This window comes from Rana temporaria, chromosome 12, assembly GCF_905171775.1.
Source record: "Rana temporaria chromosome 12, aRanTem1.1, whole genome shotgun sequence".
Classification (NCBI taxonomy): domain Eukaryota; kingdom Metazoa; phylum Chordata; class Amphibia; order Anura; family Ranidae; genus Rana; species Rana temporaria.
Genome location: NC_053500.1, coordinates 125098510 through 125242688, shown reverse-complemented (window position 1 = coordinate 125242688; position 144179 = coordinate 125098510). Strand labels below are relative to the sequence as shown.

Here is a 144179-nt window from a genome sequence, read left to right as displayed (position 1 = left end):
GCAGGGCCGTCTTAATAGCATCATGGGACCCTGGGCAAATTAATGCTCTGGGGCCCCCTACCAGCATGCCCCAATTTAAACACCAAAGTATAAATAGTTAATATATTTATTAGTACTTTCAATAAAAATCGATTTTAAACCATAAAAAAAAAAAAAAAATGCCATAAATCAAAGACAACACAAAGAACACAGTATGGAGGAGGCAGAAGGGCACAGTACAGGTTCTGGGACCATTCTGGGACACAGCCTTACCGGGACAGCTTAGTAAAAAGTTGGACTGTCCCAACAAATCCAGGACAGTTGGCAAGTATGATGTAATGCAAGATTATCATGGGGCCCCCATGCACCTGGGGCCCCTGGGCAATGCCCAGGGGTGCCAATGCATTAAGACAGCCCTGCTCTTGTGCACATCACTGGATCAAGAATGGGTTTAGGTATGTACTTAGGCGGGCTGTAGGGGGCAGCTGCATGCAGAAGGTTTGTTACCTTACTGCATAGAATGTAGTAAGGTAACAAACCTTCTGCCTTTGTAACCATTTTACCACTAGCTGCTCTGTGTTCTGTGACAGCAGCCATCAGTACAAACTGTCTCTGAATCCGTTCCACAGACAAAGGCGACTTCAAACTGTATGGATATAGTTAGATGGCCCTTATAGTTCTGGAGTAGGTGTCCAGTTGCAACTAAAACCTCTGGGCCGGATTCAAGAAGCAATTGCGCCTGTGTAACCATAGGTTACACAGCGCAATTGCTTACTTGCCCCCGGTGTAACGAATGCTCCTGATTCAGGAACCTCGTTACGCCGACTGCAGCCTAAGATCTGCGCGGCATAAGGCTCTTATGCCCGCATATCTTAGGCTGCATTCTTGCGGAGGACGCTAGGTGGCGTTCACGTTGTGCTCAGTGTATAGTATGCAAATTGCATACTAACACTGATTCACAACGTTGCGCGAGCCCTGCGTACGCAATTTACGTCGTTTACATACGGCGGGTTTCGCGCAAGGCTGCCCCTGCTATTAGCAGGGGCAGCCCATGTTGCGTATACCCGTCGTTCCCGTGTCGCGAAATTTGAATTTTACGTCGTTTGCGTAAGTGAATCGTGAATGGCGCTGGACGCCATTCACGTTCACTTTGAAGCAAATGACGTCCTTGCGACGTCATTTGCCGCAATGCACGCCGGGAAAGTTTCCCGACGGAGCATGCGCTCTACGATCGGCGCGGGAACGCGCCTAATTTAAATGATTCCCGCCCCCTACGGGATCATTTAAATTGCGTGCTCTAGTGCCGGGCATTTTGCCGGCGCGCCCGCGCAATTCACGGAGCTTCTGCTCCGTGAATCAAGGGCAGCGGAGCAAATTTGCGGGGGCGCAGGGCAAAAACCTTGCCCTGCGCCTCCGTAAATTATGCGCAATTCTACCTGAATCCGGGCCTCTGTTTCTAGGCAAATAATAGTCCTTATTTTCATGCTTGTTCCAGGTCAGTGACCTATAGTACTGAAGCATTAGGGTCAGCATGGCAGTCAGGCAACTAGCATTTTCAGAAGCAGAAGTGAACAAAATCTGATTTTGAGTTTCTTTCCTGAAATGTTGATTTACAAGTTCTTGTTGTTCCTTTTCTAAAACAAACCACCTGTTCGACCTCGTCCTTGTTCACTTCATTCATTGCAGAACATGTGGCTTGTATAGAGCTGCAGGATGTCTGAGACTGGTTTCATTTCCTGCTATGGACCTGAAAAAGTCAAGGAACCTTATTTGTTCTTCCAAAAACAAAATGCAGCCAGGTAAATTCCTTTTTACATGCTGTGTTACTTAACCACTTGCCTACTGGGGCAACCTTTTCATTTTTTTGCACACATGTTAAAATCTTATTGCTAGAAATTACTGTAACCTCCCCCAAAAAGTATACATTTTCTGAAAACAGAGACCCTGTTTTGTAGGGTAGAAGTTGCAATTTTTGCATTGTTGCACAATATTTGCGCAGTTATTGACCAAAGAGAGAAAGGGTTGGGACTTTAAATGAGATGTGTGTTGATGCAAACAGTATGTATAAGTAAATAAATAAAGTAGTATAGCGTAATAACCAGGCTCAAACTTACCAACCAAATTGCAAGCCAAATTCAACTGTCTAACTTAGTATGTTAAAAGCAGAGGATTGGTTGCACACATTTGCAAATATATGGATAAGCCACAGGCCGCTTACAAGGCGCAGATCGCTGAAACCTTTATTGCTGATTTTGTCCCAAAAGGACATCAAATATTGGTGGGGATTTCCGTTTGCCTTAAAATTCGCCTTCAAGGGCAAAACCCACGCCTTCACCACGCTATCTGAAGGAGAAAAAATTTTGCTAGCCTTGAAACTGATCTCGCTGGACTCAGCAATGGACACGTCAAATTTTCCACCAGGTTCATCCAAACGGCCCACCCCGGCCAGTCCTTTATCCCCTACCTGGCACACGAGCAAAAGCAGACGCACCAAAGATACCACAAAGACCTGAAATAATCATCATAGTGGTCCTGCTCACTGTTCTGGAGTTTGCCTCTGCTTGGTGTTTCTAACGAAGGATATTATACCTGTTAGGTATATTGGTTATGGGTACCCTATCCGTGGCTGGGGACCCATGAAATCCCCATACAGTTTTTTTTTAGACTGTTTTGTTTCCTAGTTTTATGTTCTCCGCACTGACCGTGATCCGTATATTTTTTTCATGTATCACGATAGTATACATTTAGAGTATTATATGATAAGCTATCATCTCCTTGTTGACTCTAAAGGGTTGATAGGGGCTGAGGCAGTTGCCTTGCGCCTCAGATCATCCCTGGACGGGGACTATGTCGCTGTCAGGGTTTGGTCCTGTAGCCCGAGTTAAGGGCTACGTTATTGGTTCGACTGACGAAGGTGGAACAGATCTTTTTCCCTTCCACGTTCGTTGTGAGGACATACTTTATATTTTAAAATGTATTATCTCTTCTTTTGTTTGCTCGCTTATCTCTCTTCTCACTAACCTTTTTTTCTTGATTGCCAGTCCGTGCTTATGTCATCCTGCCTATAGTATTCCAGGCCTCGGCTCCGTTCCTGCTCCGCTCTGCTGTCTCCCATGCCTCCATGTTGATGGGGTAAGTTCCAAATTGCACCCACTTTGTTCTCCCAATGACTTCACCACATAACCCGACTTTGCCGAACTTGGTTAGAGTTGCCTCACACAATGTTCAGGGCTTGAATTCGCCCGTCAAGAGAAGGAAGGTGTTTCATTCTTACCACTCCCGGAGGATGTCAGTCGTCTTATTACAAGAGACACATTTTCCGGCCACTTACACGCCCTCCTTTCTTCATGCGCAATACCCACAATTTTTTCTGGCTAACGCCGAGGATAAAACGAGAGGGGTGGCTATCCTTTTCGCGAAATCCTGCAAATTTAACCCGCTCCTGACTCATAGAGATCCTAATGGTAGGTTCCTGTTGGTTAAGGGGGAATTGGATGAACTTCTAGTGTCATTCATCTCATACTACGCTCCCAACAGAGGACAGACCGAATTCTTTAAAACTATGTTTGATACCTTAGAACCTCTCTTGGAGGGAATGATAGTGTGCGGAGGAGACTCCAACATTGCATTCGACCTAAGCTTGGACAAATCCAAACCTATAGCTACAGCATTGACACGCCCAACTAGAGCCAGCTCACACATAGCAAAACTGATATATCAGCATAACCTAGTAGACATTTGGAGGGAACTCAATCCAAACAAAAAGGACTACTCCCACTATTCCCATCCGCACAGATCGTACTCTAGGATTGACCATATATTTATATCTGCTAGACATATTCCCCTGATTACGAAAGCTAACATAACGGACACAGCCCTTTCGGACCACTCCATGGTGGTTTGCTCGCTACAAACTCAAAACTCAGATCCTCACAAATCACACTGGAAATTAAACGAAACTTTACTACACGACCCTAATGTGGTCTTAGAGATTGAAGGGGCCATCAAGGAATATTTTGGGTTTAACAGCGTTGAAGGGACCTCGGCCGAGATATTGTGGGCAGCTCATAAAGCTACCATTCGCGGCAGGATCATCCAGATAGCCTCTAAAAGAAAGAAGGAAAAGTCTGCGGAGGTGATGAGGCTTGAGAAAGATTTCTTAACCCTGCGCAGACAACATAAGAAGGACCAGACGACGGTTCAGGCCTCGCAGCTTGATGCCGCTCGACTAGCTTTAAATTTAGCTTTGACGGTTAGGGCGGAACGATCATTAAATTGGTCCAGCGCTAGATTTTATTTATACAGGAACAAAATGAACACGATGCTAGCCACCAAGCTCTCGCCGAGGTTCCGAACGTTTGCTCTGCCTAAGATTAAGACCAGGGACGGGACAACAACCCTTAACCCTAAACGCATACTGCAAGAATTCGAAACCTTTTATACCTCCCTATATCGGGGGTCGGGGATGGCCAGACACCCCGAGGTCAATTCCTTTTTGGACCGGTTAGCAATCCCGAACCTACAGGAGAGTCATGTAGATTTGATGGAGGCACCGATCTCCACAGAAGAAACTATAGAGGTAATTAGGGGACTTAAGGATGGTTCGGCCCCTGGACCGGATGGTTTCTCAGTCCCATATTACAAGACTTTCTGTGAAATCTTGGCCCCTCACCTCACTAAATTTTTTAATTCAAAACGGGGAAGGGAGGGCGGATCCATGCACCCGAATTTGAATGAGGCATTTATCTCAGTCATCCCCAAACCAGATAAGGACTCAGAGCTCGTTGAAAATTACAGACCTATTTCCCTAATCAATAACGACTTAAAAATATTGACCAAGATACTAGCCAACAGGTTAAATTCTTTTATAAAAATGTATATCCATAGGGACCAGGTTGGATTCGTCCCTGGTAGGCAGGGCCCTGACCAGGTGAGGCGAGCAATTGATATTATCTCTCTGCTTCAGTCGGGCTGGGACGGGAACCCGCGGCAGGAAGGACTCCTCCTTTCTTTAGACCTACGAAAGGCGTTCGACTCTGTATCGTGGTATTACCTCTTCGAGATTTTGCGGCGTTGGGGCTTTGGTGAACAATTCCGGGGATTGTTGAAATCTCTCTATTCTGAACCCAGTGCACGGGTCAAACTACAGGGATTTTTTTCGGGCTCCATTAGAATTGCTAGAGGTACTAGACAGGGCTGCCCCTTGTCCCCCCTGATTTTCGCAATAGCGATTGAGACACTTGCTATTGCGATCAGGTCGGATCCGGATATTAGGGGGGTATCATGTGGTTCCCAAATCCATAAATGCGCCCTCTTTGCAGACGACCTTCTTCTGTATATCTCCTCTCCGATCTCCTCTCTTCCAATTCTTTGCAACTTACTGGAGTCTTTCGGGAAGATTTCGGGTTTGCGGGTTAATTGGAATAAATCCCAAGCCTTAAACATCTCCACCCCCCCCTCAGTGATCAATCACTTGAAACCCTTTTTTGAATTCCAGTGGGCCGAATCATCCATTCGTTACTTAGGTATAAACCTCACAACCAAAATTGAACATCTCTACCAGGCTAATTATCCCCCTATATTTCGTAAACTAGAATTAGATCTACAGACGTGGGCTCGACACAAACTTTCTTGGACAGGTAGAGTTAACGCAGTCAAAATGACCCTCCTACCAAGGTTACTCTACCTGTTCAGATCTCTACCAATAGCTGTTAAAAAAGACCAACTCAGACCACTACAGAGTAAAATTCTGAAATTCGTTTGGGAGGGCAAGGGTTATAGAGTGGCACAAAATGTCCTATACGGGCTCAGAACACAAGGGGGCCTTGGACTACCAAACCTGTTTAAATACTACCAAGCTGCCAGACTAGCACAATTTTCTGCTATTTTTGCGGAATGTGAAAAGCCAGAGTGGATAGACATGGAGGGTTTGGCGATCCCTAATCTTTCGATAGAGAGCCTTTTTTGGTCTCCCCAAAAATCTAGACCTTCAATACTATCCCCCACATTGTCGCAATCTTTCAGACTCTGGGATGGTCTGAGACACCTTCCTTCTTTGGTCTCGGAGACTAAGCCTTTGACAAGGATCTTTCTCAACCCTCAGTTCCCTATAGGGATGGACATTTCGGCTTTCCAATGGTGGCTGGACAAAGGGATCTATAGAATAGGCGACTTTTTGACACACACGGGCCCACTTTCACTGGAACATTGTGTGAGGACACTTGACTTGCCTCTAACGGAAAGAGCCCGGTACACCCAAATTTTTAACTTCGTGTCATCCTTCTGGACTGACAATTTCAGGTACGCAACTCTTACTAGTTACGAAAGCTGGTGTAAACAAATGATGGAACACAAGGGGGGAATATCTATAATATATATAGCTTTATCTGAGGTTTCCACAAAATTCTCATACATGGAGGCATGGGAGAGAGACCTGCGGATGACCTGGGACCTGAGTAGATGGCACAAGGTAGGTTTGAAATCTTTCAAAGGTTTAGTAAATACTTCATTAGCTGAAGCTAACACAAAGGTTCTGATGCGGTGGTATCTGGTCCCCAGTAGGTTGGCTGCAATGTTTCCTACGTCTTCCCCGTTATGCTTTCGCAACTGCCAAGCCCAAGGCACGATGCTTCACGTTTGGTGGGAGTGCCCCAGAATCAGGGGGTTTTGGAATAGAATATTTTGCCTTATCAGAAAAGTCACGGGGGTACCGTTGGTGAAGTCTCCGCAGATAGCTCTGCTGGGCTCCGAAATCCCTCAGGTCTCCAAACCCATACAAAAACTGATAGCTTTCATGCTCATAGGAGCTAAAACCACTTTAGCGGCGGCCTGGAAGCAACCTAGGGTCTCTTTCTTGGCAGCTAAGGGGAAGATTTCATGGATCATGACACAGGAAAAAATGGTCAGCTCTATCTCTAATACAAGCGATATATTTGAGGCCATATGGGAGCCTTGGGCCAGACATGTTGGCGTATCCCTATCGCCGGGTCATGCACCGTCCCCTTCGGGTACTTAACTGGCCTACTGGCAATCATTCTTTCTCATTTGCTCTATCTTTCTTTTTTCCTCTCTTTCTCTTTCCCTCCTTCTTCTATGCTAACCTTGGTACAATCTCCTCCTCGAGATTTTTGATTTAGTTATTATACTAGTCTGTTAATAGGCAATACTTTCATGGGAGCGCCCTGGGGGAGGGGGAGAGTATGGTGGGGAGTGGGAGGTCTTTTTCTTCACAGGTCCCTTGGGAAGGGACGGGTTGTCTAGCGCTCTTTTCCACATTTTGGGCGGGGTCCTAGGTTATCTGGGGTCACAGAAGTCTCTTATCAATATTTAGTTATGCGACCCATTTATCCGACACAGTTTGCTCCCTTTACGGGGTGTCGGATGAGACTCTGTACGGAAAGCGTTGATTGGGTTCCCCGCCCCTCTTTAGCCCAGCCTACACATAGTTGAGTAGGGGATCTCCTACGGGGATATCGATTTATATTTTAATTGCTCCCCCTTTATGGTGCTAGATTAACCTAAAATGAAAATTGAAGTTTGAATTGTATCTTCACTATTTATTTGTCGCTGACTTTTTGCCATGGAATGTACTGAGAGCTTCATGTTGTACATTGTATTACTTTATTTCTTCATCAATAAAATAAAACATTAAATCGAAAAAAAAAAAAAAAAAAAAAAAAAATGTGTACAACGATACCACTGCTGAATCCAGATGAGGAGGGGTTAACATCAGTCCATCGGCATGTAGATGTCCCATGAAGGGAACTATCACAACTCCCAGTGGATGGTTGTAGAATCCCAGGTAGATAGAGGGAAGTGATAGAGGGAAGTGTAACAGCCCTTGCGTGTGGCAGATAGTAAGGTCCCGCCGGCATGCATATATGAAGGCACAGCAAAGGAGCCCTTCAGATGGACACGGCAAGCCCCGCCGGTGTCCGTGACGTCACCAGATCTCCGACGGAACTCCCTGAAGGCCCGGAAGCCGGTGGAGAGGTGAGTACCAATCAAAAGAATTTTGATCGAACAAAAAAATTTGGATCGATCAAAAAAATTAAAGATTAATCGAGGAATTAATAGTTAATTTCCACGGCCCTATAACATTTTTTAAATTATTTTAATTTAAAATAATTATTTTATATCATCCTTTTTTCTTTTTTTTTTTTACACTTTTCTTTTTTTTTTTACTTTGGCAGGGTTTGGGCATCCGATGAGCAGCGGCTGGGATCGGGCATCCGAGGAGCGGCATGGATCAGGGCACCAAGCAGTGGCAGGGATCAGGCATCCAGGCCTCTTCGCTTCTGCCGTGCTTTTCCTCCCCTCCTCCTAGGCGTCCAATCGAGTGATGTGTGTCAGACCCACTTCCTGATTGGCCAGAAGCAGAATCAGTGTTGCAACAGCGAATATTAATTTGCTGTTGCAACACAACTGTCAGGTGCTTCAAAAAGAATTTAACCCTGCCGCTGTAATTCATACGCCCAGTGCCCTGAAAGGGGCCGGGCACATGTTTTTAGGGCCACCATCAGGGGGGTACAGGCATTACACCTGTAAGGGGCCCGGCTGGCCCCTATCCCGTTTTTTTTGCATTACACCAGTAAGGGGCCCTAACAGGCCCGTCTGGCCCCCCTCCCGGGTTTTTTTATTTCTTTATTTTTTTGGCATTACACCTGTAAGGGGCCCGATGGCCCCCAGCCCCCCCCCCCCCTCGCTTATTATCTTGCGCCAGGAGAGAAGAGACTACACTTGTTTTTTTTTTCGTCAGCACGCCCCCCCCCCCCCCCGGTTCTCTGCTCCAGGGGGGCCATGCCTAAAGCTGTGTAAGGGGCCCCAAAATTTGTGATGGCTGGCCTGCATGTATTTCCTGTGTCGCTCTATGGTGCGCTGTTGGTTGTAACATTCTGTCACTGATGGTACTTCGCAGACTGACCAGCATATTGTGGAGTGGGCATGGACAGGGCCGCCCCTGATCACTGCTTTAGACCAAACATGCATTAGAGCCTTACTATAAAGGGAACCTGCCAAGGGCGGACTTTTATTTGGCGGGGGTTCAGCTAATTGCAGATTGTATAGAAATATGTACCTTGCAGGGGGCCCAAACATTTCTCTTTTATTTATCCAGAGCACATAGATAAATCTACAGGCAAAGGAGATAACCCATTTTAAGCTCCTCCCATGAAACATCAAATTCAATTAAAAATGTATAAAGACAATTATATTACACATTTTAAACATTATAAAAAATTATATTACTTAAAGCCAGAATGAAGAACAAGCAACCTCTGTAACAGCTGCTCACTGGGAATCAGTAACCGTAGGAAAGGATCCCTTATCACCGCTCACTACAGCTCAGCATCTCCCCTGAACGTAAATGTAACATTAATGGAAACTGTAGTAGCTTCCTGCCTTAGCGCTTTGCATAGATTTTAATCCACTGAGATGCAGCAGGGTTTATTCCACACAGACAAGCATCAGATAACCGCATTCAAACCTGCTACATATAGCGAATGCCACACAAGTATTCCACTCTGCCGAGCCTTGAAATGGAGAAGGATTTTGACAGCCTCTTAAGGAATACCTAGGAAAGGTTTACCGAATGGTGGAAATCAAGAAGGGCTTTGGCAGAATGTTATAGAATAAAAAGTCAAGGAGAACTTGAAAAGCAGTTAAAAAATATTTGGCTGGTTCAAAATATATACAACTAACTCTATTGATTTAAAATATATTAAAGAGTAGAGTTGAGCGGACTTTGGGTTTTTCCCAAACCCGGACCCGAACCCGAATAATTGGAAAAAGTTTGGGTGCGGAGTCGGAGTTTGGGAAAAAAAATGTGCGGAGGTCCCCGCAAATTCAATAACCAGACCCTTTAGGTCTGGTATGGATATTAAGGGGAACCCCGCCGTCAATTTAAAAAAAAAAAGACGTGCGGTTCCCCCTAAATATCCAAAACCAGACCCGTTATCCGAGCACGTTGACCTGGTCGGCTGCAGAAAAGAGGGGGGGACAGAGTGCGGCCCCCCCCCCCTCTCCTGAACCACACCAGGCCACATGCCCTCAACATTGGGAGGGTGCTTTGGGGTGCCCCCCAAAGCACCTTGTCCCCATGTTGATGGGGACAAGGGTCTCATCCCCACAACCCTTGCCCGGTGGTTGTGGGGGTATGCGGGCGGGAGGCTTATCAGAATCTGGAAGACCTCTTTAACAAAGGGGACCCCCAGATCCTGACCCCCCCCCCCCCCCCTGTGTGAAATGGTAAAAAAAAAACACACACCATAGAATAAAGTCCTTTATTAATAAAGAAGAAAACTCCAGCGGTGATAATCCACTCGTTCCCGGCTTCCTGCTCCAACGTTGTCCTGATCCAGCGACGGGTGCGGGCAGGACCGTCTTTACCACAGGGCAAACGGGGAAGCTGCCCAGGGCCCTGTCACTGTTGGGGGCCCAAAGCAAATGGCCCCAGATGGCAACCCCCCTTTTTTTTTTTTTTTTTTTTTAAATAAAAAAAAATATTTTTTTAATATATATTTTTATTTTTTATTAAAGGGAAACATTTTTTTAGGGGGCCCCAGATGGCAACCCCCCTTTTTTTATTTATTTTTAAATAAAAAAAAAATACTTTCCCCATTATGAATGTGAATGGGGCCTCATGTCTCAGATTTGCCGAAGGCCTCACAAAACCTAGAGCCGCCTCTGAACAGGATACCCAGGTTAAGTAAGGTTATAAGGATTGCTGAATGATAACCAGAGGATGTGTATGCCAGAGGCTGGTCGATGTGATGTTCCCCAGAAGAGAAGATCATAAATTCTTCTGTATTTGTTGCACATTCAGTCTCTGAGTGTCCAGTGGTGTTAATTTTTTAGAGGTGAACTCATTGTTCATTCACTAGAATCATCTCTGTCCTTCTCTGACACTCTGCTCTTCATACCAATAGCCAAAAAAGTTCACTTGTCTCAAACTTTCCAGCAAACGAAAGAGTAACTGTTCCTATATTACAAGTTTAAAAAATGCAGAGATTAGGTTTAATCACAGTTTTTAGCTAGTTCAAGCAAATGGGAATGTGGGATATACAGTATTTATACTATCTATCTATCTATCTATCTATCTATCTATCTATCTATCTATCTATCTATCTATCTATCATCTATCTATCTATCTATCTATCTATCTATCTATCTATCTATCTATCTATCCATCCATCCATCCATCCATCCATCCATCTCTCTCTCTCTCTATCTATCTATCTATCTATCTATCATCTATCTATCTATCTATCTATCTATCTATCTATCTATCTATCTATCTATCTATCTATCTATCTATCTATCTATCTATCCATCCATCCATCCATCCATCCCTCTCTCTCTCTCTCTCTCTCTATCTATCTATCTATCTATCTATCATCTATCTATCTATCTATCTATCTATCTCTCTATCTATCTATCTATCTATCTATCTATCTATCTATCTATCTATCTATCTATCATCTATCTATCTATCTATCTATCTATCATCTATCTATCTATCTATCTATCTATCTATCGATCGATGTATGAGATTTATTTTTATTATTAACCACTTCCGTAGCGCTTTGTCATATGACGGCGGCAGGAACCCTTTGTCCCTCTGGTCCGCCGCCATATGACGTCTTTGGCTTCCCAAGCCTCTAGGGGGGGTGTGCGCGTCCCCGCAGCATCACTCGGGAGCCGGTGCGCATGCCCGGCGCCCGCGATATCCGCCAGGCACCCGCGATTGCCTGTCACACAGCAGGGACGTGGATCTGTGTGTTTAAACATACAGACCCACGTCCTGTCAGGTGACAGGAGGCCTATGGTGTGTTCCCAATACAGAGGAACACCAATCGGTCTTCTTCCCTTGTGATTCCCCTCCCCCACAGTTAGAATCACTCCCTAGGATACACATTTAACCCCTTGATCGCCCCCTAGTGTAAACTACTCCCTGCCAGTCACATTTACACAGTAACAGTGCATTTTTATAGCACTGATCACTGTATAAATGTGAATTTCCCCAAAAATAGTGTCAAATGTGTCCAATTTGTCCGCCGCAATGTCACAGTCATGATAAAAATCGCAGATTGCCTCCATTACTACCGTGTTTCCCCGAAAATAAGACCAGGTCTTATATTAATTCTGGCTACAAAAAACACACTAGGGCTTATTTTCAGGGGATGTCTTATTTATTTATTTATGGTATGTACAAAAAAGTTTCTCCCCCTGTCAGCTCTGGAGTCAGCATTGTGAAATTCTGTAATCCCAAAAATAAACCTTTGTTTAAAGACCTTATAAAATGATGTAATCCGTTCTGTAAAAAGATAATATCATGTGCAGTGTGTCTCCTTGTGTAACATTATTGTGGAAAATACCTTACTTACATTGCCGCTTGCCGCTCACGTGAGCCGCTGGAGCTCTTCTTCCCTACTCCAAATACTGCAGAGGGAGGGGCCAAGATCCCCAATGACATCAGCCCCACTGGGGCACTGCAGTGGGAGAGGCTTGATAACGTTTTATTAAAAAAAAAAAAACAGCTGACATCAGCCGGGAGGAGAGGAGAAGAGCTCCGGCGGGTCACGTGAGCTCCCAGCAGTGCTGTAAATAAGGTATTTTCCACAATAAAGTTACAAAAGGGAGACGCTGCACATTATATAATCTTTTTACAGAACGGATTACATGTTTTTACAAGGACTTTAACTAGGGTTTATTTTTGGGGTAGGGCTTATATTGCAGCCATCCCAGAAACTCACGCTAGGTCTTATTTTCGGGGTAGGGCTTATTTTCGGAGAAACAGGGTAGTAAAAAAAAATAACAATAAAAATGCCATACATTCATCCCCTTCTTTGTAGACGCTGTAACTTTTGCGCAAGCCAATCAATATACACTTATTGCGATTTTTATTTATTTTTAACAAAAATATGTAGAAGAATACGTATCGGCCTAACCTGAGGAAAACAAACGTTTTTTTTATATATTTTTGGGATATATTTATTATAGCAAAAAGTTAAAAGTATTGCTTTTTTCTCAAAATTGCCTGTCTTTTTTTTTGTAAGTCTGTTTTATTTCACTGAACAATAAAAGAGGATTGCTCAGAGCTGGATTAACTCTGTGGCAAGACTGAGCACAGATGATAGGAAATCTTATACTCTACATTGTGACATAAAAATTTAATAAAAATGTGGGTTTACATCCACTTTAATGCGAGATATACACAATAAACCTAATTGGGTAAGAGCAGCCGCGCTTTTCCTATCCAACTATAACAAATACACTGTCCAGACTGAACATTTGCCATTTTTATCTTACACCTTAGCCAGTGCAAAGTATCAACATTCGTACACAAATTCCCATCAGTACTTTCAATGACTTGACGAATGTCCTTTGAAAGTACTTCAAAAAAAGTTTGCTTTTAACATTCATTTCTCTACTGTTATATGGCCAACTTTAGTCCTTTTATTACTCTTCAATAATAATGAATCCCAGCAATACAAACAAATGGCCTCTGCCCCCACCTATGAATGGCCTTTGCCGCAAGGAGCACCTGAAAGGGCGACTAATCCCAGCAATTAATCCCAGCAAGCCTGTACACATAGGAGTCTAATTATAAAAAAAATCTGTTGGACAAATACCTCAAGCATTTGTCCACACTGCACAAATTTACCCTGTATTTTCTCAAATACCGAGGGGTCTATTTATAAAACATTAGTTGAGTAAATATTACAGGTATTTGTCCAGGCTGCACAGAGTTTCCCTGTATTCATTTTAATATTATGACTTCCTATGATCATCAGCTCCATCTAGTGGCCAAAATAAAAAATATTTGGCCAAAATGATATATATTTTTGCCACTAGATGGAGCTGATGATCATAGGAAGTCAAAGTATTAGAGAAGTTACAGGGAACATTTGTGCAGCCTGGAGGAATGCTTATGACATTCATCCAAAGAATAGTTTATAAATAGTCCCTTGTGACTTCCTATGATCATCAGCTCCATCTAGTGGCCAAAATGAAATATATTTGGCCAAAATTATATATATTTTTGCCACTAGATGGAGCTGATGATCATAGGAAGTCAAAGTATAAAGCCTCGTACACACGACCGAGGAACTCGACTGGCGAAACACATCGTTTTGCTCGTCGAGTTCCTCGTTAGGCTGTCGAGGAACTCAACAAGCCAATTTTCTCCATTCCCGTCAAGGAAATAGAGAACTTGCTCTCTTTTTGGCTCGTCGAGTTTCTCGACAGTTTCCTTGACGAAAATGTACACACGACCGGTTTCCTCGGCAAAAAAAATATCTCCCAGCAAGTTTCTTGCTGGTTTTTGCCGAGAAACTCGGTCGTGTGTACAAGGCCTCAGAGAAGTTACAGGGAACATTTGTGCAGCCTGGAGGAATGCTTAGGACATTCATCCAAAGAATAGTTTATAAATAGTCCCTTGTGACTTCCTATGATCATCAGCTCCATCTAGTGGCCAAAATGAAATATACTCTGCTGACTTCCATCATCCAATCATGTGCAAGCAAAAATACAGTTTATTTTTTTCCTTGCACATGATTGGGTACTCTTTGCAAAGTGATATATATTTTTGCCACTAGATGGAGCTGATGATCCTAGGAAGTCAATAGGGTTGATTTACTAAAGGCAAATAGACTGTGCACTTTTAAAAGTGCAGTAGCCTTCTGCAGGTGCAGTTGCTCCAGAGCTTAGTAAATGAGGTAAGGCTTCACTTTGCAAGAAAAAAATAAACTGTATTTTTTCCTTGCACCTGATTGGATGATGGAAGTCAGCAGAGTTTCTGCTCATTTACTAAGCTCTGGGGTAGCTGCACTTGCAGAGCGCAATTGCACTTTGCAAAGTGCACAGGGGCAAATTCACGTACAGCCGCGTAAAATTGTGCGGGCGTAACGTATCTGATTTACGTTACGCCTCCGCAACTTACACGGGCAAGTGCTGTATTTTCAAAGCACTTGCTCCCTAAGTTGCGGCGGCGTAGCGTAAATCGCCCGGCGTAAGCCCGCCCAATTCAAATTTGGATCAGGGGGGCGTGTTTTATGTTAAACTACTGTGACCTGACGTGATTGACATTTTTGCGGAACGGCGCATGCGCCGTCCGTGGAATTTCCCAGTGTGCATTGCTCCAATGTACGCCGCAAGGACGTCATTGGTTTCGACGTGAACGTAAATGACGTCCAGCCCCATTCACGGACAACTTACGCAAACGACGTAAAAATTTCAAATTTTGTCGCGGGAACGACGGCCATACTTAACATTGGCTGCGCCTCATATAGCAGGGGCAACTTTACGCCGGGAAAAGCCTAACGTAAATGTCGTATCTGTACTGCGTCGGCCGCGCGTACGTTCGGGAATTCACATATCTAGCTAATTTGCATACTCAACAAGGAATTCGACGGAAGCGCCACCTCGCGCAAGTCCGAGTCCCCGTCGTAAGTCCTCTGAGAATCCGGGCCACAGTCTTTTTCCCTTTAGTAAATCCACCCCCAAGTATTAGAGAAATAACAGGGAACATTTGTGAAGCCTGGAGGAATGCTTGTGACATTCATCCAAAGAATGTTTTATTAATAGGCCCTTATGACTTCCTATGATCATCAGCTCCATCTAGTGGCCAAAATGTTCCAGATTTTGTGATTGAGGTACTTCAGAAAAATATATCACATAGTGTTAATGTCTAAGCGTAGGTCCTCTTTAATAGTATGGAGATTGGAACTGAGTTTTTGCAGAAAAGAACACTATCACAATCCTCAATGGTATTAAAAGCCAAGACCTCAGTTTTAATGAAGTATTTGTCACAATCTTTTGTTGTCACCAAACCCTGTACATCTGTCAAACGCTAATCTGCCATTTCATCACTAAACCACTATGAATATCCATCTCAGCCCTTCTGCTCCATAGCATACATGCTATAAATATCAGCCATTTGTCAAGGGAATTGCTATTTTTGCTACGCTGCTATGAAAGTAAGTGTCTCGCTGCTTAACAAGAAACACTTTACGGAAATGCAACAGAACAGATCAAAGCTAAAAGTCCTTCAAAGCTAAGATATGACCATCAAACGCTGTAATATCCATGGCATTGGAAGCAGACCTATCAGTAACTACAAAAGTCTACATCGAAAAATGACTGACATGTCACAATATACACAAACGGTATAGCTTGAAAAAGCAGGTCTTGAGCTCCAATTTGACCTCCAGTGGCTGGAGAATTTTTGGATTTTTTTTTTTTTTTCATATCATATTTTCATTTACAGCTTTGAAGCCTCGTGCACACGACCGTTTTTTCCCGTTAGAAAAACTGCCAGGAGAGCTTTTGGCTGGGAAAACCAGACATTCAGTATGCCTCCTCACAGTTTTCCCGTCAAGAACCTGCTCTCTATTTTTCCGTCGGGATTCCTGGCGTTTTTTTTCCCGTCAGATCTACTACTTACCTATGGGAAACACTGCGAGGCAGTGCCGATGGAGCAGTGGTGGCTGGTGCTCAAAATTTTTGGGGGGGCGCAAATGAAAAAAAAAATTGCAGCCTCACTGTGCCCATCAAATGAAGCCACTGTGCCATCAATTGTCACCACTGTGCCATGCCATCAAACGCAGCCACTGTGCTATCAATTCGCACCACTGTGCCATGCCATCAAACGCAGCCACTGTGCCATCAATTCGCACCACTGTGCCATGCCATTAAACACAGCCACTGTGCCATGCCATCAAACGCAGCCACTGTGCCATCAATTGTCACCACTGTGCCATGCCATCAAACGCAGCCACTGTGCCATGCCATCAAACACAGCCACTGTGCCATCAATTGTCACCACTGTGCCCTTTAATTGTCACCACTGTGCCCTTTAATTGTCACCACTGTGCCCTTTAATTGTCACCGCTGTGCCCTTTAATTGTCGCCGCTGTGCCCTTTAATTGTCCCCACTGTGCCCTTTGTCCCCACTGTGGCTATTGTCGCCACTGTGCCCATTGATGTCGCAGCTGTGCCCTGTAAAGTGCCCCTTTCCCCCTTCGCCTGGCACTTACCTTTACTGGAGTCAGCCATCCACGTCCCTCGATGTCTTCTACCGCCCTCGATGACTGACAGGCATCTCAGCCAATCAGGTTACCGGTAGCCAGAATAGGCCAACCTGATTGGCTGAGACGCCTGTCAGTCTTATACAAGGAGCGCATCCCTAGTGCGTTCCTTGTATAAGCTTCCGGGACCCGAGGACTGTACTCGGAAAAGCCTATCAGAGCCGTTGGCTCTGATAGGCACTTCCGTACAGCCAACCAGCTGCCGTTATTCAGATGGCCGGACATGAGCACCGACCATCTGAATAGAACAGCGGCAGCGGCGATAATAACATAGATTTGTGCAATGCATGAATCTATGTTATTAGACTCAGTGGCGGTGAGAGCCAGAAGGGGGGGCGGGGCTCCAGCGCCCTCTAAGGACAAACCGCCACTGCGATGGAGCATACACACGGCCGGGATTCCCGGCCAAAGCTCCATGGCAGTTTTCCTGTTGGGTTCTCGGCTTTCCCCTTGGTTTTCTCGTGGACTTTTTACTGCCAAGAAAACTGAGCGTGTGTACAGGGCTTCAAGCCTCGTACACATGACCGTTTTCCTCGACAGAATCCATCAAGAAACTTGGTGACAGAGCTTTTTTGCCGAGGAAAACGGTCGCGTGTATGTTTTTCATCGAGGAAACTGTCGAGGAACTCAACGAGAAAAAAAGAGAACAAGTTCTCTTTTTCCTCGACGGGAGTCTCAATTTCCTCGTCGTGGTTCTCGCTGGGCTGGTTTTCGACGAGAAACACGTTCGTGTGTATGCTTAGAAACGTGTGCATGCTCAGAATAAAGTATGAGACGGGAGCACACCTTCGGTAAAAGTAGCGTTCGTAATGGAGATAGCACATTCGTCACGCTGTAACAGACTGAAAAGTGCAAATCGTCTCTCACCAAACTTTTACTTAACACGCAGTAACATGAGATTAGCAAAAGCAGCCCCAAGAGTTGTACCAGTGGAATCGAACTTCCCCTTTATAGTGCTGTCGTACGTGTTGTACGTCACCGCGTTTGAGAACGAGGAGATTTGGTCTTGACAGTGTGTAAGCAAAGAAAGCTTATCAAGTTTCTCGACAAGCCTAACAATGAACGCGTCGAGGAAAACGATGTTTCATTTACGACGAGTTCCTCGGTCATGTGTACGAGGCCTCAGAGTTCGTAAAATGCTTAGAAATCACACCAATGAGGTGCATGGACCTTTTGTTTTTTCAATATGCAGCACACCACAGTGCATGGTGCAACGCACATTTGTTATTTGAAGAGATGCCTTTATAGTGTGGATGAGTGTGGAATGCAGCCAATGTAAGGGATACTGAGCTGGCCAGCCATACGCAACGTTGGTGGCAGCAAATGGGTTAAAGTGGGCAAAGAGTGAAGATTTGCTATTTTATAGAGAAAATCTCAAAATATTAAAGCGGAGGTCCCGCGAAAAAAATAATAATAAAAGCCAGCAGCTACAAATACTGCAGCTGCTGACTTTTAATATGAAGCGGGAGTTCACCCGAAAAACAATTTTTAACATTAGATTGAGGCTCATTTTGTCTAGGGGAATCGGGTGTTTTTTTTTAAAATCAAAGCAGTACTTACCGTATTAGAGAGCGATCTTCTCCGCCGCTTCCGGGTATGGTCTTCGGGACTGGGCGTTCCTATTTGATTGACAGGCTTCCGACGGTCGCATACATCGCGTCACGATTTTCCGAAAGAAGCCGAACGTCGGTGCGGCTCTATACAGCGCCTGCGCACCGACGTTCGGCTACTTTCGGAAAATCGTGACACGATGTATGCGACCGTCGGAAGCCTGTCAGAAGCCTGTCAATCAAATAGGAACGCCCAGTCCCACAGCCCATACCCGGAAGCGGCGGAGAAGATCGCTCTCTAAAACAGTAAGTACTGCTTAGATTAAAAAAAAACACCCGATTTCCCTTCACAAAATGAGCCTCAATCTAATGTTAAAAATTTAGTTTTTGGGTGAACCTCCACTTTAGGACACTTACCTGTCCAGGGCACCCGCGATGTCGACAGCAGAAGACGAGCAATCACTCGTCTTTCGCCTGCCCCCGCCCCCATCCTGGATGAGGGAATCAGGAAGTGAAGGCTTGCGGCTTCACTGCCCGGTTCCCTACTGCGCATGCGTGAGTAGCGTTGCGCCTTCCCAGTGGTCCCCGCTGTCTCCTGTGTGTTTCCCAGAAGGCAGCGGGGGGGGGGGTGAAGTGAGAGTGGGAGTCTCCCTGGAAGTGGGTGCAAATACCTGTATTATACAGGTATCTGCACCCTCACCCCCCTGAAAGGTGCTAAATGTGATACCGGAGGGGGGGAGGGTTCCAAAAAGCTGAAGTTCCATTTTTGGGTGGAACTCCGCTTTAAAGTAGTATCCTGAATAAGCCAATGTTTGTCTTTAACTCCTTCTAAAAAGCGCACTCCTGTGTCTTGAGCCTTATAGCTGTATAGTCGCTGTGTGCAACGCTGTATCCTGGCCTAGGCCAACAAGGCCCAGGCCTAGGGCAGCACTTTGCAGGGGGGCAGCACGGAAAGTGTCCCCGTCGACTTGCGCTACACTGTTAGTGTCGCGCCAGTCTTATGGGGCGGACTGGGCTGAGAGGCAAATTAGTCTAGCGCCCCCATAAAGCAGCCGCACTGCTTTCGGTATGCGGGCGGCCGGCATTCCGCAACTGGGGGGGGGGGGGCTTGGGCGCCGCTTCTAATTTTGACTGTCCTATCATCCTGGACCACAAACCTTCCTCATTGTGCTATATGTTTTCTGCTGCACCATTGGCATGGTTATTCCTTCTTAGTCCTCTCCATAAAATAATCAGAAATTTGGGCTTAAAGTAGAACTATAGGCAACACTTTTTTTAATTTTGGATAGAGTAAGGGAGGGTTAGAGCCCCTGTCAGTTTATTTTTTACCATCCCTGACCCATTGCAGAGATTTCCCTTCACTTCCTGCCCCATAGCCAAACAGGAAGTGAGAGGAAATCTATGCAAATGAAGGGAATCCTTTGCCCCCTCCCCAGGCCCTCAGAACTAGTACCCATTCAAAAATGTTAGGGCGGTTCTTAAACAGAAAGGGATGTGGCCTTGACAGGAAGGGGTCGGTCATATTTAAATTAGGAGGTGCACGAGTTTAGTCAGGCCTAGGGCAGCACAAAACCTAACTACACAACTGTGAGGTCTAATACACTCCTGCCTCTGACTTCTGGTGTCACCAGATTTGAAGTTAGTGATGATATTCTTGTGCTGCTTACTGTAGAGGAAGTTGCACCTGAGGACTTGCAATGCAAGGAACTTCCTGCTCTTGTTGCTTTCATTCTGTGGATCTGTACTTCCTCCACTTTTCTTGCTTCTTTTTGATCATTATCTCACCAGTCATCAGAGGGGCCACTCTGAGAAAGTAAAATCCCACCTCTACCAATATGGCCACCTCCACGTAGAGATACAGTAGAGAACAAGGCTTGGTATGCCCACAGGCAATACTGATGATTATTGGACACATATTCTTGGATTCAAAGCCTTTGAATTCTAGTCAAGTGAATCTGCCTAGGTACAGTCTCTCAAGGTCTGCCCAGAAAAGCATGTGAGCGGGTCCTGTATTAGGAGCTTTTGAGGAGTACTACAAGCCATTAACATTTCACCAACATCAGTGTGGGTTGACAAAACTCATAGGCCAGAGCCCACATTACACTTCAGAACCCAACCCACAGTAGGATGGAATCTTTGCTTCAAGTGTAAGTAAACTCCCCTATCCTTTTCAGCCAAGGAAGCTGCCATCTTTGCCTTTGTTTAATCTACAACTGCCATGATGCTGCACATGTGATCAGTTTAGACACCAGCCATTGGATGGTTTCTCAGTTTGGTTGAGAGCACAACCAATGGGAGTGTTACATACTTGCCGGAAATGAAACTGCTTTATGGATGGGTTTACTTCCACTTTCAGCTTGCAACATGTTCTATCCTTTCCTATCTTGACCCTTGACCTCAACTACAAAGTCATTTTAAGACAGTAACACTGACTTATGTCCACCAGATTGTTTTGACTCATTACACTGTACCATTAACTGTGTTACACCCATACACACAGAGGGAAGCCATTGTACTCTGTATCGAAAGACCTTTGCTTACAGGTTTACATCAGAGTCCACAGAGTTCCCCTTTTACATCAGAACTCGCAGAGTTCCCTTTCACTGTAAGGGGGGACTCTGCAGACTCTGATGTAAGGGAGAACTCTGGGGGCTCTAACATAAGGGATGCTCTGGGAACCCTGATTTAAAGGGGTTGTAGAGGTAAAAAAAATATCCCTGAATAGCTTCCTTTACCTTAGTGCAGTCCTCCTTCACTTACCTCATCCTTCCATTTTAAATGTCCTTATTTCTTCTGAGAAATCCTCACTTCCTGTTCTTCTGTCTGTAACTCCACACAGTAATGGGAGGCTTTCTCCCTGGTGTGGAGAAAGCCTCTTGAGGGGGGAGGGGGCGAGCAGGAGGGTCAGGACACTCTCTATTTTGCAGATAGAGAAAGGAGCTGTGTGTTAGTGGGCATCCTGACTCTCCTGTAATCCAAGGGAGGGGGCGAGCACGACACTCCACACCAGGGAGAAAGCCTCGCATTACGGTGGTGAGTAACAGACAGAAGAACAGGAAGTGAGGATTTCTCAGAAGAAATAAGGACATTTAAAAGCAAAATGGAAGGATGAGGTAAGTGAAGGAGGACTGCACTAAGGTAAAGGAAGCTATTTAGGGGAAAAAAATTCCTTTACAACCCCTTTAAAGCATTAAATGTAAAAATGTGCTTGTTTAGCAATTTTATCTGTTATATCGATTGTTTAAATAAAGTGGAGTTTTCATTTAAGCAAATCCAATTTAAATGTGATGCACCACACTTCAAAAGCTCCTCTGTAAATCGATTTATTATAAATTGTAGTGGAATACAGGAACCACAAAACCTTCTAACGCGTTTCATGCCTGAGCACTTAGCATACATTGGCATTAGTTATTAGATACTTAAGTCTACACCAAGTTTTGCTCTATAACTTATATAGCCAGAGGTAAAAGGATTATTCTTATTGCTTGTTATCAGTGCTGACTGCAGGGGTAGCGAGGCATTATATATGCAGCATATCCAGAAACCCCACTGCATATTGTGATCAGAGCTCCGGTCTTCACAGGAGTTACAGATACTGGTTCATATTTACAGATTTTGTGAGCATATGACATCTTGTGTAAAATGTGTCTTATAACTATGTAGTCCATGAACAGTACTATTTTATATGTAATACCCTTCGTTTTCTTTATGACCTTATAGGGTGTGATGTGAGTCTTAGATATGAAGTTTAATTTAAAGGGTATGTTTAATTTTTAAAAACTAGAGGAAATTATAAAAAAATAAGAAAATAAGAAAATAAGAAAATACAGTAAATATATATATATATATATATATATATATATATATATATATATATATATATAAAATATACAGTATCTCACAAAAGTGAGTACACCCCTCTCATTTTTGTAACTATTTTCTTCTATCTTTTCATGTGACAAACACTGAAGAAATGACACTTTGCTACAATGTAAAGTAGTGAGTGTACAGCTCGTATAACAGTGTAAATTTTCTGTCCCCTCAAAATAACTCAACACACAGCCATTAATGTTTAACCACTTAAGCCCCAGACCAATATGCTGCTAAATGCCCAAAGGCGTTTTTACAATTCGGCACTGCTTTGCTTTAACAGACAATTGCGCGGTCGTGCGACGTGGCTCCCAAATCAAATTGGCGTCCTTTTTTCCCCACAAATAGAGCTTTCTTTTGGTGGTATTTGATCACCTCTGCGGTTTTTATTTTTTGCGCTATAAACTAGAGCGTCAATTTTGAAAAAAATGCAATATTTTTAACTTTTTGCTATAATAAATATCCCCCAAAAACATATATCAAAAAAAAAAATTTCCTCAGTTTAGGCCGATACGTATTCTTCTACATATTTTTGGTAAAAAAAATCACAATAAGCGTATATCGATTGGTTTGCGCAAAATTTATAGCGTTTACAAAATAGGGGATAGTTCTATAATTTTTTTTTTTTACTACTAATGGCGGCGATCAGCGATTTTTTTTCGTGACTGCGACATTATGGCGGACACTTCGGACAATTTTGAAACATTTTTGGGACCATTGTCATTTTCACAGCAAAAAATGCATTTAAATTGCATTGTTTATTGTGAAAATGACAGTTGCAGTCTGGGAGTTAACCACAGGGGGCGCTGTAGGAGTTATGCTTCACCTAGTGTGTGTTTACAACTGTAGGGGGGTGTGGCTGTAGGACTGACGTCATCGATCGAGTCTCCCTATAAAAGGGATCACTCGATCGATGCAGCCGCCACAGTGAAGCACGGGGAAGCTGTGTTTACATACGGCTCTCCCCGTTCTTCAGCTCCGGGGAGCGATCGCGACGGGGCGGCTATAAACGAATAGCCGCGCCGTCGTCCCGGATCGCTGCCCGCGGGTTTCCGACCGCCGCATGTAGCAGGGGGGGTTCCCGATCGGACCCCCGACCCGCGGAAAGGCGGGGACGTACATGTACGCCCATATGCCTGTAGGTGCCATTCTGTGGACGTACATATACATGCGGCGGTCGTTAAGCGGTTAAACCACTGGCAACAAAAGTGAGTACACCCCTAAGTAAAAATGTCCGAATTGGGCCCAAATGCCGCGTACACACGATCGGACATTCCGATTGTTTGCTCAAACGTGTCTTGCATACACACGGTCACACAAATGTTGTCGGAAATTTCCGAACATCAAGAACACGGTCACGTACAACACTATGACGAGCCGACAAAAATGAAGTTCAATGTATCTGAGCATGCGTCAAATTGATTCCGAGCATGCGTAGGATTTTTGTGCGTCGGAATTGCATACAGACGATCGGAATTTCCGACAAGAACTTTTGTTGTCGGAAAAATTGAGAACCAGCTCTCAAATATTTGCTGTCGGAAATTCCGACAGCAAATGTCCGATGGAGCATACACACAGTCGGGATATCTGACCAAAAGCTCACATCGAACATTTGATGTCAGAAATTCCAACCATGTGTACACGGGAAAAAGTGTAAATATTTTGTGTGGCCACCATTATTTTCCAGCACTGCCTTAACCCTCTTGGGCATGGAGTTCATCAGAACTTCACAGGTTGCCATTGGATTCTCTTCCACTCCTCTATGACGACATCACAGAGACTTTGTGCTCCTCCACCTTCTGTTTGAGGATGCCCCACAGATGCTCAATAGGGTTTAGGTTCGGAGCCACTTCGCAAGACTGCGCAATTGTCAGTTTAAAGGGGTTGTAAAGGTTCATTTTTTTATTTTCTAAATGGGTTCCTTTAAGCTAGTGCATTGTTGGTTCACTTACCTTTTCCTTCGATTTCCCTTCTAAATGTTTTTTTTCTTTGTCTGAATTTCTCACTTCCTGTTTCTCCTCAGTAAGCTGTTCTGGCTAACTAACCCCCAGCCAGATGATGGGGGCAAGCTTACAGGAAGTGAAAAAATTCAGACAAAGAAAAAAAAAACATTTAGAAGGGAAATCTAAGTAAAAGGTAAGTGAACCAACAATGCACTAGCCTAACCACTTGCTTACTGGGCACATATACCCCCCTCCTGCCCAGGCAAAATTTCAGCTTCTGGCACTGCGTCGCTTTAACTGACAATTGCGCGGTCGTGCGTCGTGGCTCCCAAACAAAATTGACGTCCTTTTTTCCCCACAAATAGAGCTTTCTTTTGGTGGGATTTGATCACCTCTGTGGTTTTTATTTTTTAAGCTATAAACAAAAAAAGAACACTAGGGGGCAAGGAAGGGGTTAAATGTGTAGCCTAGTGAATGTTCTAACTGTAGGGGGAGGGGACTGACTGGGGGAGGTGACCGATCTGTGTCCCTATGTACAAGGGACACAGGATCGGTCTCCTCTCTTCCTGACAGAACGTGGATCTGTGTGTTTACACACACAGATCCACGTCCTTGTCTGTGTAACCGCCGATCTCGGGAGCCTGGCGGACATCGCGGCCGCCAGGCAGGCGCATCGGCATCTCAGTGATGCGCGCCCCCCAGTGGCTTAAGGTCGGAGGCCGTATATAGACGGCCTCCCGGCAATTGGGATCCACACTGCGGCCATACAAAGTCGTACGGCCGGCAGGAAGTGGTTAAAGGAACCTATTTCGAAAATAAAAAACAAACCTTACAACCCCTTTAAGCGACACAGTGCTGAATCGAGAATCCGGGCCACAGAATACACACACACACACACTGAAAAGGTACTGGAGAGGCGGGGCAGCTATAATCTTGGGATTTTTTTTAAACACCGATTTTTTACATACCGTCCCCGGTTTTACTGAGGTTGGCAACCTTGATGGGGCCCCCTAGTTGCATGGGGCCCTCGGGCAGTGCCCGGATTGTCAGTCCGCCCCTGCTTACAAGTCTGCTTTAATCATGTATCAGAGACTTGCATAAAAAATATACAAAAATAAAATCCAAAAATGATACGCTTCCTTTTCTTTTTCAATGCAGTTTCAAAATCAAATCAAAACTGTAAAATAACTTACAGCTGAGCAGAAAATGAGCAGATCTAAAACTGGAAAATTTTAAAAAAGTAACAATTTCAATGCTCTGCGTTTTACCCCCTTAAGAGCCAGGCACAATGTGGCTATTTCATTAAGATTCTAGGGGGATCACATGTAAAAAAACACTTTTTGCTGCTCATAAATAATGGATTGTTTAGTGAATTCCCTGTGGACATTACATCGAAAATTTGTTAATGTTACAGAGCAGATTCAACACTTTGATGTTCTAAAATATGGCAACATGGCTTTTTAACGCAGCTTGCTAGAGATGAATTACTGCAAATCCATCTTGTTCTTATTTACAAAAATCTACCCTAAAAACAGACCTTGTTGACATTACAGAAAAAATAAGCAAAATGAATAAAAATTGAATTTATAATATTATGGGCTTAATGTAGATAAACAAACGTTCAGTTCTTAAAGTGGTAGTAAATTCAGTTTTACCATTTGTATCTACAGGTAAGCCTATAATAAGGCTTACCTATGGGTACTGTGAATATCTCCTAAACTTGTACCGTTTGCAGAGATATTCCGAACATACCGTGCCGGACCTTCAGAGCCAGTGCCGGAAGGAAGACCAGGAGACGCGCACCCGGAATGAAGACCAGGAGACGCGGACCCGGAATGAAGACCAGGAGACACGGACCAGGAAGGAAGACCAGGAGACGCGGACCCGGAATGAAGAACAGGAGATGCGGACCCGGAATGAAGACCAGAAGACGCGGACCCGGAAGGAAGACCAGGAGACGCGGACACGGAATGAAGAACAGGAGACGCGGACACGGAATGAAGACCAGGAGACGCGGACCCGGAATGAAGACCAGGAGACGCGGACCCGGAAGGAAGACCAGGAGACGCGGACCCGGAAGGAAGACCAGGAGACGCGGACCCGGAATGAAGACCAGGAGACGCGGACCCGGAATGAAGACCAGGAGACGCGGACCCGGAATGAAGACCAGGAGACGCGGACCCGGAATGAAGACCAGGAGACGCGGACCCGGAATGAAGACCAGGAGACGCGGACCCGGAAGGAAGACCAGGAGACGCGGACCCGGAATGAAGACCAAGAGACGCGGACCCGGAATGAAGACCAGGAGACGCGGACCCGGAATGAAGACCAGGAGACGCGGACCCGGAATGAAGACCAGGAGACGCGGACCCGGAATGAAGACCAGGAGACGCGGACCCGGAATGAAGACCAGGAGACGCGGACCCGGAAGGAAGACCATGAGACGCGGACCCGGAATGAAGACCAGGAGACGCGGACCCGGAAGGAAGACCAGGAGACGCGGACCCGGAAGGAAGACCAGGAGACGCAGACCCGGAATGAAGACCAGGAGACGCGGACCCGGAAGGAAGACCAGGAGACGCGCACCCGGAATGAAGACCAGGAGACGCGGACCCGGAATGAAGACCAGGAGACACGGACCAGGAAGGAAGACCAGGAGACGCGGACCCGGAATGAAGAACAGGAGATGCGGACCCGGAATGAAGACCAGAAGACGCGGACCCGGAAGGAAGACCAGGAGACGCGGACACGGAATGAAGAACAGGAGACGCGGACACGGAATGAAGACCAGGAGACGCGGACCCGGAATGAAGACCAGGAGACGCGGACCCGGAAGGAAGACCAGGAGACGCGGACCCGGAAGGAAGACCAGGAGACGCGGACCCGGAATGAAGACCAGGAGACGCGGACCCGGAATGAAGACCAGGAGACGCGGACCCGGAATGAAGACCAGGAGACGCGGACCCGGAATGAAGACCAGGAGACGCGGACCCGGAATGAAGACCAGGAGACGCGGACCCGGAAGGAAGACCAGGAGACGCGGACCCGGAATGAAGACCAAGAGACGCGGACCCGGAATGAAGACCAGGAGACGCGGACCCGGAATGAAGACCAGGAGACGCGGACCCGGAATGAAGACCAGGAGACGCGGACCCGGAATGAAGACCAGGAGACGCGGACCCGGAATGAAGACCAGGAGACGCGGACCCGGAAGGAAGACCATGAGACGCGGACCCGGAATGAAGACCAGGAGACGCGGACCCGGAAGGAAGACCAGGAGACGCGGACCCGGAAGGAAGACCAGGAGACGCAGACCCGGAATGAAGACCAGGAGACGCGGACCCGGAAGGAAGACCAGGAGACGCGGACCCGGAATGAAGACCAGGAGACGCGGACACGGAATGAAGACCAGGAGACGCGGACCCGGAATGAAGACCAGGAGACGCGGACCCGGAAGGAAGGAAGACCAGGAGACCACGCGGACCCGGAATGAAGACCAGGAGACCACGCGGACCCGGAAGGAAGACCAGGAGACGCGCAACCGGAATGAAGACCAGGAGACGCGGACCCAGAATGAAGACCAGGAGACGCGGACCAGGAAGGAAGACCAGGAGACGCGGACCCGGAATGAAGACCAGGAGACGCGGACCCGGAAGGAAGACCAGGAGACGCGGACCCGGAAGGAAGACCAGGAGACGCAGACCCGGAAGGAAGACCAGGAGACGCGGACCCGGAAGGAAGACCAGGAGACGCGGACCCGGAATGAAGACCAGGAGACGCGGACCCGGAATGAAGACCAGGAGACGCGGACCCGGAATGAAGACCAGGAGACGCGGACCCGGAAGGAAGACCAGGAGACGCGGACCCGGAATGAAGAACAGGAGACGCGGACACGGAATGAAGACCAGAAGACGCGGACCCGGAAGGAAGACCAGGAGACGCGGACCCGGAATGAAGAACAGGAGATGCGGACCCGGAATGAAGACCAGGAGGCGCGGACCCGGAAGGAAGACCAGGAGACGTGCATCCGGAATGAAGACCAGGAGACGCGGACCCCGAAAGGAAGACCAGGAGACGCGGACCCAGAATGAAGACCAGGAGAAGATGGAAACCCTCTCAGCAGTGACAGCGCGGCGCTGGAGGGCTTTGTTTTAAGGTAAGGCTCTCATAATATGCTAGTGAAAAAAGGTAGATGGTGCAAAGATAATTAGGGTATAATCTAGAGTAAAATAAATAAGCAAATAAATAGTCCAATAAAATGTCCAAAAGTTGATGTACTAAATAGTGGTCAGGCACTAGCGGCAGCTACCAATAAAGTAGAAGCAGGCTCTGAAATATATGGTAAAAAATGGTATTAGGTATATGGTATATGGCAAATAGTATAAATAAGGTGGCCTCTAACTTGCTCAAGATGCCATCAGCACAGGCATGTTTGATAATGTAAGTCAGTGGTTCTCAACCTCCCTAGTGCCGTGACCCCTTGATAAAATTTCCCAAGTTATGGGGACCCCTAACAGTAAAATTATTTTCATAGCGTAGGTTGTCAGCACCCAAGACAAGTAATTTGTGCCCCTAACCCACGGACATTTAGTGCTCCCAGAGTCCCTTCCATTCATACGGTAGTAAACCCCTTATGGTACATTTTAGGATGTACCACTCTTTCTTCTCCTTTCTTTCCTTTTTATGTCTCTCTATTCTAATTTCTTTTTTTCCCCATTCCTCTCTATAGCCGTCTTTCTTGTTTTTTCTCTCCCTTTTTCTTCTCCCTTTGATGGATTCTCAATTTTTATTCCTTCACTTAGGCCGCGTACACACGATGGAGAGGATGGGGTGATGGAAAATGTCAGAACCTTGCTACTTTTAATATATACAGTTGATGCTTTTTTGGCTTTGCATCCCTTCTCAGGTCCTGTTTGCTATGACCTCTGTGTGGGGATATGTGATATTTGTTAACTACATACCTTTATAACTACATCATCTAGATCAATATTTTATTTGGCAAGGGCTTTCTTCCGCTGAATTGGTGCTTGGATTAACACTACATGTAAAGCCCCGTCTCAACATTTCTTTCCATGTCCGTTTTGATTGGTCTGTATGCCCTTATTATGTTTAATTTGTTTCTATTGATAATTTCTGCAGTAAGCGCTTATGTCGAAGAATGCTAAAAATGGTAAACTTACACTGTATGAATAGTCTTTTAAGCTGAAGATCCTGAATACAGCATATACCGTATATACTCGAGTATAAGCCGACCCGAGTATAAGCCGAGGCACCTAATTTTACCACAAAAAATTGGCAAAACATATTGACTCGAGTATAAGCCTAGGGTGGGGAAATGCAGCAGCTACTGGGTAAACAATGCCCATCTGCAGCCTCACTGTGCCCATATGCAGTCTTTCACTGTGTGTTGTTGACGTACATCTGCGTGCAGCGGTCAGCAAGTGGTTAAAAATGACCAGTCTACTGAAAATCTTCAGACCAGACCATAGACTGCTTCTTTAGCAACTTTAAGGGATACACTCACTATTACTCAGGAATCAGTCTTTAACCACTTCCCGCCCGGTCAATAGTCAATCGACGTCCGGGAAGTGTGAAATCCTGACTGGACTATTGACGTCCTGCAGGATTACACGCCGGCGCGCGCCCGTGGGGGCGAGCAGTGTGGCGATCGGTGATGCGGGGTGTCAGTCTGACACCCTGCATCACCGATCTCAGTAAAGAGCCTCCGGCGGAGGCTCTTTACCAAGTGATCTGCCGTGTCCAATGACGGCTGACCACGATGTAAACAGCAAGAGCCGTTGATCGGCTCTTCCTCACTCACGTCTGGCAGACGCGAGTAGAGCAGAGCCGATCGGCGGCTCTCCTGACAGGGGGGGTTCGCGCTGATTGTTTATCAGCGCAGCCCCCCCTCGGATGCCAACACTGGACCACCAGGGAGTGCCCCCCGGTGCTCAATAGAGCAAAAATGGGCAAAAAAAATAAAAAGCAATAAAAAAAATTTGAACACAATCGATGCCAATCAGTGCCCACAAATAGGCACTGACTGGCAACATGGGCACTGACTGAAATGATGCTCAGCAATGCCATCAGTGCCACCCCTCAGTGTCCATCAGTGCCACCTCTTAGTGCCCATCTATGCCCAGTGCCCACCTATCAGTGCCCATCTGTGCCACCCATAACTACCCATCAGTGCCACCCATAAGTGCCGCTTATGAGTGCCCATCAGTGCCGCCTATGAGTGCCCATCAGTGCTGCCTATGAGTGCCCATCAGTTCCACCTATGTGTGCCCATCAGTGCAGCATACCAGCGCCGCCTATCAGTGCCCATCAGTGCTGCCTCATCGGTGCCCATCAGTGCCACCTCATCGGTGCCCATTGGTGCCACCTCATCAGTGCCGCCATATCAGTGCCCATAATGGAAGAAGAAAACTTAGGGGGCAGATCCACATAGAAATAGATGGGCGCAGCGTATGTGAGATACGCTACGCCGCTGTAACTTACTTTTGGCCGGTTCGAATCCCCAAAGAATTTGCGCCGTAGGTTACGGCGGCGTAGTCTATCTCTGGCGGTGGAATTCAAATAGGCGATTAGGGGACGTGTTTCATTTAAATGAAGCGTGTCCCCGCGCCGAATGAACTGCGCATGCTCCGTTTTTAAATTTCCCGCCGTGCATTGCGCTAAATGACGTTGCAACAACATCATTTTTTTTTTACTTAGCCGTGATTTACGTCCATCCCGATTCACGGACGACTTAAGCGAAAAAAAAACAAAAAATTCTAAATAAACGCGGGAACGACGGCCATACTTAACATGGCAGGTCTAACTATACGCGACAAAATACCAGCTTTAACTATACGCCGAAAAAAGCCGACTAGAGACGCCGTAAAAAAATGCGCCGGACGCTCGTACGTTCGTGGATCGTCGGAAATCGATAATTTGCATACCCGACGTGGAAAACGACGTGAACGCGGACGCCGCAGTATTGCATCTTAGATACGAAGGTGTACGAGGACGTACACCTGTCGGATCTAACCCAGATGCCGTCGTATCTTGGTTTGAGGATTCAAACCAAAGATACGACGCGGGTAATTTGAAAGTACGCCGGCGTATCAGTAGATATTCAGTAGATACGCCGGCGTACTCGCTCTGTGGATCTGCCCCTTACTTTTTTACAAAAAAAATGAACAGAAAAAAATAGGATGCATTAAGGTGAAAAAACACAAAGCTTTACAACCCCTTTAAAGTAGCTCAGGCTATCATGTAACGTACTGAACCCTAACATAGCACAGTGGCTCCAAAAATATATGAATCAGCCCAGAACTAGTAACATGCCTAGGGCTTTTTGTTTACTCCTAGAGTAGTTGGAAACCCTTGAACTCAAGATAAACTTAATACTATTTTGGAATCTTTATTGTGCAACATGCTTATTTTATGACTGCCCTGAATTTTGCATCTTTTGGCAGGTTTGAAGTGTTGACAAAGCTTATCTAGATTTGAGCACAGCTTTGATGGTAAGTAGCCCTTTTACAATCTAATGATTTTATGATTTATAACTGTTGGATCTAATCCCGTTCTTAGAAGGAGCCAGGATCTCGGCAAACTTTAAATTTCAACTCTACCTTTGGCAAATCTGATATTGTAAAGTGGGGCAGTAAAACGATCAGCTTGGTAAACAGAATGCAGCCGTCTCTACATAACATTCACCTGATGAGGTTCAGCATTAGGGATGAGTGGAGTCATTTTGACAATTTTTTAATAAAGTGGAAATTCTCAGTTTTTCTGATTAATGAAGAATCCAACCACGGCACTACCTGGCTGGAGTTTTGCATGTTCTCCCTGTGCCTACGTGGGATTCCTCCAAGTACTCAGGTTTCCTCCCGCATTCCAAAGACATACTGGGGCAGATTCAGGTACCTGCGCGCCTAGTTACGGCGGTGCAGCGTATTGTATTTACGCTACGCCGACGCAACTTACAGGAGCAAGTGCAGTATTCACAAAGCACTTGCTCCGTAAGTTGCGGCGGCGTAGCGTAAATGGGGGTAGCGTAAATGAATTAGGCGGGCTTGCGCCGGAGGATTTACGCTACGCCGCCGCAACTTTACAGGCAAGTGCTTTGTGAATCAAGCACTTGCCCGTAAAACTTGCGGCCGCGTAACGTAAACGAGATACGTTACGCCGCCGTAGTTTTACTCCATTCTACGAGAATCTGGCCCACTGTTGTCACATGAGAAGATATAAATATTTACACAAATGTGAGGGGTGTACTTACTTTTGTGTAACATTTATAGACAGTGTACACATCCACACATTTACTAATTCAATAAAAAAGCAAAGCCTTTCAGATTTGCAACCCAGTGCAAATGGCTCTTTATTTCATCAGATATTTCCGACGCAAAGAGACCGGATGAATTGTTCCAAAATAAATACAGGTATCTGGCTAAGGGCAGGAAAAGAATTTCACAAGATCTCAATATCACGCAGCCACACGGAACTTCGAGATTACATTGGTAAAGTGTTCTGGCGGCCACTAGAACGTCGCATATTTATTTACACGTATAAGAAATTCATATAAATAGAACAGATGAGTTGTGTAGACATTTGGATGATTGCTCCCTAGTTCATCGCGCTCATGGGATGTTGTTTGCCGGGGGCTTGTCCATAGCGTGATGGGTACGCCAGCAGTCCAATGGATAACACACGTTGTTATGGCCGAGTGGTAGGTGGCTGGAATCCGGTGAGCTGAATCCACTCACACTTCCCTCGGAAGAGCCTGAACTGGCCGCTGAAATACACCACAAAAAAAAATCTCAATCGGTTCATTTTTATGTAAAATATACTGAAATGGACTTATTACATATAAAATATAGCAGACAAATGTTAAACCAGAAGGAAGGAAAAAATAAATAAAAACATTTTTTTTTTTTTGATGTCACAATATAGAGTATACGATTTCCTATCACCTGTGCCCAGTCTTGCCACACAGAGTTAATCCAGCTCTGAGCAATCCTCTTTTATTGTTCAGTGAAATAAAACGGACTTACAGAGAAAAACCTTAGTCCGTTCCGCCCCCTTGCTGTGAGTGACAGGTTATTTACTTATTTAATGCACTAGCCTGGAGACGGGCATTATTTTTTAATTATCACCCCCACTCCGTTTCTGAAGTCAACTGGATTTTGACTGGATGTTAGTGATCATAGCAGAATTTAGTGTAAGGAATACATAGGAAAAAATGCATGTTGACAAGGGGAGTGTAGAGGAGAGCGACCCCACCCACTGAGCTCCAGACAACAGACCCACCCACAGAATCTGCAGTTTTTCAGTTCTTATAACAGACAGAGGGGAGACATTTGACAGGTAAGGATACATGCAGGAGACATCTATATCCTTATAGATCAGCACTATGGCAGTAGTTTAGAAAGGATGAGAGTGGCTTTACATCCACTTTAACCTTAAGGACCGGGCCTATTTTTCAAACTTGTTGTTTACAAGTTAAAATCATTTCTAGAAAATTACTTAGAACCCCCAAACATTATGGCCCGGATTCACGTAGAGCGGCTCATCTTTAGAGCGGCGTAGCGCATCTCATATGCGCTACGCCGACGTAACATAGAGAGGCAAGAACAGTATTCACAAAGCACTTGCTCCCTTTGTTGCGCCGGCGTAACGTAAATTGGTTGGCCTAAGCCCGCCTAATTCAAAGTAGGAAGGTAGTGGGCGTGATGTATTAAAATGAAGCGTGACCCCATGCAAATGAAGGGCCAAACGAACGGCGCATGCGCGCGCATGCTCAGAATCATGTCGCATATACTCCCTAAGATACGACGGCTCAATGCCTACAATGTGAACGTAACCTACGCCCAGCCCCATTCACGTACGACTTACGTAAACGACGTAAAATACGACGGCTGTTCCCTGGTCCATACCCTAACATGACTTACCCCTGCTTTATGAGGCTTAACTTTATGCCGGACGTACGACTTACGTAAACGGCGTAGATTACTGCAACGGGTGTAAGTACGTTCGTGAATCGGCGTATCTCGCTCATTTACATATTCGACGCGTAAAACAATGGAAGCGCCCCTTGCCGGCAGCGTAAATATGCGCCCAAGATACGACGGCGTAGGAAGCTTACGTCGGTCGGATGGAGCCAAAATTCAGGCGTATCTAGCTTTAAGAATCAGGCGCATAGATACGACGGCGCATCAGTGCACTTACGCGGCGTATAGAAAGATAAGTCGGTGTAAGTGCTTTCTGAATCCTATATATATTTTTACGAACACCCTAGAGAATAAAATGGCGGTCGTTGCAATACTTTTTGTCACGCCGTATTTGCGCAGCGGTCTTACAAGTGCATTTTTTTGGAACAAATTCACTTTTTTAAATTAAAAAATAAGACATAACAGTAAAGTTAGCTCAATTTTTTTTATATTATCAAAGATGATGTTACGTCCTGGACTGTCTTGGTACTAATAACATTGACACATATGGTATCATAAAAATTAGTTTATTACATATAAAATAATATACAACATTCTAAAAGACAACAAGCCATACCCCACCCAAAAACAACAAGTTACTGCTAACGGGTGACCCCATGAGATTTCTGTTGAGGTGGAGTGTAGCAATATCCTCTACCGGTTTCGCAGACTCAGCCGCTTCTTCAGGAGGAATAATCTGTATAGCAGATAGTATAATAAACCAGAATGTAGTAAACAGCAAACAAAACAATAATACATGTAATGTAAACATTGCATACACTTATTGTTATATAACAATAAGACCTGCTCACCCAATAATAGGGCCGTAGACTAATAAAAAGTGTATACAATGTTTACATTACATGTATTATTGTTTTGTTTGCTGTTTACTACATTGTGGTTTATTATACTATCTGCTATACAGATTATTTCATTTGCACCAGACAACTCTGCTTCAGTTTTTGTTTATATTGTAGCTGTGAATCTCCGATGAATCCACTAATATTGTGAAAATATGCATTAGTTGTAATGCTAGAAAAAAATAGATCTTATTCTTTCAAGTCAAGTCCTTTTATCTTTCAGGCTGCATTGACATCTAAGTAGTTCCCCTGCGGTATAACGTCAGAAACCACAGGGAAGCCGCAACAAAAAAATAAAAAATCAATCAGCTCTGTTTATATTTGTTGCATTGCAGCGTTGTGTTATAGAGAAGACAACATGCAAATTTACTACACTACATGCATTTTGGTGTCCAAAGAAAGTAAGGCACAAATCCAGCCAAAGCGTCTTTCCTTAGGGCTTGCTCAAACGTGTGGCCAGTCGGTGATAAAAGAAGGCAGTTGAGTGACAGACAGCCCCCCTACTGCCCACCTAAACAAAGACATGCAACCACTCAGGGGCCAGGCTGTACACGTGCTGCTGAGCAAATCCTATTACAGTTAATGGGGCTGCCACGTCCCTGCTTAGTAGGAAAACAGGATAAGCACATTTCCCGCTCACAGAACGGCTGTCTGCCTTTTTTCTGAACAATCGGCGTGTCCTGGCGTCCACCTGACCCACTGATTGGCTCCCGCTGTGTTCAATTACAGCGAGAGTGGGTCACCAGAGGTGCGTGCGCCCCAGACCTGGAAATGTCAAATCACGTACTAGGTACGTCGTTTGGCATAGAGCGGCCGCCCTGCTGCAGTATATGCACATGGGGTGGCCGGTAAGCGGTTAAAGAACAGCATCATAAAGAACTGCTATTTTTTATTAACTGCTTGCCGACCAGCCGCCTCCCTGCGCGAGAGCCCGTAGCTATACGTCGGCTCTCGGAGCGGCCACTAGGCCAGAGGCGCAAGCCCCCCACTCGCCCCCGACTCCCGTGCATGTGCCCGGCGGGCGCGATCGCCACCGGGCAAACGAGATCGCTCGTTACAGAGCGGGGACCGGGAGCTGTGTGTGTAAACACACAGCTCCCGGTCCTGTCAGGGAGAGAAATGCTGATCTTCTGTTCATACAATGTATGAACAGAAGATCAGTCATTTCCACATGTCAGCCCACCCCCTACAGTTAGAACACACCCAGGGAACATACTTAACCCCTTCCCCGCCCCCTAGTGTTAACCCCTTCCCTGCCGGTGGCATTTTTATAGTAATCCAATGCATTTTTATAGCACTGATCGCTATAAAAATGCCAATGGTTCCAAAAATGTGTTAAAAGTGTCCGAAGTGTCCGCCATAATGTCGCCGTACCGAAAAAAAATCGCTGATCGCCGCCATTACTAGTAAAAAAAAAATATTAATAAAAACGCCATAAAAATACCCCCTATTTTGTAAACGCTATAACTTTTGCGCACACCAATCAGTAAACGTTTATTGCGATTTATTTTACGAAAAATATGTAGAAGAATACATATCGGCCTAAACTGAGGAAAAAAATGTTTTTTTTTTATATTTTTGGGGGATATTTATTATAGCAAAAAGTAAAAAATATATATTTTTTTCAAAATTGTCGCTCTATTTTTGTTTATAGCGCAAAAACTAAAAACCGCAGAGGTGATCAAATACCACCAAAAGAAAGCTCTATCTGTGGGGAAACAAGGACGTAAATTTTGTTTGGGAGCCACGTCACACGCAATTGTCAGTTAAACCGACGCAATGCCGAATCGCAAAAAGTGCTCTGGTCTTTGACCAGCAATATGGTCCGGGGGTTAAGTGGTTAAAAACATTTGTTTATATAATTTTTCATTCTTTGTTGCATCTCTGTGTTGCTGTCTTCCTGAGCCCTTTTTTGCTGCCATGCCCTGTCTAAATGCACAAGAGCAATGCTTGTATGGCTGTTCTTAGGCTATCCACCCAGCTCCTCCATTCACAGAAGCTGTACTAACAGCAATTTCATGGGGGGGACAATTAAAAAATATTTTTGCCCTGAGTTGGGCTTTAATTGCTAGCAATAGTGTGATTGGACTCCTAAAGATCGCCCATGTACTGTTTAGCTAAGAGACCTTAGACTGGACACAATGGGCCAGATTCACAAAAGGGATACGCCGTCGTATCTCTGTTTCTATCTATGCGACTGATTCATAGAATCAGTTACGCATAGATATCCATAAGATCCGACAGTTGTAATGGACTTACACTGTCGGATCTTAGGATGCAGTACCGCGGCCGCCGCTGGGGGGGAGTTTGCGTCGTAAACCAGCGTCGGGTATGCAAATTAGCAGTTACGGCGATCCACAAAACTTTTTCCCGTCGTTAGGTCGCCGCAAGTGTTAGTTTGCCGTCGCAAAGATAGGGCACCTTTTACAAAGTGTAAAATTAGTACACCATGTAAAAGTATACCCGTCTTTCCCACGTCGCTTTTGAATTTTTTTTTTTAATTTTTTTTCCCGCCGCAAGTCTTTTTTTCACGTCGCGATTCACAAAACGTTGGCGCGTCGTAATTTCGCGCAAAGCACGTCAGGAAATTTGCGTCGGGAGCATGCGCAGTACGTCCGGCGCGGGAGCTGCCTAATTTAAATGGTACCCGCCCCATTTGAATTGGCCCGCCTTGCGCCGAACGGATTTAGGATACACCGCCGCAAATTTCCCGGTAAGTGCTTTGTGGATCGGGCACTTAGCCTGAAAATTTGCGGCGGTGTAACCTAAATCGGTTACGTTACACTGCGCCACCTGGCTGTGAATCTGGCCCCTAGATCTGACAAAAAGAGAAGCAATAGTTGAGGGAAAAGTAGAGAGTAGCTTCTTTACATTCCTTGTAAATAAAGAATACCACCTTGCTAGTGTAGAGCATGCTGCTAGGCAAATTCACTTAGGTTCCCCTGTAATCAGTGGAGCAGAGATTGATTATCTAGGGCTGCTCAGTGTTTCACAGGCTGCTGTTCTGTTACTTCCCCCTGTCTCCCTAGAGGTCTCTTTCAGTATAGTGGGAGGAAGAGCAAAACAAGTAGCCTAAATATTTATGGAACTCCAGCCAATACCTGGGAGGTGTGCCCAGAAGGTGGAGAGAGTTCATAAATAGCCTGAGGCCTGAGCAGCAGTGCAGTGTTCCTAGGTCCAGTCCTGAAGAAGGAGACCCCTGGTGGGGGGGCTCTGCCCCCCTTGTGTCTTAGAGGAAGACTTGTGGAAGACACAGAGGTCCCAGCTAGGCTTAGCTGGGAGGGTTGGGAGTATCTCACTGGAGAAGGGCAGGAGGAAGTTGGAGGGAAAGAGTCCATCTGTCCTATGGGGGTATGCAGGCCCGTCGGAACAAGACAGGCAAAACAAGCAACTGCTTGGGGCCCCGAGCTGGCCTGGGGCCCCAGCAGGGCTGCAGCCTGTAGCGTGGCCGAGCTCCTCTTCCTAGTTCCTCCTGCAGTCCAGCACCGTAACCTCGCGGTACAGGAGATTCAGTTTCTGTTCCCGGCCGGACTGACAGGAAGTGCACACACTCAGTGCTCGCTTCCTTTCAGTCTGGCCAGGAACAGCAAACTGAATCTCCTGCTGCGCGGTATGCGGTAGGGAGGGGGGGTAAAAAGAACATGGGGGGGGGGGGGGGGTAAGGCAGTCAAAAGTACTACCCAACGCTTATCAGAAAAAGGACTAACCGTTCGGCGGCAGTAAGTAACACGTCCTTTTCAAATCGTAAAGCATGCACAATGATCTTATCTTTACTCACTTAAGAAAACGTTGGCCTCCTTTTCATGGAGCGGTTCTGCCCTACAGCATCTCCAGGGCATGTCAGATCCATGCTGGGGGCTGAGAGAACCGCGGCCAGAGGAGGTTGAGGAACACCCGCCTAGAGAAACGGCACTGCTAGCGCTGCTCCTGGAGCCCACCGACATGGAGCGAAGCGGAGGAGGAGATGTGGGGAATGGTAAAGCAATGGCCGGGGGGGAGTGTAGATTTTCATCTGGGAAAAGAAAGATGAAAAAAAAAACGAATTACAGTAATAATTCACAGCTTTCATTGGGTTCACCAACAGGTTTTGTATTACCACCTAGAATCACAGTCGTGGTAATAAGTAACATTTTCAAAAAAAGAAGTCAGTGTTACATCTTTATGCTTTAAACAACGAGTTTCCCGTCTTAAGGTGGTTGAACATTTAGTAAGACGTGATATTTTAAAGATTTACATTCTGAAATAAATTAAACAAATTCCTGAAATGTTAACTCTAATGTACACACGACTGTTTTTCGGGTTCTAAAAAATAAAGTTTTTTTTAATGTCATTAAAAAACGATCGTGTGTGGGCTCCAGAGCATTTTTCGGGTTTTAAAAAATGGGCACATTTTTTTTCGAACATGCTCTAACTTTTCACAATGTTTTTAACGTTGTCGTTTTTCGGGTTGTAAAAAATTATCGTGTGTGGGCTTTAATGACGTGAAAAACCTGCACATGTTTCGAAGCACGTTATGAGACAGGGGGCGCTCGTTCTGGTAAAACTACCGTTCGTAATGGAGTAAGCACATTCATCACGCTGTAACAGACAGAAAAGCGCGAATCGTCTTTTACTAACAGGAAATCAGCAAAAGCAGCCCAAAGGTTGGCGCCATCCGCATGGAACTTCCCCTTTATAGTGCCGTTGTAGGTGTTGTACGTCACTGCGCTTTGCTAGAGCATTTTTTTTTCACGATCGTATGTATGCAAGGCCGTTTTAATGATGAAGTTGAAAAAAACGTTTTCTAGAGCCTGAAAAACTTTGTTTTTTACAACCCGCAAAATGATCGTGTGTACGCGGCATCAAACTTAGCTTCCTACATAAATAACACTAATCCTCTTTGCAGCCCTAACATTAGCCCTCCTTGTAAATCCAACACTAAGGCCCCGTACTCACGACCAAACATGTCTGCTGAAACTGGTCCACAGACCAGTTTCAGCAGACATGTTTGGCCGTGTGTTGGCCCGAGCGGACCATTTTCGGGCGGATCGGACAGGTTTCCAGCGGACAACTGTTTCCTGGACTTGCTTTAAAACAGTCCGCTGGAAACCTGTCCGGCCGGACATGTACGGTCGTCTGTACAGACCTACCGTACATGTCCTGCCGCCATTGTCGCGGCGACACCACGTCATCAACGCGGCGACACCGCGGACACGCCCCGCGTATTGTTTACGCGCGGACTTATGTTCGATGGTGTGTATAGCCATCGAACAGAAGTCCCCGGGCAGTCCCCGGCCAGACATGTCCGATGGAAACGGTCTGCAGACCGTTTTCATCGGACATGTCCTGCCGTGAGTACAAGGCCTCAGTCTCTGTGCAGCCCTAACCCCTCTTTTACACGGACTAGCTGGGGGTGGTAAAAACAAATTATGGAAGAGCAGAACTCACACATTGTCTGAAATCCTTCTACCCAAAATATATATTACCTGCCCCTCCGGTCAGAGGGATGGCCCTGCTACTGATGGCCGCTTCGCTTGGCTGGATGTCAGTGAAAGGTTTACATCCCAGACCTGAGAACGCTCGCTCCTGTCTGCGCATCTCTGCGGTACAATAATGCGGGGCGTTAGTAACTTGGAAATAAAGCAGAAACAAGTTAAAGGCTATATAATAAATTGTCCTATCCTATCCATAACCACTTCCAGGCTGGGCCAATTCTGGCATTCCTCTCCTACATGTAAAAAACATCTTTTTTTTTTTTTGTTACTAGAAAATTACTTAGAACCCTTAATCATTATATCATTTTTTTTAGCAGAGGCCCTAGAGAATAAAATGGTGGGCATTGCATATTTTTATGTCACACAATATTTGCACAGCAGGTTTTCAGATTGAAAAACAAAAAAATACACGTTAACGAATTTTAATGCACAAAAACGCAATATAATACCCAATTGTTTGGTAAAATATCAAAGAAGATGTTACGCCAAGTAAATAGATACCAAACATGTTATGCTTTAAAATTGCGTCCACTCGTGGAAAGGCGCCAAATTACGTTACCTAAAAATCTCCATAGGCAACGCTTTAAAAGCCGTTACAAGTTTAAGTTTAAAGTTATGCATTAGGTCTGGCGCTAAAATTATTGCTCTTGCTCCGATGTTCGTGGCGATACCTCACATGTGTGGTGTGATCGCCGTTTACATATGCACGTGGGACCTACGTGCACATTAGCATTTGCATGTGAGTATGAGGGAACAGGGGCATTTTATTTTTTCATTTATTGGTAAACAGGGCTAAAATATATATCAATAAACAAAGTAAGATTTTAATCAATATCTCAATGAACACAAGAACAACTGCTTAACCACTTCAGCCCAGGACCATTTTGCTGGTCAATGACCGGGCCACTTTTTGCGATTTGGCACTGCGTCGCTTTAACTGACAATTGCGCGGTCGTGCGACGTGGCTCCCAAACAAAATTGACGTCCTTTTTTCCCACAAATAGAGCTTTCTTTTGGTGGTATTTGATCACCTCTCCGTTTTTTAGTTTTTGCGCTATAAACAAAAATTAGAGCGACAATTTTGAAAAAAATTTATATTTTTTTACTTTTTGCTGTAATAAATATCCCCCAAAAATATATAAAAAAAAAAATTCCGCTAATTGCATATCCTTGCCCTATTCTGTAGACGCTATAACGTTTGTGCAAACCAATCAATATACGCTTATTGCGTTTTTTTTTTACCAAAAATATGTAGAAGAATATGTATCTGAATACGAACTGAGGAAAATTTTTATTTATTTTTTTAAATTGTGATATTTATTAAATCAAAAAGTAAAAAATATTGTGTGTTTTTTTCAAAATTGTCACCCTTGTTTTGTTTATAGCAAAAAATAAAAACCGCAGATATGATCAAATACCACCAAACGAAAGCTCTATCTGTGGGGGGGAAAATACTTTTTAAAAAATGTATTAAATTAAAAAAATGTATTTGGATACAGTGTTGCACGACCATGCAATTGTCATTCAAAGTGCAACAGCGCGGAAAGCTAAAAATTGGTCTGGGCAGGAAGGGGGTGAAAATGCCCGGTATGGAAGTGGTAAATATAACGCAGGTTACTCTATTTTTAGTCGCTGTTAGGCCACGGTGAAAACAGATGTGTCTATAAAATAATAATGGGCCAGATTCTCGTACAATTGCGGCGGCGCAACGTAACCCGTTTACGTTACACCGCCGCAAGTTTTCAGTGTAAGTGCCTGATCCACAAAGCACTTACCTGTAAACTTGCGGCGGAGTATAGTAAACATGTCCGGCGCAAGCCCGCCCAATTCAAATGGGGCGTGTACCATTTAAATTAGGCGCGCTCCCGCGCCGGACGTACTGCGCATGCTCAGTTTAGAAATTCCCGCCGTGCTTTGTGCGATGTGACGTCATTTTTTAGAACGGCGACGTGCGTAGCGTCCATTTGTATTCCCGGACGTCTTACGCCAAAACAAAAAAAAATTGAAATTCGACCCGGGAACGACGGCCATACTTTAACATGGCTCAACTAAAGTTAAGCCATGTTAAAGCAGGTGTAAATTTGCGACGGGAAAAAATTACTAGCGACGACGTAACAAACGCGAAAACCGCCGTGGATCGCCGTAAATGCTCATTAGCATACCCGACGCAGGAAAACGACGCAAACTCCACCCAGCGGAGGCCGCGGTATTGCATCCTAAGATCCGACGGTGTAAGTCAATTACACCTGCCGGATCTTAGGGCTATCTATGCGGAACTGATTCTATGAATCAGTCGCATAGATACTCTGAGAGATACGACGGCGTATCAGAGATACGCCGTCATATCTCTTCTGTGAATCTGGCCCAATATTTCAAGCTAAGACTGCACCATGGGAAATTGTGTAACACATCAGTGTAAATTACAGGGCTGACTTGATCAATGACAATGCCTATAAAAAGAACGCAGTGTCCTTGGCGACATTAAAGCAATCTAAGCTTTCAGAAGGCAATAAAAAAAATTGACAGCTACTGAGCCTTAAAAAAAAAAAAGTGCTTCATTTCAATAAGATCAATATTATGAGTCTCATCATCATATATATTGATGGGTAGCATCTGGTACAGTTCACCTCGGTTTTTTATTGCCTGGTCCCACAGAATCTTCTGTATGTCCTCAGTCCAAGCTTCCTTGACATCAGCAGATGGAGCCTGAAAGGTGTACGTGTCCTCCGATTTCCTCCTTCGAAACCAGATTTCAAAGCAGAGTCCACTGCCTCCCAATGTGTGAGTTAGGCCGATTTCTGAAGTCTGAGAAAAGTCAAGGATGGAAGATACTGTATATTAAAGTGTTACTAAACCTGGGAACCTGCATTCACTATAGCTGGTCTCCCACCGTACACAGAACATGGAAATACAATTATTATAGAAAATATAAACTGCTAAATACCTTTTCTCATCAGCAGTATATAGCAGTCTTGTGACTTCTATCAGTACCTGGTTAAGCTTGTAGGAGGAGCTTTCATACTGCACTCAGCTGTCCTATCAGGATCAAGGACCCCTGACCCTCTGTCTGGTCAGTGATGAATTGCCCTGTGCTGATTACATGCACTCTCCCAAGAAAGAAAAAAAACTCTCTAGCAATACACACCAAACTGAGCATGTGCAGCATGACTCCAGGACTCTGTCTTATCCAGGCCTGTTCTAGAGAGAGTAGAAGAAGAGGAGGATCTGTGCATACAGAATCAAACACCCTTATGACTTCTGCCAGTGTCCAACCAAGCACCGGTTAAAGCTTGTAGGAGAAGTTTTCTGACTGTCCGATGAGACTGCAGGACTCCTGACCCTCTGTCTGGACAGTGCTGATTGGCCCCTATGCTGATCACATGCATTTTTTTTTTTACACTTCTTTTAAAAAAAATTATCACTTTTATTCCAATTACAAGGAAGGTAAACATCCCTTGTAATAGAAAAAAAAACATGACAGGACCTCTTAAATATGAGATCTGGGGTCAAAAAGACCTCAGATCTCATATTTACATTAAAATGCAATAAAATAAATAAGAAAATGTCCCTTTAAGCGATTTGACCTCACCTTCACCCTGCAATGGTATGGAGACGGGTGGGGGTCATCTTCCCCTCACTCAGCTACATCCCACACAGGGAGAAGGATCCGGTTGCCTTCACCGCTGCCGGTGGCTCCAGTAAGAGGCGGAGGGCACCGGAGCACGGCTGGGGGGGCCTTTCCCGCCACCAATAAAAGTGATCTTGCGGCGAATCCACCACAGAGACCACTTTTATCTGAAACCGGACCACTCACTGAAGAAGTACCGACGTATAATGTCGTGAGCTGGTCCGGAAGTTGAAGCAATTTTCTTTCTTTCAACTTGTAGTTGAAGGAAAGAAAAACACATAGGCCCGGATTCACAAAGCACTTGCACCGACGTATCTCTAGATACGCTGCGTAAGTGCAAATATGCGCCGTCGTATCTGTGCGCCGGACCCACAAACTAAGATACGCCTAAAAACAGGCTTCAAACCACCGACGTAACTTGCTTACGCCGGCGTAGCGTACGCGCACATTTAGGCTGGACGCTCCCATTGTTTAGCCATTCAAATATGCAAATGAGGGAAATACAGCGATTCACAAACATAAGTGCGCCCGACGCAGGCTACGCGATGTGCTCGTAAGTTGTACGTCCGCCGTAAAGTTATGTCCCATAAAGCAGGTGTAACCCAGAAGCAGACATGCAAAGATCTGCACCAGGGAACTCAAGCCGGCGTATTTTACGTTGGACGTGTGTCTGGCTGGGCGTAGGTTACGTTCATGGCGTACGCAGTGATCCGGCGTATCTTAGGCAGTTGTTCTGACGTGGTTGTGAGCATGCGCAGAGGGATGCGTCCACGTCCCGGCGCATGCGCAATTCATGATACGTATCTGTCTGGAGCTCGGAACCATCATTTGCATGGGGTCACGCCTCATTTGCATGGCTCACGCCCACTTCCACCTAGGCCGACTTACGCCTTCGAAACCCAGCGCAGTTTTGGGAGCAGTGGCTTTGTGAATTCCATGCTTGCCTCTCTGTGCTGCGTCGGCGTAGCATATATTATTTGCGCTACGGCGGCGTAATGTGCGCCCGCTCTCTGTGAATCCGGGCCATAATGTATGGCCTGCCTTAGAGAATGCTCTTATCTTATCAATAGCTACAAGAAACCATTGGATTACCTTGAAGGACTGTTTGTACACATAGATTTCTCTTCCCGAGGCAGATTTTTTGGTTTTACTGAACAGAATCAGGTCTTCAAAGAGGAACACCCTCCTCAGGCACTTTCTCTTCCTGTAGGAGATCACAAACTCCCCTTGGCATAGCAGTCGGCCTTGTTCCTTCAGGTTAACCTAAAAATAGAAGTGAGCGTGACAAAAAAAAAAAAACACAAGGGCATTAAAAAGGGGATAAATATAGTAAAACCAGGTAAAAAAAAGTATGTCAGTGTGTTTCATCTGCTCTACTGCTCTACTTATTTCAGAAATAAAAACCTTTTACAATGATCTTTTTATTGGTCCTGAGCATGACAAATGAGTATTAAAGTAAACCTCAGGGCCGCCATCAGGGGGGTAAAGGCATTACATCCGTAAGGGGCCCGATGATCCCCAGGGGCCCGGCTGGACCCCCTCCCGTTTTTTTTTTTTTTATTATTATTTCTTTTGTTTTTTTGCATTACACCTGTAAGGGTCCCCAGGGCCCCTTACAGGCCCGGCTTTCAGGGCAAAAAAGTGTGCGGTATACGCCGATAAATACGGTAAGTACAGCCATCCATAGGAATCAATGGCTCTATGCAGCTGTACACAGGTACTGTATATGCCGGTTTTTTGCATATGCATACGGATGTACAACCCTAGATGCAAGCTGTATGCATGTGTGTGCCTATGAAAGTACCAGCATAAAGCTGTATACAGCCATTGAGTTCTATGGGTGGGTGTAGGTCCATATGCATGTTCTCTTTTTAATACAAGTACTAGCGTACATTGATTTTTATGGGTTGCTGTAGGCCCCAGGAGTGGGGCATTATGCCCAAATTTTACATTGCATGGTCCCAGGCACCCATGTTCATGGAAAGGGTGTGGGTGCTTGGGTGTATTAGGGTAGTTTAGTTCATTTCATTTAACGTACATTTTTTCTTATGATCATTAATATATGCTGATGGTTTTTTAATTTTGATATTTATTTGAAATCCACTAATTAGGGGGTCTAGGTTCATCTTTAATTGCTTGCCTTAAGTCATACTGTGCTAATTGGCTGTAAAGCCTAATGGCTTATTAATTCGGAATTCCATGTAGACAGCAAAATCAATGCAGATATGTATCCTATAAAGAGAACCTGCCACCACTTTGCACGTTCTCAGTTAAAATGACCATATAATACTGTACTTTTTCGGGCCAATTTCTTTTAAAAATTGGAATGGACTCTGGCACATCCGGGAATGTCTAATGCCAAGGTTCATCGCCCCTCGTTTCTGCTCCCTCTCCCTTTCTTCTGCAGCGACCCCCAGGACATTTGCATTAAAGGTCAGATGAACAGCCCAAGGCATTGCATGGGAACCTGGGGATGTGTGGCAACCATGGCAGACCAAGGGATAGGCAGAAAAGATGGCCGCCTTAGGCACCTTTGCAGGAGGACCTGAAAATGTCAGGACCAGACGAATGTCCTGGATCAGGAGGACTGGGACAGGCCATTCAAACAATTATTTTCCATTGAATTGTCATTCAAAATGTTACAGCGCTGAAAGATGAAAATTGGCCTGGGCAGGAAGGGGGTGAAATATACCCAGCAGGCCCAGACTGGGACAAAAAATAGGCCCAGGCATTTTAGACTGAGCAGCCCGGGGGGGGGGGGGTTAATGATGGGATGTGGGGTACACAGCACCCTGCACCTCTGGACCCCTTTACATTACACAGCACCCTGCACCTCTGGACCCCTTCACATTACACAGCACCCTGCACCTCTGGACCCCTTTACATTACACAGCACCCTGCACCTCTGGACCCCTTTACATTACACAGCACCCTGGCTTGGCTGTCTGGCATAGGTGTATAAAACTCAACCATAGGCCGCTTTCACACAGACACGTTTTTCAGGCGGTTCAGCGCTAAAAATAGCGCTGCTATACCGCCTGAAAAAAGGCTTTTACACTGAAGTGGTGCGCCAGCAGGACCGCTCCAAAAGTCCTGCTAGCCGCATTTTTGAAGCGGTATAGGAGCGGGGTGTTTAACACTCCTATACCGCTCCTTCCCATTGAAATCAATGGGAAACCGCGGTAATACCGCCGGCAATGCGCCTCTGCAGAGGCACATTACCGGCGGTATTAACCCTTTTTCGGCCGCTAGCAGGGGTTAAAACCGCACTGCTAGCGGCCGTATATGGCGGTAAATACGACAGTATAGCGGCTCTATACCGCCACCACACCTTCGCTGCCCTGTGTGAAAGGGGCCAAAGTGAATGAATTTTTTTTTTTTTTTTAGACAGTTCCCATGTATATCTTTTCACTGTGTATTCAGCTGTTTGCCTGGATTTCAGCTTTCGGTTATTAAATATTAATACATTCGCAAGGCAGAAAGCTGCACTGGGAGATCATTTCCCAGGGCACAGGGCCGCTCTGGCGGCATGTTACGCGCACAGAGGTCACTTCACGCTACGTGTGTTCAAGCGGTGAAGATGCTGATGTTGGGATTGGATGACAGGTGACATGAAAGCGGTGACAGGGAATACATCCAGGACAGGTGTCCTGTTCTTGCAGCATGTGGTTGCGCTTGTCGGGGGACAGGATAATCTCAGAGCTGTTTGTAGTAACATCACTAGCCTGGTTACCCCCTGTTGACCTTAGTTGCGCTCTCCTCGCCGGGGATTTGTCCATATTGTAAATGATGCTCTTCTCCAGCAGCTTCTAGATAATCCTGTACTCTGTCTCTGTCCCCATGTGATATCTTCGCTGTGCCCCAGTCCATTGCTGCGTGTATGTGATTAATCTCACTCCTCCTCTTGTCTCCCTCTGCTGCGTTCCGAGCAGTTACTCTTGCTGCTCAATATGTCTCGCTCTCCCTTATGTCCCCTCTCGCGCACTGGTAATCCACTTTACCTCTAATAGCCATAAATGCTTTGACGCTGCTGATATTACATCTTCCTCGCTACATTTCACTGCGAATGTAAAACCTGTCTGTCACCTATCTGCTTCCAAGGGGATGGAAGGAGCAGATCCTATGTAACCATCTACTCAAAGATGTAAATAATCTATTGAGGCAATCGGGCTTATTAAACCGCGTAAGGGCCGCCCCACGCACATGTTCTGCGACAGAGCGGCCCTTCTGCGCAAAATTACATACAGGTACGTGATTTCGTGAACAGGGTCTTGGGCGCATTCGGGCTGTGATTAGACACAGCGAGAGCCAATCGGCGTTTGCGGCGGACGCTATGTCCGACTGGGACCCGCCGATCGTTCTCTGGAGCGTCAGAAGGGGTGGTCTGCCTATGTAACCAAAGCAGACCGCTGTTCTGTGAGAGAGGAAGATGGAGATCTTGGCCCAGATTCACAGAGAGCACGGCGCACATTACGCCGCCGTAGAGTAACCCCTGTACGCTACACCAACGCAGTGTGATGGATTAGGCTAAAATCCCTATTTTCAAATTAGGCTAATTCTTTTTATGATTAGAATCACTGAAATGTTCCTCTTTTCCTTATACTGTTCATTTGTTTTTATACGCATTATGCATATGTATGTATGGGTATGATCAATACTGCTTATTTTCCTTGATAAGATTTATCAGATATTGTTTTAAAGTTATGAACCCAGCATTGAAAATATGAAGAAGCAGATATTACATTGTAAAAGTTACCGTTTGAAATGGAGTAACAAAAGGACATGTTATTAAGAGCAGATGTCATCCCCCCCACTCTCCACTCTAAGCTCTCACTCCCAAGCCACCCCTCCCTTCTAGATTCCTCAGTTGTGTCAGGAAAAGCCTTCCCCTCCCCCTCCTTTTCACTCGGATCTCCTGAAAGCTTGTGGAGGAAACTTGTCTGCTTTACTGAGGGGACTTTATGCCACATGACAAGAAGGGTGTGTGCAGCTTCCCTGGAATGGACTTGTGAGGAGAAACCATCCCTTATATGAACTGACCAATGACAAGCTTCATGCCAAGGACAAGCCACACAGGGGAGGAGGGTAGAGTGGGTGTATCTGTATATTGTGAACCAATCAATGCATGTTTTGTGATTCTATGTTTTTAATAAAGCTGTGTGGGCCATAGCTCGGCCCTCTCTTTGGCTGTTGACGTTGGAAGGTGAGCATGTGAAATCTTTTTGTCTGGTTCACATATTTCACCATAGTAATTTGAATCAGGCCGTAGGAATGGGTTAGCCCTGAGATTGTCAGGAAATCAATTAATTAGTCCACATCAGCAGCGCAGAGAGGCAAGCATGAAATTCAGCAAGCCAGTGCTCCCAACGTTGCACCAGCGTGGCGTGGGTTTCAAAGGCGCATGCCGGCGTAGGTGGAAGTGGGCGTGACCCATGCAAATGAGGCGTGAACCCATGCAAATGATGGGCCGAGCGCCAGACAAGTACGTATAACGAACTGCGCATGCGCCGTGACGTGGACGCATCCCCCTGCGCCTGCTCACAACCACGTCGGAACAACTTCCTTAAGATACGCCGGATCACTGCGTACACCAAGAACGTAACCTACGCCCAGCCAGACACACGTCCGACGTACAATACACCGGCTTGTGTGCCCTGGTGCAGACCTTTGCATGTCTGGTGCTGGGTTGCACCTCCTTTATGGGGAATAGCTTTACGCCGGACATATAACTTACACGCACCTCTCGTAGCCTGCGTCAGGCACACGCAGGTTCGTGAATCGGCGTATTTCCCTCATTTGCATGTTTGAATGGCTAATCAATGGGAGCGGCACTATGCGCCCAGCCTAAATGTGTGCCCACCCTATGCCGGCATAAGCAAGTTATGTCGACAGGGTGAAGCCTGTTTTTGGGCGCATATCTGTTTGTGGGTCTTGCGCACAGATACGACGGCACACATTTGCACTTACGTCGGCGTAACTTGTTATACGTCTGCGTAAGTACTTTGTGAATCTGGGCCCTTGTGAAACACAGATTTGTCTGCCTCCAATTACAGCACCCCCCCCTACAGTTAGAAGGCACACAGTTAACCCCTTGATCGCCCCCTAGTGTTAACCCCTTCCCTGCCAGGGACATTTATACAGTAATCAATGGCTATTTTTTTAGCTCATTGTAAAAATGTCAATGGTCCTAAAATAGTGTTAACAAGTGTCCGGGGCTGAAGTGGTTAATAACCTGGGAATTAAGGGTATGACCTGATACCAAATATTAAAGAAGTGGATCCTTATACAAACTAAATAGTTGTGTAGCCATAGATTTGATTGAATAATAAGGTGACAATATTACATCATATATTACAGTGCATAAATTGATAAAAAAAATATTAAAAATAAATAAATAATAAAGTGACAACAGTCCCACATATTTAAAGTGCATATGGTGGTATAGTGCAAATAGTCCTTTTCTTTGTGCCAAAAAGTGCAATAGTGTTTCAAGTCCCAATACTGTGGTGATCCACCTCCTGGGACTTGGACACCACTTAATTCTCAGGTTATTAATTATTAGAACACAACAACAACTAGGAGGAGCAAGCGCTGTTTAATTTACTTTCCTATGTGTCCGATTTCCCCCCTGCAATGTCGCAGTCCCGCTAAAAATTGCTGATCACCGCTATTACTAGCAAAACAAATAAAGATTCCATAACAATATCCCCTAGTTTGTAAACGCTATAACTTTTGCACAAACCAATCAATAAACGCTTATTGGGATTTTTTTTTACCAAAAATATGTAGAAGAATACGTATTGGCCCAAACTGATGAATAAATTTGATTATTTTTTATTTATTTTTGGATATTTTTTATAGCATAAAGTAAAAAAAAAAAATTCCGAAATTGATGGCTTTTTTTTGTTTATAGAGCAAAAAATTTAAACTGCAGAGGTGTTCAATGACACAAAAAGAAAACTCTACTTGTGGGTAAAAAAGGATGTACATTTTTTTGGGGTACAGCGTCGCATGACCTTGCAATTGTTAGTTAACCTCCCTGGCGGTATGATTATTTCAGAAAAAAGGTGCTGAAAGCGGTACCATTATTTGCAAGGAAATTTGGTGTTTTATATTGTAGGCCTGTAATTCTTAGGAATAACTCACTTAAATCTGACCAAACAAGAGTCTAGTAGGCATCCAGGGACAAGGTAAGTAACTTTGTCTGTGGCTGCAGCGAGGCGAGCCGAGTCTGACTCGGGGTTACCGATCGTAGCCAAAAAATCTCACCCCGAGTCAGACTCGGGAATACCGCCAGGGGGGTTAAAGGGGTTGTAAAGGAAAAAATGTTTTCCTAAATAGCTTCCTTTACCTTAGTGCAGTCCTCCTTCACTTACCTCATCCTTCCATTTTGCTTTTAAATGTCCTTATTTCTTCTGAGAAATCCTCACTTCCTGTTCTTCTGTCTGTAACTACACACAGTAATGCGAGGCTTTCTCCCTGGTGTGGAGAAAGCCTCTTGAGGAGGGAGGGGGTGAGCAGGAGTGTCAGGACACCCACTAACACACAGCTCCTTTCTCTATCTGCAAAGTAGAGAGTGTCCTGACTTGCCTGGTCGCCCCCTCCCCCCTCAAGAGGCTTTCTCCACACCAGGGAGAAAGTCTCACATTACTGTGTGGAGTTACAGACAGAAGAACAGGAAGTGAGGATTTCTCAGAAGAAATAAGGACATTTAAAAGCAAAATGGAAGGATGAGGTAAGTGAAGGAGGACTGCACTAAAGTAAAGGAAGCTTTTTAGGGGAAAACAAATTGTACCTTTACAACCCGACGCAGTGCCGTATCGTAGAATTTTGTTCAAAATGTTTCCATTTGAGGATCTTTGTTTTATTTTCAAATTGAAAAGTGGGGTACATACTATAAGAAAATTGGGCGAGTAATTGGCCGGTTTTCCTCAATGTTTCACAGCAAGTTGGAACGGAGAATAGAAATAATACAAAGTCGGAATCAGATGTCAAAAGTTGTGTACACACTATAAATTTTTCTTTTCCGATTGTGTGCACTAATATATATATTACAGGTACGTGCGCGGTTAATTTATGCAGCACTTTACACATATATACTGTATATATATATATAAGAGCTGGCAGATTTTGGCCCCCCCAAAAATCTGTGATTTTTAGAAAAAAAAAAACTTGATTCACGTTTCGAATCAAGTATTTTTTTTCCTGGAGTTTTTAGGCGAGGCCGCGGGTTCGCTCCGCGGACTAGGCCGAAGCCGCGGCCTCGCCTAAAAAATCCTGCCGCAGCTCACCATGATCCTGGGAAAAGCCCACGACCGGCGTCCCAGGAACGCGGCGAGCTGCGGCAGGATTTTTTAGGCGAGGCAGCGGCTTCGGCCTAGTAATAAATAATATTTTTTTACTTTTTGCTGTAATAAATATCCCCCAAAAATATATATAAAAAAACGATTTTTTCCCTCAGTTTAGGCCGATACGTATTCTTCTACATATTTTTAGTAAAAAAAATCGCAATAAGCGTTTATTGATTGGTTTGCACAAAAGTTATAGCGCCTACAAAATAGGGGGTCGTTTTATGGCATTTTTATAAATATTTTTTTTTTACTAGTAATGGCGGCGATCTGCACTTTTTATCGGTACTGCGACCTTATGGCGGACACTTCGGACACTTTTGACACATTTTTGGGACCATTGGCATTTTTATAGTGATCAGTGCTATAAAAATGCATTGATTACTGTAAAAATGTCACTGGCAGGGAAGGGGTTAACACTAGGGGGCGAGGAAGGGTTTAATTATGTTCCCTGGGTGTGTTCAAACTGAAGGGGGGGGTGGGACTGACTAGGGGAAATGACTGATCGCTGTTCGTACATTGTATGAACATGCGAGCAGTCATTTCTCCCCCTGACAGGACCGGGAGCTGTGTGTTTACACACACAGCTCCCGGGTTCACGCTCTGTAACGAGCGATCGCAGGTGCCCAGCATTGATCGCTCCCGCCGGGCACGCGCGTCGGCACCAGGGGGCGCGCACGTGCACCCCTAGTGGCTGAAATGCGAAATCACGTTCTATTACGTGATTTTGCGCAGCCGAGCCGACCTGCCGCCGTAAAACGTTTTACGGCGGCTGGTCGGCTAGCGGTTAATGACTGATTATATTTAAAGTTGCACTCTGGGCAAATGAAAAGCAGAAATGAATGCAGTGCTTAGACCAATCAGTGTCCTGTATTCACATGCGCTGACAAGGAAAATACTGATAATACGAAAAACAAGCAAGACGATCCCATCAGTCTGCTTCTGTTCCTTCACTGTCCAATCACTATCCCCATATGTACCGTTGTGTACCAACTGCAGTGCACAAAACAAAACTCATATGAAGAGCGCAATCAAGAAGTCATACTCCCAAGTGATAGTATCTCCGCTGTTGTGTACTGTATACTTCAAACAGGATATTGATCATATAAATAGTTTATTTTTACTATAACACAAAGAGGCTCATTTATTGTCATTCTCTTACATCACAGTCCTGAATGTCATCCATGGCAAGCAGATCGTTTCCATGGCGCAGCTGGAATCGCACGACTTCCCGCGCAGCCCTCATTTCCCCCTCCCGTGTGTTCTGTCCCTTGCACTCCCACTCCATGTCCTGCAGGAGCAGGCTGTACTTGCTGATGCGCTGGATGGGTTTTAGCAGGTAGGAGGAGAGATCCATCTTGTCGGCCAGTTCCTGCTGCTTTCTCTGCAAATACACAATAACCACATAAGTTGTATTATAACTATTGTACAAAAGTGATTCCCTTACACCCAGGGCCGTTTGAAGGAATTTGGGGGCCCCAAGTAAGAAGCGGCGGACAGGGGGGGGGGGGTTTCTCTGTGGAAGCATTTTGTTTTAAATGCTCATTGATTCTGCTATAAACCGGGTAGTACCGATAAGTGGGGGGGGGGGGGGGGGGTGCGCTGCTGCCGCAGAACGGTTAGTACTTTTTCTGATAAGCGTTGGGTAGTACTTTTGACTGCCTTCCCCCCCCCCCCCCCGTTCTTTTTACCCCCCCTCCCTACCGCATACCGCGCAGCAGGAGAAACTGAATCTCCTGTACCGCGCAGTTACGGTGCCGGACTGCAGGAGGAACTAGGAAGAGGAGCTCGGCCACGCTACAGGCTGCAGCCCTGCTGGGGCCCCAGGCCAGCTCGGGGCCCCAAGCAGTTGCTTGTTTTGCCTGTCTTGTTCCGACGGGCCTGCTTACACCTACGATCCATGGAAAATCATTTTGAGGTGAACTGTTTTATTAAAGAAGTTGTGATTCTGTTTAGTCAGATTTGAGATTCAGGTCCTGCTGACAGACAGCACAGGCAGGTTCTGGACCTCCCTAACCTGCTGTTAGACATGCATCCTGTTTTTTTTTTTAATAAAACCTACCGTATATACTCGAGTATAAGCCAAGTTTTTCAGCACATTTTTTGTGCTGAAAATGCCCCCCTCGGCTTCTACTCGAGTCACCTATTTGCGCCTGATCTCCCGAAATTTGGGGACCCGGTACCGGCTGTCCCTAGGTCCCCTGGACCCCAAACTTGGCACACATATAGCCCCACTCTTCCTTTCTAAGTGTGCAAAGTTTGTTGTCCGGGGAACCTACGGCCGGGAGCACCGATTTTTCAAAGCCGGGCACCCCTTCCATAAACTCCCATGTTAAACTGTAATTTCTCCGGTGACTTTGGGGACCCGGTACCGGCCAGTCGTAGGTCCCCTGGACCCCGGAACTTGGCACACATGTAGCCCCATTTCTCCTCTACAAGTGTTAAACGTCAGTCTAGTCATGTACACAGTGAGGCATGGGCATAGTGAGGCATGGACACAGTGAAGCATGGGCACAGTAAAGCATGGGCACAGTAAAGCATGGGCATAGTGAGGCATGGGCACAGTGAGGCATGCACATGGACACAGTGAGGCAAAGTGAGGCACAGTGAGGCATGCAGATTGACACCCTAGCCTTATACTCGAATCAAGTTTTCCCATTTTTTTTTGGTAAAATTAGGTGCCTCGCCTTATATTCGGGTTGGCTTATACTTGAGTATATACAGTATGGGCTAGATTCAGAGCCAGTCGCGCCGGCGTATCAGTCGTAACTCTGAATCTACGCCGGCGTTAATTTAAGCGTATTCTGGAAACCAGATACTCTTAAATTAGGCTAAGATACGAGCGGCAAAAGTCTCCTACGCCGTCGTATCTTAGGTTGCATATTTACCCTGGCCGCTAGGTGGCACTTCCGGATTTTTTTTACGTCGTTTGCGTAAGGCTTTTTCCGGCGTAACGTTACTCCTGCTATATGAGGCATATCCAATGTTAAGTATGGACGTCGTTCCTGCGTCGAATTTTGAAAATTTTACGTCGTTTGCGTAAGTCGTTCGCGAAAAGGGCTTCGCATAAATTACGTTCACTTCGAAAGCATTCACTATTTGCGACGTGATTAGGAGCATGCGCACGGGAATACGTTAACGGCCGGCGCATGGGCTGTTCGTGAGAAACGTAATTTACGTGGGGTCATGTTTTATTTACATAAAACACGCCCACCTCTTGACAATTTGAATTCGGCGCGCTTACGCCGACAGATGTACGCTACGCCGCCGTAACTTAGGGCGCAGGTTCTTTGTAAATCCAGCCCCAGCCTCACTAAGTTACGGCGGCGTAGCGTATCTGAGATACGCTACGCCTGCACAAACTTACGGCAGGCTTTCTGAATCTAGCCCTATGTTGTCATTTCTCTTTAAAAGGACATTACCACCGTCCCTGATACCCAGCTATTTCTCCTGGTCTTACCTTAAAAAACACAGCCCCATGCTCTTGTAGTAGCCGGTCGGATTGAGGCTTGTTCTTGCTGTAGAACGCATACAATCCAAACTGTTCTTTCTATAACAGAATGCAAAAGGTTACAAGAATTTAACAGATTATTTTTCTTACAGAAGGAGAAGAAAAAGAGACACAATCGTTTTTTACTCCCTTTAGAATTTGGCATAAAGTCTATTTTCTAGTATTTACAGATTTTTTTTTTATAGGCATTATCCACTCTGCAATCTGTAACAGATATCTCTGATGCCTCGTACACAAGATCAGTTTTCCAGACGGGAAAAACTGTGAGGAGATCTTTTGGCCGGGAATCCTCTGATTTTTTCTGACGGGAAAACTGCCCAAAAACCGCCGGACAAAAAAAGAGAACCAGTTTTTGCCCAGCGTTTTTTGGCAGTTTTCCTATGGGAAAAACTGCGATGGAGCATACACACGGCTGGGATTCCCGGCCTAAGCTCCCTCGCAGTTTACCTATCGGGAAAACTGGCCGTGTGTAGGTGGAAAGACAGAACCGAGCAGGTTCTCGGCTTTCCCCTCGGGATTTCCGACGGGAACAAGCTCTCAAATTTTTGTTGTCAGAAATTCCGACAGCAAATATCCGATAGAGCTTACACATACATAAATCTTTAGGGGCAGATTCACAAGGATCTGCCCCGGCGCAGCGTATCTGAGATACGCTACACCGCCGTAACTTACTTTGTTTCGTTTGAATCCTCAATGAATTTGCGCTGTAAGTTACGGCGGCGTAGTGTATCTCTCACGGCGTAACGGCGCCTAATTCAAATCGGCGAGTAGGGGGGCGTGTTTCATTTAAATGAAGCGCGTCCCCGCGCGGAATGAACTGCGCATGCGCCGTCCCTAAATTTCCCGCCGTGCATTGCGCTAAATGATGTCGCAAGGATGTCATTTTTTTTAACATAGACGTGAATTACGTCCATCCCGATTCACGGACGACTTACGCAAAAAAAAAAAAAAACTAAATAAACGCGGGAACGACGGCCATACTAACTATACGCCGCAAAAAAAAATTCTAAATAAACTCGGGAACGACGGGCAAGTCTAACTATACGCCGCAAAACCCCAGCTTTAGCTATACGCCTGAAAAAGCCGACTAGAGATGACGTAAGAGAATGCGACGGCCGCGCGTACGTTCGTGGATCATTGGAAATAGCTAATTTGCATACTCGACGCGGAAAATGACAAGAACTCCACCCAGCGGGCGCCGAAGTATTGCATCTAAGATCCGAAGGCGTACGAAGCCATACGCCTGTCGGATCTAACCCAGATGCCGTCGTATCTTGGTTTGAGGATTCAAACCAAAGATACGACGCAGGAAATTTGAAAGTACGCCGGCGTATCAGTAGATACGCCGGCGTACTCGCTCTGTGGATCTGCCCCTTAGGGTTTATGATGGTGGTAGAGAAGGATGGATTTAGGTACAGTCAATTTTCGCAGTGAAAGTAAAAAACTGTCTATCCACTGTAAATCATGCCTAAAAATTGGGCTGAGGGAGATAACCGTTCACTCACATGTTTGAGGAAGCATCGTCCCACGTGACTAGGGTCTCTTCTGCAGCTGGTAAGCTCCTGGAGGAAGACATGACTGTGGAACTCATAGATTTTTTCTAAATTTCCAAAGATGGCAGCATGCTGACCACGTAGGGCTGGTGGGAGGTCAGGCTGATCCATCTCACACAGGTAGTGTGAAAGAACGTAACCCAATGAACACACGTAATCTCGCTCAGTGGCAAGCAGCTCTTCCATTATTCTGTGGAGTTTCCTAGGAAGGCATTAATAAAATATGAAATATGAAAATCCACATGTTACTGGGATATAGAAGATACAGTTACAACAGACAGGCAGTACAGAAAAGAGGTGTATGCATTGATGGAGTATACCTGCAGGGGCGTCCCTAGGGGGGGGCCAGAGGGGGCCCTGACCCCCCCAACATCATGCTGTGCCCCACCATGTGCCCCCCCCCCCCCCCCCCCAAAAAAAAAAAAAAATTTTGTATTTTGCTCCCCGAGAGGGAGAGCGTCCCCAGTCAGCTCTGCGGGGGATTCCTCCCCCTCCCTCTGCTCGCCATCACTGCATAATGCGAGCACTCACACAACCAGATATTCTAGCCTGGACCGTGTTTAAGTGTGTGCACTGCAGACTGCAGTACACTGTAATCACTGAACTACATTATCTCCATCCCTTCTCTCTCCCCCCCCCCATCTGTCTCCCTCCCCCTCTCCTGTTCTTTCAAAACATTCACAATTTACTTTCACTTTCAGTTAGGCAGATAATATATGGTGCAAATTTCTTTCCTGCATCCACAGATTGCAGGAAAGAAACTTGCATGATTCCCCCATCAACAGACAGTGGTGACAGGGGAATATCCCTCCTGCCCAGCAATTGTATTCTCCCGACAAACAGTGATTATCACCAGTGACTATACAGCAACCACTAGTGATAATTATAAGAGAATCTGCTCATTAATGGTTCAAATCTCAGCCAGTTTCTGCTGAACCAGCTGAGATTTAAACTGTCTATGGCTGGTCTTAGCTCTTAGGCAGCCCATACATTGATTAGCACTGTGGAGTGTCGGCTTCCTGGCGGGATTGGGCATGTGGGATTTCAAACACACCCGAGCCCATCTCTATGGGTTGTAGACAGTTGAGCTCCCTGCAGGTTGCTTAGCAGCAGTGGACCCTTCTCTGACATGCTGATCGAGATGCAATCCAGGTGATATACACCAAAAAACCGCGCTATCACAACACAGTAATTTCAGGCAGCGGCTAGCGTGTGATGACAAGAAAAAATAAAACAATATAAAAAGCCGCGCCAATCCAGGTGATGCTCTTAGTCAAATCCTAGTCATAAATATCAGTGATTTTATTGATCAAAGCCCACACTTTACAGGCATAGAGCCCACACGGCTGCGGAACATACGTTTGATTATATATATATATATGTGGTTGTACTCTTGATGCTAATAAATACTGTGTTTATTAGATCTGACTGGGAGCATCACCTGGATCACATGCCGATCAGCATGTCAACAGAGAAGGTTATACAGCATTACTGCTGCTAGGTGACCAGCTGGGGGCTCAGCTCTCTATAACCAATAGTGCCAGCCTTCCCCTGCATGCACCCATAATGTCACCAGCACTAGGTCCTAATAGACTGCCGCCGCTGCCAAGGAGACAGATGCCAGACCAGCGCTGTAAATAGCAGGGACAGGACAGCTGGGGATCCCCACTGTGGCAGAACACCAGGGCCCGGTGGCAAGACAACCTTTGCAACCCTGATAGTTCTCCCACTGCTTTGGACCCTTATATTTTCTTGGTGTGCTGGTGACATATATCTCTTGTTTTCTGCCACCCTGGGGGGCCCCAGTATAGTAGGAAGGGAGCTCACTGCAGAACATATGAAAGGGCCCATAGTGGGATCGTAGTAAAGGGCCCCAGGATATATATATATATATATATATATATATATAATTGCATTTTATAGTTGGCCCCCCTACTTTTGTCCCTGTCCCCCCATGTGCCCCCCCTAAATATGAAAGCTGGAGACGCCACTGTATACCTGTAGTGATAGAAATACGGCAGCTCCCATTCTACAGTACCCAAACCTCCCAACTGTTCCGCGGGACCGTCCCGGACCGTTCTCATCAGATGGACTAATCGTGTGTACGCGGCCTAAGGCTCTTAATATATGATATTAATGCTGTAATTTATTATCGCTTGAATTATTTTTTCCATTGGGGTGTGAGTGGGGCCTCATGTCTAAGTTAGGCCTCACAAAGTCTATAGCCACCTCTGCTTTGGGGAGATTTCCTATTTCCAGTTGTGTCTGCAGGACATAGAGGGATAGGCCCAGATTCTCGTATCTGGGCGTAAAACTGTGCTGGCGTAACGTATCTCGTTTACGTTACGCCGCCGCAAGTTTTACAGGCAAGTGCTTTATTCACAAAGAACTTGCCTGTAAAGTTGCGGCGGCGTAGCGTAAATCACCCGGCGCAAGCCCGCCTAATTCAAATGAGCCGGGTAGGGGGTGTGGAGCATTTAAATTAGGTGCGTTCCCGCGCCGAACGTACTGCGCATGCGCCGTCCTGAAAATATCCCAGGGTGCATTGCTCCAAATGACGTCGCAAGGACGTCATTGGTTTCGACGTTAACGTAAATGGCGTCCAGCCCCATTCACGGACGACTTACGGACTTACGGACGACTTACGCAAACAACGTAAATGGGAACGACGGTCATACTTAACATTGGTTGCCCCTCATATAGCAGGGGTAACTTTACGCGTCGCAAATCTAACGTAAACGTCGTAACTTCACTGCGTCGACCGCCCGTACGTTCAGGAATTCGAGTATTTTGCTAATTTGCATACTCGACGGGGAAAACGACGGAGGCGACACCCAGCGGCGAAAAAAAAAATGCATTTAAGATCAGACAGCGTAAGAGCCTTACGCCTGTCGGATCTAATGGATATCTATGCGTAACTGATTCTAAGAATCAGTCGCATAGATACGACGGCCCAGATTAGGACTTACGACGGCGTACATTGCGTAAGCCCTTTGAGAATCTGGGCCATAGAATTTCTCACCAATAGGGGTGCAAAAAACATGACAAGGGTTTTTTTTTAATCATTACCTAATTTGTCTAAATCCAAAATATTTTGAATTTCGGTATTCCTTACCTAGGTTTTGAACTGAATCTTTGTATTTTTGCACTGCTGTACTGAATTTGCCTATCCAGATTATGGAATCATAGACTGATATACATAAATTTTGACTTACGCAAAGCTGAATTTTGCTGTCCAGTCACTGTCCCGAGTTGACTCCGTCAGAGCTCTTCTCATCCAAGGAAGGCGTGGATTAAGTGGCTCCATTGCTAACAAAGGAGAGACTGCCGAAGTACTTTCACTGGAGTACTGAGAGGCTGAATCCCCCGTGGAGAAGCTGGCATGCCTGGACAGATGACATCGCTTTCCAGACTGCTTCACTCCTTTGCCACTCTCATCCCTAGAGAGGCTACTTGAGTCATCGCTGCTTGTTCTTCTATAGTACATCCACGGGTGGTGATCTGGAGTTGTAGAAGAAGGGTTTTGAACTGGGACAGACCTAGGAAGTTTGGGGCTGGGAGTATGTAAAATCTCTAGAGCTTCATTGTTTGAGTTCTGAACCATCAGCTCAGTGTTCTCTGGGTCTGACCCACTGCTGTTCTTAGACTCATCAATAGTGGAGCATCCCTGTGAGGTTACAGTCTCTCTGGCTGTCCTTCCATTCCTTTGGCTCCTGGATGCCTTCAGAAAAAGCCCCATAGAGCCAGAATGAAGCCCGAAACTACAACAGTTTATAATTGTTGACTCTGCAGATCGCATACCACCCCTAGGTCTGAACTCGTCAGTCTCCTTTCGATTCCCTTGTGCTGTATCACTTGAAAAGCTCACCATGGTACCATCTCCTTGACTACTAACACCAGAGACCAAGGTGGTATCCTTATGCCAGCCTAAGGCAATTGCAGCCTGTTCATCCCTGCACTTCTCTAGAGTCTCTTCCACAAGTTGCTTCGCCTCTTGACACCTGAGCCAGGTTTCATTCCACACCGCCAACCCTCGACAACTGCTAAGTTTGTAGGCTTCCTCTTTCATCTCCTGGAATTTGTCATCTGACAATTCTTCTGTCAGTCGTTGCAAGTAGGTCTCAAGGCACTGTTGGGTTTCTGGTTGGCACAGTTTTTGTTCGGCCACCTTCAGTTGGCCCACATAACGACTGCAACTCACAGTGAGTTGTGTGATCTAGTAGAAATCACAGGCAACAAAATACTTTAAACAGAACAAGCACTGGAAATCAAAATCTGAGACCACAATTAAATGATGATATTTTAAGGATGCAAAGATACGAATAGACCCATAAAATTAGGGGACCCATATTTTAAGTAGGAATGTGTAGAATTTGTGTCCTAGAAAGAGTGTGCCATGTTTTCTTTTGTATAAAAATAGTATTTTTAAGTCTATCCATAATATATATAGGGCCGGATTCACGTAGAGCCGCGCATCTTTCTGCCGGCGTAGTGCATCTCATATGCGCTACGCCAACGTAACATAGAGAGACAAGAACAGTATTCACAAAGCACTTGCTCCCTTTGTTGCGCCGGCGTAATGTAAATTGTCCGGCGTAAGCCCGCCTAATTCAAAGTAGGAAGGTAGTGGGCGTGATATATTAAAATGAACCGTGACCCCATGCAAATGATGGTCCGAACGAACGGCGCATGCGCCGTACCGTGGACGCATCCCAGTGCGCATGTTTAGAATCACGTCTAAAATACTCCATAAGATACGTCGCATCACTGCCTACGACGTGACGTAAGCTATGCCCAGCCTTATTCACCACGTCCTACGTAAACGACGTAAAATTTGACGGCTGTTCCGTCATCCATCCCCTAACATGTCTTACACCTGCTTTATGAGGCTTAACTTTATGCCGGACGTACGCCTTACGTAAACAGCGTAGATAACTGCGACGGGCGTAAGTACGTTCGTGAATTGGCGTATCTAGGTCATTTACATATTCGATGCGTAAAACAATGGAAGCAGCCAGCGTAAATATGCGCCCAAGATACGACGGCGTAGGAGACTTACGTTGGTCGTATTAAGCCAAAATTCAGGCGTATCTTATTTGCTGAATAAGGCGCATAGATACGACGGCGCATCCGTGGACTTACGCGGCGTATCAGTAGATACGTTGGCGTAAGTTCTTTCTGAATCCGGGCCATAGTATATACTGGGGCAGATCCACATACAATTAGATGGGCGCAGCGTATGTGAGATACGCTACGCCGCTGTAACTTACTTTTGGCAGCTTTGAATCCACAAAGAATTTGCGCCATAAGTTATGGCGGCGTAGTCTATCTCTTGCGGCGTAAGGGCGCGGATTTCAAATTGGGCGGGTAGGGGGCATGTTTCATTTAAATGAAGCGCGTCCCCGCGCCGAACTAAGTGCGCATGCGCCGTCCCTAAATTTCCTGCCGTGCATTGCGCGAAATGACGTCGCAAGGACAAAATTGTTTTGACTAAATTACATCCATCCCGCGATTCACGGACGACTATAGCAAGTCTCACTATACGCCACGAAAAAGCAGCTTTAACTATACGCCGAAAAAAGCCGACTAGAAACGACGTAAGAGAATGCGACAGCCGCGCGCATGTTCGCGGATCGTCGGAAATAGCTAATTTGCATACTCGACGCGGAAAACGACGAGAACTCCACCCAGTGGACGCCAAAGTATTGCATCTAAGATCCGAAGGCGTTCGAAGCCGTACGCCTGTCGGATCTAACCCAGATGCCGTCGTATCTTGGTTTGAGGATTCAAACCAAAGACACGACGCGGGAAATTTGAAAGTACGCCGGCGTATCAGTAGATACGCCGGCGTACGCTCTTTGTGGATCTGCCCCCTAATATTTATGACTGCAATATAGTAAAGGCCCCATGCACACTTCTATGACAATATATGTATTATGATTTCTTCTTGTACCTTATCACAAAATCTGTAAAGACTGAGAAGTTTCTCCAGCTCCTCCTTTTGTCTCTCCACGCTCATGTAGAAGCTGCTTAGTTTGGTCTGGAAGCCTCCTCTTGTAGCCTTAAATGACTCCATTTCTGGAAACAGTGACCCATTGAATTTATTTGCATTATCCAGAAGGACCAGCCCGTGGTTATAATGCACCTGTATCAAAACAACAATTCTGGTGACTTTAGGTACAAAACAATTCTAAATCCAATTTTTTTGGTGAGGAAAAATCCAAAAGAGGGGTTATAACAATCATGTCAAACTCAAGTTTAAGTATGGGCAATTGTGCCTTCATCCACTGGCCACATTACAGTAGTTCGTCAGCAGGTTTTACTTTAGAAATATAACATGGTGGTATTAAAACGAGAAATGTTGATAGCCAACAGAGAGGATAAGGAACTCTATAACATTATGACTGCTAAGCCTGCTGATAGCCACCATCTTCTACTTTGTACTAACTTTGCTGGTTAATGCCATAGTATTTCATCCCACCACCTTCAGGCAAGATGCCTCTAATGCCTCATACACACGGACAGATTTTCAGAGAAAAAAAGTCAGATGGGCTTTTTTTCTAGGAAAGTTCGCCCGTGTGTAGCCTCCATCTGACTTTTTTTTTAAGTCCGCCCGTGTGTAGCCTCCTTCTGACTTTTTTTTTAAGTCCACCCGTGTGTAGCCTCCATCTGACTTTTTTTTTAAGTCCGCCCGTGTGTAGCCTCCATCTGACTTTTTTTTTTAAGTCCGCTCGTGTGTAGCCTCCATCTGACTTTTTTTTTAAGTCCGCCCGTGTGTAGCCTCCATCTCACTATACAGTGACTATGGATTAATCTCCCTCTGTAGCTATTGTACTTAGACAAACGGCCCCATCAGCTGCCATAATGCTAAAATAGCAGATGCATCCTGGCTCTGTCAATTTTTCAATCGAGGGTTGCCGAGAGATAGGGTTGCTGACAGGGCCACCCACTGATTGAATTTCAGCCAGTTCATCAGGAACCAGACAAAATACATACATGTATGGTTAGCTTTAGACTCTTTATTGTAAGCCTAAAGCACCGTACAAACAATCCGAAAATCGTATGAAAAATGCTGCATTCGAATCGATCGTATGATAATCGGATCATTAGTACAGAGCTTTCGAGAGCCGATCAGGACAGTTCATCCAATATTATTCTATCGGACAGATAGCAGAAGGCAGCACAGTACTGAATTGATGGCAGATGAGGGAGCTGCCAGAGTTAACTTTTCCTATTAACAAGCTGGGGATTGGTGACTAGGACCACCCAGTGTCCTAGCCACCAATCACCTGCTGGTTAACTTCAAAGTTAAGTGCAGAAGCTCCTGCTCTGCAGTGAAGTTAAGAGCGGCAGAGGCAAAGGTTAAGGACCAGCAAAGCAGGGACATGTTTGCAATCTACCCGTCAGGTGCCTGCAGTTAATGGGTAGATCACGAATGACGGCTTGCAGACCCCCGGAGTAGGTTAAGTGTCACTAGTGGTACTCATTCACTGTAACTGGTACATGGCAATACTCAGAATTAGAGATGAGTGAAATTGAGAGCTTTTATTTAATTGAAAATTCAACCAAAAAACGAAAAAATATTCGCAAATTACACTTGGGAAGGTGAAACTGAGGTGCACGGGGCTTTAAATGGCTCCTAAACATTACAAAAACTCCTATTAACTGGACCCAATAAAGTGGCAAAAAACAGCCCCCCCGTCACAGAAACAAAAACAATATATCACATTTACTACTACAATTATGAGGAAACAGTTGTGATTACGTGAATCACGCTGATTCAGTCAACATACTGAGTGAGTCTGCTTTTATGGGCTATGATACAAGGTCATACTATACAAGGCAATATCCATAATGTATATCAGCTTTCCCAGATGGTTTGTTTAACAACTTTGGATAAGAATGATGAAGATGATGCAAAGGAAAAAGCAAGAAAATGGTAAAATGAGTTTCGAGTCACGGCTGCACAGGGATAACCAGTACAACTACCAGTGTTGTTGTACTGCAACTACAGTACAAGGTGGTGTTACATGATTTACCATTAATAGTGTATCCATTACTTAAAGACTTGAAGAGAAGGGCATTCGGGACTTTGAATGAAGCTTGGCTGGTTGGGGTTAAAAAACTTAACAGATGTGTATTGCATACGTGTATTATAATAGTAATTCACATATATACAGGTTGCGTGTACATAAGCACATAGCATAACCAATATAAATCCATATACAAAATCTTAGCATGGTAACACATAGCAATAGGTTGTTAAGATCAAAACAGCATAAAATGTTGTAATGATGACTTGCTTTCTGGGGGGGGGGGGGGGGGGGGCTCCCGGGACAGACAAGCTCTCACATACACCACAGCTTGGTATACCTTATACTCTATAGCATCCGCCCCTGAGCAAGTGTTTTCACACGAAACGCGTCGGGTGCCAAGGATGTAGCTATATGCGCTAATAGGACTCCATTCAGATATACCTATTTCTCTATGACCTTTTCAATTGTATATTTATGTCACAGCATGTTGTTATGTGCTGCTCGGTTTATATGTGTTTACACACATTTTATGCTGTTTTGATCTTAACAACCTTTTGCTATGTGTTACCATGCTAACATTTTATATATGGATTTATATTGGTTATGCTATGTGCTTATGTACACGCTACCTGTATATATGTGAGTTACTATTACAATACACGTATGCAATACATATCTGTTGTTGAGGTTCATTTTTTAACCCCAACCAGTCCACTGCTTTATTCAAAGTCCCAAATTCCCTTTTTTTCATTACTTGAATACAGGATGGAGGCACATCTTTGATGTGACCTCATTCAAAGTCCCAAAACGCCCCCCCCCCTTTTTTTTACTTAAAGACTTGGAAGGGCAAAGGGGCTTTTGCCCCCTGGGCCACAACTTTTAAGATATGTTGGACTAGTGGCCCTGACTGAACATATTCCCCATTTTGGACTCAATCACAGCAGCTTCATCTTCCTTTGTGACTCTAAGATGTGACCAAATGCACAAAGGAAGCTAATTCTGGAAGATGTGAAAAGGTGTGTCACAATAAACTTTATCCACCTTGCCTACCTACACCTGCGGTACCACGGCACACAATGGCCGCATAAATCTGTCACCACCATGAAAGGATCACTTGGTCATAGCTACTCGGGTCGAAACTCAGTTCCACCACCTCTGGCTCAGACCCTTGGGGGGGGGGCTGCTCACCACAATCACTTGTAAACACAGAAGTCCGGTTTCTGTGTTTAAAAGGGACAGCTCTGCACTCTGTGTGTAACCCCCCTGAACTCTGCACTCTGTATGTAATGCAATCCTGGTATTCAATGCCCCTTTAAGACCCTCCTACTGTTCGTGAAATTGACTGACCACACCCACTATTTGATGTGATTTGGAGGGTGTGTGTGGGTGGAGGGGTTTTGGGGGTCGTGGTTGAATTCCAGCACCTATTGTTTGAGAAACCTGCAGAAAAACACTGATATATTTAATACTCACTGTTGCTTGGAGAAAAAACTCCTTAAACTTTTTGTGATATTTCTCTAAGCTTTCCAGAGACCATTCCATATTATCCATTTCACGCAGCTGATTGTCTCCATCTCCATCCATCCAAGAGGTGAGCTGCAGATGTGGACAACAAATACATATAGGAGTAAGTCAAAGGTAAACAAATTGTTGTTAGCTGAGTGGCAATGATAGAAATAAAAAAGGTATTCAGCTTATATCTCTGTTGTACCAAATATCTATGGTCAGGGTAAGTTTACTATTATATTCGTGGGCTGCAAGTTGTTGGGTTCCCACATGGGTAATTTTACTGATCTTTTTGACCATACAGCCTCACACGTTGTGCAGTAGTGTATTTAGGTTTTGTGCTGCCCTAGGCCTGACTAAACTTGTGTGCCCCTAATTTAAATATGACCCACCCCTTCCTGACAAGGCCACACCCCTTCCTGTTTAAGACCCATCCTGTCAGCAAATACATTATATATATATATAATTTTTTTTATTGAATGTAGTTTAATAACTACAAGAATTAACAGTGAGAAATTCAGTTTTGACATGGGTAATATAATATGCATTGTACAGTATTGCCGCGTACACACGGTCGGTCAAACCGATGAGAACGGTCTGATGGACCGTTTTCATCGGACCAAACCGATCGTGTGTAGGCCCCAGTCAGGGTTATAGCTCCTGTCAGTTAATTTTTTACAATCAGTGTCCCATAGCAGAGATTTCCCTTCACTTTCTGCCCCATAGCCAAACAGGAAGTGAAAGGAAATCTATGCAAATCAAGGGAATCCATTGCCCCCTCAGAACTAGTGTCCCAACTCGAACATTTCAGGGCGGGTCCATAACAGCAAGGGGTGTTGCCTTGACAGGAAGGGTTGGGTCATATTTAAATTAGGGGGTGCACAAGTTTAGTCAGGCCTAGGGCAGCATAAAAACCTTAATACACTACTGATGTAAGATATTACCTGGGACTTTGTTTTAGTTAAACTAGGACCTGCTCGCCTATATGTGCTATCACAATATCTCACTGGATTAGTAAGATTACTCCTATATTGATATATAAGATATTTGGACTTGTGTTTGCTGCCACTGGTTGTAATCATAGGATTATTTCACTTATTTGTATAACGACTAGGAATTCCCTAGTCATTATACAGATAGGTAAAATTATCAGCCCCCTGGCCCAGTCTGCCCCATAAGACTGGTGCTACACTAAAAGTGAAGCGTAAGCCGGCAGGGACTCCTTTCGTGTGGGAGCCGGGAGAAGGCTGTTTCTTTATGTGTTTGGAGCGGGGGGTGGATTTTTTTTATGCCCCCCTTCCAAAGTGCTGCCCTAGGCCTGGGTCTTGTTGGCCTAGGCCAGTGTTTCTCAATTCCAGTCCTCAGGCCCCCCCAACAGGTCAGGTTTTCAGGATTTCCCTCAGATGAAAAGGCTGTGGTGATTACTAAGGCAGTGAAACTGATCAAATCACCTGTGCAAAATAACGGAAATCCTGAAAACCTGACCTGTTGGGGGGGCCTGAGGACTGGAATTGAGAAACACTGGCCTAGGCCAAGATACAGCGTTGGCGTTGTGTATAAAAATGAAGACAGACAATCTCCATGTAATCAAATAATGAGTGAATGAATAAATGATAAGAAAGAACTATATTGTGGTAATAAAATAAAGGGAATCTCTGTGTGCGCATGGTCTATGTGTTCTTCCTACAAAAGCAGGATCTCCCAGATTTGATCCAAAATTTGCTTGTAATATATTTCTCCTGATTTCCTTACCTGGTCAAATTGTCCCTCCAGCTCTTTGACCTTTAACAGTGACTCTAGAAGCTCCATCCTACGGTTGGACTTAGTCACTAAGGCATGCACTCGTTCTTCTAGGTGATTGTACATCTGCACAGCGGACTCCACAGCACTCCTAAGAATGAGGGAATGATCAGTGATAATTATTATACGTATTCTTCTACATATTTTTGGTAAAAAAAAAATCGCAATAAGCATTTATTGATTGGTTTGCGCAGAAGTTATAGACCCTGATTCAGATACAATTGTGTATCTATCGGCAGGCGTAACGTATCTCAGATACGTTACGCCGCTGTAACTTAGGGCTCAAGTCCTGTATTCAGAAAGAACTTGCGCCCTAAGTTAAGGCGGTGTAGCGTATGTGGTCCGGCGTAAGCCCGTGGAATTAAAATTCTCCATGCAGTGGGCGTGTTGTATGGTAATGATGGCTGACCCCACGTAAATGACGTTTTTGGCTAACGGCGCATGCGCCGTCCGTGAACGTATCCCAGTGCGCATGCTCCAAATTAACCCGCAAAAAGCCAATGCTTTCGACGTGAACGTAAATTACGCCCAGCCCTATTCGCGAACGACTTACACAAACGACGTAATCAACGGAAAATTCAACGCTGGCCTGACGTCCATACTTAACATAGGATACACCTCATATAGCAGGGGTAATTTTATGCTGGAAAAAGCCTAACGTAAACGACGTAAAAAAATGCGCCGGGCGGATGTATGTTTCTGAATCGGCATATCTATCTAATTTGCTTATTCCTTGCGTAAATCTACGGAAGCGCCACCTAGCGGCGAGCGTAAAATATGCAGCCTAAGATACGACGGTGTAAGAGACTTACGCCGGTCGGATCTTAGGGAAATCTATGCGTAACTGATTCTACGAATCAGGCGCATAGATACGACCCCTGCTTTTTTTTTTTTTTTTTTCTCGGCGCCCAAGGTCCTAAGAAACAACCAACCTATATGCTTTGGAAGACAATAGAAGTCTTACCTTCTAGGTGAATTGCTTGGTAAAATGGGATTAATAAAAGGACTAATAAATAAATGAATAATAAATAGTAATGAATTTATTATTATTAACATCCAAATATAAAATTAATTATAAAATTTCCAAACCAATAATCTTTGCACAGGGTTCACCGGTGCCTACGAAAGCCCTGGAACAACACAAGTAGCTATGTAAGCATAAACCCTTATGAAAATGTCTATAATTAAATATGATTAATGGCTCTAATCTCACACTATTTAGGAATCTGCATACAATGCATTTTTCCCACTCATCCAAATCACTGTATTGCTCTTTGTTTTACTCTCTCTTTTAGATCTTTAATGCATGTCTTTATAGTTATGGCCCTTCCCTCGTTCCCCATCAAAGTGTCTGGCTAGCTTGTAAACCGGCTCAATGGGAGCTTTACTACATATTTTACTGTTTAATGTTGATTGAGGCCTTGTATGAAGTTCACTCCGTCTGCTGGACTATTATGAACTGGAATAAAATGCAACTATTTATTGTCATTGTCACAGGACGCTTCGTCCCACAGGGTTCGCCAATTGAAGGTTCTATGAAATATTTTTACATATTTTGCGATTCACAGCTTAGGTCTTAGTTGTTATGATCTAATAAATGAACTAGTATGTTGTCTCTTCACTCCCCCACTAAGTACACATGCACACTGGTCATCTATCCCAGGTACATAAGGTCCTTTAGGTACAGCTGGAAGGCACAAGTCCAGCCCAGCCCTGCTTCCGGCAGCCTATTAGGCCCCTTTCAGACGGACGGCTGTTTTGCCGCAGTTAAAAGCACTACAAATGTTTTGTGAAATTCAAGGCTCCAGGCACTGCGATTAGCTGCATTTGCACATTGCGATTACATGCGTTTACGTGCGTTTAACTGCGGCTGCGTTTAGCTGCGGTATTCATTTCCATAGCAACCATTTGTTTCTTTTTTTTTGTTTGGGTCCCTTGAATTCTAAAACGCTGCTATCCGCAGTTGACAAAAAAGACTGCGATTACCTGCGGTTATGTGCATATAGCTGCGCTACATCGCACCTGGACGCATTCAATTCTATTTTTTCTATTCGCACCAAACCGCATGTAACGTAATCGTGCGTAAACGCTGTGTGTGAATGGGGCCATAGGAAAACATTGTGTGCTTTTAGCTGCGGTAGAAAAATAGAAAATCCGCAGCTAAAAGCACCATTCTATCCGTCCGTCTGAAAGGGGCCTTAAAGGGTTTGTAAAGGATTTTTTTTTTTTATCTTAATAGCTTCCTTTACCTTAATGCAGTGCTGTTTTCATGTCCTCATTGTTCGTTGTTGCTCTCAAGTTGCTGTAATTCTTCTCTGATCTCCACACTTCCTGATAACCACAGTACTGGGAGCTTTCTCTCTGTGGTCACTAATCAAGGAGGTGTGATTACTGTGGGCCAGATTCACAAAGAGATACGACGGCGTATCTCCTGATACGCCGGCGTATCTCTGAGATCCGACGGTCGGATCTATGCGACTGATTCATAAGAATCAGGTTCCGCATAGATCTCCCTTAGATCCGACCGGTGTAAGTGACTTACACTGTCGGATCTTAGGCTGCAATCTCCCGCCGGCCGCTAGGTGTCGCCTCGTTTTTTTACGCGTCGGATATGCAAATGAGGAGAACCGCCGATTCAGTAACGAACGCCCGCCCGTCGTTTGCGTTCGGCTTTTTCCGGCGGATAGTTACCCCTGCTACAGCAGGGGTAACTGCGGCGTATCCTATGTTTAGTATGGCCGTCGTTCCCGCGCCGAGTTTTAAATTTTAACGTCGTTTGCGTACGTCGATTCAGATTTCGGCCCGACGCAGGTTACGCTCACGCCGAAACCACTGACGTCCTAGCAACGTCAGTGTGAGCAATGCACGCCGGGAAATTTAGCCGGCGGCGCATGCACATTTAAATCGGCGCGGGGACGCGCCTGATTTAAATACTACACTCCCCCTAGCCGCAGAATTTGAATTCCGCCGGGGGAGTTACGATCCGCCGGTGCAAGTTTCGAGGTAAGTGCTTTGTGAATACTGCACTAGCCTCTCAAAATTGCGTTGGCGGATCGTAAATCAGATAGATTACGCGGATCTAAAGATCCGCTAACCTATCTGAATCTGGCCCTGTGTGTCTAAAACCCCTCAGCACTAATCAGTTTCATTTTCCAAACCATCACTGCCCTGTATTGGCTCTGTGGCTCTGTACAGCAGAGAAGCAGGAAACATGCAAAAACGAAACTAGAAACTACAGGTACATTATATGATTGATTTTTATCTATTTTTAATCGTTTTTAAAAGGAATCAGTTAACTATTATGTCTCTATACCCTGTAAACAGTAATTTCAGCAAAAAAATAATGTTTTATTTACAACTCCTTTAAGCTCTATGGGAGGCTGACAGCTTCTGTGGCTGGATGGGGAACCTAGTGGTCCAATGTTTAAGGAGGAATGCTTAGAACACACATTTATAATGTTCCAGGCATTTAATCTGGGGAAAATATTGCCCTAAACCTTAGTACCACTAGGGGCAGCGTCCAGCCCCTGCAGCTGTCAGCCTCTCAGTATTTGACAAGCTGCTGGCAGCGGGGGGCTGGATGGTACACCTGTGCTCTCTGCCGCACCTAAAAGCTGGAGCCCCATGCAAGGGGCTAGACGCCAAGTGTGCATGAAGCCTAATCCATTCACCCACCAGAAGCAGAAGTACCCTTTATTTTTCTGCAGTTGGAAAGTGAGTTTAAGCCACTGATGAGGTTGCCTTTAAAGTGAAGTTATTGTTTTTGCATAGATTTTCTTTAAATGGGGTGTAAAGGTAAATTTGTGTGTTCCTAACTAGCTTCCTTTACCTTAGTGCAGTCCTCCTTCACTTACCTCATCCTTCCATTTTGCTTTTAAATGTCCTTATTTCTTCTGAGAAATCCTCACTTCCTGTTCTTCTGTCAGTAACTCCACACAGTAATGCGAGGCTTTCTCCCTGGTGTGGAGTGTCGTGCTCGCCCCCTCCCTTGGACTACGGGAGAGTCAGGACGCTCTCTACGTTGCAGATAGAGAAAGGAGCTGTGTGTTAGTGGGCGTCCTGACTCTCCTGAAGTCCAAGGGAGGGGGCGAGCACGACACTCCACACCAGGGAGAAAGCCTTGCATTACTGTGTGGAGTTACAGGTCGGCTACCCTGCGCGAGAGCCCGTACAATAACGTCGGCTCTCTCTGCGTCCGTGACTCCTGTGCGGGTTCCCGGCGGGCGCGTTCGCCGCCAGGCACCCGCGATTGCTCTTTACAGAGCGGGGACCGGGAGCTGTGTGTGTAAACACACAACTCCTGGTCCTGTCAGGGGAGAAATGCCTGACCGTCTGTTCATACAATGTATGAACAGCGATCAGTCATTTCCCCTAGTGAGGCTAGGGTTGCCACCTCTGCCCAGGTTTCTGACTGCCTGTCACCCTGACAACAGCCACCTGGGAACCCTCAAAAATTCTTATAACACCCCCATAAAAACGTAATCAGGATTCAGGATCCATAACCTGTATCAGAATGTGACCTATCTTTACATATATTTAACTGTCTTGATGGAAACAGCCCTAATTACAAGGGACTTGTTTCTCTCTGTGGAGGGATACAGAACCTCCTGGCCGTATAAGCCGATGCTCTGCTGGCTGCCAGGACTCTTCACTGTGTACAGAGAGAGCTGTGAGTGTGTGTGGGCGGGAAGAGGAAGGAGCTGCACGGAGTGTGAGGGGACAGAGAGGGGAGGAGAAAACTGGCTGCACATTACCAAACTATTAATGTAAGTATTCCTCTCACACTATGTTGTGTCAAGTGTGTTTATGTCTGGTTGTGTGTATCTGAGTGCATGTATGTATCTCAGTGTGTGTGTGTATATATGTGTGTATGTAGATAATTGAGCACATGTACAGTATATATATATATAGTGTGTATGCATGTACCTGAGTGTGTATATAGGTATGTATACATGTTTCTTAGTATATATATCTTAGTGTTTCTTTACAGCATGTGTATATGCATGTATCAGAGTGTATATATGTGCATGTACTGTATGTAATTGAGCATATGTATATATCCCAGTATCTGTATGTATTTGAGTGTTTGCATGTTATTAACTGAACATATTTCTATATCTGAGTATGTAATTTACTATATACAATATATATGGAATAGTGTGTTAATTGTTTTTAGGTTTATGTTTATATGGGAAGAATTGTTATTTAAAGCGGAGCTCCACCCAAAAGTGGAACTTCTGCTTCTCGGATTCCTCTCCCCCTCCGGTGTCACATTCGGCACCTTTCAGGGGGGTGCAGATACCTGGGAATACACACTGTGGGTAGACTGCGGGTAGTGCGTCACTTCCCGCCCCCCCCCCCCCCCCTCCATTGCGTTCTGGCAAACACACGGCTTCCAGAACACAGCGGGTACCAGTGAAAGACGCTTAGCGCTGATCGCGCATGCGCAGTAGGGAATCTCGGATTCCTCTCCCCCTCCAGTGTCACATTCGGCACCTTTCAGGGGGAGGGGGGTGCAGATACCTGGGAATACACACTTTTTTTCAAAATTGTCACTGTATTTTTGCTTATAGTGCAAAAAATGTAAATCGCAGAGGTGATCAAATACCACCAAAAGAAAGCTCTATTTGTGGGAAAAAAAGAACGCCAATTTTGTTTGGGAGCCACGTCGCATGACCTCGCAATTGTCAGTTAAAGCGAATTGCAAAAAGTGCTCTGGTCTTTGACCAGCAATATGGTTCGGGGGTTAAGTGGTTAATGGTATTATCATACCATCAAAACATCTTACAGATTCATTATACAAACTAACATAACCAAAACATCAAATAAACAACAAATAACAATAACTAAAAAAAAAGCAATGGAAAATGCAATAGATGGCAACACATGGACATCTTATAGCTCTTAAAGTGGTCTCGACATACACCTATGGCGGTTTGCGCAGGGCTCCTGCAGTCAGGAGGGCTGTCAGGGTCTGCAAAGGGCTGACTGGGATCAGTAGTCCACCAAAGAGGGCAGCTAACACCAGAACTCTTTTTTTTGCTACCCCATAGGGGCCTGCGGTCCCTGCCTGTAATAAGAAACTTTGCTAATGCCTGGCTGAAACCAGAGTTAGGCCTAACCATGTGCAAGCTGCGCCTGAAGAATTGTGCTGGAGGGAGAAGGAGAGATACAGAGAGAGTTACAGGCGGCGTATCAGTAGATACGCCGTCGTAACTCTGAATCTACGCCGTCGTAACTCTGAATCTACGCCGCCGTAAATGTAAGCGTATTCTAGAAACAAGATACGCTAAAATTAGGCTAAGATACGAGCGGCGTAAGTCTCCTACGGCGTCGTATCTTAGGGTGCATATTTACGCTGGCCACTAGGTGGCGCTTCCGTTGTTTTCCGCGTCGAATATGCAAATGAGCAAGATACGCCGATTCACGAACGTACGTGCGCCCGTCGCAATTAGTTACGCCGGCGTAAAGATAAAGCTGCTCCCTAGGTGGCGCAACCCATGCAAGGTATGGACGTCGGAACAAGCCTATCTTTTTACGTCGTTTGCGTAAGTCATACGCGAATAGGGCTGTGCGTAAGTTACGTTCACGTCGTAGGCAGTGTTCGACGTATCTTAGGCATTCTGTCCGACGCATGCGCACTGGGATACGTCCACGGACGGCTCATGCGCCGTTCGTTGATAACGGCATTTACGTGGGGTCATGCTTAATTTCCCTAAAACACGCCCACCTCTTCCTCATTTGAATTAGGCGCGCTTACGCCGGCCCATTGACGCTACGCCGCCGTAACTTAGGACGCAAGTGCTTTGTGAATACAGCACTTGCCTCCCTAACTTGCGGCGGCCTAGCGTAAATACCATACGCTACGCCCACACAAAGTTACGCTGCCCTACCTGAATCTGCCCATTTGTCTGCAGCAAGTGTTGTGCAGAAAAGGAGTATCTAAATTGTCAAAACCATGCAAGAATCTTTTTGTCCTGGGCATCCCATGAATTCCTTAAAGGGGAGTTCCACCCACAATTTAACTTTTTAAATATAAATACCCCTGTAATACACAAGCTTAATGTATTCCAGTAAAGTTAGTCTGTAAACTAAGGTCCGTTTTGTTAGGTTGTTACAGCATTTAAATAGTTTATAATCTAGAAATAGACCATGACCATCTTAAGTGTGGGCATCATGAAGCCAGACTGTATGACTTCCTGGATTTCAGCTTTGCATATCTCGCACATGCTCAGTGCACAAGCAATGTAATAGGTTTCAGTCAGGTTTGCAAGGACTACTGGGAAACATGATGCCTATCCCAGAAACCCTTGCAAATAGTCTAGGCAAATAAGGAGGAGGAAGTAATGAAGGACTACAAAATAAAGGTATTTACAAGCAACAAATTAAATAAAAATTGTCCATTCTGAACACTATGAGATTAGAGCATGCAGCACAGACAAACATAAAAAAATGGGTGGAACTCCACTTTAACACCATCCAAGTTCTAATCCCTCAATAAAACACAAAAACAAAGCTGATGGACTTGTTCATTGCCTTGGAGTGTCTGGAAGCGAAGACCGGGCCGGGGTTTCATGTTCCTATATGTGCACTACATCGGATCCTGATTGGCTACTAGTGCAGCCCTTCCCTCCCTAGGTGGAAATTCTTACTGATATCAAAACAAATATTGATACACTTTTTGCAATTACAATAATTAAAAAATATACACAAGCTCATGAATTGCTGTTTGATATCTGGCTGGAGACAAGCTTTGAAAGGCAAATCCACATCAATCACAAAGGACTGCGACCCTTTGCACATTTTGGTGGCCACGAGATTAAGAAATGAATTTCTTGAATCTGAAACCAATTCCAAACATTTTTGGCTCTACAAAAAAAACTGCTGAAAATAAATCCATGCAGGCTTTCATCTCTGAAGGCTATACTGATTTTCCCATAGACATCTGCAGAAGTGACAGCCAGACGATAGAGATGGAGGTTCAGGCCACTGGCCTCACTTCAAGGGAGACTTTCAAGCTGCCAATCAGACAAGCGTGGGGCACAGAGGGGGCCAAAACTAGACACGACACTCAATGCATTCCCCGCCTTAACAGCCTGCTCTATGAATCTGTGTGATATTGCTCTTTAATTATTTGTACGTAATTATATTCTGTTTTCTTCTGTTGGAGTTAAAGGTTGCATCACTTTTGATGCACCGCTCAGCATTTCCAAAATCGTATTTTTCATAACGCGATTTTTCAGGCCGCTGACCCCTTGCTTGGAGTCACTGGCAGGAAAGGCAGAGCGCTAAAAGGCTGGCTGCTGACAAAGGCTGAATGCCCAGAGAACATGTAATGAGCAGTATTTAACACCTATCACTCCCCAATGAGGTCAGCTCAGCTTGTAATAGGAGTCAGAGCTCACCTGCCGCACAGCGGTGTTACACTGACACCTAGTGGACGCAAAACGTGTCAGCGGAATAGAATTTTTGGGCCAGATTTAGATATTGTCGGCGGGCGTAACGTATCTCAGATACGTTACACCGCCGTAACTTTGGGCGCAAGTTCCGTATTCATAAAGAACTTGCGCCCTAAGTTACGGCGGCGTAGCGTATGTTGTCCGGCGTAAGCCCGCCTAATTCAAATGTGGATGATGTTGGCGTGTTTTATTTAAATTAATTGTGACCCCACATATTTGACCTTTTTTTTACGAACTGCGCATGCGGCGTTCATGAAAGAATCCCAGTGCGCATGCTCGAAATTACGCCGCAAATTGTCAATGCTTTAGACGTGAACGTAACTTACGTACAGCCCTATTCGCGAACGACTTACGCAAACGACGTAAAATTTTCAAAATTCGACGTGGGAACGACGTCCATACTTAACATAGGATAAGCCTCAAATAGCAGGGGTAACTTTACGCCGGAAAAAGCCTAACGTAAACGACGTAAAAAAATTCGCCGGGCGGACGTACGTTTCTGAATCGGCGTATCTACCTAATTTGCATATTCCTCACATAAATCTTTGGAAGCGCCACCTAGCGTCCAGCGTAAATATGCAAATTTGCAAATACTGATGGCCATCGATAAATGATTGATTTATTTTTCCAATCAATCTCTTTGGATAGAAATAATCAATTGTAGCGGTACCCCCGTGAGTGTAGTAGTTCCACCTGTCACCCTGCCAAGCCTGGCAAGCCTGGCATTCGCTTCCAGTCACTCTCCAGACAATGAACAGTCCATCAGCTTTGTTTTTTGTTGTTTTATTGAGGGATTAAACTTGGATGGGGTAAAGGGATTACGGGATGCCCAGAATCAATAGTATTAAACGATAAAATGATTGATTGGAACATCTATTCACATCCTCTAAAGCTACAGACTTCTCCAGCACAACGCTTATTTGTAGACTGTTACTTTCTCTACTGTGCATTGCTTGGTTCCTGGCACAGCTAGCACATGATTGGGCCCAACTCTGAATCAAGCCCAACTTTAGGGATTTGCCATTTGCTGGCAGGGACCGTGGACCCCTTTGGAGTAGAAAACAAAGTCTTTCTTGCTGGCTGTATCAAGGTGGACTACTGGTCCCAGTCAGTCCTGTGCAAGCCCCCATGGCTGCAGCATCCCGACTTCAACGCCAGTAACATCACAGTTTCTCCCGCTGGCTCTACATCCACTCCTGGCATGCCACTCCCAGCTCTCCCGACTGTGCCCGTCACTCACAACACCTGGTGGATCCCTCCTGAAGACTTGCCCGGAAGTGTTCCCTACTGCCCTCTCCTGCTCCTGTTCAGGACACCCCTTGGGATTTTTGGGGTTTCTTCAAAGTTTCAAGCCAGACAGGGGGGCTCCCTCCAAGCCCCCGACAGCCTAACACTCAATCTCTCAGTTCTTCCACCCGAACAACTCCTCCCCAGCTGGTCTGACCAAAGGTATTTAAGGAGGTCTGCCAATCCAAGTTGGGGATTGGTCAGGGTTCCCTACACACCCCAGACAGCTCCACCTCTATTCCCCTCCTCTGAATCTTTTGAGAGCCAGAGGGAGGTAACCAAGAAGTGACACTGCCTGTGAGTCACCAGCCTAATCTAGACCACTCCCAGCCCCACAGATCAGCTAGGCCTGCCTAAATTTACCTGCACTGGCCAAAAATCTAACTCTAGCACCTACCTAAGGTAGAGGGTGCTACACAATCTATAGTCGACAACCAATTAAATCAATATGCCACACACAGGGAAGTGGATTTTAGTTGATAGTCAACATAAGCGCGCCAGGACCCTTTGGGGTAAGACCGCGCTATATCAAGATACCTCTCAACTCAACTCTACTCAACTCAACTCAGCATATGATTGTAATTTACGATTGAAATTTCATGCAATCTCATAATCTGATGGATTGAAATGCAAATGCATTGCATTGTGGCAAAATGTATCCCTGTTGCCGCTTGCAGAGGGCATTACCGACAACCAAAAACAGTCAATCACCTGAATGGGGCCACACTACAATCTCCCTGCAATTGTGTGCAATGCATGTAGTTGTGGCACGTGGAGCAGATTTTTTAGGGGTTAAAACCAGCAGCAAGAAGGCGCTTCCTTGCTGCCAGTCAAACACCCCCTGAAGAGCAATCCACCGTGGAACTGATACAGAGCTCATTATGTGAGCAAGCCCTTAAGCAACTTCGCTGGTGCGCCCTATCTCATAATTTACAGGACAGGATCTGTGGTGACATCCTCTAAGAACCCAGAAAGAAATATAGTTATGCAGTTAAAGTTTCATGTCACCATGAAAACAAAGTGAAAGTGAATCACAGATATGAAAATCACACCTGACATCTTTGGAGCAGCAGAAGCGAGTTGCCTCCTTGCGCAGTCTGGCCAGGGTGGTCCCTCCTTCCCTCTGTAGCGTCACTAAGCGGGAGTCACTCAGGACCACCTTCATCAGCTCCCGATATTGGTTCATCTTTTCCTCTGCTTCCTGCAGGAATAACCAAAGTTTATAGTTTAGATCAGGTTAGGTTCCAATTTTCTGCTATTTCTCAGGAGGTTCAGAAGGCCTACCTTTGAGTCTAGAGGAGTGCTGCCTTCACCCAGCTCCTGGATAGCATGTTGTAGTAAGTCAGAGGCCTTCCGCAGGTCTGCTAGGAAAGCATCCAGCTTCTGAATCAGAGAGAAGGAAAAGAGCTATGAGACTACGTGTGCAGAGGAGCAACGGCAAGATATGAGAAGAGTAAGGAGCTTCAAGTCTAGTGGAGATGAGTGGAGAAGCGTTGGAGAAGAGAAGAGTTGGGGAGGAGAAGAGTGAGGAGCGTTGGAGAGGAAAAGAGTGAAGAAGAGTTGCAGATGAGAAGAGTGGAAAAGACTTGGGGAGAAGAAGAGTTGGGGGAGGAGAAGAGTTGGGGGAGGAGAAGAGTGCAGAATAGTGAGGCCTCGTACACACCGGCGGACCGTTTTCAGCGGACTTGTCCGCTGCCGGATTTCTGTCTGATGATTGTACACACCATCAGACAGAAATATGCGCGGACACGATACGCGGTGATGTGGCTGCGCCGTTGCCGCGACGTGCGTGGCCCTGGAAGGTCAATGCTTCCACGCATGCGTCGAATCACTTTGACGCATGCGAGGGCTTTCGGCCGATCGGACATGTCCGGTGAGTCTGTACAGACGACCAAACATGTCCGACGGACAGGCTTCCAGCGGACATGTTTCTTAGCAAACTGTCCGATCCGCCGGACAATTGTCCGGTCGGCCGTACACACGACCGAACATGTCTGCTGAAACTGGTCCGTCGGACCAGTTTCAGCGGACAAGTTCGGTCGTGTGTACGGGACCTTAGAGAAGAGAACAGTGGAGAAGGGTTTGGGAGGGGAAGAGTGGAGAAGAGTTGGGGAGGAGAAGAATGGAGAAGAGTTGGGGAGGAGAAGAGTGGAGAAGAGTTGGGGAGGAGAAGAGTGGAGAAGAGTTGGGGAGGAGAAGAATGGAGAAGAGTTGGGGAGGAGAAGAATGGAGAAGAGTTGGGGAGGAGAAGAATGGAGAAGAGTTGGGGAGGAGAAGAATGGAGAAGAGTTGGGGAGGAGAAGAATGGAGAAGAGTTGGGGAGGAGAAGAATGGAGAAGAGTCGGGGAGGAGAAGAATGGAGAAGAGTTGGGGAGGAGAAGAATGGAGAAGAGTCGGGGAGGAGAAGAATGGAGAAGAGTTGGGGAGGAGAAGAATGGAGAAGAGTTGAGGAGGCGAAGAATGGAGAAGAGAACAGTGGAGAAGGGTTGGGGAGGAGAAGAGTGGAGAAGAGTTGGAGAAGAGAACAGTGGAGAAGGGTTGGGGAGGAGAAGAGTGGAGAAGAGTTGGGGGAGGAGAAGAATGGAGAAGAGTTGGGGAGGAGACGAAGTGAGAAGAGTTGGGGAGGAGAAGAGTGGAGAAGAGTTGGGGAGGAGAAGAGTGGAGAAGAGTTGGGGAGGAGAATAATGGAGAAGAGTTGGGGAGGAGAAGAGTGGGGAGTGTTGGAGAGGAAAAGTGTGGAGAAGAGTTGGGGAGGAGAAGAATGGAGAAGAGTTGGGGAGGAGAAGAGTGGGGAGTGTTGGAGAGGAGAAGAGTGGAGAAGAGAACAGTGGAGAAGGGTTGGGGAGGAGAAGAATAGAGAAGAGTTGGGGAGGAGAAGAATGGAGAAGAGTTGGAGAAGAGAACAGTGGAGAAGGGTTGGGGAGGAGAAGAATGGAGAAGAGTTGGGGAGGAGAAGAACGGAGAAGAGTTGGGGAGGAGAAGAATAGAGAAGAGTTGTACAAGAGAAGAGTGGAGAAGGGTTGGGGAGGAGAAGAATGGAGAAGAGTTGGGGAGGAGAAGAACGGAGAAGAGTTGGGGAGGAGAAGAATAGAGAAGAGTTGTACAAGAGAAGAGTGGAGAAGGGTTGGGGAGGAGAAGAATGGAGAAGAGTTGGGGGGGAGAAGAGTGGGGAGTGTTGGAGAGGAAAAGTGTGGAGCAGAGTTGGAGATGAGAAGAGTGGAAAAGAGTTGGGGAGGAGAAGAGAGGAAAAAAGTGCACTCACTACATCAAAACTGTCACTCCTGAACCGGCCATATTTCTATCAGTGTATGGCCAACTTTTGCAGAAGAAAATGGATGCAGCAAAACTGTACAACATCCCCGATACAAACAGTTGAGAAGAGGTAAGCCTGGAGTTAGGCTTTTAAAGCAAACAGTTTGATTCTTTCTTGAAGGACCTCTACAATACATAATGAAAGCTGAGCAAACACTTCCCGCTACATATTGATTCTATCTAAAGGGCTGTAAATGACTTTCCTATGTAGAATACTAAAAGGAACTGTTAATTGCCAAAGACAAATAAAAACTCATTTGAAACAAGCTATCACTTTAATCCATTACAATCACGAACATATCGTGGGATATCTGCGCGCTAACTGCCTGTTGGTGCTCATGGGTTTAGCAGGCGCTTCCAGCACACAGCAACCCTTGAAAATGTCAGGCTCCTCTTGCGGTTCTAATTATCAGGAATTTGCTTGTACGTGAAATTGCTCAGGCTGGCGGTAGAACTGAAATATTACATAATATACAAGGCATTAGGCCTTGTTCACAACAGCATAAAAAAAAATAGGCATCTGGTGTGCGGTTTTAACACGCATCAAATGTTTTTTAATGCCCCTCTTACGTGCAATAAACGTGCATCAAACACAACTAACAACTCTTTTTTGGCAGCGCTTGGTCCCGCGCCGTCATGTTTTGGTGTGACGTCATTGAGAGGATGCTGGCTATTCTGTGGTTCAGCCGGTGGACCTCCCAATGGCGCCCTGCTAGGCCTGCCTCCTGCTTCTTTTCTGAAAGTCTTCGCCTCCTGGCATATGTGACATGCGCCTAGGCAAATGACGTGCAGGGGGGCTAAAGCTGGACACTTTATTTCCAAAAATAGATAAATATTAAAAATAAAATAAAAAAAAGAGTACTATCCATGCAGGGAACAGATGAAGGGGTGGAAAGGAGGGATCATGATTTAGAGGGTGAAGATCCGTTTTAATAAGCGGCCAGTGGAATAAGTATGCAATCAGTGGCCTTCTCATTTGCATACTTGTAATTAGGGATGTCTTGATACCGATACTACCGATACAGATACCGAGCATTTCCCTGAGTACTTGTACTCGGGGAAATGCTCCGATGCTTCACCCGATACCTGGGCAGTCAGGGTGATCGGTGCGGCGGGGGCGTTGCAAGCACTGATCTGCCCCCTTTTCAGCTGCTTTAGTTAAAGCTATACAGCACTGATTAGTGCTTGTAACTCCCCCCAAAGCCGCACCGATCACCGATTACTGTCCCTGTGCTGTCCCCCTCTGTCCTCCGTGCTGTATGTCCCTTTCTGTGCTGTGTGTCCCCCTCCATGCTTCGTGCTGTCCCCCTCTGTGCTGTATGTCCCCCTCGGTGCTGTGTGTCCCCCTCCGTGCTCCGTGCTGTCCCCCTCCGTGCTGTCCCCCTCCGTGCTCCGTGCTGTCCCCCTCCGTGCTCCGTGCTGTCCCCCTCCGTGCTCCGTACTCTCCCCCTCGATCTGTCAGGATGGAGAGCGGAGGTAGGAGCCGCTCCTACCTTTTCCAAATGAACAGTGATCTCTGACTCTGTCCATTCACATAACTGAGCAACGTACGATGCTTCGGTTTATGAATGGAGAGGAGCTTCTCTCCATTCATTTTAGCTGAGGCTGCAGAGAAAGGGACTGGGGAATCTGTGTCCTTAGTCTGTTAAGACCCTTGATATCTCACCAAAGGCCCTCCAACAGGGCTGATAAAAAAGAAAAAAAAATGCAATAAATAAAAAAAATGAATTTTAAAAAATAATAAAAATGTAAATTAAAAAACACACTGACAATCCCCCCTTAAAAAAAAGAAAAACGCAAAAAAAAAAAAAAAAAATACTGCCAATGTCACATGACATTAAAAAAAAAGTATCGGTAATCGGTATCAGTGAGTACTTACGGTCTCAAAAAAGTGGTATCGGGACAACCCTACTTGTATTATAGGATTAGCATGACAGCCAGGCAACTACATACCTCCCAACTTTCTGAGATGTGAATGAGGGACACCTATCAGCAAAAGTATGCAGGCATAGAACACACCCCTTGCCACGCCCCCTTAAAGGAGAATTGTACCAAAAAATAAGATTGGCTAAACCCACAAGTGCTTTTCTTACCACTACTTTTCCTTTATATTGGCTTTTGGAGTTTACAAATGCAGCAACTTAGAAATCAGATGAGGTTTAGCACTGGGAAACAGATAAAAAAGTGAATTTTATATACATCTATATAGATCAGACCAAAATGAGGAGGACAGAGGGACATTTCTCCAAATGAGGGACAGTTCCTCGAAATCAGGGACAGTTGGGAGCTATGCAACTACCATTTTGAGAAGAACATCAACAGTGGCTATCTCGATATTTCTCATATGACAGGTTTCCTTTAACAAAGTCTTTTGAATAAATACCTGAAATAGCGGCAGATGAACAGCCTGCAGCACACAAGACATATGTTTACATTTTTCCCAACTTTTACCGGAGAGACTAATGAAGACCAGCAACACATGTTGCCGGCCATGTAAATCCAGTGTGATGTACACTTAGTGCTGACATCTGTCTTACTAATAGAACAAGATGGTTCCTAAACTGCTCACGGTAGCTGCAGCCGCACATTGATGGCTCTCCAGTGTTGCTCATTGGTGTGTTTCCATCATAAATCAGAGGCAGACAAGCATTAAACACGCAGACCAGGTGTGAAATGAGATGCGGTGACAGACACACCAAGCCATGGATCGTTTAGTTATACTTTACAGCTTGTTAGCAGGCAGTGGCACCTGATAAAATTGGACCCACTCGCTGTGACAGTACGGGTAGGTGCCTCCGAGGTCCCAGGTGAGCTGTCCAATGTCTACCGCACGGCCCAATGATTTCAAGGATGTCAGGACTTCCACCTGTACACAGAGGAGACGGGAAAATGAATCACCATGACCAATCAGAATAAAGTCCCATTTTCGAATAAAAAAAAAGAAAGAAATGAATTTAAAACGAAAAGTTGAAATAACCATTATGATGCTTTCCTTACAATAAGGTCCTCTCCACACCATTGCGATATAATGCAGGCATTTGAGTACATGGTCCATACATGACCTCAGATTTCCCATTGTGTTAAGCCAGCCATAGATTGTTTGATTGCTGAACCAGCCGAGATTCGAACCATGTATGGGTAGGCTGAATGTACCCAAGTTGATCGCTCGGATTTTACACGCGATCATTGCTAGCGTCTATTGTAACCACTAGCAGCAATCACTTTGTTCTCCCCGAAGGGATGGCTTTCCTCACCCCCCTGCCCAGGGCCGTCTTTAATATGGGTTGGGCCCTGGGCAAAGATTTTTTTTGGGCCCCCCCTCCAGCTTATTTTGGGCCTGGCTGGTTCACATGTATGTGTTTTGGCAGCCCTCATTTGTGCAGGCACAGCAGCCCATTGTTTCCTGCAGAAAAAAGGTGCATTCAGCATTTTAAAAATACAGTTGCCTTGAAATCCATTCTGCTTTTGCACCATGCTACTTACCTGCAGTTCTTGCACACACAAACGTACTGTGTTTTTAAAAGCGTGACCTAAACGTCTGAAAATGCAGCAAGTTTGACAGTGCAGGAACTGCAGATAAGTCACAGCAGACAACAGAATGGACAGACAGTGCTGTATTTCATTGATGGGCATAGGTGTGCCGTGTGCGCAGCCTATTACATGAGGCATGCGCTTTTCTTTGCAGGAAACGCAGGCATTGCGGCCCATTCAAATGAATGGGCTGCTGTGCCTGCGCAAATGTGGGGCAGCAAAACACATACATGTGAACCAGCCAGGCCCAAAATAAGCCCATCAAGCAGTTAAATACAGACAGTAATGCCATGTGCTCTGAGGCCTTACTCAGCCTGGACTGCAGGTCTGGTCTGTGATTTAAAGAGTTCCTCTATTTTACACATGGCATGGCATGGGGTCCTATGGTGCTAAAGCAGAATGGACAGACGATGCTGTGACCCCATGCCATGCCATGTGTAAAATAGAGGAACTTTTTAAAACACTGACCACCAGACCTGCAGTGAATCGTCAAATATTATAAAGACTTTGGGCACACTCTACAGAAAACTTCTATTTGTAATATAGATTAGCAAACAGTGACATAATACCTTGAGGTGCAGGACATGAAGAAGGAGTTAGCCTTGTGTAGATCAAACTGGGGATGCTCTAAAATCACATTCTAATTCACTTTTATATACAAGCAGCACCCAGTGGCAGGAAGGGAGAAGTGCACGTCTAAAGGGAAGCCAGGGGTGCTGTACAATTTATAACACTGGGAAGGGAAGCAGTACTGCGTGCCGCTGATGATTTTCAGCGCTGATTTGTGGGAAGCACAGGGGCTTAACGGGCGGCTCTGCTTTGGGCCCCCAACAGTGACAGGGCCCTGGGCAGCTTCCCCCGTTTGCCCTATGGTAAAGACGGCCCTGCCCCTGCCAGGAGAACACAATGGCTCCTCAGGAGGTTTTCCACACAGTGTTGAATTGAGCAACCCATGGTGGCAGGAAAGAAAATCGCGTAATCTATGGCCAGCTTTAGTTTACATCTGTGTGAACTGTGTTAACCACTTCAGCCCCAGACCATTTGGCTGGCCAAAGACCAGAGCACTTTTTGCATTTCGGCACTGCGTTGCTTTAACTGACAATTGCGCGATCATGCGACGTGGCTCCCAAACAAAATTTTTTTCCCCACAAATAGACCTTTCTTTTAGTGGTATTTGATCACCTCTGCAGTTTTTATTTTTTGCGCTATAAACAAAAATATAGCGCCAATTTTGAAAAAAAAAAGCAATATTTTTTACACTTTGCTATAATAAATATCCCCCCCCCCAAAAAAAAATATATATATATATATATATATATATATATATATATATATATATATATATAAAAAAAATCCTCAGTTTAGGACAATACGTATTTGGTGTTTCCTATGTGAATACAGATAGGCTTTTGTACAATTCCTTTTAGTTTCATTTATACACAGGACACTTGAATGGTGTTAGAAGGTAGTGCCCACCTGCAGTCCGGGGATTCTCTCCAGCTGAGGAGACGTCTCCTTTTCTACAAGCATCACAATGCTTTGGATAGAGCCAGGAGAGGAAGCCTGGAGGACAGAAAAGTCAGAAATAATTTTATTGATACATCACCATCATTCACATTTTTAGACCCTGTAGCCAGACTCATTATTTCAACAAAAATCTTCCCATAAGATTTTATGTGCATTTAATGTAAGCATGTTATTTGGCTGTAAAAGTGACAATTTATTGTATTCCCCTTTGCTTCTCCCCCAGCAGTTGCATTAAAGGACATGTAGGGAAGAGAGGGGAGGGGCAGAGGATCTAGGTCAGCACAGACAATAATTAGACACACCCAGAAGAGGAAAGGGCTACGGGGTGATTTTGGTGCTCCCCTATTCATTTGAATGGATACTGCCCATTAGAGACAGGTGAACTGTTCGGGCCGAGCATCGGTTTTAGCCCCAAACAGCGCCCGTCAGTGTGTTTGCCAAACACCAGAATTTCTGGGGCACTCCACGTGATGTTCGCCCATCAAACGCACAGTGAATAGCTGTCAGTAGTTAAGGAGCAGGCCAGGAAGCTGGCCGACGCATCCATAACAATGGGTGAGTCATCAGCTGTCAGCGGGCTTCCCCGCTAATACCTGATTTTTTTTTTTTTTTGCAAACATTATGTAAATATGCAGCGTTGTCACCCAAGTACAGCAAGCATATGAGGGCTACTGATAACCCCCACTACCTCTTCTACCTAACATACATTGGATGGTGTTGTGTAGTGCTAAGGTCAAAAGGAAGCAATTAAGAGATTATTTTCAGTGGTCCGGATTCAGGTAGATTTGCCCCTTATTTACGGAGGCACAGGACAGCGTTTTTGCCCTGCGCCCCCGCAAATTTACTGCGCTACCCGCGATTCACGGAGCAGTAGCTCCGTAAATTGCGTGTGCGCTGTGTAAACTTGCCCTGCGTAAGGGCGCCTAATGTAAATGATCCCGTAGGGGGCGGGAATCATTTAAATTAGGCGCGCCGAGCGTAGAGCGCATGCTCTGTCGGGAAACTTTCCCGACGTGCATTGCGGCAAATGACGTCGCAAGGACGTCATTTGCTTCAAAGTGAACGTGAATGGCGTCCAGCGCCATTCACGAATCACTTACGCAAATTGCGTAAAATTCGAACGTCGCGACGCGGGAACGACGGGTATACTTTAGCATTGGCTGCCCCTGCTATTAGAAGGGGCAGCCTTACGCTAAACACGCCGTACGGAAACTACGTAAATTGCGTACGCAGGGCTCGCGCAACATTGTGAATCGGTGTTAGTATGCAATTTGCATACTATACACTGAGCACAATGGGAGCGCCCCCTAGCGGCCATCGCAAGAATGCAGCCTAGATATGCGTGGCATAAGAGCCTTATGCCACGCAGATTTTAGGCTGCAGTCGGCGTTACGATGTTCCTGAATCAGGAGCATTCGTAACGCCGGGGCAAGTAAGCAATTGCGCTGTGTAACCTATGGTTACACAGGCGCAATTGCTACTTGAATCTGGGCCAGTGTTTACATACACTTTAAGTTCTTCTCCAAACATTCTCTTTCTCAGTATACATAACTCTGTGCTGCTGAGAATGAATAATTACTGCTTATTATCACTTTCTAAAGAAATAAATTAGTGTAGCGTTAATACAAATATTTTCATTTTCTATATTTTAATTTATTCTCAAACCCATTATAACGAGCAGCCTAAACTCATTATAAGAGGCTCGCTCTAATTCCGCGTCTGACTTATTATTATCACCTAATAAACTTTAAGGAACTCTGCTGCCTAATAGCCTAATAAACTTTAAAGAACTCTGCTGCCTAATGACAGAATTCATCCTTAAATGTCATATTTAGGCAGGGCGCCCTAAACTGCAAACATCTCCGTGTCACTGCTGGGAGGCTCATGCAATGTTACGTAGGAGCCAAGAAATGTGGGGATTTCCGGTGTTTTGTTGCCGGTCAGATGGCAAAGAATTTATGCGATATTATCGGTAATGACAGCGTTGAGCAAGTCTGGGCTTAAACATCTGTTATTTGTGTGACTCATTCAGCAGCAAATTGCCGTTTAGATGAATATATGTCTAGGGCGATGAGATAACAGCTTTTAAGAGCAAGTATAGTGTATCTGTTAGTGACTATTTTGAATTATTATTGCAGAATTTACCTTCATTTTTATATGCTTTACTCATGTTTATATGCTTGCTCTTTGCTGTTTTTTTTTTTTTTTTGTACTGTATTACATATAGAGATTTGTTACTTAACCACTAGAGGGCTCATTGGTTAAGTGCAACACAGCTGTCTCTCTCTTAAACCCTTAGGGCTAGATTCATATAGAACTGCGTAACTTTGCGGCGGCGTAACGTATTCGATTTACGTTACGCCTCCGCAACTTAGACGGGCAAGTGCTGTATTCTCAAAGCACTTGCTCCGTAGGTTGCGGCGGCGTAGCGTAAATCGGCCGGCGTAAGCCCGCCTAATTCAAATTTGGATCGGGGGGCGTGTTTTATGTAAATGTACTGTGACCCGACGTGATTGACGTTTTTCCCGAACGGCGCATGCGCCGTCCGTGGAATTTCCCAGTGTGCATTGCTCCAATGTACGCCACAAGGACGTCATTGGTTTCGACGTGAACGTAAATGACGTCCAGCCCCATTCACGGACGACTTACACAAACGACGTAACTTTTTCTATCGTTTTTTTATCCATAGGAAAAATCCACCGATGGAAAAAATAATCCACTGATGTAAAAAAATAAAAAACGATGGGGCCCACACACGATCGGTTTGTCCGATGAAAACAGTCCATCGGTTGGTAGACAATGGCACAGGCGCACTGAGCGTGCCATTAGTGAAGGCTATCGTGCTGTCACTGACGGCTCCTGCGTGCATGCGTGGGAGTGATGTCATCACGGCTCCGGCCAATCACAGCGCCGGAGCCGCGATACCCGGAAGTAACTCGGGTATCATGGCGGCAGAGGAGAGGAACGAGAGTTGCTTTAGGGGCTTCGATCTCAGGTAAGTAATTCATAATGAGCTAGTATGCTATGCATACTAGCTCATTATGCCTTTCTCCTGCTGTTTTTTTTTTTATGTTTTAGAGGGTTTACTTCCTCTTTAATGAGGTGCATTTATAAAAAAAAATGTCAAGGCTATTCGTCCTGTGAAACTGCATGTACATTCATTGTGAGTGAATGTGGGAAAATCAAATGTCAAGGCTATTTTCTCTGCAATTGGAATGTTGTCCACTGTGGAACCTCGGATTGCGAGTAACGCGGTTTACAAGCGTTTCGCAATACGAGCTATTTAAAAAAAAGAACTGACTCGCTTTGTGAGCAGCAGATTCAATCCTCTGAAGTGTGCAGTACTGCATTTGGCCAGAGGTGCCGGGCGCCAGAGCCACTCGGAAATGCCCTGAGTACAGACGATCAGATATTCCGACAACAAAACCGTGGATTTTTTTCAGACGGATTGTTTCGCTCAAACTTGTCTTGCATACACACAAATGTTGTCAGAAATTCCAAACGTCAAGAACGCGGTCACGTACAACACGTACGACGAGCCGAGAAAAATTAGGTTCAATAGGCAGTGTGGCTCTTCTGATTGATTCAGAGCATGCGTAGATTTTTGTGAGTCGGAATTGCATACAGATGATCGGAATTACGGACAAGAACTTCTGTTGTCGGAAAAATTGAGAACCAGCTCTCGGAATTTCCGACAGCAAATGTCCGATGGAGCCTACACATGGTCGGAATATCCGACCAAAAGCTCACATCGAACATTTGTTGTCGGAAAATCCGATCGCGTGTACGCGGCATTACAGATAACTAAAAAGATCATTGGTGTCAGTGGGAACCTATCTAAGAGGCAAATATTGTGCATTGCTCAAGGAACCCCTAGCAACCTCCGGAGGAACCCTAGACTTCCATGGAGCCCTGGTTGAGAAACCCTGGATTAGAACCTTTGTCAGATTTGAATTGCTATCCATTCATTTGGGAGATTCCTTTGACCTCCTGAATATTCTATGGGTGTCAGACAGTGGGCTCACCTGGGTACATTGCAGAGCTGCATGGAGACATGAAGATGGAGGGTGCTTCCTGGCATCCACTAAAACCATCAATCCGAGGTCTTTTATCTCCTTTCTAAGGAAACGGTTGAGAACAAGCATTATACATCAATGCAAGCATGAGAACAAGCTGTAACGGTCACCACCGTTTACGACCTTCCATCCCAGTCACGACAGCTTATCGACACTCCAACCAACAGGACCCGATCCATAAGAATTCCCCCCAGACACGAGACACACAGCTCTGTGCTTCTGGTTTCAAATGTAATGACACTTTAATGGTTTCTTCTCAGCTTTTTATACAGTACAAGGCATTAAAGCAACAATGAGATCTCCACCCCCCTAATCACACACTAAGGCTAATTACTAAACATTCCTTAATTAACAGCATAACAAACAAAACCCCATCACACACTGAGTTCCCTAGGCAGACATTCCGTCTCCGCATACAGCTTGACACCTATTCACACCTCTGAGCATCACTAGGCTTTAGACAGTGTTATATCACATAAACAGTATTTAGCATGCATAATTAGAGTTCTGGGAGCAGACAATGGAATGTCTTCCAGGCCCTGACTCAATTAGCATGTCACTAGTCAGGGCTAATCATAGAAATGTGTCATAGAATATTCTTTGCAGTATCTCAAAATCCTGCAATACGAACTATCAGTGATGTCCTATCTCATGTAATACATGAATTATGATTCACTTGCCACCCCATGCCCGAAAGGCACAGGGTGTACTCAGACCCAAGAGTTATCAGTGACGCTGACACAGGAGTATCCCCCATCCTCACAAAGTCTCTGGGTGTCCCGGGTCATTCCGTTACACAAGCATTATACATCAATGCAAGCATGAGAACAAGCATTATACATCAATGCAAGCATGAGAACAAGCATTATACATCAATGCAAGCATGAGAACAAGCATTATACATCAATGCAAGCATGAGAACAAGCATTATACATCAATGCAAGCTATAACATTTAAGGATTGGGGTACAAGTATGAATCAAATTATCAATGAAATTAGACACAAACCAGTCTGCCTCTCAGTTCACAATTGACAGATTTATATATATTTGTGACCCGTGCCCCTGGCAGCCAACAGATTTGCACAGGTCTGCAACAGAATTAAATGCATAATCCACCTTTGGAACGTTGTTATATGTCACACTCATATCTAGGGTGTAACATAAAATGTGGTTCAGGGCTGCTATTAGAAATCACAGGGGCCCCATACAGCCTGCCCATGAATGAGAACCTTGTTAAAACATTTGGTAAGTACCTAGCAACCAGCAGCTTTGGGGACAATGAGCACTTTGGTCAGGAGTATGCAATATAGAACATAATATACAGCGTGCAGGAGTCAGAAGGATGTAACTGTCCCTGTTCAAAATCATTTGGAGGGAAACCTTGAAGGGATTTAGAAGAAGAATGGGGCACACTTAGCGTGCCACCCGCCAGAAACTTGTAACCGTGATCAATAAAATATATGATGCTTTATGGAAAATGGCTTGTGTGGCACCTTTTCCCAAAGATCTGCTATATTTTAAAAAACACAGACCCAGGGGGTACACTGGAGAAAAAAAAAACCTGTGCTGTCAGTAGCCCCAATAATAACCTCCAGCACTGGCAGGGATGGACTGGCCATTGGGACTACAGGGAGTTTCCCGGTGGGCCGATGGCTCAGTGGGCCGGCTTCAGTGACAGCAGACCGCCGCCCCCCTCCACTCCTCTGTCTCTCCCTTCCCGCAGCGCTCACCTGGGGGGGGAACAGAGAAGCAGGGGGAGGACCAGAGGAGCAGGGGGGACGACAGAGGAGCATGGGGGAGGGGACAGACAGCTGACTCAGCAGCTATGGCCTGGGAGCTTCTCACTTCTGCCTAATCTTGTCCCATAAGGGGGGGCACCGAACTGATTCTTTGCCCCGGGTGAAATGATGTCTAGCTTCCCCACTGGTACTGCCTATAAGAGTACCAGTACCAGCTGGTCTACTCTAATAAAGTAGAATGGCTAGTGGCTAGTGAAGGGGGAGAGGGGGCTTGGGTGGCTGGGGGGGGCATGCAGGGGTGAAGTGGGCCAGTCTGGATGAAGTCCAGGGCCAAATTTTTGTCCCAGTCCAGCCCTGAGCACTGGTGTCAGTGGTCACAATAATAACCCCCAAACATTAGTGCCAGTGTCTGCAATAATAATGCCCAATACTAGTGTCAATGGTCACAATAACAACCCCCAACAAAGGTTCAGTGGGCACAATAATAACCCCAACATTTGTGTCAGTGGTCACATAAATAACCCCCCACATTGGTGTCAGTGGTCGTTCGTTTCTGAATCGGCGTAACTCCTCATTTGCATATTCGACGCGTAAAAGATACGAAATCGCCACCTAGCGGCCGGCATGGAATTGCAGCCTAAGATCCGACGGTGTAACACAGTTACACCTGTCGGATCTTAGGGATATCTATGCGTAACTGATTCTCTGAATCAGCGTCGGCGTAGCGTACAGGAGATACGCTACGGCGGCATAAATGTGCGCTGCTGTCTGTGAATCCGGGCCAATGACTTTAGTACAGCTGTAGGCTTTGCTGAATAGCTTTAGTAGCTCACCTACTGGATTTACTTGTTGCTTGTATTGGCATTTTAAGTATGCTAGAGAAGGAATTTTTTTGCAGCAATTTTGACTGAACAACCTTTTTGAAAACCAGGCCCCTTGCGTGCATGTCAGGCAAACGCCTTGATTTCCCTAAAGGCTTCAACGTATCTTTTCTCAGTCACCAGGTAGCAACTGGGAATTCAATTTTTCAAAGCAGCTGAATCTCCTTCGAGATGCTGGTCCCAGGAGACTCTCTGCTGCTATCTTTACTGCCCTGGAAAAGAAGATTGCAGTACAAATGCTATGAAACCGTATGAAGTCATACTGTGTGAAAATGTTTCTTTATGTGACAGCGTTTCTGCATGATTGGCCAGCTTTAAAGACCAGTGAGCCAAGCTAATAATAAAAAAATATAAGCTCAAACCTGCTAACCGACAAAAGGGATCATAGTAAAGAGGACCAGTCATAAATGGGCATAAAGAGACACGGTCACTTTTGCCCATTCGGGGTAAATTTATGTGATTGGCATATCAAGCTGGTACACTCCAGATTTATGTTCAGGCACATACTGGCAATTCTATGAGATCCCTAAAAAGGACAATGACATCACAAGGGTGGAGATTTCCATCCCATGCCTTCATGCAATGTTACATCTGAACTCCGGGTATGGCCTTAATTGCATACTTCCATTGGACCAATGTAGGTATACATATTTCATACCTGAGAGGCCACTCTGGAAGTTTACAATACAGAGTTTAGTTATCACTACTACCAGTGTTGCCAACCTGTCAGATAGAAATTTACTGGCACAACACCTGAAATTTACTGGCGCAGCCACGTTTTTACTGGCATTTCACAAAAGTTACTAAAACATTTTTAGGTGCAAATTTCCGTATTGATAGCCAGATTCATAGAGAGTTACGCCGGCAAATCAGTAGATACGCTGTTGTTACTCTGAATCTACGCCGGCGTTAATTTAAGCGTATTCTGGAAACCAGATACGCTTAAATTAGGCTAAGATACGAGCGGCTTAAGTCTCCTACGCCGTCGTATCTTAAAGTGTAATTTTTGGGCTGGCCGCTAGGTGGCGCTTCCGTTGAGTTCGGCGTAGAATATGTAAATGACTAGATACGCCGATTCACGAACGTACGTGCGCCCGTCGCAGTAAAGATACGCCGTTTCCGTAAGAGATACGCAGCGTAAAGATAAAGCTGCCCCCAGGAGGCGTAGTCAATGTTAAGTATGGCCGTCGTTCCCGCATCAAAATTTGAAAATTTTACGTCGTTTGCGTAAGTCGTACGTGAATAGGGCTGGACGTAATTTACGTTCACGTCGAAACCAATACGTCCTTGCGGCGTACCTTGGCGCAATGCACACTGGGATATGCACACGGACGGCGCATCGTAAAAAACGTCAATTACGTCGGGTCACGAGTAATTAACATAAAACACGCCCCCATCCTCATTTAAATTAGGCGTGCTTACGCCGGGCCGCATTTACGCTACGCCGCCGTAAGTTAGGAGGCAAGTACTTTGTGAATACAGTACTTGCCTCTATGACTTAAGGCAGCGTAGCGTAAATACGATACGCTACGCCACCTTAAAGTTGCGGCGGCGTCTATGAATCTAGGTATTAGGCTACAAACAAGTACGCTAGGCAAATAGCAATGTGATTTAAGGTAGATATTAAGGTAAAAAAAAATATTTTTGTTATTTTCGATATAAATAGGGCAAATTATTTAGTCACATCACCACCTGCCTCCATCCCCCTCTGCCACCAACACCCCCTGCTTTCACCCCCCTCTGCGGTGCCACAATCTCCCCCTGCCTCCAATCTCTGCACGGCCAGGACTCCCGGCGGTATAAGGTCCGCCGGGAATCCAGATGGGAAAACTGTAGGTAGAACTTTGGCCGGGAATCCCGGCTGTGTGTACAGGGCTTATGCTCCCTCGGCACTGCCTTGCGGTGTTTTCCAATGGCAAGTGTAGTAAATCTTGCGAAAAAAAAAAAAAGGGAGCATACACACGCCCGGTTTTCACGCCAAAAAGCTCTCCCAGCAGTTTTCTTGCCGGGAAAAAAGGTTGTGTGTACGAGGCCTAAAGCCTCGTACACACGACCGAGGAACTCGACGGGCGAAACACATCGTTTTCCTCGTCGAGTTCCTTGTCAGGCTGTCGAGAAACTCGACAAGGCAAGTTTCTCCATTCCCGTCGAGGAAATAGAGAACTTGCTCTCTTTTTGGCTCGTCGAGTTTCTCGACAGTTTCCTAGACGAAAATGTACACACGACCGGTTTCCTCAGCAAAAAAATATCTCCCAGCAAGTTTCTTGCTGGTTTTTGCAGAGAAAAACTCAGTCGTGTGTTCGAGGCTTAACACTCCAGGAAAATGAAATATCTAACCAGTAGAACGGAATCCATTACTTGCTCATATATATTCATTAGTTTCTATTTCTGATGCAAAACTTATGCCTAGTACACACGATCAGTTTTCCCGACGGTCAAAAGACCGGTGGGAAAACCAAGGGGAAAACCGAGAACCGGCTCGGTCCCTTTTCCCCTGTACACACAGCCGGTTTTCCCGACAGGAGAACTTTGGTCGGGAATAACCGTCCGTGTGTATGCTCCCTCGCAGTGTTTCCCATAGGAAAACTGCGGGGAAAAAAACGCAGCGATTCACGGCGAGAAAAAACAGGAACATGTTCTCATTTTTTAAACCGCAGTTTTTCTGTCGGGAAAACTGCTAAGGAGCATACACACGTACGGTTTTTCCGGCCAAAGAAAAACACGGAAGTTTTCCCGACGGAGAAAAACGATCGAGTGTACAAGGCATTAGTCTATTGTACCTTGACACCGCCAAGTAAATTGCAAGTATAGTGTACATTTTAGCATACAATTTACAATTGAATTCAGAAAGGTAACTAAACAGTAAGGCTTCATTTCCATGTACGTTTTTACAGCCACTTTTCTGAGCGTTTTTTGCAGCTTAAAAACGGCTCTCCATGTTAGTCTATGGCCTCATGCCCACCATGACGTTTTTGAGCTGTAGGTGGCTGAGCCGTTTTTAAGCTGCAAGAAAAAACCCAGGACCCGTGCGTTCTGAAGCTCCAGCGTTAGAGCTGTAAAAACGCCAGACGTTAAAAAACGCTCAAAAATGCGCAAAAATGCTAAAAAAAACAGCTAAACAAAGTGGCTGTAAAAATGTCTAATAAATGTCTATAAAAGCCTAATAGAGACCACAGCTTAATCAGATATTCATCTCACCTGGCCACCGAACACAGGTAGAGTAAGAGGCGTGTCACCTCCTTCACTGAGCACCACGATGCCTCCCAGGCTGTACTATCTGTGGTCACTTGGATTATTGCCCTGCCCATCTTGTCCCGGCTTCCTAGGATCACAATACCCATAATTAAATATTTATCATAACACCACAAAGTCACATTACAATAATGTATAAAATACTAAGCTTCAAAGGAAGTGAAAAAAACAAACAAACTGAAACAGCCCCAGTTTACAGTACTAAGGTTTTAAGCCTTTGTACACAGGCTTTGGGGTTTTTATTCTTGCATGTTTGCATTGGCTAGTGAAGCCACTGATCAAAAGTATGGGTCAATAGGAATAGCCAGGAGCGACAGAGCCAACTTCCAACACTACAATACAGTACTGAAACTGTTTACTGTAGCACAGGATTTGCACCCAGGCTGTAGAAGAATTCATCTAACTATACATGCCGCCACCACCACGTGTCTGCATTGTAATGTTGGAGGCTCTAATGCCGCGCACAGACGGTCGTTTTTTGTGATGAAAAAAAACGACGTTTTAAAAAACGTCATTTAAAATGATCGTGTGTGGGCAAAACGTCGTTTTATGGCCCAGATTCTCGAAGGCGTTACGACGGCGCAACACCATTAGCGCCGTCGTAACTCCTCATCTGGCCCCCGGGTATCTATGCGACTGATTCTTAGAATCAGTTGCGCATAGGTACCCATTAGATCTGACAAGCGTAAGGCTGTTACGCTGTCAGATCTTAAAAGTAATTTTTTTTCCCCGCCGCTAGGTGTCGCATCGTCGCTTTTCCGCTTTTCCGTCGTCTATGCAAATGAGGTAAGTGCGGCGATTCCCGAACATACGCGAGGTCGACGCAGCGAATTAACGTCGTTTGCGTAGCGTACCCAACGCGTAAGGTTGCCCCTGCTATTAGCAGGGGCAACCAATGTTAACTATGGCCGTCGTTCCAGCGTCGAATTGAATCAAAATTAAGTCGTTTGCGTAAGACATCCGTGAATGGCGCTGGACGCCATTTACGTATACATCTAGGCAAATGACGTCGGGGCAACGTCATTTAGCGCAATGCACGTCGGGTAATTTACCCGACGGAGCATGCGCAGTACGCTCGGCGCGGGAGCGCGCCTAATTTAAATGGTGCCCGCCCCATTTGAATTGGGCGGGCTTGCGCCGAGCAATCTAACGATACACCGCCGCAAGTTTACAGGTAAGTGTTCTGAGAATCAGGATTTAAACCTGTAGACCTGCGGCGGTGAAACGTAGAGCTCATACATTACGCTGCCCAGGAGCAGCGCTAATGTATGAGAATCTGGGCCTATGTCTTCAAAAAAACGACCAAAAAAAAATTCGAACATGCTTGAATTTTTTGTGTCGTTTTTCAAAACGTTGTTTTTTGTTTCACAGAAATTGACCGTGTGTAGCAAAAAACAACGTTTAAAACAACGTTTTTAAACCCGCGCATGCCCAGAAGCTAGTTATGAAGCGAGCTTCAATGGAAAAAATGTGGCGAAACGTAACCTCGCTTTGCTAGAGCATTGTGAAAAAACGATGGTGTGTAGGCAACTTCGTCTTTGAAAATGATGTTTCAAAAACGTCGTTTTATTTCATGATTTAAAACTTCTTTTTTTTTTCATCACAAAAAACGACCGTCTGTACGCGGCATTAGTGTTGATACACTTGATGTTTTTAAAATGTTGAAAGGCAGCTGAGTAGGGTTGCCACCTATTTAAAATGTGTCAAAAGTGTCCGAAGTGTCTGCCATAATGTCGCAGTACCGGAAAAAAATCGCTGATCGCCGCCATTCCTAGTAAAAAAAAAAATATTAATAAAAATACCCCCTATTTTGTAAACGCTATAACTTTTGCGCAAACCAATCAATAAACGCTTATTGCGATTTTTTTTTACGAAAAATATGTAGAAGAATACGTATCGGCCTAAACTGAGGAAAAAAAAAGTTTTTTTATATATTTTTGGGGGATATTTATTATAGCAAAAAGTAAAAAATATTCATTTTTTTCAAAATTGTTGCTCTATTTTTGTTTATAGCGCAAAAAATAAAAACCGCAGAGGTGATCAAATACCACCAAATGAAAGCTCTATTTGTGGGAAAAAAAGACGCTAATTTTGTTTGGGAGCCACATCGCACGACCGCGCAATTGTCAGTTAAAGCGACGCAGTCCCGAAACACAAAAAGTGCTCTGGTCTTTGGGCAGCAATATGGTCCGGGGGTTAAGTGGTTAAAGTGTTATATGTGTAGGTAAACACCTGAAGGCAGATTTAAATACATACCTGGAAGACATGCAATTCCAGAATACAGTAATTTGGCACTAAGCTCCTGACACTCGATAGGAGGATCATTGATGATCTCCCAAGGTATGGTCCCTCTAGATGGAGAGCCTACAATGGAAACCCACAGGCCAGATTTGGATGGCACTTTCTGCACCGATGATGTCACCTCCACACCTGGGGTGACATTTACTGCTGATCCTGTTGAAGAAAGAGAAGTGCTGTTAGTAGATATCACCATGAAAATTTTAAAAAATAAACTTTTTATTAAATAAGACTGTACTGTGGAAGCTTTCAGCAAAAAAGACAAGCAGATGACAAATAACTATTTACCAGTATTGCCTGGGGTCTCCGTGTAGCGCGTTCTTTTTATCATTACAGACTTACAATACCTTGTTCTACAACCTTAAAGAGGTGGAGATCTACCTGAACAACACGGAAGCAGTCAAAGATCACCGGGCACATTGCCGCATCCTCACACCTGATTTAACCACTTGCCACCCGCCATATAGCAATATGATGTCGGAAAAGTGATTCTGTTATCCTGACCGGACATCATATGACGTGATCAGGATAACAGAGCCGGCACGTGCCCGCGGGGTTCGCGCAGCGTGGCGATCGGTGGTGCTGTGTGTCAGTCTGACACACTGCATCTCCAATCGTGGTATGGAGTCTCTGACGGAGGCTTCTTACCACGTGATCAGCTGTGACCAATCACAGCTGATCATCGAGTGAACCAGGGAGTGCCAGTAAATGGCTTTTCTCGGGTCGCTCTGACAAGGAGAGGCGATCGGTGGCTCGTATCAGAGGGGGGGGGGGGTTTGCGCTGATAATCAGCACATTGATTATCAGCACAGCCCCCATCAGATTTGCCCATCAGCTGCCAATCACTGCCCATCAGCTGCCAGCATGTGCCCCATAAACAATGCCTGTCGGTGCCAATCCAATCAGTGCCCCATCAGTAATGCCTGTCAGTGCCCTTCAGATGCCACTTAGTAATGCCTGTCAGTAGCTGCTCATCAGTGCTGCCTATCCAGTGCCATCTATCAGTGCCACCTATCAGTGCTGCCTATCAGTGCCACCTATTAGTGCCGCCTATCATTGCCCATCAGGTTTTTTTTCCCCAAAATGTTGGTCTTTTTTAGTTTGTTTAGCAAAAAATAAACACTGTGATGCTATGAAGTATATCTTAGTACCAGGGAACACACACACACTCAACACACACTCAGATTGCTTTTCAGAGGAGCAGCAGTGACTGCTGCACTTGTGAATGAGCCCTTAGTTGCATTCAGCAGCAGCACTCTTAGGGCTCGTTCACACGTAAAGTGTGTGAGGGTGGTGAAACAGCAGGATATAATAGACGTCTATGGTTTAGCACGGCAAACCTGCAAGAAAGCTGCAGATACACTGCACTGCACCTGCGATGTGGAAAAACCACAGTGCATCAGTGTGAAAGCAGTCCTATACTATTATGCCTGGTGTATTACTTCACACTGACCTGAAGAGCTCCCCTTTCCTGCTCCTGGCACCACTCTCGAGACCGCTAGCCAGGATAAGAGATGGTGTGCTAGTGGTATCACTCCACATGGGCCAGCACTACACGGGAGTCATTGGCTTATGCGGCTCTTGCTTCCTACTACAGCTCCAACTTTAGAAGTAGTCCCTTCGCATTGCACTCTGATTGATGCTCTAGAATGGCGGGGCAGCAAGCCCAGACCGCGATCTACCAGTCACCTGGCCAAGATCTACTAGTAGATCACAATCTACAGGTTGCTGACCCCCATTCTACAACGTGCAAGGAAGCAGCCTTCTTAGTAAAGCTGTGGGGTAGCGTTACTAAAGGCAAATAGACTGCAGTCCGCAAGGGCATTTGCTCTAGAGCTTAGTAAATGGGGGAAGCTGACTTCCATCATCCATGTGCAAGCAAAAATGCGTTTTTTTAAAAAATATTTTTCTTGCATGTGATTGGGTATTCTTTACAAAGTGAAGCTTTATCTCATTTACTAAGCTCTGGAGCAAATGCCCTTGCAGAATGCAACTGTCTGTGCAAAATGCACAGTCTATCTGCCTTTAGCAAATCAACCCCCACGGCTTTGCTTATCCATATCAGAGCTACTCATGGGTGTGCGCAGCCTATTGCATTAGGGTGTGCACCTCAAAGTTCCAACACATATGCGTTTGTGACATTAATCGACCTCTTCTCGGTCATCATCCTGAAACAATGGGGGGGGGGGGCAGGGGAGCACACAGGGGGACCTGGGCAGCAGAAAGAAGAGGAACAGGGACTAGAGGGGTGGCATATAATGGTACTGATGGCCTGTATTTTCCTACTGTGTGAGCTGAATGTCGGCGAGAGGGAGAGGAGGAGAAGCCTACTTCTGCTGCTGCAGAAGGAAATACAGATCGATTAAACTAATTTCCACCCCTGCTGCCTATCCTGTCCAGTTTCTGGGGTCGGCAAGTAAGGATCGTTGCTCACCTGTCACCTGGCCACGATTGACGGCTTACCAACTCCAGGATTAGGGTGTGCCCGGGCACACCTGGCACACCCCTTGCGCACGCCTATGGAGCTACTGCTCGCAGACTGGTGATTTGATGATTGGTGTGGTAATGGTCAAGAAGCAGCAAGAGAGTTGGATGAATCACAGATCTGCAGAATGGCAGATTGCCGCAGGAGCTTCCACTGCAAGTCCTCGTGTACAGATTCCTTCCCAGCAAGAAGAACAGTGAGTAGCACAGTAGTGACTTCACCAAACCTTGCTCCAATCCCCTGAAACTAGCTGTGAGAGGCAGCAATACCTTTGATGATCTCACGCTGAAGATATACACTATGAGGTTGCGGAACAGGAGTGGCTAGGCACAATCACATGACAGGAAGTGTACTGCTATTTTTCATGCAAGATTGTAAGACAAAGGGTATATTCAGGGTGCTTGTTACTGTATATACAGTTAACAATTCGTGATGTTCCGTATAAAACGGCAAAACATCACTTGTTGACTTGAGGTCCACTTTTACTGTTTCATTATAGGATCTCAGCTGAAACGTTATAAAGTAAACATAATTCCTTTAGCCCCATATCTCTAGTGCTTGATGCTATTAAAAGCATCTGACACAGTGGAAACCCCAATTCAGAAGAATGATCCTTCAACTTGGTGTGTCACAGAAATATGTTATGCTTTTGGGGGTCACATAGGGTCACGGGCTATTTCTATACTGTTCAAGGATCTGATTCCTGAATAAATACACATAGTTCACACTCTGCAAGTTCCCAAAAGTACGACCAATAATACATGGCACCAGCGATTGTCTCAAATATGAAATAGACTATATAGCCAGATTCAGGTACCTGCGCCGTGGCGTAACGTATCCCGTTTACGTTACACCGCCGCAAGTTTTCAGCGTAAGTGCCTGATTCACAAAGCACTTACCTGTAAACTTGCGGCGGTGTATTGTAAAGACGTCCGGCGCAAGCCCGCCTAATTCAAATGGGGCGTGTACCATTTAAATTAGGCGCGCTCCCGTGCCGAACATTCTGCGCATGCTCCGTTCGTAAATTTCCCGACGTGCTTTGCGCGAAATTACGGCGCCCCAACGTGTTTGTGAATGGCAACGTGCGTAACGTACTTACGCCGTACTTACACCAAAAAAAATAATAATAATTCAACGCGGGAATGAGGGCCATACTTTAACATGGCTGGTGTAAAGTTAAGCAATGAAAAAGATTGCTTAACTTTGCGACGGGAAAAAACGACGTTACGCACGCGAGTAGCTTCGTGGATCGCGTAAAAGCTAATTTGCATACCCGACGCTGGAAAACGACGCAAACTCCACCCAGCGGCGGCCAAAGTATTGCAGCCTAAGATCCGACGGTGTAAGTCAATTACACCTGTTGGATCTTAGGGCTATCTATGCGTAACTGATTCTATGAATCAGCCGCATAGTTAGGACGGGCGGATCACAGAGATACGACGGCGTATCAGGAGATATGCCGTCGTATCTCTTTTGTGAATCTGGCCCTAACATTTTAAGAAACTGTGCCTGACATATTCTAGCAATATGGATTGCATTCATATGGCATACAGTGGATATTATTAAAGGGGTTGTAAAGGTACAATATTTTTTTCCTAAATAGCTTCCTTTACCTTAGTACAGTCCTCCTTCACTTACCTCATCCTTCCATTTTGCTTTTAAATGTCCTTATTTCTTCTGAGAAATCCTCACTTCCTGTTCTTCTGTCTGTAACTCCACACAGTAATGCGAGGCTTTCTCCCTGGTGTGGAGTGTGGTGCTCGCCCCCTCCCTTGGACTACAGGAGAGTCAGGACGCTCTCTACGTTGCAGATAGAGAAAGGAGCTGTGTGTTAGTGGGCGTCCTGACTCTCCTGTAAGGGAGGGGGTGAGCACGACACTCCACACCAGAGAGAAAGCCTTGCATTACTGTGTGGAGTTACAGACGAAAGAACAGGAAGTGAGGATTTCTCAGAAGAAATAAGGACATTTAAAAGCAAAATGGAAGGATGAGGTAAGTGAAGGAGGACTGCACTAAGGTAAAGGAAGCTATTTAGGAAAGAAAAAGTGTACCTTTACACCCCTTTAAGATATATGAACAATGTGGAAAAACATTTATTATGCACATCCTTATTTTTAGAGATATTAAAAAAAAAGGAATTTTATTTGCATGATTGGATAATTCATGTTAGCTTCATCAATCAAACTGAAAAATACATTCTTTGAATAAATCAACACCACCAAATCAAATATGTACATGCAGTTTGGCCCCTTTCACACTGGGGCGGTGGGTCCTCGGTGGTAAAGCGCCACTATTTTAATGGCAATTTACCGTCAATTTTCGCTGCACTATTCGGCCGCTAGCAGGTCGCTTTTAACCCCCGCTAGCGGCCGAAAAAGGGTTAAAAACGCCGCTGCGACAGGGTTAAAAACACCTTACAGTATAAGGCCAGCAGGGTCGCAAACACCTATAAAAAGCTTTCAGAGATTCTAACCCCCCCCCCCCAACCAAGAGAAAATGGATAGCTGGAGTTCTGCTTTAGAGCACAAATCTGTGACTACTAATGCTGCGTACACACGGTCGGAATTTTCGGGAGAAAAATCTGACTTTTTCTGCTGGAATTTCCGACGGACGTAGATAGAAAGTAGGTTCTCTATTTTTCCCGTTGGAAATAAGAGCTGAGAGAGTAATGCATTACATATCCTGGATCATCCATCTATGTCAAGCCTTTGAATGTAGCATAAAGATAGAGATCACAGATACAACATCAGCGGTCAGATACTTTGTTAGATAGCGCAGTGAGAACATCAATGTGAAGAAGGTGTTTGATGACACAATTTTTTTGCAGTAAAATAAATGTTTTATAGTAAAAAAAAGTCCTTGTAGGCAGTGGACTGAAGCAGTATGGATGGCTGCAAAATCCAACGAATTCATTAGATCTGAGAGATACAATATTGATTACAGAAGTGGCATATCAAGCAATATCATCACACAAGATATCTCTTGCTTCATCTTATCGGAAAATATCTCAGGTGTAACTTTAGTAAACATATGGCAAATGCTAAACATTTGTGGCAGACACTTGACAAAACATGCTTTTTGCCCCAGTGTGTATTAGGGAACATGTCTTTTATGGCTGGGTATAGCTTCTGTCCCTAGGCAGTTGGACACTAGGCTAAACTGAAAGCACAGCCCCATCTAATGACCACAACTCATACATACACTGGATGTGCTCAGTTTGGTTGAGTGTCCTAAGGAAGTATGTAAGTAAGGAATGGTGTCTTTCCACTTTTATTAGGTTTTATCATGTGGAAGTTACAACTTCAGTTGATGCCATTTATGGCCCCATATACATGGACCTATAGGCAGTATCTAAGTCTGAGGCCTCGTACACACAACCGTTTTCCTCCACAGAATCCATCAAGAAACTTGGTGGCAGAGCTTTTTTGCCAAGGAAAACGGTTGTGTGTATGCTTTTCATTGAGAAAACTGTCAAGGAACTTGACGAGGAAAAAGAGAACAAGTTCTCTTTTTCCTCGATGGGAGTCATCATAACCAGGAGCAAAGCCACTCTCCGAGAAGTGGACCTCATTCTGACTTGAACCTGAACATTTACTGTCTACTGTGCACATTCCAAGAGTGAAAAATTGGCAAGCAGACTTCTCAAGCCACAACAGCAGGATTCTGGGGAATGGTATTTCCACCTGGAGATGTTTTACTCTTTCTGTCCCCGGAGCAGAATGCCAGATGTAGACCTACTAGCTTCCAAGGTCAACCACAAACTGGATAGGTTTGTACCCAGGTCCAGGGATCCTCGAAATTTCAGAGTGGATGCCCTAGTCTCTCCTTTGATCCTTTGGAGTGGATGCCCTAGTCTCTCCGTTGATCCTTTGGAGTGGATGCCCTAGTCTCTTCGTTGATCCTTCGGAGTGGATGCACTAGTCTCTCCGTTAATCCTTTCTTAGTGGATGCACTAGTCTCTCCGTTAATCCTTCGGAGTGGATGCACTAGTCTCTCCGTTGATCCTTCGGAGTGGATGCCCTAGTCTCTCCGTTGATCCTTCGGAGTAGATGCCCTAGTCCAGGGGTGCCCAACCTTTTGAAGAGCAAGGGCCACTTAAGCGACTTGGTAACCGGTCTTGGGCCACAATAAGCGGAGTGGGTGGATGGCAGCCCACTCGGCTCTATAGAGCCCACTTTACTCTCAGCACTCCAAACTCGCAGGTAATGGAAGTCTATGGCTCAGTGCAGCTAACTCACAGGTGCACATCCCGGGTATGATAAAGTTTGAAACACAAAATCATAAATTATAATATAATAAATAACTATAAATAATTATAACAAATAATAATGTAATTATAATAAAAAATATTCAATAATGTAATTAAATCAAAAACACTGAAATTTGCTCAGTTGCAGAATTGTCGCTGTCATTACTTTTATTTTTTTATGACGAATTTCCCCACAAATCGCTATCGCTCTATTCTGCAAGTGATTATAATTTATTATCGCTGTTTTCTAGCTGCTCTAAAATCACTTTGAAAAAAAAGGAACACTTTTGGTTGCTATGGACAATCTACAGTTTGCAGGCAGAAAGAGCAGTTTTTATTTTATAAAAGTGCATGCAGAACACTGAGCAGACCACTAGGGACAAGGGGGGGTGTGTATTTTTTTACATACAGTACTGTAATCTGTAAGATCTGTAATACTGTATGTATTGTGTTTATTTAATTTTTTGAATTTGGCGCCGTTCTCCGCCCCCTTGCGTCGTAACGTCGCAGGGAACGGAGATCGGTGGCACACAGGCACTGTGTGAATCGAGCGAGGACGCCGCTCGCTCACACAGCTGGAATGCATCGCAGGATCCAGGGACAAGGTAAGTAACTTGTGCCTGTGGATGCTGCGAGGCGGCCCCGAGTCTGGCTCGGGGATACCGCTTTTGGTATAAAAAATTCACCCCGAGCCAGACTCGGGATTACCGCTAAGGAGGTTAAAGCCCAAGTCCTGAGGGACAGGGTTCTTTGCAGAAAGCCCTCATCTGAACTGTGTGAAACACATCAGATAAGCAGGGGTTAAAAAATAACAAAAAATGGGGGTGGGAGGTTGAAGGTCCACTTTAACTCTCCTGTGTCCTGTGATGTACTCCAAGAAGGGATTTTACAGGAAAGTGATGTTGTGATGTTGTTGTTGGCCTGTTTCCACAGGTAAAATATTTTCTCAGGAAGGTTACATACATGGGATATAAGCACTAGATGGGGCTGTGTCTTGTGTTTTGCATGGTGGCCAACCTCCTAGAGGTAACATCTATACCCAAACATAGAAGACTGGCTGCATCCCCTGTTGAACTACTGGAATAAAGGATTTTAAGGTTTGTATAAAAAAAAAAAAATCCCTCTTTGTCTGTCTCCTCATCACAGCCCAGAGTGCTCCCAAAGAAGGCATTCAAGTGCCGTGAATGCCTCTTTTGTGAGTTGGTAACCAAGCCTTAAAGAGAATCTGTCACTTTGTCCCGAATGAACAAACCTACATGATAAAACAGTTTAATTACGTATTTTCTGCTGGACTGAAGGCTCAGTGGGTAAGAGAACCTGATGCTTTGCTGTGCATAGTCAAAGCACAGGTTAACATTAAACCAATAAATAACCAAGGGTAATCTGTTTTCTATAACCAACTGCAAAATTTCCAGCACTCTGTTCTCTTCAAGTAAAATTAAAATATATGCCAGCATCCTCAGCTCTAATGTTCTGAAGCCTCGTACACACGACCGAGGAACTCGACGGGCAAAATACATAGTTTTCCTTGTCGAGTTCATTGTTAGGCAGTCGGAACTCGACAAGGCAAGTTTCTCCATTCCCGTCGAGGAAAAAGTAGACATGCTCTCTTTTTGGCTCGACGGGATCCTTGACAGTTTCCTTGTCAAAAAATGTACACACGACCGGTTTCCTCTGCAAAAAAAAATCCCAAACATGGGATTAGAAACATGTCCGCTGGAAGCCTGTCCGTCGGACATGTTCGGTCGTCTGTACGACTCACCGGACATGTCCGCTCGGCCGAAAGCCCTCGCATGCGTTGAAGTGATTCGACGCATACGTGGAAGCATTGACCTTCCAGGGTTGCGCACGTCACCACGTATCCTGTCCGCGTGGATTTCTGTTTGATGGTGTGTATAACCATCAGACAGAAATGTCCGATGAAAACGGTCCGCGGACCGTTTTCATCGGACAGATCCGCTCGTGTGTACAAGGCCTATAGATAACAGAGGACTGTTGGGTTTGGCGTATTTCCAGGTCTGGATATCACAAGAAGAACTCTTCCCCAGATCTGGCTCGTCAGTTAATTGTGCAGTCAACTGACCTATTGTTCAAAAATGTCTTCTATCTATTCAAATGCTCTAACAATGTTTATATAACGGCCATTATTTTCAACAATGACAGCCAATGAGAGCTAAAAAAAAAGTCCCATGGCTGAAAATAATGATCGTTAGGGCAATAACACGTGTTGTACCTTAGTAAATTGAGCCTCATTTCTCTGACAGCTGTTCTTTCAGCCTAGTTAGTACATTTACAATGAGGACACTTCATTCAGAATCCTTTGGATACCAAGCACTGAAGATTGACTGTTGGGGGTAAAGGTCAGGGTGACATTCTATGGGGATGGCGGGTTCGCTATAAAAATCTGCCTGGAGTTACTCTGTAATAAGAAATGATCTTTAATTCACACTGCGGAGAATGATGAGAAAATCATTTGGAAAAAAATGACTATCCATTTTCTTCTTTCTTTTCTTCAATTATTGCTGAAATATGTGACCCTCTGGAAACGTCTCAATTAAAATAAACCAGTACTTTGCCATACAGATTCACTTTACTGTCGGGACCCCTTAAAGTAATGTAAAGGGGTCCAGTGGTGCAGGGTGCTGTGTAATGTAACGGGGGCCAGAGCTGTGGGGTGCTGTGTAATGTAAGGGGGGCCAGTGATGCAGGGTGCTGTGTAATGTAAAGGGGGCCAGAGCTGTGGGGTGCTGTGTAATGTAAAGGGGTCCAGAGCTGTGGGGTGCTGTGTAATGTAAAGGGGTCCAGAGCTGTTGGGTGCTGTGTAATGTAAAGGGGTCCAGAGCTGTTGGGTGCTGTGTAATGTAAAGGGGTCCAGAGCTGTGGGGGGCTGTGTAATGTAAAGGGGGCCAGAGATGTGAGGTGCTGTGTAATGTAAAGGGGTCCAGAGCTGTGGGGTGCTGTGTAATGTAAAGGGGTCCAGAGCTGTGGGGTGCTGTGTAATGTAAAGGGGTCCAGAGCTGTGGGGTGCTGTGTAATGTAAAGGGGTCCAGAGGTGCAGTTGTGGAGAGGGGGTACACAGTAGTGACAAAGAGATATTTGCGATGCAGGGGGCACAGTGGGGCTGTCAGAAGTTGTTCCACCTTAATGCATAGGATGCTTTAAGGTGAAAAAACATGAGGGTTTATAACCCCTTTAACCCTCCTGGTGGTATTCCCGAGTCTGATTCGGGGTTAAATTTTTGTGCTGCGATCGGTAACCCCGAGTCAGACTCGGGCTCGCCTCGCAGCATCCACAGGCATGGTTTACTTACCTTGTCCCTGGATCCAGCGATGCCTCTCCGCTGTGTGAGCGAGCGGGACCTCGCTCGATTCACACAGTGTCCCCGAGTGCCGCCGATCTCCGTTCCCTGCGACGTTACGACGCACGGGGGCGGTGAACGGCGCCAAATTCAAAAAAGTAAACTAACACCTTACATACAGTATACTGTAATCTTACATATTACAGTACTGTATGTAAAAAATACACACCCCCCTTGTCCCTAGTGGTCTGCCCAGTGTCCTACATGTACTTTTATATAATTAAAACTGTTCTTCCTGCCTGCAAACTGTAGATTGTCCATAGCAACCAAAAGTGTCCCTTTATGTCAAAAATGGTTTTAGATCAGCTAGAAAACAGCGATAATAAATTATAATCACTTGCAGAATTGAGCGATAGCGATTTGTGGGGAAATTCGTCATAAAAAAAAAAAAAGTAATGACAGCGACAATTCTGCAACTGTGCAAATTTCAGTGATTTCGAGTTGATTACATTATTGAATAATTTTTATTATAATTATATTATTATTTGTTATAATTATTTATAGTTATTTATTATATTATAATTTATAATTTTGTTTTTAAAAAAATGTCATACCCGGGATGCCTACTAGACTCTAGTTTGGACAGATTTAAGTGAGTTATTCCTAAGAATTACAGGCCTACAACGTAAAACGCCAAATTTCCTTGCAAATAATGGTACCGCTTTCAGCACCTAAAATCTGAAATAATCATACCGCCAGGGAGGTTAAGGTACATTATTAATTTAATTTATTCAGTCAAATGGAGCTTAGTTACCGTATTTATCGGCGTATTTTTGCCCTGAAAATCAGGGCAAAATCGTGGGTGCGCGATATACGCCGATACCCGCTTTCCCGCGCCGAGTTTTGAATACTGCGCCGACATATACCGAGCGCAGTACACTCGGGTATAGTCGGCCAGTCTCGGCTTCTTCTGCGGTCACGTCCTGGACGTACAGGACGTGAGCGCGACAGTTGCCGAGCCTGCCCGTGTGTACTGCGCTCGGTATATGCTGGCGCAGTATTCAAAACTCGGCGCAGGAAACGAGCAGGGAGGACGCCGGACCCGACGAAGAGGACACCCGAAGCCGCAGACGGACGCCGGATTCGCCGATGGACGCCGCGCAAGACACCAAAACTGTAAGTACAAAAAACTATTTTTTTCCTCAGGAATGGAGGCAATTTTAGGGGTGCGCGCTATACCCCGATAAATACGGTATGTAGAATGAGGCTGTATATTCTGCAACACTTTTTGGTAAACTCGTTCAATGAATCCAAGCTCTGCAAGCTGAGATAACATGCACTGGTAATGTTATTGTTTTAATAAAATAAAATAATTTGAGCTGTTCTCCAACTATGTCTGATTAACCTATTCACCTAAAATCGGTTCTGACATCGCTGTTTTACTAACACTTGACACCTTATTATTCTAAATAGGAAACCTTCATTTTGTTTGCAAATATTAAAGATTCCAACTACCAGCAAGAATGAGTCCTTACATTTAAAGAGCACCTGTCATTTCAGATCCATCATGGCAGCACCTGTTAGCGGGCATCCACTCACCTGCTGTCGCCACGTCCCTCACCTTGTGTCACTGCTGCATCACCAGCCGTCCCATTAAAGTGAATGGGACTGTCGGTGAGTCAACAGCGGATCAGAGGAGAAGATGCTGCAGGACAGAGATGACAGTTGCTCTTTAAAAATTATGATTTAGATTAAAGGGTCACTAAAGGGAAAAAATGATTGAGTCTGTTAAAAAACGAGTAAATACCTATTAAATTCCTTCATCTATATCACCTCCGGCGTTCTAGTTTCTGTTCTCTCATCCACTTCCTTAAATATCTCTTTGCGCACCACCCTGGCTTCTACATGACAGCACTCAATAATGGCAACTGGCGCTCAAGCACGCTACTAATCATTGAAAGTATCATAATGAATGTATACCAGCGCCCAGAGGCGATTCAGTTCGCCAGAGGCGAGGTGTTGCGCTATATAAGTCTTTCACTCACTCATACCTGCTACGCAGAGCGATAACTACGCCTAAAGCCCTGTACACACGATCGGTTTGTCCATCGGTGAAAAAAAATAGAACATGCTTTAAATTTTTCCAATGCATAAAAAACCGATAGAAAAAAACGATTGTCTGTGTGGAAGTCCATCGGTCAAAAATCCACACATGCTCAGAATCAATTCGACGCATGCTCGGAAGCATTGAACTTCATTTTTCTCAGCATGTCGTAGTGTTTTACATCACCGTGTTTTGGCACGGTCGGATTTTTGACTGATGGTGTGTAGGCCCGACTGATGAAAGTCAGCTTCATCGGATATCCGACGAAAAAAATACATCGGATTAGATTTCATCAGATATCCGATCGTGTGTACAGGGCTTCACTCTATACCTCAGACTCTTCCACAATTATAAGAAGTCTGGGTGATCGCTTACCAGGCTTTCCTTCGAATCTCAATGCAAAGAACACTTAGGAGGTGTAAGTGCATTTAGCGCTTTCAGACAATGAGATCTGGCTGCCAAGAGTTACGTCTTAGACATTTACGGGATAAAATCTGGCAAGCAAAACCTCTGTTATTGCCAAATGTAGTGAACTATATGCTGTCAGCTTATAAGGAAAAACATCACATTGTACAGTAGAGCCGACATACAATACCGCTGGCCGTATATCAAGTTCTACTGTTACAAATAGAAACAGGAGCCGGTAACTAGTGCCCAGAGTAGAACGTTTCCAAACAGCGGCCTTAAGACTGGAGTGACTGAGAAGGCAACTATATTACCCCTAGCAACAATGTGATGTAGTATAACTACAAAAAAAAATGTATAACTTTTTTTACTTTTTTACTCCAGAAGAACACTTGAAATAACTTTCAGGGCCTGGGGAACCCCTGCTAAAATTAATTTCTTCGGAGGTCCTTCAAAAAATGCCCCTCTGAGGCCTTGTACACACGACCGTTTTCCTCGACAGAATCCATCAAGAAACTTGGTGGCAGAGCTTTTTTGCAGAGGAAACCGGTCGTGTGTATGTTTTATGCTTGTTTAACGCTTGCTCTTCACCCTGTACTTTTTTGGTTTGGACTTTTTTTGTATTTTGGAAATAAACTTTATGGATATTGTCGCTGTCTGCGTGCGGTCATCCCATACTTATGTTTGATGCTTCACGGTACGAGCTGGACCAGCATCTGATTCATCAAGGGTTAAACAATTGAAGCAGACCAGCCTAGAGCGGTGTTTAGTTTTTGGGCAGCTAAAAAGATCATTGAGGTCATGCTTCCGGCTTTATTAAATGGTGTCGGACTCAGAACTATGCAGACACCATCAGGTGGGAGGTCAATCAGCCACAGCTCAGAGAATCCCTAGTAACCTTTGGAGGGATCTTATGGCCCGTATACAAATAAGATCAGTAATTAGCGGATCGCACCATCTTCTACGGCTCCTAAGAAGAGTGGTTCCCTTCATCCCTAAAGAAGACACAGCGGTAGTGGTAGGGTCAATCATTAACTCCAGATTGGATTATGCAAATGCCCTTTACCTCGGACTCCCAAAGTACCAGCTCGCCCGGCTCCAAATCATCCAAAACATGGCAGCTTGACTGGTAACAGGGAAAAAACCCTGGGAACCAATCACCCCATCCCTGAGATCCCTCCATTGGCTGCCCATAAAGGACGAGTCACTTTCAAGGCCTGAGGCCCCGTACACACGTCCGAGAAACTCGACGAGCAAAACGCATCGTTTTGCTCGTCGAGTTCCTTGTGAAGCCGCTGAGGATCTCGGCGAGCCAAGTTTCCTCATTGACTAATGAGGAAATAGAGAACATGTTCTCTATTTAGCTTGACGAGTTCCTCGTCGGTTTCCTCAGCCAAAAGTGTACACACAACCCGCTTCCTCGGCAGAATACGGCTCCCATCGAGTTTCTGGCTGAATTCTGCCGAGAAACGCGGTCGTGTGTACGGGGCCTTATGCCTAACGCACAAATGTGTACAGGGAAGAGCGCCCTTATATTTAAGTGAGAAAATAAAACAACAAAACCCAAATCGAGTTCTTAGATCAACTAACCAAAAATTATTACAAATTCTCGAAGCCCGATATAAGACCAAAGGAGAACGTCGTTTTTCAGTTCAAGGACCTCGACTATGGAACGCTTTACCAACTAATATCCAAATGGAAATTGATCACCTGGCCTTCAGAAAAAAACGAAAGACCCATCTATTATGAGGGTCAAACTGAAGGAAAATGGATGCCAAGCGCCTTTGTTCGCATTTGTAGCGATATATAAGTAATCCACTCACTCACACACGATCCGAATATCATACAAAAACTGTCGTTCGAGGAAGAATCGTACAATAATCGTATCGTTAGTACAGAGCTTTCAAGAGCCAATCATGACAATTCATCCGATATTATTAGATCGGACAAGCACGAAAATTTTCCTCGTATGATACCAGATATAGCTGTCTTCCGAAAATACAATACAGATGCATTATGACATATGACATCACTTCCGTTTATTTTCCTGTCGTACGAGAATTTTCGTGACTTTAGTAACCCATTCAATTTCTACTTGCCACTATTAGGCATAAAAAGTTGGACGATCTGTTGTCCGATTTCCGGATCGTGTGTACGGGCCATTAGGTTTTCATGGAGAACCCTTACTGAAAATGTCTTATATAGCATCTCCATCTCTTTGCCTGCTTCTGAATGCTTTCAAACTCCTCAGCCCTGATTCACACTGATGAGATGATGGAAATGCACAAGATTTGCATCGCACTTCAAGGCAATCGCACGGCATCCGTTAGATTAACGACACCCCAAAACAGATTGCAAAATTATGCGATTTCCAGAATTGCATCACATGGGTGTGAACACCCATGTGATGATTCAGGTGCGGATTAAAAAAAAAGGGTCCTGCATCATTTCGGTGCGGATTCTATGCGATTTATGCCATACAAAATGTATGGCTCAAACTGCACGCACAGACATCACATGCGATGTGCACATGAATGCGGAGCAAAACATCGCACCAAGGTCCTCTTTGTAACCAATAGCCAAAACGTAGCATATATTCTAGGTGAGGTCTAAAAAAGTCATATGCATATATAGCAACCGTATATACTCGAGTATAAGCCGAGGCACCTAATTTTACCACAAAAAAATGGGAAAACGTATTGGCTCGAGTATAAGTCTAGGGTGTCTATCTACATGCCTCACAATGCCTCACTTTGCCTCACTGTGTCCATGTGCATGCCTCACTGTGTCCATGCCTCACTGTACCCATGCCTCAGGCCTCGTACACACGACCGAGTTTCTCTGCAAAAACCAGCAATGTGTTTCGCCCGTCGAGTTTCTCGGTCGTGTGTACGAGTGTGTACGAGGCTTCACTGTGTCCATGCCTCACTGTGTCTGTGCCCATGCCTCACTGTGCCTGTGCCTCACTGTGTCCATACCTCACTGTGCCCATGCCTCACTGTGTCCATGCCTCACTGTGCCCATGCCTCACTGTGTCCATGACTAGACTTACGTTTAACATGGGATTTGAAAAATCGGTGCTCCCCGGCCATAGGTCACCCAAATAGCAAACTTTGCACACTTGTAGAGGAGAACCGGTGCTATATATGTGCCACATTTCGAGTCCAGGGGAGCTACTGCCAGCCAGTACCGGGTCCCCAAATTCCGGGAGATCAGGCACAAAAAGGTGACTCGAGTATAAGCCGAGGGGGGCATTTTCAGCACAAAAAAAATGTGCTGAAAAACTCAGCTTACGTCGCGTACACATGATCGGTCCATCCGATGAGAACGGTCTGATGGACCGATTTCATCGGTTAACCGATGAAGCTGACTGATGGTCAGTCGTGCCTACACACCATCGGTTAAAAAAACTATCGTGTCAGAACGCGGTGACGTAAAACACAACGACGTGCTGAAAAAAACGAAGTTCAATGCTTCCAAGCATGCGTCGACTTGATTCTGAGCATGCGTGGATTTTTAACCGATGGTCGTGCCTACTAACGATCGTTTTTTTCCTATCGGTTAGGTATCCATCGGTTAATTTTAAAACAAGATGGCTTTTTTTTAACCTATGGATAAATAACCGATGGGGCCCACACACGATCGGTTTGGTCCGATGAAAACGGTCTATCAGACCATTCTCATCGGTTTGACCGATCGTGTGTACGCGGCATTATACTCGAGTTCGGGTATATACGGTAATTAAAAGTAAGGCAATATAAAGACATCAACATTAAATCAATGATTCATTTGCTACCACACATGCTTAGGGCCCTAACATTTCTTACTGTCCATAGAAACAAAGTATAGCATGCTCCACTACTAACATCAAAGGGAGACTAAAACTGTCTGTTTCAGGCAAAGAAAGTGGTTTAAAGCAGTTTAAAATTCGGTGGCTTTCCAAAATGAGGTCCTCACTAAGCAAATTAAAGATGTGTTACAGGGGCCACATGAAAATAAAGGCACCACTACATTTGAGCCATAAATCTGATTCATAGAAGTGGAAAGCTGAATTGGTTTCCCAAAGCCATCAAACTTTTTATTTTTCTAGCTCAAGCTAGAAAGAGAACCAGACTGCTTTGTTTGATCTACTTAAAATCAAATGTCACTGTTAATGGTGGATATTGTACTGTATGCTGTACTCAGGCTCTATGTACTGACACATCTGTCAAATGCACTGTCCTTAAACCCTGGAAAATTCAATAAACACATTGAAACGAAAATCAAATGTCTTTAAAGGTCGTTGTCTTGAACAAAACCTGTCATGACAGAAATATGGAGGATACCATTGCTGACCTCTCCTAAAACATTAGTTGCCTGGCTGTCAATGCTTCAATACACTGCTTCACTGTCCTGGGACAAGTATGTCAAGGATTTTCCTCTACTTTCCTGATTTGAACCCTTGCTTTGGATCAGTGACTTCCTGGGGTAGGTTTACTAAAACTGGTGAACTCAGAATGTGGTGCAGCTGTGCATGGTAGCCAATCAGTTTCTTCGTTTAGGCTTTGACAATAAGGCCTCGTACACAAGACCGAGGAACTCGTCGGAAAAAACACATCGTTTTCCTCGACGAGTTCCTTGTTAAGCCTCGTACACACGACCGAGGAACTCGACGGGCGAAACGCACCGTTTTCCTCGTCGAGTTCCTTGTCAGGCTGTCGAGGAACTCGACAAGGCAAGTTTCTCCATTCCCGTCGAGGTAATAGAGAACTTGCTTTTTTTTTGGGCTCGTCGAGTTTCTCGACAGTTTCCTCGATGAAAATGTGCACACGACCGATTTCCTTGGCAAAAAAATATCTCCCAGCCAGTTTCTTGCTGGTTTTTGCCGAGAAACTCGTCGTGTGTACGAGGCCTCAGGCTTGTCGAGAAACTTGACAAGCTTGCTTTGCGTACACACGGTCAAGACAAAATCTCCTCGTTCTCAAACGCGGTGACGTACAACACATACAATGGCAGGGGAAGTTTGATTCCACTGGCACAACCCTTGGGGCTGCTTTGGCTAATCTCATGTTACTGCGTGTTAAGTACCGTATTTATCGGCGTATACCGCGCACTTTTTTGCCCTGATAATCAGGGCAAAATCATGGGTGCGTGGTATACGCCGATACCCACTTTCCCGCGCCGAGTTTGAATACTGCGCCGACATATACCGAGCGCAGTACACTCGTGTATTGTCGGGCAGTCTCGGGTCCTCTCGCGCTGACGTCCTGGACGTACAGGACGTCAGCGCGAGAGTAGCAGAGCCTGCCCGACAATACACGAGTGTACTGCGCTCTGTATATGTCGGCGCAGTATTCAAACTCAGCGCGGGAAAAGAGCGAAGAGGACGCCGCAGAAGGACGCCGGACCCGACGAAGAGGACACCCGAAGCCGCAGACGGACGCCGGACCCGACGAGGCCGCCGATGGACGCCACGCAAGACACCAAAACTGTAAGTACTAAAAAACTTTTTTCCACAGGAATTCGGGGCAACTTTAGGGGTGCGCGCTATACGCGGGAGCGCGCTATACCCCAATAAATACGGTAAAAGTTTGGTGAGAGACGATTTGCACTTTTCAGTCTGTTACAGCGTGACGAATGTGCTATCTCCATTACAAACGCTACTTTTACCGAATGTACACACGACCGTTTTCCTCGGCAAAAAAGCTCTCCCACCAAGTTTCCTGATGGATTCTATCGAGGAAAACGGTCGTGTGTACGAGGCCTAAAACCTGAAAGCTGATTGGTTTCTATGCAGAGCTGCTCCAGATTCTGAGTTTACCAGGTTTAGTATACCTACCCTATGAAGTCATTGATCCAAAGCAAGGGTTCAAATCAGGGAAGATTCCTGATTGATTTCCTTCAGGGCAACTGCATTCCAATTCTTCATTTAGAGGTTCCATCTAACTACATCGGTGGTTACAGTCATAACTGCCTTCCCTCTTGTGTAATTGCTCATATTTTTACTACCTTCGAGTTAAAAAAAAAGTCATTGCTGACCTTCTGAAAATGCTAAATTCCTGACTGTTAGGCCAACTCTTTGATGTTCCAGTTTTAGAAAATTTACCCTACAGTGCGGATATCGAAGAGTTGGCCAACAGTCAGGAAACAAGCATTTTTAGAAGGTCAGCAATGACTAGCTTTTGGGCTCGGAGGTAGTATAACTATGAGTAATAAGAGGAGAGGGTAGGCAGTTGTCACTGTAAACACCAATGTAGTTAGCTGGAACCTCTAAATGAAATATTGGGTTTAAGTTGCCCTGTAAGCAATCAATTAGGGATCTCTATTGGGAAACACTGGGGTTGATTTACTAAAATTAGAGAGTGCAAAATTTGGTGCAGCTCTGCATAGAAACCAATCAGCTTACAGTTCTTTTGTTAAAACTTAATTAAACAAGCTGAAGTTAGAAGCTGATTGGCTACTACTGCACCAGATTTTGCACTTTTAGTAAATCAACCCCACAGTATTTTGTGTAGGATCAGAATGCAAAACCCTTGTGGTCTGCTCTAAAAACATATATACTTTTTTGTTTTCCGAAATTGGGGTGATGGCTTAAAGGGGTTGTAAAGGTAAAAAAATGTTTTCCTAAATAGCTTCCTTTACCTTAGTGCAGTCCTCCTTCACTTACCTCATAATTCCATTTTGCTTTTAAATGTCCTTATTTCTTCTGAGAAATCCTCACTTCCTGTCCTTCTGTCTGTAACTCCACACAGTAATGCGAGGCTTTCTCCCTGGTGTGGAGTGCCGTGCTCGCCCCCTCACTTGGACTGTAGGAGAGTCAGGACACCTACTAACACACAGCTCCTTTCTCTATCTGCAACGTAGAGGGTGTCCTGACTCTTCTGTAGTCCAAGGGAGGAGGCAAGCACGACACTCCACACCAGGGAGAAAGCCTCGCATTACTGTGTGGAGTTACAGACAGAAGGACAGGAAGTGAGGATTTCTCAGAAGAAATAAGGACATTTAAAAGCAAAATGGAAGGATGAGGTAAGTGAAGGAGGACTGCACTAAGGTAAAGGAAGCTATTTAGGAAAACATTTTTTACCTTTACAACCCCTTTAAATACTTTATACAGTTTACAGCATGCTTCAGAAACGAATATTGTTCTTTTCACCGATACCTTTTCCAGAGAACTTGGCACGACTAAGCCGAGGGGAGCAGACTGCAGATACCCGTCTCCACGTTCCACTGTACTGGCTTGAATTAGAATCCATAGACAGGCCATCGCTCCCAGACGAGGAATTACGTTGGCCTCTTAGAAAGGAAAACCTGTGCACAAGAGACGGGGACGATGATTCCGACCCTGAAGTGGGATTGGTTTTTGGGTTTTGTAGCGGTGTATATACATCTCCTGACTTTGACTCTCCTGTTTTTGGTGAGAAGAGCCAAGACGAATGCGCTTGGCTTTGAGTTTTGCGACGTGAACAGATGGGGCTTTCTAGAGCTGCAAACGTGGTAGATCTGCTCATGGGTTCCTCCGAAATATCATCCATCGGGGCAGAGGTGAAGCTAACGGGATTTTTGAGAGCGGCGACGTAGGACTGACGAAAGCGACACTTTGTTTCCTTGGCGTCGGAATCTTTGTTAAACTTCCTCCTTAGGCAAGGGGTACACACCCCTTTTTCGCTGGCCTGAAGTCTTCCGCACACCCACTTATTATTATTAGTGACACTCGTAACAGGATCTTCGTTGCCTTTTGGGAACTTGTTGGCATCCCCCATTTCACGGTGGCAAGGAGCGATTGGTCTAGTTTCTGCCGTGACAGCAGTATCTAAGAGGTCCACATAGTCCCCTTCCAGGTCTTGGTTAGCGGCATCGTCGAAGTGAGGTGTCATTAGATCACAGGCGCTCTTTAGGAGTGGTACATGTTCTGAACAGTCTTCAAAGGAATAGGGGTTCCTGTTTGGCATGGACGTTATTCTTGTTCCACCAACGAGACCTTAAGAAAGCCTTACTTTCATCCGCATATCTTTTTATTGGCAATCTTTGGACCGTACATAAGTTGTCAAGAAAATCATTTCTTAACATCGGTTCAGTAGCAAGCTGACCTTCAAAAATTTTCTTTGGTATATATATAAAAAAAAAAAAAAAAGCAATTAAAATGTCAGCTTTTATTTCTACGTAACGCCACCAAATTTCCTGGCGTCCCTGGGAATGTGCCCAATTGGAGCAAAAAAAAAAACAGTTCAATTAGTTTTCTGCTTGAATGGAAACACAATGTCACCGCCGAAATGTCACCGTGCTAACGAACAGCTTGATCCTGTCATGGCCTTTAAACATCTTTGCAGAACTCCCAAGAAGACAGAACAAATGCGACGTTCCAGTACATGTCTCCCGTTATAAAAGTCCATGTGGGGACCAATCTCGCTGCAGCCACCAAAACGGAGACTGCAATTAGACAGTACATTAACCAGCCTTGTAGGGACTCTAATGAAGCGGCAGAACCAGGCGCCTGCAGGAAGAATACAAACTGCATTAAGAATAAGTTCTACGGAACAGGAAATATACAGAAACACAAGGAAAAAAAATGCAAAAAAAAGTACGATAAATACCCAAAAGGATCGCCCTTTCTGAACGTTTACATTTTCCTTGGCATTTTTCACGCCGCGGAGAATATAAATGTTGGTTTAGCAGCTGCTTATTGCCACTTATTCTCCTAAAGGGAGATGGATAGGACAGATAACCTTGTACACACAGCTAAGGAACGGGAAGGTTTTCTACGGCTTGTCATCAGTCACAGGTGCCTGCGAGCAGCGGCCCCTGCTAGGCAAAGCCACCAACGCTCAACTCAAGCAGCATTGTCTCAGTCCCCAAGTAGAATGGCTGAATGGGTGTCCCTGTGCATTCTGGGAGTGCAGCCTCCTACTTTGCAGAAACTTTGCAGAAAGGAGAAGAAAAAAGAGAAGAATGCAATTAACATATTAGCCACGGGTGATGACGGCGGCGGTCATCCCAAGCACACCCTGAAAAGCCTGTAATACCTGTCAACAATGGATACCTGGAGGGAGCTCGCTGCTTGCGACTTCTCAGAAAGAGTTGGAATGTCTCCTACAGGCTTCCGCACCATCAAGCCTTGGCTGCCACAAGAAAAAAGGGACAGGAAAACGAGACCCTAGCACCTAGTAAGCCTTCCCATTTGGAGGACCCCCTCCCTGTGCCTTCCATTGATGTGATTGGAGGGCTGCGTTCCGAATTTAGCCGCACCAAAGGCAGAGGAATGCGGAGACAGAGCTTGGTGTCAGGCTGTCAGACTTTAATAGAAGAGCCCCCCCCCACACTCCCCTCCCTTCCCCCCACAGCTTGCTGGCACTGATCAGAGGCTAACAGTTGTATCAACAGTCACCTGCTGGGACTTGTACCCATTCACACACCCTCAGATTAGAGTAGAAAGGAGTTGGTGGGCCGGGCAAAGGGGGCCGTGCAGTTACTGGACCCTGAGCAGCAGAATCCACAGGTGCTGTGCACCGACTCTACAAATGTAGCATTGTGTTCAGCCTCTGCTTGGTGGATACATCTCGTGTCCAAACAAAGTGTATTTATATATATAATGCGGTTGGACATCCAGCACCTGTTTGCACCGGGATCCAAGGTTGGGGAAGTTACAATAAAGTGTTGGCAGCTGTAAGGACATTGGCTTGAGATAAACCGGACCTCTGAAATACGTTACTTACAGCCAGGGTCGATATAAATCAATGATTTTTTTATTTAAATCAGATTTGTTTTTTTATTTAGATTTTTTTGATTTTTATAAAGTTTAATTTTATAAAATGCTTTTGGAGTAAAAATCTATCTAAAGATAGTTTTCTATTTAACCACTTTGAATGACAATTGCGCGGTCATGCTTAAGATAGCCAGCAGAAGACTGGACCTCTGAAATACGTTACCTACAGCCGGGGGGGATATAAATCAATGATTTTTTTATTTAAATAGTTTTTTAGATTTTTAGAAAGTTTATTTTTATAAAATGCTTTTGGAGTAAAAATCTATCTAAAGATAGTTTTCTATTTAACCACTTTGAATGACAATTGTGCGGTCATGCTTGAGATAGCCATCAGAAGAACGGACCTCTGAAATAAGTTACCTACAGCCATGAATAAAAAAAAATAAAAAGTTCAAAATAAATAAAAAAGAAAATATATTTTTTTATTTAAATCCGATTTTTTGGATTTAAATAGATTTTTTAGATTTTTTATAAAATGTATTTTTATAAAATGCTTTTGGAGTACAAATCTATCTAAAGATAGTATTCTATTTAACCACTTTGAATGACAATTGCGCGGTCATGCTTGAGATAGCCAGCAGAAGACCGGACCTCTGAAATAAGTTACCTACATCCAAGGTGGATATAAATCAATTATTATTTTTAAAAATACATTTAAAAAACATTTTTTTTATTTAAATCTGATTTTTTTAATTTAAATAGATTTTTTTTATTATTTATTATTATTATTATTATTTATTATTATTTTTTTTTTTTTATAAAATGCTTTTTGGAGTACAAATCTATCTAAAGATAGTATTCTATTTAACCCCTTCAATACCGGGAACTTTCTCCACTTCCTGCTCAGGCCAATTTTCAGCTTTTAGCGCTATCGCACTTTGAATGACAAGTGCACGGTCATGCTTGAGATATCAAGCAGAAGACCGGACCTCTGAAATAAGTTACCTACAGCCAAGGTGCATATAAATCAATGATTAAAAAAAAAAATCGGATTTTCTTGATTTAAATCAGATTTTTTTTTTTATTTAAATAGATTTTTTTGATATTTAAAAACATTTTTTGTTATAAAATGCTTTTGGAGTACAAATCTATCTAAAGATAGTATTCTATTCAACCCCTTCAATACCAGGTACTTTCGCCACTTCCTGTTCAGGACAATTTTCAGCTTTCAGCGCTGTTGCACTTTGAATGACAAGTGCACGGTCATACTTAAGATAGCCAGCAGAAGACCGGACCTCTGAAATAATTTACCTACAGCCGGGGTGGATATAAATCAATGATTTTTTTATAAATTAAAAAAAATGTTTTTTTTTATTTAAATCAGATTTTTTTTTTTATTTAATTCGATTTTTTTGATTTTTATAATGTGCTTTTGGAGTAAAAATCTATCTAAAGATAGTTTTCAATTCAACCACTTGATAGTTCTCTATTTAACCTCTTTGAATGACAAATGCGCGGTCATGCTTGAGATAGCCAGCAGAAGACCGGACCTCTGAAATAAGTTACCTACAGCCAAGGTGGATATAAATCAATTATTATTATTTTTTATTTAAATCTGATTTTTTTTATTTAAATAGATTTTTTTTATTTTTTTTTTTATAAAATGCTTTTGGAGTACAAATCTATCTAAATATAGTATTCTATTTAACCCCTTCAATACCGGGCACTTTCTCCACTTCCTGCCCAGGACAATTTTCAGCTTTTAAAGATAGTTTTCTATTTAACCACTTTGAATGACAATTGCGCGGTCATGATTGTGATAGCCAGCAGAAGATTGGACCTCTGAAATAAGTTACCTACGGACAGGGTGGATATAAATCAATGATTAAAAAAACTTTTTTTTTTAATTTATTTATTTAAATCAGATTTTTTGTTTATTTAACCACTTTAGCCCCGAGCCTGTTTTTCAGATTCGGTGTTTACGAGACTAAAACATTTTTTTTTGCTAGAAAATTACTTAAAACCCCCAAACATTATATATATATATTTTTCTAACACCCTAGAGAATAAAATGGCAGTCATTGCAATACTTTTTGTCACACCGTATTTGCGCAGCGGTCTTACAAGCGCACTTTTTTTGGAAAAAATTCACTTTTTTAAATTGAAAAATAAGACAACAATAAATTTGGCCCAATTTTTTTATATATTGTGAAAGATAATGTTACGCCGAGTAAAATGATACCCAACATGTCACGCTTAAAAATTGCGCCCGCTCGTGGCATGGCGTCAAACTTTTACCCTTAAAAATCTCGATAGGCAACGTTTAAAAAATTCTACAGGTTGCATTTTTTGAGTAACAGAGTAGGCCTAGGGCTAGAATTATTGCTCTCGCTCTAACGATCGCGGCGATACCTCACTTGTGTGGTTTGAACACCGTTTTCATATGCGGGCGCTACTCGCGTATATGTTCGCTTCTACGCGCGAGCTCGTCGGGACGGGGCGCTTTAAAAAAAAATTTGGGGGGTTTTCGTATTTATTTTTATTTATTTTACAATTTTTAACACTGAAATAAAAAAAATAAAAACTGGATCACTTTTATTCCTATTACAATGAATGTAAACATCCCTTGTAATAGAAAAAAGCATGACAGATCCTCCATTTTACCATCGAGACAGGCATTGTAGCGCGAGCTACAGTATGCCTGTCCCGATTTTTTTAACCCCGGACTCACCTTGTAATCGGAGATCGTATTTTTCGGCTCCCGCGGGGAATGGGCGTGCCTATGGAGAGGGAGGATGATTGACGGCCGGCCCTGGCACGTCACTCTCCCCGAAGACAGCCGGAGTAGGTCTCGGCTCTTCACGGCGCCTGCGCACAGGCTATGCGCAGGCGTCGTGAAGACCAAGCCTATTTCGGCTATTTCCGGAGAAGCGTGACGCGCCAGAGCCGGCCGTCAGTCATCCTCCGTCTCCATAGGCACGCCCATTCCCCGGTATCTTCAATCTACGAGAACAAGGTGAGTACGGGGGTAAAAAATTCGGGACAGGCATACTGTAGCTCGCGCTACAATGCCTGATTTTATGGTAAAATAAAAAAAAAAAAAAATTTTTTCGTCGATAGGGTGAACCCCCGCTTTAAATATGAGATCTGGGGTCAAAAAGACCTCAGATCTCATATTTAGGCTTAAATGCAAAAAAAAAAAAAAAAAAATTTGAAACTGTCATTTTTTTCAAATGACAAAAAAAAAAAAAATGTTGCTTTAAGACGCTGGGTGGGTCTGACGTTTTGACGTCACTTCCGCCCAGCAGAGCTATGGGGACGGGTGAAGTAGATTTTTCCTTCACTCGCAACCCCGCACAGCTGCCGAACGGTCCCGATCTCCTCCGCCGCTACCGACGGCTACGGTAAGCGGTGGAGGGCGCGGGAGAGCGGCGGGAGGGGGGGCCCCTCTCCCGCCACCGATAACGGCGATCTCGCGGCGAATCCGCCGCGGAGACCGCCGTTATCGCTGACAGGACCGCCCACTGAAGAGATGAATATCTCGGTTGTGGCAGCAGCTGCTGCCGTTACAGAGATATCCATCTTCAAAGTGCCGACGTATAACGACGGTGGGCGGTCGGCAAGTAGTTAAATAGATTTTTTTGATTTTTATAAAATACTTTACTTTTACTTTTGGAGTAAAAATCTATCTAAAGATAGTTTTCTATTTAACACTTCAATATCGTGCACTTTCGCCATTTCCTGCCCAGGACAATTTTTAGCTTTCAGCGCTGTCACACTTTGAATGACAATTGCGCGGTCATGCAACACTGCACCCAGACTAAACTTTTATCGTATTCTTCCATCAAATAGAGCTTTCTTTATGTGGTATTTGATCACCTATGTGGTTTTTATTGTTTGCTAAACAAACTAAAACATTTTTGAAAAAAGATAAATTAAAGCGGTTTGTAAACCCGCGATTATTTTATTTATTTATTTTTTCACCTGAAAGGCAAAAGCCATAATGAGCTAGTATGCACCGCATATTAGCTCATTATGAAATACTTACCTCGGAACGAGGTGAGAGAAACTTACCTGGTCCACGCCAAGCGAGATGTCATCTTGACTCGGCGTGTCTTCCGGGTATCGCCGCTCCAGCGCTGTGATTGGCTGGAGCGGCGATGACGTCACTCCCGCGCATGCGCGCGGGAGACTTCAATTCGGCAAGGTCCGGCGGCTGCCGGTCCTTTAGCCGAGGATCCCTGCTGCGCATGCGCCGCTGCAATCAGCGGCGCATTGCGGGGGGAATATCTCCTAAACCGTGCAGGTTTAGGAGATATTCTTTATACCTACAGGTAAGCCTTATTATAGGCTTACCTGTAGGTAAAAGTAATGAAGTGGGGTATACAACCACTTTAAGTTTTTCTTAGTTTCTGTCATAAAATTTTGTTTTCTCCTTCACTGATGGGCGCTGATGAGGCAGCACTGATGGGCACTGATGAGGCAGCACTGATAAGGTGGCACTGATGGCCACTGATGAGGACGCACTGATATGTAGAATTGATGGGCTCTGATAGGCAGCACTGATATCCAGCACTGATGGGCATTGACAGGCAGGAATGATATACAGCACTGATGGGCACTGATAGGTGGCACTGATGGGCATTGACAGGCAGCACTGATGGGCTTTGACCAACGGCAATGATAGGCGGCAGTGATGGGTAACACTGATGATGAGGTACTGACAGGTGTTACTGCTGGGCACTGATTGGCACAGTCATGGGCTCTAATTGGCACTGTGGTGGGCACTGAGAGACTATATTGAGGGACACTGACTGGCAGCTGTTGGGCACTGATTGGCACATCTGATCAATGTGCTGATTATCAGCACAGTCCCCCCCCCACCCTCTGGCAGGGAGAGATGCCCATTGTCTCTCCCTGTCAGCGTGAACCGAGGAATGACGTTTACCGGCACGATAATCAGCTTTGATTGGTTACAGCTGATAACATGGTAAGAAGCCCCTGTTAAGGGCGATTGCTGCGCGCCAGCATGTTATCCTGCTGGACATCATATGATGCCCATCGGAGCCGGCACTGTAGCTGTCTTTTGGCTACAGGAAGTGGTTAAGCACCCATTCTCACCATATGCATAGGGTCAACAGCCGTGGTTGCAGGAAAGGAATTTGCACCATGTATGGCCTGCCTAAGGGTAGCCAAATACACTACAATCTCATTGTACCACCTGATTTAAATATACCAAAGCCATTTAAAACCTATGCAAGCCAAATCATTTCTCTCACATAACCCAGACCCTTACATTACATAGCTGCCGATAGATCTAAAGAGATTGTACAATCAGAGTGTAAGGCCTCGTACACACGACAGAGTTTCTCGGCAGAATTCGTCGAGAATCTCGGTGAAGAGCCGGATTCTGTCGAGAAACTCGGTCGTGTGTACATTTTTGGCCTGATGGAGCCGCCGAGGAACTCGTCGAGCAAATAGAGAGCAGGTTCTCTATTTTCTCGATGGCAGTGGATTTTGGCTCGACGAGTTCTTCATCGGGCTGTTTTTTAAACGAGAAACTCGGTCGTGTGTATGCTAAGAAACTTGTCAAAAACTTAGACACTGGAGACCAACATAGGTAAAACTAGCGTTTGGATTGGAGATAGCACATTCGTGTCGCTTCCAACATTATTTAATCGTTTATTTGCAGCGCTTTACACAATTTTTCCTAAGGGCACAAAACAGCAATATACTAATTTTTTTTTACGATATTCACACAGAGTTCCTTAAAATTAGGTGGAACCTTTTTCTTACTGGACTCAATATTTTTTTTTTTTTTTTATTGTCACCTTATTTTGGTCGTGTGTTTTAAATCCTGCTTTTAATCACCTTATTTTTAAATTTTTTAAAAATGCTAATCCTTTTATTTTTTGTAATGTCAAGTTCCCCCCATAGAAACCTTATTGCTTTGTCTTATCTCATGTGTCCCTTTCAAATTACACCTTATATCCAATTTTTACAAAATAAGAACCTGCCTTCTCACTTGCAAAATTGAAATGTAAAAAAATACAAGGACAAGTATGAACTGTAAAAAAAAAATGTACCATTTATTTTGGTAATAAAAAAAAATTTGATATGCAAAAGTCAGCACTGGAGAGCTTGCTGCCATTTGTGCACAGCCAGGTGTGGCCTGATGTGACTGGTGATCAGTTGGAGGCCAAAATGGGGACTTGAGAGGTTCATTCAGGAAGTCACGCATCAAGGTCTTGGACTCCCCGAGGTCAGAAACTGGAGCAGGGCAGGCAGATGTCACCAGGTTGTGGTACTACAGCAGCCTGAACTCTGGTACACCACATGGAAGTAAGGGAGTCACTTTCTTGATTTCTTCAAGGCCTTCCTTGGTGGCTTCCCTGCAGCCTGCTCTTTCACCTTCTCTGCAGCCTTCTCAGCAGCCTTCCTCTTATGCCTGGCTGGAGGTGGTGCCACAGGGGTAGTACTCATGCCAGGAGGAGGAGTAGACGAAGGTGGTGGAGGATGAGTAGCCGACGGTGGTGGAGGAGGAGGTGGAGGAGGAGGAGGAGCAGTAGAAGGAGGAGGAGTAGTAGAAGGAGGAGGAGTAGAAGGAGGAGGAGCAGTAGAAGGAGGAGTAGAAGGAGGAGGAGCAGTAGAAGGAGGAGGAGTAGAAGGAGGAGGAGCAGTAGAAGGAGGAGGAGTAGAAGGAGGAGGAGCAGTAGAAGGAGGAGGAGCAGTAGAAGGAGGAGGAGTAGAAGGAGGAGGAGCAGTAGAAGGAGGAGGAGTAGTAGAAGAAGAAGAGGAAGCAGAATGTTCAGATGGAGCAGGAGAAGAAGAGGAAGAAGAATGTTCAGATGGAGCAGGAGAAGAAGAGGAAGAAGAATGTTCAGATGGAGCAGGAGAAGAAGAGGAAGAAGAATGTTCAGAAGGAGCAGGAGAAGAAGAAGAAGGTGGGGGAGCTTGAGAAGGAGCATGAGAAGAAGAAGAAGGTGGGGGAGCTTGAGAAGGAGCATGAGAAAAAGAAGAAGAAGAAGAAGAAGGTGGGGGAGCTTGAGAAGGAGCATGAGAAGAAGAAGAAGGTGGGGGAGCTTGGGAGTTATGTGGTGTGTGAGGATGGGGATGGCGGCAAATCACAGTGTCCTCTGTGAGAAGACCCCTCACCCCCTGATTTGCCAGGGTGATGAGGAGGCCCTCAAAGAGGAGGCGTTGGTCTAATGTCATTTCTGACATTTTGGCCAAAACCACTGTGACAAATCCCTCCTGAGCAGTGGGAGGCTGTTGCAGGGTTGCATGGGCGTCCCGAATGAGGGCTAGTGAGGCGTCACGCACCCTTGTATCCCTCACCTGCCTTCTCGGACGCAGACGAAGAGGAGACACCTGGCATCTCGTGCTTGGCCCAGCAACCTCGTGCAACCCACTTGGGCCTGCCACCTCATCCGCTCCACTTGGGCCTGCCACCACGTTACTGATACTTGGGCCTGCCAACACGTCCAAGATACTTGGGCCTGCAGCCTCCTCCAAGCCACTCACCCTGTCCTCCTCCTGCCTGGCATTTTCCTGATCCTCCTGCTGCCTGGTCTCGTCCTGTGTATGGAAAAAAAGTAAAGTTTTACTATTTTATAAAATTTTTGGTTTATTTATTTAAGCTCCTGACTGTTGCATTTTTTTTGGTCACGACTTAGCTAAGCCAATCATTCTGACCCATGTTTTATGGTCAATCACACCACAAAAATTCATGGCCAATACTGACAAATTTTAGGAATAACACTTTTAGATCTAATTTTTATTTACCTTTAATATCTTAATTTACATCTCTTTAACAACATTTAAACACCACATATTTGCACATTGAAAGTACTATATACCTGGCTCCAGCTGGGCAAATCTGGATCTTCATCCAGGATGGAAGGCTGCTGAGAGGGTTCTTCTGCAGAGGGAGCAGCAGGTTGGCTGGAGGGAAGGCTGGAGCTTCTGTGGCTTCTGGGGCGAAGGCTAGAAAGTGACTCCCTAACCTCCAGGTGTTCATCCAGGAAGCTCAGTTTGCTGTAGTACCACAACTTGGGTTTAAATACCCGCCCTGCTCCAGCTCCAGACCTCATCGAAGCCAAGACCTTGTTGCGTGCCTTCCTGTAGGTGCCTCTCAAGGTCCCAATTTTGACCTCCAACTGGTCAGTTGTCACATCAAACCCCACCTGTCTCCGCACAAGTGGGAGCAGGCTCTCCAGTGCAGTTTTGCGCAATTCTCTATTTCTAGAGATGGGGTCTTTGGTGGCCCACAGAACAGGAAGTTCTTGCCACCTATCAATAAAGATCTCCAAGAAGTCGGGTCGGTTAAAGAGATTCATCTTTTCCTGTCCAAAACCAAGGATAAAAAAATAATGTCACTACACAATCTATAAAGTCAATTACTCTTTCTCACAAGCTAGCCCTTAAAGGGTCACTAATGGATAACTATATTTTTGGAGGAAATGACTGTTTACAGTGTCTAGAGACATACAAGTGCATACATATAATGTGCCTCTAGTTTCACTTTTGTTTTTAAATTTAGTTATTGTTTCTGTGAAGTAAAGAGACACACAGAACCCAAAAAAAAATAAAAGCAGGGCATATTTTAATTTCAAAAATTATTAGCATTGTTTTGGTTGATTTTTAGACACACAGCTTAGACCACAGTGACAAGCTCCCCTGATAAATTTGAGAGGGAGCAGAACCAGGAAGTGATGATTTATGCAAATGATTACAGCTGCTTAAAAGCAAAAAGGGACAATGAGGACATGAAATCAAGACTGATATAATGTAAAGTTAGTTATTTCTGCCCCAAACAATTTTGGCTTAGTGCTCCTTTAAATGTCTGTCTTTCCTGAATATGCCACTGCTGTCCCAAGTTCGAAGCATACCTACACGCTTGTCGTTCAAACGTCTTTCTTACGCAACCCGGTCGTATGGACGCTACATGTGTTCGAGCCTTATATACACTCCGCACACGACATCCGCCCATGCTTAAAAAAAATTGATGTTTCCCCCCCGCCCCTTATCTTCCGTCGCAAAAACGACAAGGTGGAATTGGCAGCAGATCATGTTGGGTCAGTTCCTAGGAAACAGATGACCAGTTGTGTCGAACTAATAAGCCAGATCTCATCCTCATTTGTGTATGAAACGTTAGTTAGATAAAAGCACTCCGATATAGTTTGGTCAAGACATAAAAGCGACCATTTGCATCATGTTTAAACCGACTTGTTTTTAGAAGACATCCTGATGAGAACCGAGATTGCCCACACAACAGTAGTTGGATCAAAATGCATAATCAAAGCGTTGTTTACGTACGACGGCACTATAGCGGACCATTACCTTCAAATTTCAAACTGGCTATGTTGTAATTTCTGAACCTAAGATGTAGGCCACAAAATCATTCAATCAAGAAAAACATGTAAAATGTAGTTACATACCGGTCTTTGACCCGATCGTTATCTCCGCCGTCTTCCACAAACTGTGAACGCCCCTTTTACTCACGTGGTAGCCCTTTATACACGCGCATGTGGGACTTTACGCACGTCTCCCCGCCCCTGACGTTCATGGTATCGTATTTTCCCCGCCCCTTTTACATCTTTTTTTTGTTGGAAGCACATGTTGGAGAATATGGCAGCACGGCGAATCCGTTGTAAGGCCTCCAACATGACCTTTGAGGAAATGGTGGAGATGGTCCTCATCCTCAAAGCAGAGGACTACGATGGGAGGCATGGGCCATATAAGTACCCGAACAAGGTCAAGGCCGCAATAATGGAGAAGGTGAGGAGGAGTCTCCATCGCAAATTTGGAGTGAAAAGGTCCAAGGAGCAGATCCGGAAAAGGTGGTGTGACCTTAAGAAACGTGAGCCGGAACAAATGAAGAGGATCAGGAGAGTGATTAGAAGAAGTAAGTTTGTTATATATTTTGTAAGATTTGTTCCGCGCCATGTGTTTTTTATTTCAGGTTGTACTGTAATATTTTTTTAGGCACAATAATTTGTCGTCAAACTGGACGTCCATTCGGAACGACTAAATATTGTGTTTTAAATCCTACAAATTATGACATTTTTTGAAAATTGTGGTGAGATCAATCGTGAAAATTATGTAGATGTGCTATTAAAACCACAAATCTTTTATTAATAATTAAATATACAGTAAAAGGAGAGTCTGCTCAGCAGTCGGTGACACATGTGGACTCATTTGCATAATTGTTGTCCCCTTTAATAACCCATTTTGGGCTTCACACAGAGCTGAGGTGATCCAGTGTATACTTTGTTGGCTTACATGTTTAAAAGTAGACCAAAGCTACAAGATTTGTCAGGATCTTTGTGAATGCCTTCAATCCTGTGTTTTGCCCTGAGGGGTTTTTCTAAACATCAATAGTCCCAGAAATTTTATAAAGTGAATCATATTCCTCTTTCAGGCCTATAAGCTCTAAAAATCCTGTTTCCATTTTCTTCATTCTCGTAGGGCGTCATGAAGCTTCAACACGGGAGCAAGAAGTCCATCAAGCCACACCCCCGAGGGATGGTGATGATGCGCAGCCTGCCACCACATCAGGTAAAGTAACATATAACTAACCCAGCTTCAGGTAATGTAGATGTAGGCCTGCCTAATTTAAAAAAATTGTTTTGTCCCACATTTCAGGATCAGGTGGTGGCTTGGACAGGCATACAAAACAGATGCTGATCTCGGAAATATGGGCCTGCAGAGAAGAGGTGGAGGAGATACATTTGGCCAACAGAAAAAATAATGAAAGAGCAAGGAGGGTGGAAACTAAATTAAAAAATTTATTGGATGTTTTGGGGAGAGTCTGAATCTGAAAAAAATACCAAAAAAAATTTAAAATACAAGATTTTGATGTTTATTTAATAAAAAAAAAAACAAAAAAATAATAAAACCAGATTTTATAGTTTATTTAATAAAAAAAAAAACAAAAAAATAATAAAACCAGATTTTATACTTTATTTAATAAAAAAAAAACCAAAAAAATAATAAAACCAGATTTTATACTTTATTTAATAAAAAAAAACCAAAAAAATAATAAAACCAGATTTTATAGTTTATTTAATAAAAAAAAAACCAAAAAAATAATAAAACCAGATTTTATACTTTATTTAATAAAAAAAAAAAAAAAAAATAATATAACCAGATTTTAATGTTTATTAAGAAAAAAAATCAAAAAAAATTACAAAAATGATTGTATATTGTATGAGAAAAAAAAAACAAAAAAATTACAAAAATGATTGTATATTGTATGAGAAAAATCACCCACAAAAATACAAAAATGATTGTATATTGTATGAGAAAAATGACCAACAAAAATACAAAAATGATTGTATATTGTATGAGAAAAAAAAACAAAAAAAATTACAAAAATGATTGTATATTGTATGAGAAAAATCACCCACAAAAATACAAAAATGATTGTATATTGTATGAGAAAAATGACCAACAAAAATACAAAAATGATTGTATATTGTATGAGAAAAATCACCCACAAAAATACAAAAATGATTGTATATTGTATGAGAAAAATCACCCACAAAAATACAAAAATGATTGTATATTGTATGAGAAAAATCACCCACAAAAATGATTGTATATTGTATGAGAAAAATCACCCACAAAAATACAAAAATGATTGTATATTGTATGAGAAAAATCACCCACAAAAATGATTGTATATTGTATGAGAAAAAAAAAACAAAAAAATTACAAAAATGATTGTATATTGTATGAGAAAAATGACCAACAAAAATACAAAAATGATTGTATATTGTATGAGAAAATATACCAAAAATTTTTGTAGGGTATTTATGAAAAAATATAAATAAAAAAATTAAGAAAATAAAGAGCTTTTGAACCTCAAAAAAGTGTGTGGTGTTTTTCCTAAAATACGTAAAATTTTCTATGTGTTTGGTTTGGGGGTCACCTGGGAAATGTTTGCTAGTTGATAATGAAAATACACTTAGTTACACTTAGTAAAGAACTCCAAACAACACAAGCAAGACATAACAAGTTTAGAAAAAAGATTATGATTTATTTTTTTGAAAGCTACAATTATGGCAAATTTGATTGAGATGGTATTGCCCCCCTACCCATGAAATAGTCCATGTATTTGTCCCGGACTTCACGGGCACTCTGGGGGGGCAGTCCTGTGTGGCCAGCTTCAAGGCCCGCCAAAGTTTCTGCAGGGGTCAAATGTTGTGCCTCGGGCCCAACCAGGGCCATATAATTTGGAGATTGTCTCCGCAAAAAATTGTGGAGAATGCAGCAGGCAAAAATAATTGTATTCCACTTATATTCCGCCATGTGGAGAGAGGTGAGGAAAAGGCGGAACCGGCTGGCCATGATGCCGAAAGCGTTCTCAACCACTCTACGTGCTCGGCCCAGCCGGAAATTAAAGACACTCCTCTCTGGGGTGAGGGTGCGCTGAGGGTATGGCCTCATAAGATGGGGTCCCAGGGCAAACGCTTCATCAGCCAGGAAAACAAATGGCAGGCCTTCTACATTCTGGTCATCCGGTGGCAATGACAGATCATCATCCTGAAGGCGAAGCGCGAACTCCGTCTGCCTGAAGGCTCCCCCATCCGATACCCGTCCATTCATCCCGACATCCACAAAAAGGAATTCATACTGTGCTGACACCACCGCCATCAGCACAATACTGTTGAACCCCTTATAATTAAAGAACTGGGATCCTGAACGGGGTGGAGGCACGATGCGGACGTGCTTCCCGTCGATGGCTCCCCCGCAGTTGGGGAAGTTCCATCGGGTCTGGAAGTCCAAAGCCACAGACTGCCACTCCTGTGGTGTGGACGGAAGCTGGGGAAGAAAAAAAGAAAAAATTAGCCACATAACCTTGCAAGCAGATTATACAAAGACATTATAAGCATTATAACATTTCTGGGAACTAGCATATTATATCTAAATATATTTAGCCAATTAACACATTAAACACCCCCTCTGATGGGCCAGTGCCCAAGTTTGGGGGAGGGCTAGATGAGTTTGGGAGTACTAAAAAAAATTAATTTTGATTATTGGTGAACATAGACTTTACAACACATTTTGGAGGGGAGGGCTAGATGAGTTTGGGAGTCCTAAAATTAAAATAAAAAAAAAAGAAATATTGGTGAACATAGACTTTACAACACATTTTGGAGGGGAGGGCTAGATGAGTTTGGGAGTACTAAAAAAATATAATTTTGATTATTGGTGAACATAGACTTTACAACACATTTGGGAGGGGAGGGCTAGATGAGTTTTGGAGTCCTAAAATTTAAATAAAAAAAAATTAAATATTGGTGAACATAGACTTTACAACACATTTTGGAGGGGAGGGGGGGGACATTACAATGGATATAACACAATACATTGGGAAGTGACTAGACTAGGTAGGTTGGGGCCCAGGATAGCATGCTGGGGAGGTAAGTGATGGGAAATATGCATGTAGGCCAAAAAAGGGGCATCAAAGTTTACATCATGCATGGGGGCAAAGGGGACATTCACAGCATATTCCAGACATGGTAATTAGGGAAGGAGGAGATAACTACAAGACATTAGCATACATTATAGACATAAAATGTGAGATTAAAGGAGAAAACTTACCCTCATATATTCCTCCTGCAGAACCTGGATGATGGCAGAGCAGGTGTCAGGAATGATGAGGCCCAGAGCCTGGGGGGAGATGCCCGTGGAGAACTTTAAGTCCTGAAGGCTTCTCCCAGTTGCCAGATAACGGAGGGTGGCAACTAGCCTCTGCTCAGCACTGATGGCTTCCCGCATAACGGTGTCCTGCCTGGTAATATAGGGGGACACCAAAGCCAACAGGTGCTGAAAGACGGGATCAGACATCCTCAGGAAATTCCTGTAATCAACAGGATTATTTTCCTGAAGCTCCCGCAGCAAAGGCATGTGAGAGAATTGGTTCCTACGGAGCAACCAATTCTTGGTCCATGAACGTGTCCTCCTCCTGTTCATGAACTCCTCATCGTCTAGGTCATAAACAAACAGACCTATACTCAGAAGATGCTTAGCACGAAGTCGGCGACGACTAGGTGCCTGCAACATGGCTACAAGGCTAGTTACGAACGACAAATCAGAATTGCACTAAACAGACCGCAGTGAAGAACAGCAAGACCTATGAAGAACGACCCTGACAATGAAAAACGCGGGGACAGGACCGCAATGTAAAACAATACGACCTGACCGCACGTCTCGATTGCCTAGATACGACCCACACAAGTACAAACTGAACGGCAGAGATCAATCTGAAAGCACAAAGACTGAAAAGCACGAATCGTCACTCACCAAACTTTTACTAACACGCGTAAACACGGAATCAGCAAAAGGAGCCCCAAGGGTGGCGCCAACAAAATCAAACCTCCCCTTTATAGTCGCGTCATACGTCGTGAGCGTCATCGCGCCGGAGAACGACCAGATTTTGGTATGTTACGTGTGTACGCAAAGCAAGCCTGCCGAGCTTCTCGACAAGTTCAACAAGGAACTCGTCGAGGAACTCGACGGGCTTGGCACGTCGAGTTTCTCTGTCGTGTGTACGAGGCCTTACCTGTGTGGTGAGCATACGGGTCACCACACACCTTACAATCTGACTGTGCAATCTACGTAAATCGACTTTAGATTTACCAAATTTATATACTATGCCTACCGACCTAAATGATCCCATCAGTCTGTATCAAACCATGCAGACCTAGGGGCAGATTCTCGTAGATCCGCGTATCTACGAGCGTATGCCATTACACTACGCCGCCGCAACTTACTGGAGCAAGTGCCGTATTCTCCAAGCACTTGCTCCGTAATTTGCGGCGGCGTAGTCTAAATGGCCCAGCTTATCCCCGCGTAAATCAAAGGGGGCGGCTTGTATTTAAATTAAGCGCGTCCCCGTGCCGAACGAACTACGCATTCGCCGGCCTTAAACGTAGGCCACTGCACATGCTCCGTAGTACGCCGCAAATACATTGGTTGCGACGTGAACGTAATTAATGCACAGCCCTATTCGCGACGAGTTACGTAAACAACGTAAAAACCCGACGCTGTCCCGACGGCCATACTTAACATGACATACGGCGGACCGACGTAAGGTTACCCCTCATATAGCAGGGGTAACCTTACGCTTACGGAAACTACGTAAACGACGACGAGGCGGCGCAAAATCGTTCGGGAATCGGTGTATCAGGCTCATTTGCATAGACAAATGAGAAATCAACGTAAACGGCACCTAGCGGCCAGCGTAGAATTACATCTAAGATCCGACGGTGTAAGTGACTTACGCCAGTCGGATCTACGCCGTATCAATGCGTAAATGATTCTAGGAATCACTCGCATAGATACCCGGGCTCAGAAACAGAGATACACCGTCGTATCGCTTTTGAGAATCTGCCCCCTTGTCTCTGTTATTGGCAGATTGTAACGTGTGGTGAGTTTAAGGTCATCTCTGCCAATATTTGAAATTCGTGTTGGGGATATTTCTTCCAGGAATAAAATCAGAAGCGGACTGCTAGGATGTAAGCCGAGTCCTTGTTAAATCCGCAGTGCTGTTGACACTTCCCGTTTTAGTGGCATACTTGTCACACGTGTGTGCGGAGATCTGAGGGGCCATGAGAACAAATAGGGACACCGGCAATGACAGCTGCAATCCGCAACGTATGTCAGATTTGTCACAAAGCTGCAACCGACGGCGAGAAAATGCGGACGCGGGATTCCTCGTGTGAAGGGAAAACAAATAAAAAGCGTCTCTAATGTACATATTAGTGTTTGGGGTGCTTGTGATTTCTCCAGGGCTGCTGATGCTTGCAGACCTTTCATTTAGGTTATGGATCGAATGATCGCTTTAAAAAATATATGGGCCAGATTCAGAAAAAACTGCGGCGGCGTAACGTATCGTCTTTACGTTACACCGCCGCAAGTTTTCAACGCAAGTGCCTGATTCACCAAGCACTTGCGTGTAAACTTGCGGCGGTGTATCGTAAAGACGTCCGGCGCAAGCCCGCCTAATTCAAATGGGGCGTGTACCATTTAAATTAGGCGCGCTCCCGCGCCAAACGTTCTGCGCATGCTCCGTTTGGAGATTTCCCGCCGTGCTTTGCGCGAAATTACGGCGCCCCGACGTGTTTGTGAATGGCGACGTGCGTAACGTACTTACGCAAAAAAAAAAAATTGAAATTCGACACGGGAACGACGGCCATACTTTAACATGGCTGCTCTAAAGTTAAGCCATGAAAAAAGAGGCTTAACTTTTCGACGGGAAAAAATGACTTGCGACGACGTAACGCACGCGAGTAGCTTCGTGGATTGCCGTAAAAGCTAATTTGCATACCCGACGCTGGAAAAAGATGCAAACTCCACCCAGCGGCGGCCGAAGTATTGCAGCCTAAGATCCGAAGGCATACGAAGCCGTAAGCCTGTCAGATCTTAGCCAAATGCCGTCGTATCTTGTTTGTGAATCACAAATTAAGATACGACGCGGCAAATTTGAAAATACGCCGGCGATACTCCGGCGTATTTGTTCTGGTCCTATGTTTTTAAATCTTCAGTAATTTAAAGGGGTTGTACAATTTTTTCCTAAATAGCTTCCTTTACCTTAGTGCAGTCCTCCTTCACTTACCTCATTCTTCCATTTTGTTTTTAACCACTTGCTTACTGGGCACATATACCCCCTTCCTGCCCAGGCAAAATTTCAGCTTTCGGCACTGTGTCGCTTTGAATGACAATTGCGCGGTCGTGCGACGTGGCTCCCAAACAAAATTGACGTCCTTATTTTTCCCCACAAATAGAGCTTTCTTTTGGTGGTATTTGATCACCTCTGCGGTTTTTATTTTTTGCGTTATAGACAAAAATAGAGCGTCAATTTTGAAAAAAACACAATATTTTTTACTTTTTGCTATAATAAATAATAAAAAAAAAAAAATATTTTTTTCTCAGTTTAGGCCGATACGTATTCTTCTACATATTTTTGGTAAAAAAAAAATCGCAATAAGCGTAAAGTGATTTGTTTGCACAAACGTTATTACGCCTACAAAAAAGGGGATAGAATTTTTTTTCCACTAGTAATGGCGGCGATCTGCGATTTTTGTTAGGATTGCGATATTACGGCGGACACATCGGACACTTTTGACACATTTATGGGACCATTCACATTTATACAGCGAACAGTAATATAAATATGCACTGATTACTGTATAAATGTGACTGGCAGGGAAGGGGTTAGCACTAGGGGGCGATCAAGGGGTTAAATATGTTCCCTGCTAGGTGATTCTTACTGTGGGGGGAGGGGAGTAACTGGGGGAGGTGACCGATGGTTGTCCCTATGTACACACCATTGGTCTCTTCTCCCTAACAGGACGTGCATCTCTGTGTTTACACACAGAGATCCACGTCCCTGGTTTTGTGACTGCTGATCGCGGGTGCCCGGCGGACATTGCGGCCGCCAGGCATGCGCATCGGCACCTGAGTGACGCGGCGGGCGCGAGCGCCCCCCAGCGGTGAGAGGCCAACGTCCTCCCGGCATTTTAAAGCCACCTTGTGGCCGTAAATAGTCGGGGGCCGGATGGAAAGTGCTTAAATGTCCTTATTTCTTCTGAGAAATCCTCACTTCCTGTTCTTCTGTCTGTAACCCCACACAGTAATGCAAGGCTTTCTCACTGGTGTGGAGTGTCGTGCTCGCCCCCTCCCTTGGACTACTGGAGAGTCAGGATGCTCTCTACGTTGCAGATTGAGAAAGGAGCTGTGTGTAATGCCGCGTACACACGACCGTTTTTCAGGTTGTAAAAAATTATGTTTTTTTTTATGTCATTAAAAACGACCGTGTGTGGGCTCCAGAGCATTTTTCACGATGTAAAAAATGGGCATTAAAAAATTTAGAACATTTTGTTTTTAACGTCGTAAAAATGTCATACCCGGGATGCCTACTAGACTCTGGTTTGGTCAGATTTAGGTGAGTTATTCCTAAGAATTACAGACCTACAGTATAAAACGCCAAATTTCCTTGCAAATAATGGTACCGCTTTCAGCATCTTTTTTTCTGAAAGAATCATACCGCCAGGGAGGTTAAAAAAGTTGGGTTTACCTGGGATGGGTAAAGGGGGTGGAGTCAGGGGTGGAGCCAAAATTAGGTTTTGCCTAGGGTGTCAAAAATCCTTGTACCAGCCCTGGTCCCTATTATACTCGGACAACAAATTGAAGGAACGCTCGTCACTGATACAGAAAGTACAGACTGCAATAAAAATGTTGTCGGAGGTTCAGACCCTTCCCTGATCTACTATATGCGTGTCCATGCTGGAAAGATTGCCCAACATTTTTTTCCTAATATAAAATGAAGGGGAAATTTGCCCAATGACAACGCAGAACGCAGTGTTGGGAAATGACCAGGGAATAGGTTGCTGTGGGATACTCTTCTGCTTTCATGAAACGCTCCTGTCTAAGGTGTTGCTATCACATTCCTGTAACCAACCCCACCTGTGTAGCAGAGCTGTTAGAAATCTGAACCTAAATACGTATTAGATTACCTCTGTACAACAGACACATGTAATTACTATACGCTTTCTGTTTTCTTTCCAGCCTTGCCAGCTTCCTGTCTTTTCAAGATCTAAGCACTCTTCAGCTTCCCTTTGTTCCTCCTTCATGTAAAGTACAGATGTGTTACTGGGAACCCGGGTACGAGAGCCCACCAGGTTTTCTGTAGACAGTGTAAGTGCGAGAATTAGTCACCTTGCTAAGCGATAGCTTGCAGCATAAAGGCTTTGATTTACTGCCGTGGTAATCCTACCTACAAGGCCGTCCATTCTGGGTCCTCAATCTTGGAAATGGGACAGGGATACCCTACTCTGATTTACTATGGACTCAATTTTGCTAACAGATTGTGGTAATGTGCCGTAAAATAAAATGCAGAGTAACTCCCCTTCTGCTGAGATAAAAAACAAAACAATCCCCTCTAGGTGATCATTTCATATTGCAAGGATTTTAACAAATTCTGAATGGGAGGGTCTGGTTCATTATAATCACCTGGGACACTCTCAGTGTTCTCATTAAAAAAGCTACAGTGTTGGCATCTATTTAAAAATGATTAACCCTTGGGGAGTATATTGCCAAAATTGAGATTCCTTTTGCATGTGATGCCTAAAATATTACTTGCATCCTAGTGCAGACTGGGAGCCAATCACCCAACTAGGAAATGACATTTCTGGGGGCGATCCATAAACCAAGTGTGTATAGAACGCCTCCTGGTTGCCATATTGTGTTGCATTTTACAGAATGTAACAGCTGCAGATTTTCAATATATATACGTCATTCCCTTCTAGATTGTAAGCTCTAACGAGCAGGGCCCTCTGATCCCTCCTGTATTGATTTGTATTGTGAATGTACTGTCTTCCCTGATGTAAAGCGCTGCGCAAACTGTTGGCGCTATATAAATCCTGTATAATAATAATAATAATAATAATAATCGTGTCATCCCTTTTATAGGGAGACTCGATCGATGACGTCAGACCTACAGCCACACCCCCCTACAGTTGTAAACACACACTAGGTGAACACTAACTCCTTCAGCGCCCCCTGTGGTTAACTCCCAAACTGCAACTGTCATTTTCACAATAAACAATGCAATTTAAATGCATTTTTTTCTGTGAAAATGACAATGGTCCCAAAAATGTGTCAAAATTGTCCGAAGTGTCCGCCATTATGTCGCAGTCACAAAAAAAATTGCTGATCACCGCCATTAGTAGTAAAAAAAATAAAAAAAAAATAAAAATGCAATAAAACTATCTCCTATTTTGTAAACGCTATAAATTTTGCGCAAATCAACTGATAAACGCTTATTGCGATTTTTTTTACCAAAAATATGTAGAAGAATACGTATCGGCCTAAACTGAGGAAAACATTTTTTTTTTTATATATTTTTGGGGGATATTTATAGCACAAAAAATAAAAACCGCAGAGGTGATCAAATACCACCAAAAGAAAGCTCTATTTGTGGGAAGAAAAGGACACAAATTTAGTTTCGGTACAACATTGCATGACCGCACAATTACCAGTTAAAGCAGCACAGTGCCAAATTGTAAAAACACCTCTGGGCATTTAGCTGCATATTGGTCTGGGGCTTAAGTGGTTAAGCTGTAGTTATGTGATTTGAGAGTGAAAAATAGAAGAGGACAGTGTTCTTTAACCACTTAAGGACCGGATCAATATGCTGCTAAATGACCCAAGGGGTTTTTACAATTCGGCACTGCGTCGCTTTAACAGACAATTGCGCGGTCATGCGACATGGCTTCCAAACAAAATTGGCGTCCTTTTTTCCCCACAAATAGCTTTCTTTTGGTGGTATTTGATCACCTCTGCGGTTTTTATTTTTTGCGCTATAAACAAAAATTGAGCGTCAATTTTGAAAAAAATGCAATATTTTTTACTTTTTGCTGTAATAAATATCCCCCAAAAATATATATAAATTATTTTTTTCCTCAGTTTAGGCCGATACGTATTCTTCTACCTATTTTTGGTAAAAAAAAAATCGCAATAAGCGTTTATTGATTGGTTTGCGCAAAATTTATAGCGTTTACAAAATAGGGGATAGTTGTATTTATTATTTTTTTTTTTTTTTTACTACTAATGGCGGCGATCAGCGATTTTTTTCATGACTGCGACATTATGGCGGACACTTCGGACAATTTTGACACATTTTTGGGACCATTGTCATTTTCACAGCAAAAAATGCATTAAAAATAAAGGGCTAGATTCAGGTAGCTGCGCCTGATCTTACGGCGGCGCAGCGTATCGTATTTACGCTACGCCGCCGCAACTTACAGGAGCAAGTGCAGTATTCACAAAGCACTTGCTCCGTAAGTTGCGGTGGCGTAGTGTAAATGGGACCGGCATAAGCGCGCGTAATTCAAATGTGTAAGGGGGGGGCTTGTTTTATGTTAATGTGTGTTGACCTGACGTGATTGACGTTTTGTACGAACGGCGCATGCGCCGTCCGTGTACATATCCCAGTGTGCATTGCTCCAAATGACGTCACAAGGACGTCATTGGTTTCGACTTGAACGTAAATTACGTCCAGCCCTATTTGCGAACGACTTACGCAAACGATGTAAAAAATTCAAAAATCGAAGCGGGAACGACGTCCATACTTAACATTGAGTGCGCCTCATAGAAGCAGGCACAACGTAACGCCGAAAAAGCCTTACGCAAACGACGTAAAAAACGAACGCCGGGGCGCACGTACGTTTGTGAATCGACGTAACTAGGTAATTTGCATATTCTACGCCGAAAACAACGGAAGTGCCACCTAGCGGCCAGCGTGAGAATGCACCCTAAGATACGACGGCGTAATAGAATTACGCCAGTCGGGATCTTAGGCCAATGTCGGCGTATCTAGCTTTCTGAATACAGAAATGCGTGAATGGGTCCTTAAGTGGTTAATTTGCAGGAATTTTCTCTCACTTCCTGTTTGGCTATGGGACAGGAAGTGAAGGGAAATCTCCCTAATGGGACAAAGGTGGCAAAAAAAATAATAATCTGACAGTGGATATAATATAACCTCCTGTTACTCCATCCAAAGTGAAAAAAAGTTTTACCTATAGGTCTACATTATCTGCAGTGACAGCACTAATCTCTACATACTTCCTGTAACTTTAAAAAAAAAAAAAAAAAAAAATCAAACAATGTTTTTGCTGTTTATCGCCCAATGTCGCTTATGAGCGTGAATGAAGCACCTGTGATATGTTTCTATGAAAGGATGAACAGCTTTGAACAATATTTTACATATGGACGCAGTGTTTAGCATAATTTATACAAGGCTGTGAATAACTTTTGTTTTTTTCTGATCCCATCTTCCACAATGATTCTTTTTGATCTATTCATAAGACTATTTGTTGATCTTCTTACAGATGGGTTTATGTAAATGATACTTGAAGAAGAGAGGAATCTAATCCTGACTATATATCGGCTTGGCTTTGCTTCATAGCATACAAATGACAGGTTGTACATTACTCAATGCCATGACGTTTAGCACCGGAGTTGATGTAAGGTGTATGATCCAAAAAAAAAAAAAAAACTTTAGTTTCAACCACTTAACCCCCGGACCATATTGCTGCCCAAAGACCAGAGCACTTTTTGCGATTCGGCACTGCGTCGCTTTAACTGACAATTGCGCAGTCGTGCGACGTGGCTCCCAAACAAAATTGGCGTCCTTTTTTTTCCACAAATAGAGCTTTCTTTTGGTGGTATTTGATCACCTCTGCGGTTTTTATTTTTTGCGCTATAAACAAAAATAGAGCGACAATTTTGAAAAAAAAGAACATTTTTTACTTTTCGCTATAATAAATATCCCCCAAAAATATATAAAAAAACTTTTTTTTTCCTCAGTTTAGGCCGATACGTATTCTTCTTCTACATATTTTTCGTAAAAAAAATCTCAATAAGCGTTTATTGATTGGTTTGCGCAAAAGTTATAGTGTTT

The 144179-nt window shown here is 44.7% G+C and overlaps 1 protein-coding gene across 4 annotated transcripts; it reads right to left on the bottom strand.

Moving 5' to 3' along the window:
• Nucleotides 1-32765: 32765 nt before the first annotated feature.
• On the bottom strand, nucleotides 32766-121237 carry KIAA1755 (KIAA1755 ortholog). Of its 4 annotated transcripts, none has more exons than XM_040330549.1 (21): nucleotides 121026-121237; nucleotides 119165-120496; nucleotides 99444-99641; nucleotides 97134-97257; nucleotides 91264-91357; nucleotides 87188-87274; nucleotides 84930-85046; nucleotides 80153-80251; nucleotides 79921-80069; nucleotides 69075-69213; nucleotides 67290-67412; nucleotides 63734-63925; nucleotides 60996-61996; nucleotides 57733-57982; nucleotides 56177-56266; nucleotides 53879-54100; nucleotides 45461-45631; nucleotides 43368-43545; nucleotides 40732-40845; nucleotides 39045-39278; nucleotides 32766-33211 (listed from the first exon to the last, which is right to left on the bottom strand). In XM_040330549.1, exons 2-21 carry the CDS (start codon nucleotides 119952-119954, stop codon nucleotides 33057-33059), a joined length of 4527 nt encoding a protein of 1508 aa, XP_040186483.1. In that variant the 5' UTR covers nucleotides 119955-120496; nucleotides 121026-121237; the 3' UTR covers nucleotides 32766-33056. The 4 variants fall into 4 exon arrangements, with proteins under 4 accessions (XP_040186483.1, XP_040186484.1, XP_040186486.1 ...); XM_040330550.1 differs by having other exon boundaries at nucleotides 121043-121237; XM_040330552.1 differs by lacking the exon at nucleotides 121026-121237 and adding an exon at nucleotides 120740-120857.
• Between the last annotated feature and the right edge of the window lie 22942 nt (nucleotides 121238-144179).

Coding starts and splice junctions, on each gene's coding strand:
- KIAA1755 (XM_040330549.1), bottom strand. CDS start 119,954: ATGCCAAACAGGAACCCCTATTCCTTTGAAGACTGTTCAGAACATGTA. Junction 80,252..84,929: donor AGTGGGTCCAATTTTATCAG/GTGCCACTGCCT, acceptor TCTCTGATTCAG/AAGCTGGATGCTTTCCTAGC. Junction 43,546..45,460: donor TGTACAAACAGTCCTTCAAG/GTAATCCAATGG, acceptor GACTTTTCTCAG/ACTTCAGAAATCGGCCTAAC.